The following is a 144,179-nucleotide window of genomic DNA, read 5'->3' as shown; positions in this document are numbered from 1 at the left end:
ATATGTTTATATTATTGTGTTCTTGACTCCTCCTATTGAAATCAAGGGGTTTTTTTTGTTATTAACTCCATTATAGTGTAAATGCTCGTGTATGGTTATAAACCTTTGATATGTCTCTATCTCTCTAGTCCCCTATCTTAATTTCTCTCACTCTCTTTCTCACTCAAACTATCTTTCTCTCTCTTTGACTCTCTCTCTCTCTCTCTCTCCAGGCATATCTCTCTCCCCCTATCTTGCTTCATGACTTGGTTTGTAGCTCTATGGCAAAGCTTGTTTTTCAAGTAAACATATAAGCTCCATTGCTTGTTAGAAAAATTACTTAGTGTGTATATGTGAAGCTTCCTAACTTGCTGGCCTTATGACTAAACATGCACTAGGTCTAAAATGAGACGCTTCATAGCTATTCTTACTTCATGGCATTATTATTTTATGTGTATTCCTTAGAAAAAGTTGCTTGTGCTTAAACTTTAGGGATGGACAAGGTTATGGACTAGGTGAGAGAATGCTTAATCTAAGAATAATGAGTGATAAAAGAAAGTTGAAACTAATTAAATGCCTTTTTTTTAACTCTCCTTCCAAACATATCTCATGCTTCCTCTCTCTCTTTTCAAAGGAGGGGCATCATGGCCATGAGCGCCCTAAATATTTACACTCCTTCCAAACCGGTTACGTGGCGTGCTATTTTTGATTACTCCGTGTGGCGCGTTGCTCGAATCAGTGTCGCCCCTCCTTACGTGCTCTGTGCGTTTCCCCATGTCCACTCTTTTCTCATTGCTCAAGGCTTACTGTATGTAAGACGTTTGAAACACCATTGCAATTTTATGACCCCTCCTCCTAGGCGCTTTTCCTCTACACCACCTTCACGCCATCTCTACCACTCCTCCTGGTGTCATCTTCTTCTTGTTGCTATCTCCTGTGCTCTAACGAGCCAGCCATGTCTCCCTCGAGTCTCTGTCGTTGTTGTTCTTTGCTGTGGTGAGTGTCACAACTCGCTCCTCCCAACGACGCCAGCATGCTCGATGTGCTTCTTCCTTGGCACGCTATTTTCGATTGCTCGGTGCGGTTCTTCAAATGCGTTGCTCGAATCATAAGTGTCGCCCCTCCCTACCACCCTGCTCACCCGCCTAGTGCCCATCAACAACATACTAGCCTTCCTCCCTATTTGCCACTCCTCCCGTCGCTAGCATCCTCTTCCCCATACCCACGTCCACTACCCATTGCCTCCTTCCCCCTGCTATCCCTATTACCCTTGTTCTACCTCTAGCGCTCCCCATACTCGCTTCTAATAACCCTCCCCTACCCTCCACCCTCATCTAGAACTCCCACCGCTTCCACATGTAGGTGGACACCTTCCTGTTGCAGAAGTCATAAGAATCTGCCTATTGGCGTTGATTGGCTCAACAGCACGACTATCTACAACCGTCTCAAACATGACTATCTATAACCGTCTCAAACACACTTTCACAACACAGAAACTCTTGTGCTGCAGGAGCTTTGAGGTGGCCGTGGCGTTGAGGTTGAGCTATAGAGGAAGGGCAGAAGCTCAACACAATGTGGAAAGGCCTGTTGATCTATGTCGGTTCAAATACATTAGTGCCGGCGTGAGCGGTTGGATCCTATGTGGAGATATTTGCACTACTTGCTCATGAGGTTGTTCATGCTCAGGTCACTACTCTGTCTTGGTTTTGTGCACCTTTGGTGTGCAGTAGATCCTCACTTAGTGCACTTCTCTTTCTCTTGGTTTTGTGCACATGTGGTGTGCAGTAGATCCTCACTTAGTGCACTTCTCTTTCTCTGTCCATCTCTCTCTATCATGTGGTGGATTTTTCTCTCTTTCTCTCTCTATCTTGTAGTGGATTTCCTTCCCCCCCCTCTCTCTCTCTCTCTCTCTCTCTCTCTCTCTCTCTCTCTCAAATTCTGTGGTAAATCTCTTATGATGAACTCTATTCTTTCTCTCTCTATTCTTGGTGTAGTCTCTCTCTCAAATTCTGTGGTGAATCTCTTATGGTGAACTCTCTCTCTCTCTCTCTCTCTCTCTCTCTCTCTCTCTCTCTCTCTCTCTCTCTCTCAGTGTGTGGTATCCTTTCTTCCCCCCTTCCTTATCTTAGTTGCTTTATTTCCTTATCCTAAGCCTCATTGTACGATCTACAATGCCTTGGTGCCATAACAATACCCTTGCTTCATGGAAACTTATCAGCATTAGCATTCACAATAGGGTAAATTTGGACTCAAATTGGGCCCTCTAAGGATTGATACACATTCTCTCTCTACAAAAATGGGCTCATGGTGAATTTTTTGTAAATCAACTCAAAAGTGAGCGGAGTTTGGACATTTAGAATTTATTATTTGAGACCTTTCTAATGGTATATAGCATGACCTGCAATTTTGCATATTCAAGAAGTCCCCAAATTTGGTAATGACATGGCACGTTACATGCCACATCATCTTCAAATTTGAAAACTTCTTGAATATGTAAAATTATCCATTATGCTCTATATATCATTGGAAAGGTCTCAAAGAGTAGATTCCAAATGTCTAAACTCCGCTCACTTCTAAGTTAATTTACAAAATATTTACCATGAGCCCATTTTTATAGAGAGAGAATGTGTGCAAATCCTTAAAGGGCCCAATTTGAGTTCAAATTTTTCCTAATGATCACCTCTCGGGTGCATGCACTTTATGTTTGTTCATTGGAACGGTGAATACACAACAAAAGCCACACAAGAAGATTGCATATATTTCTTTGAATGAGGGAATGTCTCTTTTTATACAATATGCTCCAAGGATTATAATCCCAAGTTTGCCTTCTTATGGGATAACTCACACACACCACTCTTGCTTTCACATTTAATGACAAATGGGCAACCGACGCCTCTACATCAAGTGGTGTGGTAGGTGTGTATACAATGCGGATGGTTATGTAGCATATCCCCGACCACCACCCGCCGCCGCTAATAATAAACCCATACCATTGGGATGGGTGATGCTTGAACCCCTTACTATCTCCTAACCATTAATGATCACAATAACCATCAGCATCATTGAGGTTCCCACCAAAGACACATGCAATGGCTTCTCTTGATAATGGGGGTCTTTACATTTTGGGCTTTAACAAAGGTGCTCCATACTCCACATAGGAGTAACCCAATAAGTGTCATATAAATGAAACTCAAAAAGTTATTCATATTATGAGAAAAGTTAGCAAATGACCAAGGTTAGTAGCTTAGGGTTAAGTTTGGGTGCCCAAGCATGAATAAGGACCACTTTTATATGAGTGAATTTCTCATAATAAATAGAAACAATCCCCCTTTGTGCACCAATTGAGTTTTGCATGTCTACTTATTCTATCTTGTGTGTGTGTGTGTGTGTGTGTGTGTGTGTGTGTGTGTGTGTGTGTGTGTGTGAGAGAGAGAGAGAGAGAGAGAGAGAGAGAGAGAGAGAGTTGAGAGTAGAGTGACTCTTGGTGCATGTGCCACTTGCTCATTGTGTGTGATAGTGAGAGAGAGAGAGAGAGAGTTGAATACTTACAACAAGGACATGGAGTATCTCTATAGTGGTGACAATAAGGAGGAAGGAATTGGAGCTACTAGTAGAGCTTGGTGGATCTCGGACGCTATGAATCCCAAGCCAGAAGTAAGGTTAGTTCCTTACAATAGTTATTTTTTGTTCCACTTCTATTAGAATGGTAGAGTTCTAGATAGTTTGTGAATGAGCCATAACATTTTTGGCACCGATAACTTAGATCTTGCTTCTTCCAACTTCTTTGTGTTCATTTCTCCTTCTTTGTATGCTTATTAACAACTATTATTTTTAGTCATGTTGAAGTTTTGTTGTCAGTCATAATAAGTGGTGGATAAGGTTCTTGTAGAGTGATAAAATGTGTGGTGAAGTGATGTTTTTTGTTGTTTTTGGTAAAGGAAGTGTGGTAAAAGTACTTGGGAAACTTGGAGGAAGACATACCCACATAACCTTGATTATGATTTTTTGACACCTACTTATTCACATGAAAAACTAGGGTGTGGACTTTTGTTCTTTTTTCCCAAAATCACAAAAAACAAAAGAACTATTGTTGTATGAGTTATTCCAAGAGCATGACTATCTTAGCCATATTGGGGATGCCCAAAACTACACCTTTTGAGCAAGGAAAATTGATATTTAGACCAGCAAAATCAGGGATCTCCATAATCTCCTAGTTTTTCATGACCATGAAAAACCAGAGATTTCAACTAAAATAGGTAGAGAGTGTGGCTAGGGAGTTGGGAAGTGCTCATAACCATTCCCCAAGGCATATTCCCATAAAGCTATATTATATAGCTAAACGAATGCAAAGCTTTAATGGATATGGGGACCCCATCCAACATGTGAAAATCTTTAAGTCCATTTGTGAAATTTGTGGACATATAGATAAGCTTATATAGATCCATTCTTTTTTCCTAACGTTAGGTGGGAAGGCATACCAATGGTATACGATGCTTAAGCTTGAAGATAAAGTTGATTTTTCTTGGCGTAAGAATGTTTTCGTGCCAAGCTTTGCTAGAAGTGGTGATAAGTAGAGCCCAGTGGCTCACAACTCTACAACATCAAGCAGTAAGAGCATAAGTTAATGAGGAATTATGTCTCTCGTCTTAAGAGGCTCACACTATTGATTGTTTATTTATGTGCTTCTGCAACAAGCATGTATGAGACCCTATAATGCATGATTATCTACTCTCATCTAAACCAACCTCATTGGATGCATGCTACAAATTGGTTATAGAGTACATGTTAAAATTACTACAACCTAAGGAGAACAAGTTTCCATCTTCCCATTGTGCCTTCCTAGGTGTTAAGTCATTTTGACTCAAACATTAGGGACATGTCTAGAAAAGGTTAGGCTAAAAGAGGTAAGGGGACCTCCTAGTAATTCTCATCTTTATCTAAGAAGAGATTTTATCTAGTGTTTATTTAGATAAAATCATACGAGTAGTGGATGCCCACATCTGTGACCCAAACTACTGCTATACTATGTACATTATAGATGACTTGAAAATATGAGATATCAATGTGTAGATATGGTGCTTAACTGCTAGCACAAGTGCCAATAGCTAGACTAACTGTAGCTCTACCAGTACCACCAACCCCCCAACATGGTAATACAGGACCTACACGTTTGCCACACCCAATATAAGTTTACACAGGAGGAATCTATAGGGTACCTGATGTACCCTTACCAATAGGTAGCCTTTGGACATCTTTTGGGCCTTGTAAGGATTCCTAATTTTTAGGGATTAAGGCTGATTTTGAGCATTCTTAAGGAGAAAAGGGCAATAAAGAGGCCTACTTGGAGCCTATAATTTTCCCTTTCTAACCTTTAATTCCCAACCAAAAGTTTAGGGTCTAAAGTAGTCATTTTCTCTCTCTTCACTTCTCTTTCTAGCAAGCACTTTCCACATCACCAAGCTCATAACTAAGGAGGGGGGTGAGCAAAATAGTGATTTTTTTTTTTGTTTAGCAAGTTTTTTGGCTTTGAAACTTGTCCCAGATCCATATATATATATATATATATATATATATATATCAAAAAATCAATTTTCAACCTCCATTTCTCCCCAAAACCTCTTCTATCCCCTTAAATGTGACATCTTTTTCTCCCTCATTTATTTCCTCCACTTCCCCACCAAATCACCCTCATTTAGTGTCTCCAAAGTAGCCTATCACTTTCCACATCATCATTCTCGCAACTAGGTGGGGACCAAAAATAGTGATTTTTTTCATCTTTTTTGAATTCTCCTGCTTTAAAACTTAGCCCAAGCTCGTATTTATATATATATATATATAATTCATTTTTTAAACTCAATTTCCACCTAAAACCATCTCTACCCTACCTTTTTTCCCTCCAAATCAACCTCCCCTCTCTTTCTCTCTCTCTCTCTCTCTCTCTCACTCTCTCACTCTCACTCTCTCTCTCTCTCTCTATTGTGAGCTGATGGCCTACATATACACAATCCCTCTCTCTACTATCAACTCTCTCTCTCTCTCTCTCTCTCTCTCTCTCTCTCTCTCTCTCTCTCTCTCTCTCTCTCTCTCTGTCTCCCCTATGCTTTCATGCCATCGTCACGCTCTCTTCTCTACTGTGCTTTCATGGCTTAACATCAACATAGAGTTGTTAATCCAACATTACTTGGCCTATTAATTCTTTTCTCCACCTAGAGCTCATCCGGTTGTGTGACTTGTCACCTAAGTAGAATCATGGCCTTGCGCAAAATCACCAATGCAAATGTGCCATCGCAACAATGATGCAAGTTGGATTTGCATGTTCGAGTGTTGGAAGAGTATGCATCTTTGGGCAAGGGTCATCTCACAAAAAAAGAGAAGGTTCCACACAAATGTGGATCTGTGGGTTGCTGGAAATCTATACCTAGCCGACCCTTGTGTGCGATACCCACCAACTTTCAGAGACTTGCCATCATTTATTTAAGTATGTGGGAGATGATAACAATGGGATGGCTGGGTATTGCAAGAGATTATCAACAAGTGATGCTGGTAGAGTATTCTACTTGTCCTCGCTCGCAAACAACTGCATGCTCTTCAAGGTACGTTAGGTGGTTTGCACCAAGCCCTACTTCAGTCTCATGCCAAGGTTAAGGAGCTCGAGGATGAAAATTGAGAGGGTGCAACATGCATTGAAAGCTAAGGTAAACCATCAACCACATGGAAGAGCACCCCTGTTGGAGCTAGGAAGCGTAAAAGGCCACTCAACCACATTGAAACACTTGCTGTGGGAGGGGGTGCTCGTAAAGCAAAGAATTCACGTAGCGTCGTAGATGGCTCTTAACCATTCCACTCGTAATGTCGAATGCATTGTTAGTGCACTTCTAAGTTCGAAATGTCAATGCTATTTTTTTGGTTTGCAGGGTATTCCTCCAAGATGTTACTTGTGTGCTGACTCAGTCTGGGGACTGTAATGAGCTCTTACCGAGCTCGATCACAAATGAGGAAGCATGTGCTTAAAATTATCAAGGATCCCCGTTGCAAGAAGATACATTTGGCTGTGGCCAACTTGGCTGTGGCCAATGATATCATGTGCGAGGTAGCCCAAACTATTAGCAGTGCTAAAGTTGTTAATGTATGTGATGAGGTAGGCATTTGCACCAAGGGCTATAAAGCACTTCATCAGTTGCTAGGAGACACCCTTCGTAAGAAAGGTATCATCCACATCCTTTTCCACCACCTAAGAGGGTATCATTAGCTAAGGGAGTGAGAAATGAAGACATCAATTGGTGAGTACTATCACATCCACGACACCCTCTCCATTGCAGCATGGGGGAAAAAGAAGACCGCACATGATATGGTTTTGTTCCCTTACAAAAAATTCAACAACATATTTGTGGACATGCAGATGCTACAAAAGGCTATGATATTATTATATGGATTGCCTGCAGGATGTAAGTGGGGTTTGTAACATTATAATGTTTTTGTTCGTGTGCACATTTTCCCTAAGAGCGTAACATTGTGTTTGTTTGTGGATTTCATAGATCAAACAGTCTCATTTATTTTGAAGTTAGATGAGCGTTAGATAGTGAAGGAAAGGAGGCTAGAGAGAGTGAGTATTACACTATGGCAGAAGCCTTAAAAGCTGGTGATGACGGTCGTGAGAGAAGCTAGAGAGTGATGGAGCTGGTGATGGGGAGATTGATGGAGCTAGTGATGATGAAGATATTGATGAAGCGGGTGATGAGAGCTTGAAACAAACACTAACTTTTCATTCAATGTTCAATCAGAGAAAGAAATATGGTGGTTAGGAGCCTTTAAGGTTTCCAAGGAGATGCACGAGGTGCTAGCATGGGTCTTTGAGAGATTTCCTTGGGTTAGTAATGTGTGATTAAAGCACAAATAAAGTCAATCTTCATTTTGGCCTTGTATATGGGCTTGTAATCTCTTTTGGATTTTCTCATTGGGGCTTGTAATCTTAATTCTAGAAGTCAAAGTACATGCCAATTATATATGGGCTTGTAATCTAAATTCTAGAAGTCAAGGAGCATGTCTCATTGGCTCTTCCAAGTCATTTGCATGCCTTTTCTCCCTTTCCTAGATCTCCTTCTGCATCTTTGCTAGCTTTGTTTTAGAGGAGTTGAGGAATTCATTAAGCTCATCCATAGAGTTTTGTTATTTGGCTCCTTTGTGGGCTGGTCCACATCGCCAAATCTTTACCTTTGTCTCCCTCTTTATACTTTACTATAGCTTTTTTGCCTTCTGCCTTTAGGTTTTAGAACTTGCTCTTCCAAAATTTTAGCTCTTATATAAGTTCTTTATTTTACACCTCTAGCTCTTGGGTTTTTTTGGTGGCGGCGGTCACCCCATTGCCGCCCCACTACCTTTTACCAATTCTTCTCACGTGATTTTCTATGATCAACCATGTTTTGGTTCCCTTACATGCTTCAGCACACTTTTCTAGTTGCTCATTTGCCTTGTTCAAATTCTTGTCTTCCTTTTTACAAGGGATTAACTTGCCATTGTAGGTAGGTGTGGGTGCTTCCATGATGTCCTTCAATTTTTACAGATAATTCACCCACACCCCCTTAGTTTTCATATGTCACATGATCTTCTTGCATTTAATTGGTATATAGTTTAGCGGATGTCTGGGCCCTGTAGATTGCCAGCCTCCGCCTTGATTGTTTGTGGAAAAGCCAACGTATACAGTTACGCATGTTAACATACAACAATTACAAAGCATTAAAAGATAGCAATACAAACAAGTAAATAAAGAATAGGTAATCGGCCAACCATCAGTGAGATGACTGTGTATATTACTGTTGCTCTGAATGAATGAATAAGCGAATACATAAGCAGTGCACTTTGTGTCTTAAGATGCAACAGGTTTAGTATAAAACGTCACATACATTCAGTATGTCGGTTGAATGCAAAGACTTCGATCACACGACACACCCCAATGTCCCTATTCACCTACAATTACCTCAAACTCCCGTGCCCCGAATAAAAAGTGCTTAAGAAGTAGTTAAGCAAACACTTTAGTGTTGTGGACTACACAAAGTGGCACGTTGCACAGTTTGGAATACTTCCATGCCCACAGTCGGTGCAACCTATCGTGTAGAGTGTAGCTCTTAACATCTTAAGTGTGCAAAACATGCAATTGTTCATGATACCCTTTAATGTGCTTACACGCTTTACAAGCCAAGGCTCAAGAAACATTTAAAAAGAATGCAAAAGAACACACTTCAAAATGGGTAGAGGAACATGTTTTGAAATAGAAACCAAAAGTGGAAGATTAACCTTCTAAACCCAATAAAAACAAGGGCCAAAAAATTTTCAAAACCAAGGTTGAAATAAAGGACAAGGGAAAGGAGACTATGGAGGACCTAACCCCAAAAGAGCCAAATGCTACACATGATGTAGAAGCATCCACCTCAAAGGCTACCACTCGAACCACAAAACCCACGGGTAAGACAGAAAACAAAAAAGAAAAAAAAAGTTTGTTCCCGTCGCATGGGCAAACATAGTGAAATCCTAATGATCCAAGGAAAGTCAGAAGATGAAACTAGTTCTATTACGTCACTTAGTGAGGATGAAAACAGGTTCTGACTCGTCACTCAGTGCACCTCACAATCAAATCAAGAAACTAGAACCCGTCCAACCACCCTAAACTAAAAATCATGATCACATGACATATGCGCAACGTAAACAGCAAGTTCAGGAGAGCATGCTTAGCATCGTTGAGTGTTATACAGGATCACCGGTTGTGATTGAAACCACATAATATCAAACCTAAAAAACAACCAAAACTCAAAAACCGGAGGCTTCCTCTTTCAAGAGGAAGACGTACTCTCTATAGAGATGAACCCATCAAGCAAAGAAGAGTCACGAGGAGAAGATTGCATGAATGATGCGGTTGAAAAAGTATGTAAGAGATTCGATGAATCCCTTACAAAATTTAAGTAGTCTCTCAAATCCTCATTTGGAGGAGTGCTCTTCTCTCATGGTGGTGAAGCTAGCATAGCTTCAACCCTTGCATCTTTAAAGGCTAAACATGAGTTATACCAAGACATCAAGAGCTACATAGAACATGATTGTCCATATTCACAAGTTTTCAAATAGACCTCAGTTAAAGTGGTCAAAGGACCGAGTGTGCCATTGTACACATTGGGTACTCTTGAAAAAGTTGAGAGAGCCAAGAAGAGGATGAAAGTGAATGGGAATATGAAACTAAAATGGGATCTGAAGCTAAAACAAAAAACAGAAACATCCATGGTTTCACTTGAAGATTCTATCATGGTATGGTTAGATTTTCCTATGGGCAATGATATTCAACGCAAACGTGCATTGATTAGCCCTCAAGCTAGTCATAACATCATGACAGTAGACACTTGGGTGTCATTGGGATAACCTAAAATCATCCTTAAAGAAAATGGTCTTGTAAGAGGCGCCAATGGGCAAAAAATTGAAGTTCCAGGATGCATTAGCTATGCTACTCAAACAATCGACAGAAATATGAAATTTAGATTCCATGTTACTCCAGATTCCGTTGAGTATGATGTCATCCTTGGTGGAGCTTGGGTATGTGACTCGTTGTATTCAATTAATGAATCCATGCAAACAATCACCTTGAATACTCCTACTGGTATTGTAAAATTGCTATTAGTAGTACGGGAGGAAAAGATCTTGGAGGAGCTAGAACTTCCAACATATCTAACTTAGAATATCCCAAGAATTATGGTTGGATTAGAACTTTCCAATAAAATCACCATAATCCAAGCACAACTTTATCCACAATGAGAGCACAATCTCATGACCCTCGAGTTATGGGATTTGTTAGTTAGGTCAACCAACACTCACGGCTCATCCTAATAGAATTCCATTCACACAAGACTTGAACATGCCATGTTTGGGGTACTTTGAACATACAATGTATGTAGAATCTAACCCCCTTATGTGTAAGTTTTTTGTGGTTGAGTATGTGTTGTAAGAAGATTTGATCTCTTGGGGCATAAATGGACTATTGCTGCCCAAGCACCACTATGCTTTGCTGGCGAGATAGGGTCATAAATGGTCGACGACACAAAGTTAATAAATACTATACTGCACAGAAGAGGATCCAAACCTAATGGATTTCTATGATGCTAAATGCAAAAATCTACAAGCCTTCTTCCTCGGAAGCCCCCCTACACAAAGACCTACCATCTGTATCAATGGACCGACTCCAATAAAGCATCTACCTCTTCAACTCCATCCTCACCAACAAAGTCCAATGCCAAAACCTCAAAATCAATAGCTCTTCCTGAAGAAGTTCCCCAAGCGCAACCCTCTATCTCTAAAAAGGAACTCAAAGGAAAAGCCTCGACCTCGACAACTCCTCATCGACCACTCTCACCACAGGAATGGGCTCCATGCTCAAAAGCCTCCACTCTGCAAGAAAATCAAGCCTCATCGTCAATAACACCCATGATTCTCAAACCCGCAACCTCAGTACCACAACCAATGTGAAGGAGAGCCCCAAACCTTCCACTTCAACCAAAATGAAAACTCCACCACGATAGCCAAAATCAAGGTATCTTAATGGTATCAAAATATGGGTGGAGAAGTAGTTGAGAACTCACAAGTTTATCCGTATACTCCTCAACAAAACGGCAAAATACTATAGAGTCTTAGTGAAAATACAAGGTCTATGCTTATTGAGAAACATATGCCTTACTATTTTTGGGCATAAGCCACACATACAACAATACACCTAATAAACAGAAGCCCAAATTTAGCAAGTAAGGGCATGACACCTCAAGAAGAAGCCTCACAAAATAGAAGCCAACTATTAGCTACCTAGAGTCTTTAGGTCATTTACACGTGCTCACATTTCCATTGCTTTGAGAACTAAACTTTAACGAAAGCCTATAAAATGCATCTTTATACTCTATAGTGAGCATTCCAAGGGATATAGAAAATTCAATTCAACCACTAGAGCATTATTTGTTTCTAGAAACATCATCTTTGGTGATTCTAACTCACGATATCCCCTAATTAACCCTCTTGTTCTCTATCAAATTTTAATATTCCATTAGAGTTAAGTAAAAGAATAGAAGTGTTACCCACGATGGTCTTACTCTTTAAAAGCCTAGAACTAGGTTTGTTAAAATAGAAGTAGTTTTAGAACATGCCAAAAATTAGCATGCTCAAACCTCGACAACACCTCAAATTGAAGCTAGAAAATCCACTAGAGAATTTAAATAACCCGACAAGCTCACCTCTGAGATAAACTTTACATTTATGGAAAGAATCATGCGGGAACATGAGCATCAAACATTTGAAGAGGCAAATGAACATGTTTGTTTGGTAGCAAGCCATGAAAGAAGAATAGGATGCAATGATAACGTATCATACCTAGAACAAAAAGATAATTTAATGTAAATGGGTATAGATACATAGTCAAATTCTAGTGTGGATAAGTACACACCAAGACTAGTTGTTTATAGGGTATGCTAAAAAATGTGGTTTTGATTATGATGAAATGCTTTTACATGACTCGTCTACCCTAGCGGCATGTATAAGTATCCGAGAGGCCGAGGAGCTAGATATTATCCAATGTAATTACATGGCCTGCATGTAACCTTGGACTAGGAGCCAGATATAATTACATGGCCTGCATGTAACCTTGGACTAGGAGCCAGATATAATTACATAGTCTAGTGTTTGGAGTAGGAACTCGTTTGCATGCATGGTCTAGGGTTACCAGGCAAAAATTTAAGCGAGAGAAGCTTTTTGGGAGATTATTAGTGGTTTCCTTATGATAGGATATTTCTTAGACGCACCCAAAAAATTTGTGCAAGAAGATTGAGTGACAAGAACTAGAAAGATTCACAGAAGGACATTGGTTATCTGTAGGGACAATTTAGCATTACAAAAGCTTTGATTGTGATGGTGGGAAAGGACATTGATTTGATAATGTAGACACTTTGTGGAAGGGTAAAGTTATCATGCCCTCCTAAAACATGGCAATATTTTTTTTTTGAAATTGGTGGGTGGAGACATGAGCTAGCACTATAGAGGTTTGTTCATATCTTTTGGGTGGGGTGGAGCAAGAGCCTGTCCACCACTATGTTGGTCTCCTTTAAAAGAGTAATATTAGTTTTCACAAGTGCAAAACTAATCAAAGGTCTGTAGAAACTTTGGCATGGAAACATTAGCCATTGCCTTTGCCTATCCATCTGACTTAGACACGTGCCAACGACCACGGAATGAGAAATAAGAGGTTATAGAAATATTTCTTATATATTAACCATGGATAACCAAGGCACAAGGATAGGAGAAAAAAAAGAAATCTTGGATTTCTAAAAAACAAGAGGAAAAAATCCCTTGGATTGACCCTTTGTATTCCGGCTTCCACTCCTACATTTCACTTCTTAATGTCCTTTACATACCGCAGCAACACGCAGGTTGAGTACTAATAATTACAAAGATTTTTCATTCAATACAAGGATCCCTTTCTGGAGTCCATTAGTATCCAGAGCTATGGCCTTCTTCAAAAATTAATGGATACATGAGTACAACGATTATGGACGCTTAATGCACTCTGTATTATTGGGAGGCCGATGGAGCATGCGCCACATGACGTGAACATCTTGGTAGCCACAACACTGCACGTCACGATACAGCCTCCGAAAACCTTCATCACCTGCACCCAAAGAATGGTCTCCTTTTCCTTTCATATTGAGCTTTGAGCTTAAGCAATTTGGTTTCCAATTAATTTATTTAAGCTAAGGTCTGTCTCTCTGATCATGCTGCACCCAAAGCATTCCGAGCAAATTCAGACAGAAAGGCCGGCAAAGACAATCAATCAAGGTTTGCTGGAAGGGTACAAAGATGAGCGGTTTTTTCTTACCTGCATGACGGCTGCGGCTGCAGAGGCCACACAGTGCGCTGCGCCAAACCCCCTCTGAGAGACGACTGAGCCACCTATACATATCAGAAGACATGGCAAGAAAGAAAGAAACATTCACAACCGTCTCACGAGATACTAGTAGCCTCTCCATATAAGTACTTGCTTTTTACTCTTCCTTAAATGTATATGATATCGCGGGGGGGCGGGGGGGGTGGGTGTGTGTGTGTGTGTGTGTGTGTGTGTGTGTGTGTGTGAGAGAGAGAGAGAGAGAGAGAGAGAGAGAGAGGGGGGGGGGGGATGGGGGGGAGCAAGAGAGAATATTTCTCTCTCTGTGTGTGAGAGAGGAGAGAAAGAGAGAGAAATTAGAACGTGTGACCTTTGCAGTATTTAAAATGTGTTGCGTTTTTTTTTTGTCTAACTTAAGATTTAAACTTTTGCTGAGATTCGGCAATCGAGCCAATAGAAATATTTGGAAACTTGATTTTCTAAAATCGGAGTAACTTTCTGATCATTTCCTCGGGACTACAAAGACGTTGACGAAGTGCACGTGCTGTAAATGTGGGTGTGTCCGGTGGGAGCGGCGTTTCATGGGCGGTCGCCTGCAATTTGCACTTCGCAGCGCGGCTGCCTTCATGTGCTTCTGTGTTCTACACAAATGATGTGCACAGATCATCTCTCTAGAAGGTGACATCACCTTCAGCGAAGATACTAGTAGCCTCTCGATATAAGTACTTGCTTTTTATTCTTCCTTAAATGTATATGATATCGCCCGGGGGGGGGTGTGTGTGTGTGTGTGTGTGTGAGAGAGAGAGAGAGAGAGAGAGAGAGGGGGGAGAGCAAGAGAGAATATTTGTCTCTCTGTGTGTAGAGAAAGAGAGAGAAATTAGAACGTGTGACCTTTGCAGTATTTAAAATGTGTTGCGTTTTTCTTTTTTGTCTAACTTAAGATTTAAACTTTTGCTGAGATTCGGCAATCGAGCCAATAGAAATATTTGGAAACTTGATTTTCTAAAATCGGAGTAACTTTCTGATCATTTCCTCGGGACTACAAAGACGTTGACGAAGTGCACGTGCTGTAAATGTGGGTGTGTCCGGTGGGAGCGGCGTTTCATGGGCGGTCGCCTGCAATTTGCACTTCGCAGCGCGGCTGCCTTCATGTGCTTCTGTGTTCTACACAAATGATGTGCACAGATCATCTCTCTAGAAGGTGACATCACCTTCAGCGAAGATCAGTAATTTTACGGCAGTTTAATATTTTTCTTTTAAAAATCAATTAATATATTTTTTTAATGTGTATCAAACATTATTTTCAAGATAGCAAATTGCTTTTTTGTAGGTGTATATATTATATTATAATCACACTGGTTTGTATACAATAGTTTAAGGAAAGCTACACTTTTTCCTCTCTAAAAGTTCTTGTATTCTTCCAAGAACAGTTTACACATCTTGGAACGAAGATGATTTCCACATAGACAATATCTATGTAATGTATAGTGTCTCGTACTACTAGAAATTCAAGAGTAACATGAACCAATAAGAGTATCACACCCAACCCACGAGTAGATACATATGTGCCTATCCACATGTCTACTCCTACAACCACTTTGGTTGCTTGGCAATACATATCTATGTCTCTATGGCCAACCCTCGTGTCTAAAAGGCACGGTGCATTTAAGAGGGGGTTCAAGTGGGATCGATGGCTGAGGGGGTCCGATTTTGGGCGGGGCCGATCCGGGTCGTTGGATCCCCGAAAATAAACTAGGACCGCTCGATAGTAAACTAGGGCCCCAAAGTAACTAGGTTCGCCCCACATAACAAAAGCATATATTAATATGGGTTGGATACACTAGCTAGCAGAAATTATAGCCTAATGGTAAGACTATGGCCTCAAGACTATGGCCTCCCTAGCAGCACGTCTTGGGTTCAGATCCTTTCTTTTGCATTTTGAGACTTAGGCAAAAACATTCTAAGTCCAAACTCGGGAACTGGAGTAAACTAGGCAATATGGCAAGCCCGACTTTACTATGGGGCAACCCTAGCTTACTTTGGGCCCCTAGATCCTTTATAAAGTAGGGGAGGCGAAGCACGACATCTCAAAAAAAACTTGGCCTGTGAAGTAAACTAGGATCCCTAGTTTACTTCACAGGCCTAGTGCGGACAGCACAAAAAAAACTTGGCATGTGAAGTAAACTAGGATCCCTAGTTTTACTTCACACGCCCAGTTTTTTTCACCCCCCCTAGTTTACTTTTGGTGATCCGATGGCCCAAATCTCCCCCGCCCAATATCGGGCCCCTTAGCCGTAGATCCCACGTCCTTCTCCTCTGTGTCCGCAGACTCTGCCTGGCCCTTAGACCACTCCAAACTTGAAGGGATATCACCTTACAGGCTCTCTGTTGCCAACAGTTGGCAAGCCCACAGCTAACTTCGAATGACTTTCCTCTTAAGGATGACTAACTCTAACCTAGCTGAAGTAGAATCTCTCTTTTCGGAGTCAACTAGCACTTCTAGTTGCTCACACCACTCAAACCACAAAAAATCCCATCACAATGGATACTCAACTGACAGCACCTGAATCACCTTGCTGCCACCACACAGAAAGCACTCAAAACACAAAACCTTCCTACTACTAATAGCTGATAGCTCTGACTATTAGACGAGGCCCAGAAACACTTCTTACACACTCAGACAAGTCAACTCAAGATCCTCTTACTCCCAGATGATGGTTCTGATGTTCTGCTTACACAGAACTAACTCTATATACTTTCTCTTCTAATTTTAACTCAGAATCAGTTTTGACACAAAAGACACTTGATCTGCCCTCTCAGAGATCCCTCCTCCATCATCTCACTCAACTCAACACAAATAAAGCATCAAGGCACAAAAACTCACCAAACTACAAAAAACACAAGCTCAAAACACTCTACCCTTCATTCAAACCAAACAAACAATCTCAACAAGCCTGAGACCTTGGGCTTCAAAGAAATTGAAGAAAGCACAAGAAACTTTCAGGTTCTGCCCCACAGATAGACCCGTAACTTCAAAGTTTAGAGATAGAACCATAGATATCCCCGTGAATAGAAGACCTAAAACAGTAGCCTGACTCATCTAGCACTAAGAACTCAGGTCTATGCTCCTCATGCACTATCATATGCTCATCAACATGTAAAGTATCATCATCCCCAATCTCAAGCATGCCAATGGATGCATCACTAATCAAAAACTAATCCACATAGTGTAATGCCAATGGATGCATCAAAAACTAATCCACATAGTGTAATGCATCCATATCTCCTAATGCATCACTATGATCGACTGGAAAGTAGGTAGACATAGGCGTATCATCAATCATAATGCTCAGAATGTTTGTTGCCATCCCTCCCATCAAGATCATGCCCACATGATCTAACTCACATACATCACTCTCGCTATCACTATCACATGCATCATCATCATGTGCATATGTATGTGTCAGTGACATCATGTGCACATGTATCAATCATCATTTGTATGTACGGTAGGATACATCAATATTATTAGTGTATGTTTGTGCGATGCATCAATATCATCATATGTATGTGTGTACGATACATCATCATGGTCATCTGAATCTGAGTCGGCATAGTCTACATCCTCGAAAACAGTCGTAGAGGCTCAAGAGTGTGGGATACTCAAACAAGGAAGACCCATCCCATGTGAACAATGCTGCACCATCTATGTTGAGGTGGCAATGAAATAATGAAATTGCCACGACCACAACATGTGGATCATCTGTCATGTACACTCACCTCATGAAACAAATACCTCGAGTGATGAGGTATCAATGCCTCGAGCTCAAATAACCACCAATGGCATGAGTAATTCGCCGCATCATAGCATGAAGTCGGCCAATAAAGGTCTAGAGGCCTGAGTCTCAAAGTGTCAAAGATATACGTGAAAGCGGTGAAAGATATGTGATACAAAGCACAAAATGGCAAGTCAAAGTAGCGATCCTGTAATGAAGATAGTGCCACAACTCATCTCATGCAATCGGGATTAATAATAGAATCGAAATTGTATACATAGTGTTGATCATAAGAGGGATAGAGGTACTAAGAAACACCCATATGTACATGCGAACACTCCCCACAAAGAACACAATATGTGTAAACACACTCACAAAGAACTAAGCATGTGAACAATACCCAATGAAAGCTTAAAATGTGCGAGCACCCCACAAAAAATTGTGCTCGTGTGTGAACAAGATCCAAAACCGCATAGGAATCACCACACAAATGCCCAAAGCATGCAAATCTACACCACAGGGTAGGGCATGTGTGAACGCTCCCAAATACGCCAAATCGGCCCAATGTGTGTAAATAACCTCCTTGCATGTGAACAAGTCTCAAAACTACCACGTTGTGAACGAACTCAATCATTGCATGTGAACAACCCAGATCCATGTGGATCAGTGTGGATGTGAACTGCCCTTTGCTCCCCAAAAAAAAAAGGTAGATGAGTAAAAGTGTGGAATGAAAGATTAATGGTTGGGGTATGTGAATAAAGAGACCAAAGGATTAATTGGAAGGTGGACCAAAGTATAGAATGGTTCCCTTTTCACCTCACACTGGCAATAAACCCTAAACTAAAAGAGCTATTAATGTTTTTATCCTCCTTCCTCACTTCTCTCGCTAGATCAAATAGGCTCAATCTCTCTTGTCTACGCTAGAACAAATAGGCCGCCTAGCTCTCAAAGCCATTGGATCGCCAAAAGTAAACTAGGGCCCAAAAAAACTCGGCCAATGAAGTAAACTAGGAATCCTAGTTTACTTCACAAGAATTTTTCATGTGATGTCCGCACTCGGCATGTGAAGTAAACTAGGGATCCTAGTTTACTTTACAGGCCAAGTTTTTTTTGAGATGTCGTGCTTCGTCTCCCCTAGTTTACAAAAGATCTAGGGCCCCAATGTAAACTAGGGTTACCCCGCAGTAAAGTCGGGCTTGCCATATTGCCTAGTTTACTCCAATTCTCGAGTTTGGACTTAGAATTTTTTTACCTAAGTCTCAAAATGCAAAAGAAAGGATTTGAACCCACGAGGTGCCGCTACTAGTAGGAAGGCCATAGTCTTACCATTAGGCTATAATTTGTGCTAGCTAGTGTATCCGGCCCATATTAATATATGCTTTTGTTATGCGGGGCAGCCCTAGTTTACTTTAGGGCCCTAGTTTACTATCAGGCGGCCCTAGTTTACTTTCGGGGATCCGACGGCTCGGAACGCCCCCGCCCAAAATCAGGCCCCCTTAGCCGTCGATCCCACTTGAACCCTGTCTTAAATCCACCGTGCCTTTTAGACACGAGGATGGCCAACCATATCTCTACGGACATGTTTTTATGGGCTATCTATGGTCACATCCAAAAGTTAATAGCACCAAACAAACACACCTCTCCAAGTGTGGTCTCATTGGACACCTCCACTAATGTGAAACAATATCATAATCCATTTCAATTATGGGAAATAATTTACTATAAAGTAATAAATGAGAAACTTTGTATCGCTTACCCAGTCTATATATACATATGCTACGATATGTGGATTAGGTATGCCTCCAAGAGATAGACAAACAAACTCAATCTCTATTTTTTGATATTGCTTTGGCATGAATAACATAACACCCAATTTGTGTTCAATACCAATATGAAGCCAATTGCCAATTTGATGCAATTATACACAAATTGCCTTATTCTATATCCCCATACATAGAATTTTGTTTATCAATTTCTTCCCCACACACACTCTTTGTAGAAGCAAAACGAGAGAAAACAAATCATGGAAAAACCAAAAAGCTTATCTTTTTTGAAGCCAATTCACACCACGCAAAGGAGCAAGAGTAAGACATGGCCATGCAAGAATGGGAAAGAGAGGACTATGCTAGCTCTGATACCAATGTTATGATGTGATAGCCACCACCATAGCCAAAGAGGGACAAGAGCTCATGGTCACCATCCAACCATAGAGGAATGTGGATAAGTATCCACATTGCCGGGCTTATATAGTGGCATGCATGCCCACATTAGCTCGGCCGCCCATGGTCCTCCGACCCGAGCATCTCACCCCTGAACCCCGGACACTCTCACCATATGTGCTTCGCCGTGTGGACTCCATGTCCAGTCAAGCTCCGCCGCTACTAACGAACGACTCACGCATGCCGTTATAGGCTACGTGACAATAGACCTTCCTTGGGTACAATGTACGAATTAAACAAAAATTACTAATTTATTTATTCAATTTGAAATAAGATTCAATTGTAAGATATATCAAGAAAATAGCAACTTTTAAACATGAACATTGATTGTATCTTTTTGGCCTAGCTTTGGGGTTGAAGTAGAGTTGACTATACCATTTTGCCTAGCTTTGGGATTCTAGTCGACTCTAAAGATGAAGTAGATATGCTACATAGACCCTTGGAAGTCCATAATTTTTTAAGAGCTCCCCAATGTGCTATAGTAGTACAGAACAAGACGTGTCAAATTAATGAGAAAAGCTCAAGATTCTCAGAAAATAGGATTTGTTAAGAAATACACTATTTTTTTATGAAAGAGAGTAAAGTGCACTTTGCATTATTTTCGACCCTTGCACATCATTTTACCTAGTACAATCATTGTTTTTCACTTTGGATACTTGAATTGCACATGTGGCAAGAGCCTTAGGACCCTCCAAGATGTGCACCATAAAAATCAATACTCTGTTAGTTTATCACATGGTAAGAGGTATCTTACATTCTCCCCCACTTAAAGTGGTATCTTACATTCTCTGTTTGTTTATCACATGGTAAGAGGTATCTTACATTCTCCCCCACTTAAACAACCAAGATGTCCTCATCTCATGAACTGGGTATAATCCTCATCAATTCTTTATCCCTTTCCTAATTGGCATCTCGATTGGGAAAAATCTCCACTTGACTGGATACTCTTTTAGGATCCTATTTCTAAGAGGCTTTTCTCCGACATCTAAGATCACTTCCAGTTCTACTTCTACTTGGCCTTGAGCCAAAAAAGGAATTTTCTTGTCATTCAAAATATAAGTAACATACCTCTTCAGTAGAGTAACATGGAATACATTGTGGATTCTTAGATATGGGCGGGATTGAAGTTCATAAGCTTGATCTTCAACTCTCTATGTTATCACATATGGTCCATAATACCTAGGCAATAAACTTCTTGTACTTTCCTAAGGAGCTAGAACTTCTCTTTGGTAGAAAAGCCATGACCTACCTTAAACTTCCCTACTGGATCTTTTTAGATCAGCATCTTGCTTTTATGCCTATCTAGGGCAGCTTTGATATCCTTCTTTGTTATAGATTGCATTTGATGATCCATCTCATGCAACATCTGTTTAGACACTTCCACTTTGGGTTGGACCAATTTGATTATGTTAGGAAATCTTGTTCATATAGTGTCTTAAATGGACTCATCCTAATTCTTCAATGATGCAAAGCATTATAAGCAAACTGCACTAAATGCATATCTTGTTCATATAGTGTCTTAAATGGACTCATCCTAATTCTTCAATGATGCAAAGCATTATAAGCAAACTGCACTAAATGCATATCCACCTCCTAGGTTCTCGTCTCCCCACAAAATGCATGAGCCTAGTTTACCTAAACCTAGAGATAACTTGCTCGTATAAGAATTTGGCAATGGTACAAGCATCAGCCTTCTAGTAGCTCTAGCTTTTACCCAATTGTTGTTGGTAAAGTAATCAGTGGGTGGCTACTACTATGATGTATAGCAGGCTTGGGTTCTCTATATGGCAATACTATAATGAGTTCTACAAAATCAATTCCCCATTTTCCAAAGAGCTACTAGACGATTACTAGGGTGAGGAGCATTCGATCACTCTACCGTAGTACATCAAATCGTTGACACTCTCATTGCAGCCTAAATTTAAGTGAATCACCAAACAATGTTGGCCACCATTGGAGAACCTTCTATGTAGTCAGTTCCCTAGTGACCTATCCCTTCTTGGTCGTACACTAATCAAGCAAGAAGGCGTATTGAAGGATTGGTGGAAGTTAACACTTTCGCACTTACCTTGTGTGAAAAATCCTTAATTAAGTCATCCAATCCACACTTTTATATATAAATGCTGGAGCTATGATAGCTTGTTGTAGAGCTTGCTCTACTGCTATAATGCTGAGCCAAAGTACCCAATTTGTGTGGGCACTCTACTACCCTATGAGGTCCCTCACAATGGAATAATTGTATTGGGGGGCCTTTGAGTTGTTATGTTCATGTCTCTCCCCTTCCATTGGAGAGAGGTTTGAAACATAGTTACTAGCGTTGCTCCTAGCATTACATAGAAGTCGGGCACAATATGTTGCGACTCTTATAATAGTTAAGTCTAGACTCACATGGATATTCACTTTCTTCTGCGATTTGTCATGAGACCTAAATTACTTCTTGAAGAAATAATTAAAAACTCACAAAAATACATCAAAGATTAAAGCATAGTCTTGAATCAAATTGATATGATAGAGCATTGCATAGCATAGTATAAAACCAGAGAAATAGAACAACATCATCAAGACACTATTGGGTGCAATCTCCCCCCTCATGCGTGTAGCTCCACTTCCACGACATGAGTATTTTGAGAATTGTATTCAATAAATATCCCAAGGAGCTATTAATAGTTTTGAGTACAAAATTGGGCTTGCTTTTTCACTTTTACAAAAATAGCTCAAACACTAGAGCTTGTTTACACACTAAGTGTAAATAATCAAAACTCTTATAACATATGTGCTAGGAATGTCAGAGTAGTCATCATGGTAGTCTTGTTCTTCATCTCATCATCGATCATACTGAGTCCAAGGGAAATAAACTTTGACTTTCACGGGCAATTTGATGTAATATGTTCAATCTCGTTACACTTGTAACACTTCTTTGAATCATGTTTATTAGCCTTTTGTGAATCATTTACCTTGGTGTAAATACCTGTGTTATGGTCATTAAGAGATGTATCAAATGATTTTGGAGATTTTTAAGCTTTAAAAATGTTGATGTCAAGGTTTGGGGTGTCATTGGTTTCTTAGGAGAACCGTTTTTCTTTTCACAATTTAAGGCTAATGAAATAGTCAAGCTAAGGGAATGTGGTTGAAACATGTTCACCTCTAATTGAATTACAAGTTTCAAACCTACTATGAAGTTCCTTCTTTAATCTTTGGTGTGAACCCATTAGGGAAAATATAGACTACAAAAAGGGCCCTGTAAGGATTAGTCTAAGTTGCTAATTTTTTGAGTTTAGAATGCTAAACTTGGCTCCATAGTGGGGGACAAGCTAATGAATACCCTACTTTTGGGTCTCGTTTTAGACTAGTAACCCCTAGATCCTCTCCTATTTTTACTTTAGAGTCCGCTCACTTTTTGAAAAAGTTACCACTATTTCTAGAGTCCACTCTCATTTTTGAAATTTTTATGTGTGAACCACTTGTCTTTTTTATGTGGTCCCACACCTCTCTCTTCCCTAAATTTCAAAAGCGCGGGTATAAGGACCCCTAAAATTAGGGTTTTTTAAAAAAATCAAAATTTAACATTTTTAAATCAAAAAAGGGTCCCTCAATCATATGTAACCCCCAAAAGGACCTTTTCAAGGTCATTTTCAGCCCAATAGCTACCGCTTTCAAGATCATTTTCAACCAATACGTAACTCCCAAAAGTACTTTTTCAAGGTCATTTTCAGCCAATAACTACCTCTTTCAAGCCCTATAACTTTTCCATCATATATCATGCATATATATGTGGTCCCACACCTCTCTCTTCCCCGAATTTGAAAAACGTGGATATAAGGGATCCTAAAATTAGGGTTTTTAAAAATTTTAAGCTTTTATTATTTTTTAATCAAAAAAGGTTCCCTCAATCATATGTTACCCCCAAAAGTATATTTTCAGGGTCATTATCAGCCAATAACTACCTCTTTCAAGCCCCATATCTTTTCCATCATATCTCATGCATGTATATGTGGTCCCACACCTCTTCTTTCCCAAATTTGAATAACGTGAGTATAAGGGACCCTAAAATTATGGTTTTTAAAATTTTAATATTTTAATATTTTTTAATCAAAAAAGGGTCCCTCAATCATATATAACCCCCAAAAGTACCTTTTCAAGGTCATTTTAAGCCATAACTACCTTATTTTAATCTTACATCTTTTTTCATCACCTAATCCTTTTAAAAAATGTATGACTTTAGTGTCTTTTATAAAAAGTGACTCCCTAACCATAGCTAACCTTAAAAAGTAAATTTATATTATACGAGTTTTAGCCTACATTTATATTACTAGTTTTAGCCTACAACTACCTTCTTTTATTTCCATCAATATATCTCAACTTTCATCTTACTCTAATCCTTCTTTCATTGCTGACCTTAACTTAAACCATGCCTCCTTTAGAAGATATTAATAATGTAAGAAAACGTAAGATAGATCTTCATATTCATGTAGAAGAGGAATATGCATTAAGCAAACGTCCTTAAATAAGACAACCATTGGATAATGCATCCACTTATTTACTTACGGCTCAGGGAAAGAAACATGTAGACTTATGGGTTAATGGTGCACTCTATCCATGTGACCCATTAACCTTAGATAACCCACCATTCAGTGATTTGACTAGTTTAGTACGTCACATTGGTGATGGGAAAAATGGGCTTCTTAGATATTGTAAACGTCTAACAGTCTAAGGCGGGGCTTACATGCAACATATATACACATTAAATTTGCATCTTCAATCAAATATTGAAGAATTAACAAACCAAGTGTTATGGGCTACTACTCCTCCAAGAGGGAACTCCACCCAACCACAATCGAGAGAAGCAATAGACACAAAAATCGTTGTGTACTTACCAATGCTCCGAGCTCACGTCCCTTGAGGCTCCCCAAGCTCGCTTTAGAAGCTCCACTCCTTCGATCTCCATCTCCACACTGTCATCGTAGAGTCACTCGCACCACAAATGCAAGGTAATCGACCTCTCACTCTCTCTCACACATGCATGCATGAAAGAGGCACATGTACTAGAGAACTCTCACTCTCTCTCACACATGCATGCATGAAAGAGGCACATGTACTAGAGAACTCTCTCTCTCTCTCTCTCTCTCTCTCTCTCTCTCTCTCTCTCTCAAGACAGCACAAGAGTTCTCATAGCATAAAGGGGGATTGTATTCTGAGAAATTACCTTTTATACATCTGGTCCTTATTCACACTTGGGCGCCAAAACTTACTAACTAAGGCTTTGGGTGGCTAGTATCTCATAATGTACAACGTTTATAGTGCCTCTACATAACACTTATTAATGTCCTCAAATGGAGGATCATCTTTGTTAATCTAAAATGGGATTAACATCCCCCCCTACTTGATGTAGGTTCTGTCCTTTAGGACCTTTTACCAAGGTCGAAAGACCTAGTCACCAAACTCATGTCTGTAGAAGTTCCGGTGAGATTGAAGCTTTTTAAGGGTTCTTCGAAATGCTAAGTCTGAAGTCCAGAATCCGGTGTCAACTATGTCTTTGAACATGACATGCATATAGCTTGGAAGACACCTGAGGCGATGATAATACACCATCATACCTTGTTCGTTGGGGCCTCTATTCATGTCAAAGAGAAGTTGCTTGGCCTCAAATCCATCATACCTTTCCCTTGGTTGATCAATAAGGACTACAATCAACTTCAGGAATCTCACAGTAGCTACGATGTTAGGATTAGAAATTCTACGCCATGCTCGCATCCATGTGAGCATTTATTGTCATTGGCATGTGATATCTTGGAAGGTAGATGGCGATAATTGTGGAAAGTTATAGTAGATATGAGAACCTCGGCACTTTTCTTCGTGGAAATGGAGTGGAGTGAGCCCCATCCCTAACCTTTAATTTCTCCAGTATGGCATTACTGAGCTCTTCCACTATCATGTTTCCAATTTGCTTGCTCTTGGTTCTTGTGTCCTGTGACTTGAGACTCGCGATGTTGCCACTACCAAAGCTACCTTAGCATCTTCTGGTTAAGGCAAATCAAGCATATTGTCCTCATATTCGATTGCCAGCTTACAGCACACATCTAGAGCAGCCGATCAGGCTAACACTAGATAATCATGCATCTTATGATCCCAAACTCCTCTTTGGGAACAAGGTAACTAATTGTTGCGCCCAAGAGCTCAATGGTGGCAGAAGGCGCAAGAAACCCACTCCCCACATTATGAGCACCACCTCGGTATCACACGTGTGGAGGTGGCAAACTGTAACCACACCAGAGAATCATTGCCAAGAACAAGGAGACTCAACCTAAAATGGCCAACTAGTCATCACTACTGCAGATACGAGGAGAAGGTGACACAATGTTAGACATGAGTAGAAATAGATGCTAAGATAAAAGTAATCTATGAAGAATGTAGTCATTGTATGCTCTCAACGAATAGTTGACAGTTGTGTCATGAAGCTTGTTATAGTGTTAGTACTCAGAAAATGGAAGTATGTGTTAGGAAATTGCTCTGTATTAATATGCAATACTTCTGAAATATAACTAAGAGCAAGCTTGCCATTTTGTTTTATCATTCTGTGTTGCTACACTATGTGGATTAAGTCTGCAGTGTCTCTATTTTATTGTACATGCTGTCTATGTGTGAGTAAGTAAGTGAGATAGTTAGTGAAGAGATACGGAGTGAGAACTAAGAGAGTGAAAGTGAAGGTTTTCTTAGTAGAGTGGTGTTCTGTTAGTCCTTGTGAACACATGAAAGTTGGTGTTTGTACCCAGAAACTCTAGTGGGTGATTGAAGGTCTCCCACGGCATTGCCTGACTGGTCTGTCACACTAAACTACTATCATTCCACTAAGAGGGAAATCAATGAGAAACACCTGGCCACCCTACTGGGAAAGGAGATAACAAACATTCTGCTAGAGAAAACCTCCATTGAGTGGCATTCTGAACCATAAGCCAAAGGAAAGTGTGGGTCCACCACAGCAGCACGGAAGGAACTTTTTGGAAAAGATTGCAGAGAGCCTCTCACCACACAACTCAACCAGATTCAGGCATACCTCCTCGGCACCCTTGCCTCCGCCGGTGGCCCCCTCTGCCGCTCCACCCTCGCCGGTACCCCTCCCCTCTCTCCCCCGCCTCTGCATGAGCAAGAGGTGATGAGAAAACGTGGTGCTCATGCTAGATCAAGTGTGTGGAGGAAAAGAACTCACAAAATACAAGAACAATATCTTGCTTATTAAGTTGTTTATGAATACAACTAGGCCTTGCTCAATACAAAATGCCTCCTAGCTCCACCTTTAAATAGATGAGCTAGTGGACCTTAAGTCCATTCACACTCACACCCTTCTTTTCCCCTTCTACATAACCTTAGTCTCTTAATACCCCCCCTCAATACCAACTATGAAGGAATGGAATAGGTGGTATTGGACATAGGATGCCTTTATAACATTAGGCGTACAAGGTTTGGACTATAGGTGTGATTACATTGAGATTTAAAACAATTTCTCAACAGAGGTATGATAAAAAACAGAAGCAGGAGGGAGCACACACAAGAGAAGCAAACCCTAATCCATATCCATCAATCATAAAGAAAGAGAGAAGCCATAGTCACCATCATCTCTCACACACACAAAGGAGAACACAACATAGTGTTATGTCCACACTACAAAGTAAACCTAATGTAATGTCCACACCACACATGACCAGCTGGACGCGGTCATAAACACACCACACGATATCTATCTACCATACTGTCACTCTGTCAGCACCCATGTGCTATCCTCCTCCAGCTGTATACGAGCTTGACATTTCAACACTCCCCCTCAAGCTCGACATGTCCATCTCTAGGACTCCCAATCTAGTACGGAAATACTCGAACTTATCCTTACCAAGTGCTTTGGTAAAGATATCTGCAACCTGCTCATCTGTCTGTACATATGTCAAATCAACATGCCCATCTAGCACCTTCTCTCTGATGAAATGATAGTGGACCTCAATATGTTTGGTCCTGGCATGATAAACTGGGTTGCTAGCAAGCTGAATACTACTCATGTTGTCACAATGAATGACAACTCTCATATCACTCTGTAACCTGACATCATCTAGCAACTTCTTCAATCACATAGCCTCACATGCAGCTATGGCTGCTCCACGATACTCTGCCTCTGTGGTAGATAAAGCAACTGTAGGTTGCTTTTTACTGCTCCAACTCACAGCTCCACTACCAAGGCTGAAAACATAGCCACTGGTAGACCTCCTGTCATATGCACTACCGGCCCAATCTGCATCTGTATATCCATAGACATGCATGTCTTTTCCTGCCTCATAGAAAAGACCATAATGCACGGTAGTTTTGACGTATCTCAGAATACGTCTCACAGCATCCAAGTGAGGTTTACGAGGACTCTGCATAAACTGACTCACCAAACCAACTGCATAGCTGAGATCTGGCCTCGTAATGGTCATGTAGATAAGACTACCAACCATTTTCCTGTACATGGTGATATCATCAAGCTCATCACCCAAATCAGCCCTAAGCTTCATGTTTTGCTCTAATGGTGTCAACATTGGTTTGCATGCTGTCATACCATACTTTGCCAGCATGTCAAGTGCATATTGCCTTTGCACCAGCCATATACCCTTGCTTGTTCTTATCACCTCAATGCCAAGAAAGAACCTTAAATCACCAAGGTCTTTCATATCAAACTCTTTGCATAAAGAGGCCTTAACCTCATCAATGCCTTTCCCACAATCACCTGTGATAATCAAATCATCAACATAAATGACTATCATCACGATACCATCATGTGTCTTCTTCACATAAAGTGAAGAGTCTGCATTTCCAACCACAAATCCAATACTGACAAGATATCTGCTGATCTTGTCACTCCAAGCATGAGGTGCTTGCTTCAAACCATAGATTGCTTTCTTTAACCTGCAAACAAAAGTAGGATATTTTGGATGTACATATCCTTCTGGCTGTTCCATGTAGGATATTTTGGATGTACATATCCTTCTGGCTGTTCCATGTACACCTCTTCTTGTAGTTCACCATTCAAGAAAGCATTTTTTACATCCATTTAATGTAAAGCCCAACCTTTTTGTGCTGCTAGTGCAATGATAGACCTCACTGTAGCCATCTTAGCCACTGGGCTGAAAGTTTCATCATAATCAAGACCATAAGTTTGTGCATATCCTTTAGCGACCAGCCTTGCCTTATGTCTCTCTAGGCTGCCATCTGACTTGCACTTTACCTTATACACCCATTTACAACCAATTGCATTCTTTCCTTGAGGTAACTCAGCCAATTCCCATGTATTATTTTTGTCCAAAGCATCCATCTCTTCATCCATGGCTTTCTCCCATACATGCTCTCCAATAGCCTCTGTATAGCATGTAGGTTCCACATGCTTTACCATAGATGTCATGTATGCATAGTGCATAGCAAAATCTCGATATGTCAATCTTTCAACTGGATATCTGACTCTCTGGGATCTCCACAATGCATGCGGGTCACTTTGTACACCTGTAACTCTAGCATGTGGTGGCACATATCTGTCCTGCCTAGCACCAGAGGTGTGCGTAAAACAGGTATGCCGAGCTCCTCATCCAAACTCTCAGAACTAGATGACTCATAACCTGTGATTCCAATTCCTTCGACTTTCTTCTTGCCTTTATCCATAGCACTACTCCCAGTGCTCACACTCTCATGCCTCAAACGTCCTGACCATGGACGTACACTGCTACTCTCACAGCTTCTGCCTGCTGGCCCAGACATATTAGTAGAACTAGAACTTGCTTGTGACAAGTTCACAGGCACATCTGCCTCAAGTGAGTCAATGACTCCCTCATCTTTTGCTTTGTACCAACTAGCAAGCTCATCAAACACCACATCTCGTGAGATGACTACTTGTCTAGTTTGAGGGTTATAACATTTGTAGGCCTTTCGATCCTGTGCATATCCAACAAATACACATTTCTCTGCCTTAGGATCCAACTTCCGTCTTCTTTCGTCAGGCACATGGACATAAGCTACGCATCCCAAAGACTTTGAGATGTCCAATGTCTGGCCTGTAACCTGTAAGCCGCATCTCTGGCTGGCGTGCTTCCATGAATGGCTGCTCTGCTGTAGGTGTTTTGTTCAGGATATACACTGCAGTAGCACATGCTTCTGCCCAATAGTAATCTGGCATGCTCTTTTCATTGAGCATTGCCCTTGCCACTTCACATATGACTCGATTCTTTCTCTCAGCCACACCATTCTGCTGAGGTGTATACTTGCATGTCAACTGTCTTCTTATCCCATGCTTCCTCAAAAAATGCTCAAAAGCTTTTGAGGTGTATTCACCACCTCCATCCGTTCTCAAACATTTAATCCAACAGCCATATTACTTTTCTACAAGAGCTTTGAAATCCATGAACTTTTCCAACACTTCACTCTTCTCTCTCAGAAAGTATATCCATGTCATCCTGCTGAAATCATCTATGAATGTCACATAGTATAGACTGCCTTTGATAGATGGATTTTGTGCAGGGCCCCATACATCACTGTGTACTATCTCAAGTGGCCTGTTACTCATATTTCCTTCTCTAGGAAACCTCAACCTTGCCTCCTTTCCAAACTGACAGGCTTCACAAACATGCATATGTCCATCATATTTGAATCTAGGCAATCCACTGACAATGCCTCTTGTTTGCATGTTCTATAATCTCTGTATATTGACATGTCCAATCCTCTTGTGCCACATGTCAATGTCCTGCACAATCCCATTGCTCTTTGAAAATATTTGAATCTAGGCAATCCACTGACAATGCCTCTTGTTTGCATGTTCTATAATCTCTGTATATTGACATGTCCAATCCTCTTGTGCCACATGTCAATGTCCTGCACAATCCCATTGCTCTTTGAAAATATGGCTGAGCTCAATTTTGGTATGCCTGCATCCAATTTGAACAACCTTCCTTCCTTCTTGCCCTTGGCAATCAATCTACAGCCATGCTTAAAGTCTTCCACAAAACAACCATTCTCATTGAATCTTACTTGTAGTCCCTGCTCAACCATTTGGCCTATTGATGCCAAATTCTTTGTAATGGATGGTACATATAGCACTTTTGACATATTCTTCACATTTCCATCATGCATCCTCAAAGGCACACTGCCAACATGTGTTATAAGATGCTGAGTATCATCTCCTGTGATGACCACATGCATCTTCTCAAACCACTCACCATGACATGTCATGTGGTTTGAGGCACCCGAATCCATATACCATGACTCATCTCCAGCATTCTGAGAATCCATTGTCCCCATAATGTGCTTCATTGCAAAAAGATGATTTGAACTCCCATCATTGTTACTAGTAGATGCATAATTTCCATGTTGTGGTCTTCCATTCCTCACATCATTCTGCTTTTTGTAACAATCTTTTGCCATATGTCCAAGTTTGCCACAATAGTGACATTCAATCCCATTCAAATTTTGTTGAGGACCTTGCCATCGTCCTCTACCACGAGCACCTGTTCCAGCTCTCCCCCTATGGGATTGAAATCCACGACCTCCACGTGATCCAAATGATGACTGTGAATTCTGAAAATTCTCATTTGATTATGGTTGAGTAGACCTGTCATTCCAACCACGTCCTCCACGGCCTCGAGGAGTAAATCTCCCCCTGCCTCGAAAGCCTCTAGATGAGTAAAAAGCCTGATTCCTTGCATGCTCATCATTACTGGATGAGGATGCACCACCTGTAATATTCATACCACCAAGTCCAAGCTTCAATCTTCCACAATGAGCAATGACACAAGCTCATTAAAGTTTGGCATTCCTCCCAACCTTACTGAGTTGGAAGTGTCAAAAGATTTGTATTCTTTGCCTAAACCACGCAATGTGAGGGAAACCAAATCATCATCATCCATTGGGGCATGGATTGATGACAAGGAATCTGCATAACCCTTGATTTCTTGAACATACTCATGTATACTCCTATTCCTTCGTGTTACACTGTGAATCTGTTGCTTTAGTTGTATCTTCCTTGCACCAGTGTCTGTCTCATACATTCGACACAATATACCCCATGCTTCTTTCAGTGTATCTGCATCTTGGATGTGAATAAGCAAGGCATCTGTTACACATATTGAAAAATAATGCAACACTTTCGAAGACCGCTCTACCCATTGCTTGTGAGCCAACAACAACTGAGCATTATTTAGTTGAGAAGGTAGGAATGGCTCCGGGTCTTCATCCAACACGAGACTCCATAAACCTTTGCCTTTCAAAAAACTCTTCATTCGAAACTTCCACACTTGAAAGTTAGTTCTGTCAAGCTTCTCTCCAACAATTTGTATCGGACCATCTCCCATGTTGCAAAAATATAGTAGATGTACCCCTTTGACAAGTTGTATGCAGGACCGGTAAAGCTTCAAATCTCTCCAAATCACATCAAATGCTTGCAAATTGTGTGCATTTACATCCCACAATGATTCATCAACAATGTACACTCGATCAAAGTTGAAACCAAATGATACTTCTTCACAAAAAATTTTCTGGTTTTTTTTTCTCGCCAGAGAACCAGTAAAAGATCTTGCTCTAATTCCTTCAAAACTTGTTCAAATTTGATGTTTATGCATTCATTGGCTTCATAACACATTGCTCCAACATATCCTAGAAGGGTTTGATCAAATTCTTCAAGGTTAATGAGAACCACCAATTTTTGTAGCTCCCTGGTTTGCCTTTTTCTGCATCTGTCAGGTACCACCTCTCACTAAAAGTGCTCTATCTCCTTCAAATCTTATCCAAATTCAAAACTTTTTGAATCAAAAGTTTAGCAACTCATAGGAATCTACTTGTACCAAAGGAATTAGGCCAATTTGATATAGACAAGGATTAATGCCTTGATTAGTGATGCTCTGCAAGACTTTCTGCAAACCTGCAAACCTCTGACAAATGACTTCAATGAGCTCCAAATACATCAAATGAGCTGAAACCAAGCTTCACAATGCCTTAGCAATGTCTTTGCTAAACTCCCCAAGCTTTGAATGGCATCAAATGGATTAGTAATGAGTGAATGGTATGAATTCTATTGAAAACTATCCAGACTTCAGCTCCAGAATGCGCCGCCTGCCTCCAGATGGCTGTAGAAGAGGGGCAATTCACAATTGAGTTGATAATATTCTTAGAAATGACCTACACCAACTTGTGCTTGAAGGGTTTGGCTCAATTCTTCCTCTAGCTTCTGCAATCGATCCTCCACGGGGGGTATGTTCACTGTTTTTGTGAAAAACCAGAAACTTTTGCATAAGTTCACTTCCACTTGATTTTGCTCAAATCTGATGCATCAATCTGCTTCAAGATTCTGTATGTTGCTTGTGCCCACTTTGCTAATACATGTGCTAGTTCAAATACATGTGACTTTGTGTATACATTTGCCAAGAGTATATTCACTTCAAGCTTTCCATGAAAGCTTAGAGAAAAACCAAAAATTTTCTGCTTGCTTTATGCACTTCAATCTTCACTGAACTTGCTCTTTGGCACCTGCAATCCGCTCAAGGGAGTTTTGCTACTCTTACCAGTTAGGCCAAGCTTCAGATCTGTAACCGAGGTGAGCTCCACAGCTTTCTTTTGCTCCACAGCTTCAATGGAAATCTTCACAGCTTCTTCTTCTTCTTCCCTCTTCTCTCACTCACTCTCACAACACAACTAATGAGCTCTAGGCTCTGATACCATGATAAAAAACAGAAGCAGGAGGGAGCACACACAAGAGAAGCAAACCCTAATCCATATCCATCAATCATAAAGAAAGAGAGAAGCCATAGTCACCATCATCTCTCACACACACAAAGGAGAACACAACATAGTGTTATGTCCACACTACAAAGTAAACCTAATGTAATGTCCACACCACACATGACCAGCTGGACGCGGTCATAAACACACCACACGATATCTATCTACCATACTGTCACTCTGTCACTCACAGCACCCATGTGCTATCCTCCAGCTATATACGAGCTTGACATTTCAACAAGGTAGAGGCTGATACAAAGTTTGCCTTCCTCTGACTCTTTGTTAGGACATTTAGAAGTGATATGTCACGTTTGTTTACACTTGTTACATTTCATTTTGTTGGGATATTTGATCCAACAATTATTTGCCAAATGACCCACCTTTTTGCAATGGGCACATCTTACTTTGACCACTTGATGTGATAAAGCTTGTTCGATAGTCGATGAAGTGGTTGCATTTGAAGATTCAGCTCCTCCCTTTGGCCTCTTTTCTTCATCAAGACAAGATTGAATGACTCCTTTGAGGGTGGGATTAGGTATGTTCTTCAGGGTGGTGACCAAGGTGGGGTACACCTTCTTGACTGCTTTTAGCAAAACAGCCACTGCATCATCTTCATCCATTCTCGCATTCACTGATGCAAGTTGAGCCATAAGGCCCTTCAAGTGAGAGATGAAGGCTCCAATGCCATCTCCCTCTTTGAGTTCCAAGCTAAAAAATTCAATTTTGAGTGAGATCTTGGAATTCTTACCACGAGCTCCATAGAGCTTATCAAACTCATCCCATTTCTCCTTTGCAGTTAGAAGCTGGTCCACATGGTGAATGAGAGCCTCAAGATGAAGCATGATGATGACTTGTGCCCTCTCATCATCTTCAATATCTTCAACCTTTGTTCGATCAATAACCTTAGTGCCGGAGATGAATGGCCAAAAGCCTTTGTGTTGGACATCATCTTCTTGTACTTGACTTGTACTTGATAAGGACTTGCCAAGTGTGGAAGCCCTCTCCCGAGAACTTCTTGATTTGAGTGTTGTCCTTTGACATTGGTTATTGAAAGAGGTTATGAGAGAGTAATGGGCATTTATGAAGAAGTAAAAACCAGAAATTTATGATATTTAGGCTTAATTAGAAAGAGAGAGGCTTATGAGAGTGCAACAACCCTAATCAAGTCAAGAATGTTGCATAAATAGGAGAGTAAAATAGTAATTTTTATGGTTTAGCACTTAGGGTTTGTGCCCAATTACTAATTTGGATGGGGAATAGCTGCATTAGTGTTAAAGAACACTTTGGTTGGTGATTAAGATCACCATTAGTGTTTAAAAAACATAATTAGTATTTAAAAGCATATTTTTAGTGTCTAATGATACTTATTTTGGTGATTAGATTCACCATTAGTGTTTAAAAACACTTTGGAGTAACTTTCCTTTGCTAGATTAATAGCTTCATTAGTGTTTAATCAACACTATTAGTGCTCATAATAAGCACACTTTGAAAAGCTTTGAAAGCTTGAAGGTGATGTTGATGATGGAGCTTGATGAGAATGAGGCTTATGGATACCTCATGTGATTGGCCACCACTTCAAACTCAAGAGAAGAATCAGAAACAATCATTCACAACATCACTTGGGTGATTAGAGCAAGGAGGGAAGGATTAGAGCAAGAAAAAAGTCAAGTTTGAAGCTTTAATGGAAAGCTTCCATGGAGAAACTACAAGCGACTGGTTTTCTGCTTCCCATGACCGATTTATGCCACCATGTGAGCTCAAATTTGAGCTATAGATAGGGGAGGGAGTGGGCTTCAAAAGCCCTCAACTCCCATAGTCTATAATGGATCACAAGCAGAGTATAGCTGTACAGATTGCTGCGCTGTAGAGAAGCTGCGCCGGCCTACAAACAGCGCAATGGCGCGGCGAGGAAGCGACCAATCAAGCAATTGACTGTACGAATGGATGCGCCCAGGTCTCCTCTTCATTTCCCATGTTGAGATCTCCCCGAGATATGGCCTCTACAAGCTGGTAGAGCTCCTCCACTGCCAAGGGGTTGAGCTCCACAAGTGAAAAGATAAGAAAAAATGAAAAAGAATGACCCAATCTACACCACAAGGGGCCTAATCAACCTAGGCTCTAGATACCATGATGAGAAAACGTGGTGCTAAGCACTTTAGTCAAGGTCGCGGGCACTTGTAGTAGCCTTGGACACATAGAGAGAGAGAGAGTGTGTCAAGGACTATGAGTTTAGGGACTTGAGGCACTGGTCGCGGGCTATCAAGTAAGAGAGAAACTTGGTACAGGGTCCAGGTGTGCTAAGTTAACTTGAGGGGAGGTGTGCTAGACACTGATCTCGCGGACTATCAAGTAAGAGGGAAACTTGGTATAGGGTCTAGGTGTCCTAGGAGTATTCACTTGAGGGGAGGTGTTGAAATATACAAGTGAATAGGGTGTGTGCGGGAACAAGCCCTTGGTTAGAGGCTGTAAAAGAGAATGTGTAAATGTGAAAGAACCTATGAAAAGATGAGAAGAATCTACTAGGAGAGAATAAAGGGTAGCATGAGAAGATTTAGGAAGTGTGGAGATATTCTGGGAGATATTCTAGGAAAAGTGAAGAGGTGGAGAGAATTAAGCAAAAGAGGTGGAGTGAATCAAGCAAAAGAGGTGGAGTGAATCAAGGAGAAATCAGTGAGATTAGATGCTTGGATGTAAACTCTACAAATTGAGGCATTGGCCTAATGAGAATTTGCTGGTTTTTGATTATCCATTCCTACATTAAGCTATTTGTTAATTACTCACTAATCACTTTGTTAATTACTCACTAATCACGTCTTAATTATTTGCTAATCACTTTGTTAATGATATTGATTCTAGTATTTGATCCACCATAGCTCATCACATTGCTGTAATTTCAATAGGAGTGGGTGTCAAGATATCAAGACAACGATTTTCAACCTATGAGGAGGTCATGACTGCTTTTCTAGGAAGATTCCACAAGATAAAGTCTGCAACTCAACTCTGTGATGAACGAGAGAGCTCCGACAAGAGGATATGGATATGGAAGCTTATGCAACAAAGATGCTAAGCTTGAGACAAAGAGTGGCGGAACAAACCCAGCCCTCAATGTAAATTATTTGCTGATGATTGGTTTGTCCAAGGGCTTAAGCCGAAGGCCTTAAGCCGAACATCCACACAATAGTTATCACAAAGCAAGCAGAAACTATAGAGGAGTTCAAGGAACTAGTTGGCCAAAATGGCAGAAAAAAGAAGTCAAGAAAGGAGACAAAAGAGGAAGCCCAAGAAGAGTGTCACCACCACTAAAGAGGACGATTCAAGTGACTCCTCGCAGGACACTCCCCGATGGCAGTGAAGAAAAAGAAAGACAAAAAGAAGAAAATCGGGAAGGCACAAGCAAGCTCCAAAGAATTGGTGTTGCAACAGGTAAAGCAGTTGATGCAAGAAATGGAAAAGAGAAAAGGTTCAAATTTCCAAAAGAATGTGTTCTGTTCCCAATGCAAACAGGAAGGTCACCTTAAAGAGGAATGCACTGTGCCGCCAACTTGTACCATATGTAATATGTACAATCATAGTACATGGAACTGTAGGCACAACATGAAAAACAGAGCTCCCATGGTGAACAGCATGGAAGGAGTACAAAGAAGACCCCCAAGAATGGGAAGGTATGGAAATAGAGGCCACGAAAATTATTTAGGAAAGGAGAGGACCAGGACGAGCCGGTGGTTCAATAACCTTCACATGCTACTATTATCAATAGCCTGGACACACCAAAGAGGAATGTGCCATGAAGAAAAAGCACGATGAAGAAAGACAAGCAAAACTAATGCAGCTCAAAGAAAATTCGCCAAGGGACAACATGATATAGGCAGATGACATACAAAGCGAGGTGTATGACATCTTGGCAGTCACAAGGGCTAAAGCCAATAAATCTAGTGTATAACTCCAATACATGATCAAGACTCACCCCAAGCCCCCTAGAATGCAGATGTGGACTAGGAACAATCAGAAAAGGTAAGGATTCAAACTCCTAAGGAAATAGAGAGAAGGTAAGGTAAGCAAAAGGACAATGGCTCAAACCTTTACATATCTTCCAGAAACAAGTGGAGGCAAGCATGTAGAGCACCTCAATGAGGAATGCCTGGATGAAAGCCAAAAAATGTAATGTCAATGCTATTGGATAGACATGTCCAACTAAGACAAGTGCTAGACTTATGTCCAAGATTCAAGGCCAAAATCCTAATGTGGCAAGCAGGCATTGAAGGACTAAGCAAGGAACTGAAGCACTCAATAGAGGATGAAACCATGGATTGCAACAATTTGCAAGCCGAAGAACCCTCAGCATCCAGAGATGATGAAGTGCCCAAGGTCACAATTCAGCTGAACAACGTAATTATCAATGATGCATCAAGTATTGAGTGTCATCACTAAAGAAACTGCATTGAGTTTGGTTCTCAAGTGGGAGCCCATTCTGTTCAATATAAGAATGGTAGATAATAGGGTAGTAGTACCTAAAGGGATCATAAAAAATCAAGCAAGTTGACTTCAACATCAACTTAGTGGTTATTTAAGACATGGCAAGGTAAAACAAGACTAGGGCGAAAAGAACAGAATCACCCTCATCAAAAAGGGAAAGTGCATGTTGATCTTTCCGATGCAAGGAGATCAATGGAACCCGCTTAATGCTAGTCCATGCTAAAGCATTCAACATGTCAGAAGGCTTTAATGAAGAGAATAGAATACTTCGCGAACACCCGGACTAGTACCCGAAGTAATCAGACATTATGTGGAAGCAAAGGGCGTAAATGCACAAGTAGTAGACAATCAAATAAAGAGAAAAGAAGCAAATTCTGAAAAGATAGAGGATTAAAAACTGAGCAAAGCCTTGCAGGAGAAAGCCTCGGAAGAAATTAAATGGGCTCAAAATCTGGAGCAATAAGAATAAATTCAAGAAATTCGAGATTGGGTGTAAATGCAAAAGGAGAATTAGGAAAACAATGCCACAAAAGTAAGCCCGGACAAACTACAAGATATAAATCTAGGGGATGGAAAAGAAGAAAAGCATGTGAAGATCAGCCTAGAACTGGAAGAAGAATTCAAACAGGAGTTGGTGTCCTTGCTAAAGGAATACCAAGATGAAATTGCTTGGTCATATGAAGACATGGAGGGCATTGACCCTAAATTCTTCCAGCACAACATCAACTTAAAAGAGGGAGCAATACCTAGACAGCAGAGGTACAGAATGAACCCAAATTATGCAAAGCAAGTCAAAGAAGAATTTAACAAATTAGTGAGAGTGGGTTTTATAGTGCCAGTGGAAAAAGCTTCCTGGTTATCCCCGATCGTAGTAGTCCCCAAAAAGAACATGAAAATCAAAATCTATGTGGACTACCACAAGTTGAATGTTGCACCTAGCTTAGATCCCTTCCACTTCCGTTCATGGACTTCTTGTTGGATGAGGTAGCCAGAAAGGAGAGGGTACAACCAGGTAAAGATGGCTCCGGAAAACAAGGAGAAGATTGCATTCATCGCCGCTGCTGAATGGGGTGTCTTTATGGCAAATGTTATGATGTTTGGCTTTAAAAATGCACTTGCTACCTTCCAGAGAATGGTGCAAGAAATCTTCTATGACTACCTGACTAACTTCATGAAAGCTTTTGTGGATGATTTTAGTGTGTTAGGAGATAAGGCAAAGCACATCTATCATTTGAGGCTATGTTTGCAGAGATGCAAAGATATAAGGATGAAGTTAAATCCGGCCAAATGTGCTTTTACAGTAAAATCCGACACTGTTAGGACACATTGTGTTAGCCCAAGGATTGGCCATATATCCGGCTAAGGCAAAGGCCATATCCAAAATGTCTGCTCCTCAGAACATTAGCAACTTGAAAGATTCCTTGGAAAGGTGAAGTGGTATGCAAGATTTTTGAAGTATCTAGCACATGTAGCTTACCCATTATATGCACTTACCGAGAAGAATTCAAAGTATGAATGGAGTCTAGAGTGTCAGAAGGCATTCCATTGGTTAAAGAGCATGGTATCATCTGCACCAGTAATGATCAACCTAGAATGGAATTTAATGTTCCATTTTTATATAGATGCTTTAGACAAAGAAGTGGAAGAAAATTGGTATTATGACATGATGAAGTTTCTAGAAGATGGGACTTTTCCAGAAGGTTACACCGCTCCCTAAGAAGCAGAAACTTCACCATGATCAATGGGCAGCTCTACAAGAGAGGCATAGACTAGATCCTAAGTAGATGTGTCTTGGATCATGAACAGCAAAAGTAGTGTTAAGAGAAGCACACGGTGGGATCACCGGAGGACACATGGGTGGAGAAATAAAAGCTCGGGAAATTTTACAAGCAGGTCTGTGGTGGCCAATTGTCATGAGAGATGCTAACGGCGGTGAAGCAAAGAACTATGAACCCAGAGATTCCGATAGATTTCCCATCTCACCCATACTGTCACTATCTCCATTTATAAAGTGGGGATTGGATTTTGTTGGATCAATTAAGCCAATCACAAAAGGCAGCAGATGTGAGTACATCATTGTGGCTATACTAACTATTTTACCAAGTGGTGGCTAGAAGCTAAAGCTATAAAGAGAAACTCTAAAAAGAGGTGGTGAAGTTCCTTTTCAAGGATATCATTGCTAGGCATGGGTTGTCAGTGGAAATAGTCAGTGAGACGAGGGCATGCATTTCATGAACAAAGTAATGAAAGGGTTGATGGTTGGAGAGATATTTGATCAATCACACAAGAAGTCCTCACCCTACTACTCACAATGTAACGGCCACCTGGAATCAACCAACAAGGTTTTGACCAAAATTCTAAAGAAAATCATAAATGCTAACAAAAATGATTGGGACCAGATGGAATTTATGGTACCCAGTCTGAGAGTGGCCATTCAAGAGATGCTACCAATGGAAGAATCCCATGAGCATAGAATATAGGAACTCTTAGCCTTAGAGGAAGGAAGGCAAGTCAGCTCTCTAAAGGCAGAAATAGTGCAACAGAGAAGAAAGGCTTGGACTGATAGGCATCTCAAGAACATAATTTTTTAGAAAGGAGAGATCTTGTATATTGGTCTACAGCTCCAAGCTAGGACCTCACCCCGAAAAATTCAAACTCTGGTGGATAGGACCATTCATGGTGAAAGACTCGGTTAGCCAGAATGCCTTTACCTTAGAACACTTGGATGGTACACATTTTCCAAAGATAGTAAATGGCTTCAAGATGAGAAAATACAAGGGCCAATCAGTGGTAATTACATCAAAAGAAGCAGAAGTGGAAGACCAGGAGCCAGTCCAGAGCACATGCTCTGGCATGATCTCACTAGTGGAAGTGGATGCGAAGCCGTGAAAGGGTGGCCACACCGCAAGAGCTCAGATCTCTGCAAACAATCAAAGCCAGGATAGTAAAAATGCAAGTGACCAAGTATGTGCCAGCCCAATCCATGTCAACAACTCAAAAGGCCATGGTGTCGGCATAAGCAACTGCATGGAGGATAGGTGTCACGCCATCATTAAAACCCCACTCGCAAATGTAAGGCGGGAAGACACCAAGAATGCTTTAATACCATTAAGCCAAGATGGTGGGCATGATATGAATCAAGGGTCACATCACATCAAAAATCGGGAAGCTAAAAGCAGCAACGCCCCAAAAAAGGAAGCAAAAAGGAGAAAAAATCGCAAAAAAGAACACAAGGAGTCTAAAAATGCACACTCACAATCTACCCTCTTGCTCACAACTCTCTCACTCATCTGTAGCACTTTCTCAAAGAATAGCATCATCAACAAGTCTATCTAAATGGTTCTAAGTACTAATAGAGTATAAACATAGTACTAAGCACAATTGCATATTGTACTATATCAAAAGTGATACAACATTATGGACAAATGTCTCATCCATGTCTTGCACTAGCTAAGTTTTGCAGTGCCATTATATTATATAGTGAATACTAATATAGAACCATGTACTATTATAGTACTATGTACTATGTACTAACAAAGTACTACACACAATTGAGTCACACATGTAAAGATGTATGGAAAAATGTATCATCCATGTCTTGCACTATCTAAGTTTTGCACTGGCATTGTATTATATACTAAATACTAATATAGAACCGCATACTAATATAGTACTATGCACTATGTACTATGTACTAAAAGAGTTTTATACAGTGTACTAATAGAGTACTACACACAATTGAGTCATACATGTGTAAAGATGTAGTATGTACAGGTAGAGATCTATGTTCAACTACATCCTCCATGTTTGTACTAATTTTTTACTATGACTTGCAAGAGAGAAATAATAATAGAATACTTGGGGGATAAGTGTCAAAATGTAAAGTACTCTAGGCTACTAAACAAACATGAAACTATACTTTTTCCCATGCACTTCTACTATACGCATATGATAATACTATGGCATGTGAAAAAAGACAACAAAAATAGAAAGGATTCAAACATGTGAAAAAAGAGGAAAAATACTACTGTGTACTGATCGAGTACCATACAGTGTACTAATAGAGCACTATATGTGTTGGACTATTAAAGATGTAGTATGTACAGGTAGAGAACTATGTAAATCCACATCCTCCATGTTTGTACTATTTTTTTACTATAACTTGTTGGTAACAGAAGACTTGGGATAAGTATCAAAATGTAAAGTACTCTAGACTACTAATAAACAAACATGAAATTATACTCTGTCCCATGCACTTCTACTATATTAATATGATAATGAGATGCTGCTATGGCATGTGAAAAATCATGCATGAAGTTGAAGATATGTACCAATGTCACCTCCAAAAAATGGATAGGATGGACTTCATACTGTTTGCGACCAGCCCGATTTCTCCAAATGTCTTTCTTATTTGGAGAGACCCTAGTATTACACTTCCAAAAATCCACCACAAGGTCCACTACCTCTGGACTCAAATAGTTAAACCTGTGTTTGCAACCACCCTAGGCCCATTTGAAATCTACACCATGGCCGGTGTTTCTTCAAACATAAAGCTTGAATGTTAATATCCTTTGCAACCTTGCTATCACCTATCTTTGAATCTCATGGCTATAGTTTGCAATCATGTGTAGTGCAACCCTCTCGGCAGTAGCCAACTTATCTTTGCTCTATACTCCTGTTACATTAGAAAGAGAGTTCGTTAAGTTCTTGAAAATTGCACTTTTGACGTCCATAATGGGAAGAGTGGTAGCTTGCATGACATCTCACATTTTCGGGTGTTGCAAAACTTTCTTGAGAACTCCAGGTTTCGTTCTCAAATCAAGGCTGAGCATAATTTGTTTAAAATGTCGCACTACCAACAACAACTGACGTGTTTTCCTTTCATAGATGGCTGTCATGAGTTCCAGCTTTCATTTGCCTCTTGGACACTTGAGTTACTATTGTGAGAATCTTCATATAGTGTGGTGCACTCAAATCTTTGTGATCCATGGAACTTTCTTGTAAATAAAAAGAAAAGTAAAGCAATTTAGATCATGCATCTTGGTTGATTCTATCAGGTCCAGGGCCCTAATTTATTACTTTATAATATAAAGGAAGGTAAAGATAATAATGGAGCACTAGACACTCTGTTTTACAGTACCTACATATTATTGAAATTATTGGTGCAATCTTGAAATTACAATGACAAAATGGACTTTAATACAGAAGGACTAATTGATTTACAAGTACAACAATTAACAAGAACCCTAAGAGAAGTACAGATACGGTTGAAGAGCAACTCTCTCTCTTCGTGCAAAGTAGAGTAGCAATAATTTAATAAGAAATCTCTCTATTTGTGTAAAGAAAAGGTATCAGTTGCTTCATAAGTAGTCTTTGCATGTGCATGATGGAAGATACTAATGCTTTGGTAGGAAGCTAAACTTGCAGTACTCTAACATGAAGAAAGAGTGGCCATGGACCATAGGAAGATAAGCTTCTACAGAGAGGAGAGGGAACATGATACGTTCAAAAAAAAAGAGCCAAATCGACGAAGAGAATTAGGAAATTACTTCTCAACTACCAAACAGTTGGTTGTAAGCACATTGGCTAGCTTACTAAAAATAAGCTCAATTAAGAAGCATGAAAATACTATTTTTAGGAGTGTGAAAAGAGCATTTCAAAGGTTAATAGTATTTCAAAGTACCATTAGTACTCATTAGGAAGTGAATGGGGTCTTCTTGGGCCCTTTAATTTGCCCAAGCCTAATCAAGGTGATTAAGGAATAGCCAAATGGGGGGTTGCCATGTGGACTGAAATGTTGGGTTTGTAAGAGAGGTGTAAGAGTGGTCAAAGGGTACACTTTTCCCCCCAAAAAGCGGGGGAGGCAATTTTACAATTTTCGGACCTCCATAACTTCTACATACAAGCTCCGATTTAAGCAGAGATTATAGATCCATGATCTACGCATCAAGAGCTTTCCATAGATATGTTACATGATATGGTTTTGTCCGCTAGATTTTAAATTCCATTTTCCCCCTAAAATTCAAATTCGAATAAAGTAGCCGTTTTGAAGCTTCTAATTAGAAAACGTTTCTTCTTAAGAGAAAAGGTTTGACTCCTTAAACTGCCAAATAAAAGGGCCCAAGAAGCCTTCCATTGAGGTCCTAATGCAACGTTTCTTTTCCAAAATAGTACTACTTTTTTACACCCTTTCATGCATCCACTCCACCAGTGCAGGCATGTGAAACAGGACTATAGGTCCTCATTTATCCTTGCAAAGAACTAGCTATGGCCACTCAAAGCATGGAGTGATAACATGGGTGTAGGAGCACCATCCATGAGTAGGGAGAAGGGCAAGATTGCCATGAAAGCTGATTAGCTTGTAAATTTGATTAGTATGAGCTATTCACATTGGCCTACATACCATGGCCCCCTTTTCACACACACTTATTAGTGTCCACCCCTACTTGGCCTTTGGCCCATAAGCCTATGGCCCTCAATTACAATTGGCGCTTTGGCCCAATACACTTATGCTTGGCCCTTGGCCTCATATGTACAAGTCGTATCCACAATTATGTGTCCACCGCTTCATTGCAAACCATCCTCACCCAAATATGTTTCGTCCTCGAAACATGCTCAAAGTAGAAACATAGCATGGATGGTTTGCATAAGCATCAACATGAATCACTTCACACTTCTTTGCCAAAGCTATCCAAAAGAGCATCATTTCAGCCTTTAAGACCTCCAAAACTTCATGAAATGCTCCCCAACACATTACCAATCATGGCCAAGAAGTGTATATGTCAATTGATCCATTTGAGCCTCTTTTATGCCTCATAAAACAATAAATTACAACAAGCTATTTTTTTCTGTTTTGGCTCAAGAATGTACCTCGAATGCATCAAAAAGGTGTTCCATCCCCTCTAACATAGATGCGAGCTACCATGTTGCTTCATCTTGAGTTAAACATTTCCACTTGACAAGGTATTCATGCAAAGTGCGGTTGCGTAACACCTTCTCTCTTTCTCCCAACACCTTCTCGGGTATGTACTCCACCATGCCATCTTCACTCATGGGTGCAAGCTCATCCAATACTTGCACTTCAAGACCAACATATGCCTTCAAATGTGATATGTGAAAGACATCATGCATTCTTGTAGTAGATGGAAGTAGCAATTGATAAGCCACTTCACCAACTCCCCTCAATACTTTTGTATGGCCCATAATAACGGTGTCCAAGCTTTGTGCTGGTACTACCTTTGAGAGATTCATATCGAGTCTTAGGTATCCTCAAGAACACAACGTCTCCTTCTTTGAATTCCAATGGCCTTCGATGTGCCTCTTCATAATGCATCTCTTGAGACTTCTTGATGTTCTCTTTGCATGTTTGCAAAAGAGTTTGCATTCTTTCCACTTTATCCCTTGCATATGGATTTGCATTCTCTTACTTGAATGCTACAATCGGTACATGCACCTTATAGCCATACACAGCCTCAAAAGGCGACATTCCAATACTATTATGATAGGTGCTATTGTGTAGGCAAACTCCGCCAAATGCAACCAATCATCCCATGCATGTTATGTTTCATAGCAATAATGCCTCAAGTAAGTCTCAAGCCACTTATTGACCCTTTTGGTTTGACTATCGATTTTCGAGTGTGATAGGCCGTACTAGGAATCAACTTAGTGCCCATACTATCAAACAATGTACGCCAAAATGTGCCCATAAACTTCACATCTCGATCACTCACTATTTGTTGCGGCATACCATGCAACTTGAACACATTTTCCATGAATTGGTGTGCCACCATAGATGCCAAGTGTCTCACTTTTGTTGGTACAAAATGGGCAGCTTTTATCAATCGATCAACCACCACATAGATGCTATCCCATCCCCTCTTGGTATAAGGCAAGCCGGTAATGAAATCCATAGCAATATGTGTCCATTTACCCTCCAGAATGGGTAAAGGCTGAAGCAAACCACCGGGCTTGTGTGTGGGATCATTGTTGAGTTGACAAGGCATACACTTAGCAACATGGAAACTTTTCCTTATGGCATCATAGGTTTTGAACAAACCCAAATGTCCTGCCATGAGAGTAGAATGCATCTCATCCATGACCTTTTTCTTGAAGGATGAGTGGGGTACAAGATACACCCTTTCCTTATAATAGAGGCCATTGTGCAATCAAAAATGACGTAAATCATCACAAACACCATGCTGTAATTTCTGCACTATTTGTGAAGCCTCATCATCAAGCATATATTCCTCTTGAATCTCCTCAACCTAATCATTATGCACTTCCGTGATGGCCGATAGAGAACATGCCTACATTCTAGAGAGAGTCCGCCACCACATTATCCTTTACCTTCGTATATGTGATCCCAAAATCATATTATTAAAGGGCAGCCAACCATCTTCTTTGCTTAGGTGAGGTTTGATTGAGATAGAAAGAATTGAAGAACCCTATGGTCACTTCACACATAGAATTTGCTTCCATAAAGATAGTGATGCCACTTCTTGATTGCATGCAAAATGGCAATCATCTCTTGATCATACACATGCATCTCCATCTCTTTGTCATCAAGTTTGCGGCTTTCATAAGCAATGACTCCACGATCTTGATACAACACCGCACCAATGCCTCTTCCACATGCATCCGCTCTAATAGTGAAGGGCTTGGAGAAATCCGGGCATACCAAGATAGGTGCTGAAGTAAGTATTCTTTTCAGCTCATCAAAACTCTTTTGTGCCTTTGCATCCCAAAAGAATGCCTCTTTCTTCAACTTATCCATCAAAGGAGCCGCTATATGTGCATACCTCTCAATGAACCAGGCGATAGAATGATGAGAGACCTAAGAATCCCCTCACTTAAGTGAGATTGGTGGGAGTAGGCCAATTCTTCACACATTCCACCTTCTTGGGGTCCACCTTTATGCCGTCAATGCTCACAGTGTGACCAAGGTATTCCACCTCTTTTACCATGAATGTACACTTGGTTTCTTTGGCATACAAGTGGTTGGCTCTCAATGCATCAAATACCTCCTTCACATGAACCAAATGCTCCTCTTCACTCTTTCTATACACCAAGATGTCATTGAAAAACACCAATACAAACTTGAAGAGGAATGGCTATGGCACTTTATTCATCAATGCTTGAAAAGTGGCCAGTGCATTACATAAACCAAAGGCATCACCTTGAAATGATAAAGACCTCTTTTGGTATAAAATGTCATCTTGTGCTCATCACCACTTTTCATTCTTATTTGGTGATAGTCGGCGGACCGTAAGTTAATCTTAGTGAAGAACTTGGCACCCTTTAATTCATCCAAAAGATCATCAAATCTTGGGATTGGGTACCTATTCTTGATGGTAATTTTGTTAGCATCATGATAATCGATGTACATTCTAAAAGTCCCATCCTTCTGCTTCACCAATAAAACGGGTGATGCAAATGGCGATTGAATCGGTTCCACCTAACCAATATTAATGAGCTCTTTAACTTTCTTTGCCACTTCATCCTTTTCCACTTTTGACAACCTATATAGAGGTTTGTTGACTAGCTTTGCCTTTGGCTCCAACTCAATTGCATGATCAACCTCCCTCATTGGTGGCAAGCACTTGGGCATATGAAACACATCTTCATATTTGTTAAGTAACTTCTTCATGCTCTCATGTGTAACTTTGCTCTCTTTTTCATTGTCTTCATCCTTACAAAGCTGTAAAACATACATATAGCCACTCTTCTTCAATTCCATCTTGAGTTGTGTGCCATCATTGATCATCAAGGTTAACTTTGAGGTGCCAAAACCATGCAATGTAATAGTCTCCTTTCCATGCATAAACCTCAAAAATCCTTGCTTCAAATTCATGCAAAAGGTTCCAAGAGTTGATAGCCAATCACACCCCAAAACCATATCAATGGATCCCATATCAAGCACCAACAATTCAGCTTTGCAAGTGTACTCTTTTGAGAGCATGAATTCCACATTTCTTCAAATCATTGTGCAATCCATGCTATCCCCGTTTGCTACTTCAACTTTTCTTTTCATTGCCAATGCATCCGAGTATAATCTCATATTTCCCAATGACTTGTAGTTCACAAAACTATGTGTGCTACCGTTATCCACCACCAACACAAATGCATCTCTTCCCTTGACCTTAGCCTTGAATCTCAGTGTATATGCCCCATTTGCAATCGGCATAAGATTCATTGAATATGGAAAAAAAAGAATTATTGTGTTCATATGCATTTGTAGCACCCAAAGTATGAGGTAAGCCATCATCATAATCATGAAGATCACCAAAAGAGCCACCGAGGTACTCCCCATCTGGATCTAAAGAATAGTCGGCATCCACAAACTCACATGGCTCTTCAAATGGCTCCAATTCTTTGTCTCATTAGTGTCATCTATCGCATCCAAGTAAACCATATCAATCTTGACATTGCGGGCTTTGCATTCCTTTCAATGATCCTTGCTATACTTCTCACCACATTTGTAGCATAGGTTTTTATTCCTCATCTCATTAATGTGGTCTTCCTTCACAAATTTGGTCTTGGTGATCCCATCATTAGTTGGATTTGCACCCGCTTGTGAAGGCTTTTGAGAAGTATTTCCACCTTTGAAAGCACCCACATTGTATGGTTTTCCATCACTACCATAGACGGTAGGAAATTTGGGTACATTTGGAGTGGTAGGAGATGGCTTTGTGAAAGCATTTGACCCATAATCCGGCCGACGGTTCACCCATGTATTTGCATACTTTTCTGCATATACTTCAGCCAAGATCATTGCATCCTTGAGAGTTGTTGATCTTTGTGCCTTCACATCCGTCCCAATTGCATTCTTTAAGCCCTTGATGTACTTGACTATTTTAAATTCCTCACTAAAACCTTCAACATGAAGCAAAAGTTTGAGGAACTTATGTGTATACTCCTTCACACTCATGTATCTTTGTTGTAGATCATCCCATTCACAAACCATTTTGTCCTTGTGAATCTTGGAAGTAAATGTGTCCCTCATATTTTCTTTGAAAGCATCCCAACTTGTGGCCTTATAACCTTATGATTGGAGATGCCTCCACCATGCATGAGCATACTCTTCCAAGTGTAAAGTAGCAAAGTAAACCATAACTTTTTCACTTCGAGGGTTCATCTCAAAATAGAGATCTAATTTGTGACCCACTCCTCAAAGACATCATTATTAGTGCCTTCACCCACTAAACTTTGAAAGGACGATCTTATTCTTCACACCCTTGAATTCATCTCCATTGCCACGACAGTCACCATGCCTATGCATAGGCCCATCCACATAATCATTCTAATCCTCAAACTCACTAAAGAAATCTTCCTCAACATGAGGTCTTGAAGCACCGCCTCGATGAGTATTCCCTTTGAATGGAACGTGACCATCACTCCTTAGGACTCTTGAACCTTCATTTAGAGATGCATGACCTTTGCCTTTGGCATCATTGGGTGAGTGTATAAACATTGGGTTACACATAGCACCATGAGTAGAATGAAAATTTAGGTGATAGTTCTCCTTGTCCTCAACATGAGCTTGTCGAACCTTGTGAGATGGTCCACCCTTGTCTTCATCCTTGGTCTTCATGTCTCCATGCATACCTCTAATCTCTTGCACAAGTGTTTTCGTTATGGTGCCCGTAATCTCTTGCATCATACTTTCCTTATGCTTCTCATCATCATCATCATTTGTGACATATCATTTGTGGGCATTTCTTGTGCATTTTCTCCCCCCACATACATCGATGCATTGACCACATTTGTAAAACTTGGCCCAATTTGCACATGATTAACCCTATGTGTCGCATTTGCAATGTTGTCATCTTGTAGATTCACACCCTCATCACCAATCTCTTCTACACGATCCTCATTCACCATTTCCCTATCTTCTCTTATCTCACGAAGCTCCATTGCTTGCTTAGACGGATGTCCCCCTTAGCATAATGGCTGAAAATGAGAAACGGCTAGTAAAAGGCTTGAATGATGTCGAAATTAAATGATCTAGGGCTCTATTGAAATCTCTTGATGTATAGAGTGTAAATATTCAAGAACAAAATTTTTTTGAATAGCCCTAATATTCTCTATTTTAGGGTTTTTATAATACTACTAAAAATTGAAATTAGGCTATAGAGTACTCAAAAGTCATCGGATTTGGATGAGATTTGATGTGTGGGCTTGTGATGACAAGTACTAACTATGTCTAAGAGAGTTTGACCAAAGTCAAAGTATAGATATCCTCTGTTTTAACTTTTTGGTCAAAGTCAACCATATAGGTTTAACCTCCCAAATGACATCGGATTCGGGTGTACTATGGATAGTTGGGAAGCCCTAATGATGTACATCCATCCTATAATGTCATTTGTCCCAAATAGCTCGCTGTTTCTGACTGGGCACAAGTTTGACCTTCAATAAAAAATGATAAGTTGGGGATCCAAATGATGTCGGAACGGAGATTTTTAAGGCTTGTTGGGAAGGTATAAGGGAGTACTAAAAGCCTATATAATCACCAAAACTCCAGTCCTAATGTAATTTTACAGAATTAGAATTTTGTGAATCTGCAGATTTTGCTCAAGAGCTCCTTTTGTAACCCATTTGCCTTCCACATGTTCCACATGTACCACCCTTTGTTTCCAAGCATCTTTAGCATCCAAAAGCAACTTATATGTGTCCACAATTGTCCTCAATATCCCAACCATGCATGTAAATTTTTTTAAAAATTGGCATGTTTTCCTTTGTATTAGTGACCAAATCTCAAATTTCTAATGTATTGAAATCACAACCAATGTTCTCTTGGCAAATGGCATAGCATCAAGGCATATCTTTGGGCCAATGAAGATTGATTGTTGATGGAGAGCTTTGCTTGCTAATCTCCTAGCCAGGTCTTCCCACCCTCTTACCAAAGTTGAGTCCGATGGCAAGAGTTGGGGCCATTTCTTCACTCCGAGTACCTAATCCTCTTCCTTACCGCTTTACCACGGCACTCATGGCGGCAAGGAAGATTCAATCCATGCTCCCCTTGGCCTCTCCAACCAATTGCCAAGGTACCCTCACACCAATCTAGATTCTAGAAACAGAATGTGGGTACAAAGTGATGTGAGGTGTGATTTAAACTTCAAAGATATGGGTAGAATGACTTACAATGTTTTGCATGAACTCATGCACAATATCATAATGTCAATCTCATCATGTCCAATGTCTTCCACAACACCATATAGCTCCAAAAGTCTCAATCAAAACACATATATGCCTCTTACATAAGCATGTCAAAAACATGGGCAATCAACACCTCCATGTACATGTGTATTAGGCGTTCACATAAGCATACCATGTGCCAGTACAAGTATTGATTCATGCCTTCAATGCCAATCAATCCATTCCAATTTCATCAAGGAACAAGATAAAGCAAAAGGCATATGGATGAGCATATATCTTGACATTCCCAAGCATTGAGATGACTTAAATGTCACACTAATGATTGAAGAAGCATCAAATGGTTCCAATGGCATCCAATGATGTATGGATTTGATCAAAAACCCCCAAACTTGAGACAAATGGCTTGATCATTGGTCTATTTGAAGCATTAGCTTGCGTAATGATATCATTAGTGTGATTAATGATGATTAGACAAGGCTAATGGCAAGGTGGAATGGCCAATGTCAATAAATTAGGGTTTCTTGGAAGAAAGCCCTAAATCTCAAGGAAAGATTCAAGAACTCCAAGATTCAAGTAAGAAATGCAAGGAAAAGCTTAGCAATTGCTCAAAGATAGTGAAGAATACCTTTGCCATTGATGAAAAACATAGACCTCTGTTTTTCAGATTTTTAGAGAGTGTATGGGCTTCAAATCTCAAGAAATAGGCCTCCAAAAAGCTTGGATATGATGAGGAACACCATTGGTAGGATAAATGGAGCATTTAGGCATGATTTGGAAGCTTTCTTGGTGGATTTCTCACCCAAAAAAAAACGGGCCAGCATGCTGAATTTCGCCTCCCAGATGTGGCCTCTCCATGGCTCAAATCATATGCCTAATGTGCCCCATAACTCCCCCATAATGTTGTCTAAGTGATGGTTAAAAGATTTGGAGTGATTAGAGCAAGAAAGGTGATGAAATCAGTGTTTTTTTGAAGCACCTAATGGCTAGAAATTTCTGCATCAAAACATGGTGAAATTTAGGAAAAATAGGATCAATGGAAAGCTCTGATACCACTGCAAAGAACTAGCTATGGTCACTCAAAGCCAAAGGAAATTGTCATAAGCATTAATGCACACCACTGCAAACCACATAGCTTTGTGAGCCTTGTAAATGCGTGACAATTCAACTTATGGGGCATTACATCTGCATGTCCTCATGGGAAAATGAGCATCGGCGCACTCCAATGTGTAGCAACCTAATGAGTAATGTACAACCCCAATGTAGACACATCGGGAAAATGAGCATCCACACACTCAAATGTGTAACAACCTAATGAGTAATGTACAACCCCAATGTGGACACGTCCGGGAAACCAACCTTATCGAGATACTCTAGATGAGGGACTCAAATGTGAAACAGGGTGCTTCGAGGCGTTGCTCGAGGCTATAGTCGAGCAACGACCTTAGTTTGGGGTGGCCAAATATGAAACCAGACTGAAGTCATTACTCAAGGCAAGGAGGTCCGAGTTCAAATTGCGTCTTTTCTAAGCATCTGTGTTTTCAAATTTCGGATTGGAAAGGCGAGGACAGTGTGAATGGAGGTGGAGCATCAACCATAGCTGCCCCGATGGTAATTATCATCCCCTTTTTTTTTTCTGGTATCTAGAAAAGCTTAAAAGCACAATCAGGGATTACCAAACCAGCAAATTCTTAAGTTTCAGAGATTTTTTTTTAAAAGTTGTATATATAATATAATATAAAATATATATAGATTTCGCAATGATATTTGTTGTCACAATTTTCTTCCTTATTCTAGTTTTTTTTTTCGCCTATCAATCTTTTAGGTAATACTGCATGTCTTTTTACTATAATTTCTGCAGCCATTGAAAAAAATATAAGTAACCATCAATTTTCAGCTATTCCTATGTATTTATTTTTTTCCTGCCCTAATTGCTGTCTTGTTTTACCAGTGCCTTTATATAGAACATGATGGTGGGTGGTATATGTTTTATTTCCTCGTCATGAAGTGATATCATTATATAATATATTGCAGGCTTTTTATTTTTGAAATGGTATTTTCTCAATCAAATTCTGTGGTTTAGAATTTAATCCTGCCAAACTATACGGCTTTCCCATGTTTACATATTTGAATGTTTTTAAATATCTAGTCCTTTTTTTTCCCCTTTTTGCTGTACTTTAGCTTTAAAAAATGATGTAGAAGTGGCATATTTTTTTTTTGCACAAGTCAGTCTCATGCACTCAAGTACCACAAGGGGTACCAACCTTTTGAAGGTTTGTCAAATAAAGCAGTGTACGATTGTGCCTGGGCAGTGCAAGCGCCACAATTGAGGTGCTCAGCGAGCTGGAGTGAACACCTTGCAGAATTGTTAGAAGCATCATGCATTGGAGATGAGAATAGCATGATAGCCAATGCTCGATGAGCTGGATTGCTCTCTGGAGGAGCCATTTGATGTGTGGGTATGTTGGAAGTCAATGCTCCACGGCATGGTGGACTGGCTAGCCTTTAGTTGGGACACTGCATATGGTGCGATAGGAGTTTGGATGGTGTGTAGATGGTTTATGGTAGGTTTGGCTCACAGCCAAATATGTTTGACGCAAGTGTGGATTGATATTTCCATATCATGCTGCACTAAGGCGGAAGGAGATATTCTTGAGACACCCTATCCTTTGGTTTGTGGGTTGGAGTGGGCATCCAGACATTTCCAGATGGGCCAGAAAGCTGCACCTAGAACTTTTTGTCTCCTGTTTTTCCTAAAGCTCAGGGCTCATGGTATGGTATGGTGGTTTGAACCACAATTGGTCAATATGGCAACCTTGACCTATCCCACCCTGGCAGGTTATACGTAAACAACCCTTGGTGGAGGCTGTCCTTCATCACTCTTTCATCTAGCTTCACTGTATTTGTGCCCTTGAATCCTCTACATACAACCTCCATCTCAGTGGGTCCAGTCATTGAAGCTCCCTTCCCAAGAGCACACAGATAGGTAGTAAGCCATTTCCTGTATTATTCTCCATCTCTGTTTGTGTGTAGTTTTGCACAAGATCTTGCATCTGGGAGTGTCATTTTCTGTGTACACCACACTTCGTAATTTCTTACAGGATATGGTGACCAACATGCTCACGGTCATGATAAACATATGCATGATACATATATTATATTGTGATCTCCCACTTAGAAGGGGGAAGGTGTCCCTACAAGAATTTGAACCCTTGACCTTTTGAATGAGAGTTGAGAAGTGCAAACACTAAGCAAAAACCAATTATGGAATTTAATGGCCTAATTATGAAAGAAACAAAGCACTTTTTTGATTGATTAACCCCTGATGGCAGCAGCTGCTAGCTAGATTGTAGTGTTCAAAATCCATGTGGGAAATATCCTGGGGTACACTGTCCATCAGAGGGCGCTGTCAGCTATGAACATGGATGCATGTCCCTGCATAATGTCACGACATTAGATTTGCATCTCCCAGGTTGTCATTATATCTCAGACATTCTCACACCCTTTCTAACATGGTTTGACAAAACATTAACATATCTTTCTTTTCTCTTTCAATTTTTACAGACTGTGTTAGTAAAGATGGTCGGAGACATTCTCAGACCCCTCTCACGTGACAAAACACCTGAGGTTTATGAGGAAGATGATCAAACAATACTGGGTAGCCAAAGAATGAATGCTAGCCTTCGTTTTTTGGACTGGTGCTAGAGTATATGTCAGAACTGCATGCTAAGTATGATTGCTCAACCATGATGCAGATATGGAGCCATCCTTTTCAGTGAGATTATTTCCAGATGGGTTCTCAATTGGGAAACCACTAGAGGTATGGATCTGATGGTTAAAATATAAACCTTCCATTTCTGAATTTCTTGATGGTTTGGGTAAAGTAGGTATAGACTTGAAGCAGAAAGATTTTTTAATGAACTCGAGCTTTTATTCAGAAAGAAAAAGATGCACCACCTGCACATGAAGTAATGGACCTGGTCTATCCATACAATCGGACAAGTGAATCCTTTTTGCGGGTAAAATAACCAAATTCTCCCAAGCATGGAGCCTTCCGCTTTGAGCTCAAATCCTTTTCAAAAGATTTGCTTTCAGGGATGGTTTTTGAGGTCTGAAAAATAATATTTTTTCCCCTTTTGCACAGGCTCTTAACGGGGGCTGGATTCCAGGGGATCTGCTGGAAGACATACCTTGTAAATATGTAGATGGCTGTGTGGCATGTGAGGTTTGGACTTCTAGCCATGGCACTCTGTGATATCCATTTGCAAACATACTTGTGTATTTTTGGTTTTTAGGGCAGCACAACTGGTGTTACATGCACTGCAGAAGCTTGAGTGGTAAGGCATGCGACACTGCAGAAGCTTGAGTGGTAAGGCATGCGACAATTACTTAGAAGAGAAGGGGAAGAGAGAGAGTACACGGGCACACTATTTGGTCCCCAATTTACCCCCACCTTTCAGTGTATTTACTTTATTTTTGGAATTAAAATGAGTACAGATGACGGGGACTCGACCTGTCCTGAATGTGGAACTGACCTTATTTTCTAGTGAATTGAGTGCGGGCTGAACAAGAGGCGGGACTGCTTACTTGAGCAGGAACTATGAGTGAACAGGCTGGCTTCTTAGCCATGGAAATATGGAAGACTAATGTAGGGCCGAACAATGTTGAACTGAGCAGGGTGATTGCAAACATAGGTACCTTGTTGGATGTTGGGATGATTTGCATTGATTTGGCTACTCCTGAGATGCTTACTTGATCCCATATGCTTGTAGAAGATGATTGATGATGAAGTGGGGAGAAGAGGGCTCGGGAGTATGACTCTACCAAAGCTTTATCTTTCATCTCCCAGTTTAAGATTGCCTTTCATGAGGGAGAGTTCATCGAGGGATCAAAGCTTAGACATGTTGGCATGTATTTGAAAGGGAGTGCTGCACATTGGTGGTTGGCTAGAAGCTTTCCAGTGGCAACACCATTGCCACATGGGCTGAATGCAGATTTATGCTCAGTTTGTGCCTCCCAATTTTGCCAAAAACATATGCAAAAAGTGGGATTGGTTGGGTTAGAAAGAGTTATTGGGTTTTGAGAAACCCTAATGTTGAGCAGAAATACATAGAAAACAGTAAGAACATAGGGTAGTGAGTAAGAGAGCTTGGAAGTGTGGATATTCTAGAATGAAAGTGATAAGATGTGTACAACCACAAATACCCTAAATACAAACCCGAAATGTAAAAGTATAGGTGTCTGGACACACCAAATGTTTGGGAGGGTGGGGAAAACCTCTATAATGTGTAGGGGTAAAAAACGTCTGTAATGTGTAGGGGAAAAAACCTCTATAGTGTGTAGAGGGAAAACTGCCCTTGGTAAGTCCCCGTTCACACGGTCACTACCACATATGTATAATCCTACCTGTAGTGATAGTGTGAACATGTACATGGTAGTAGATAACTCTTCAAATGGGAGTAAGGTTAAAGCTTTGCGGAAAGTTTCAAACTTTTCTCGAGGCAATGCCTTTGTAAACAAATCTGCAATGTTGTCATGTGTAGGATAATAGATCAAGCTGATCTCCCTTGCATGTAACCTCTCTCTGACATGGTGATAATGAATCTCTATATGCTTGGTGCAAGCATGGAAAACTGGATTCCTTGCCACAACCATAGCACTTTGACTGTCAGTGAGAATGGGAGTGGGTGTCTGCTGACACCCAAGAAGATCTACCATCAATCTCCTCAACCATACACACTCAACTATAGTAGTGAAAGCTACCCTCTACTCAGCTTCACAAGATGATGTGGCCAGAGTTGGTTGCTTTTTGCTCAATCAGGATGTACATGAGTTGCCAAGGAAAAAGTAATTCCCACTTGTGGACACTTTAGTGTCATAATCACCCGCCCAATCTGAATCATTGTAAGCAAGTAAATGACAATCAACCCTCCGGGATAAAACAATCCAAGGTCTTGGTTACCCTGTAAGTACCGAAACACTCGCTTCACAGCTTGCCAATGCCTTGACCCTGGGCTGTGCATAAACTTACTCAACTAAGACACCCCATTCTGTATGTCTGGCCTTGTATTACACAAATATATGAGGCAGCCCACAGCTTGGCTGTAATATGTGCTATGAAAAGGCTCTCTTGCATCCACATGCTCAGCCTAAGTCCGGGTTCTACTGGAGTAGAAATAGGCATGCAATCCTGAAACTTAAACCTTTCCAAAAACCCCTTTATGTACTTGTACTGTAGTAGCACAATGCCCTCATATGTCTGCATAAACTGTATGTGTCACAAAATTCCTTACAAACTTCTATTTTTCTACTGTTCATGTGTGGCATGTGGAGCTTGATATGACATACATGTATGGCTGGTGTAGCGTGACATGGTGTGTCTGTGTGGCACATGGAGCCTGACATGACAGTACATGTATGGCTGGTGTAGCCTGACATGATAGTACATGTGTGGCTTGTGGGGCCTGACATGATGTATATGTATGGCCCATGGAGCTTGGCATGATGAAATTCTCTCTGGGACTAGCTATCTTGGAGATCTTTTGTATTTATGTTCTGGGAAGGTTCCGCAAGGATCATGAGCCCTGGACATTTTATCGGATACAATTGAGTAGATGGGTGTTTCTTCCAATATAATTGCACTCGTGTGTGCATGACTTTGATTTTATCTTTGGATGACTTGTCTTGTTTGACTGGACAATGCTTGAGATTTCTGCTTGTGTTGTCCATGGGGCCGGGGACGCCTGGACACCCTGTGGATGTCTATGTGCACACCTGTCTACATGTGTTTTGCAGGTGGTAAGTATTCCCAAAAACTCAATTTATAGCTTTATGAGTTCACATGCTAATAATTATTGATGCAGGTTCACACTTGTTAAAATATTGCATCTTTCTTTTATGCTGTTGTGGAGCTATCGGCCTGTTTTCCTACAGTCGATTGCTTCATGTACTAGTATATAAGAGGTGCTCCCTTTATTCATTCTCATCACATCATTACTTGCCCTATTTGCTGGCTCTTGTACTCTGTAACCTCAAGCTAATAAAGCTCAGTTCAGTTCTTGCTTGCAATCTTTCTCTCTCTCATGTTCATTACTTCCGCTTGTGCACATTCTTTCATGGTATCATTCGCCTAGGCTCTGGCTGCTGCACAATCTGTTCCTCTACGTTTTTTGCTTCCCCAGATTCTCCAGGCTGTAGATCTTTCAAAACAGTGGCTGTGTTTTTGTTTCTTAGCTGTGTTTTTGCTCTACAAGCTCTCCAACTGCTGTCGGCCAGCCCCCTAGCTGCGTTTTCTTCTACAGAGGCAAGTGGAGGAGTTCTAGCTGCAGATTCAGTAAGTGCATCAGACAAGTGGCACATCAGCTCCTCTCCCTCCAAGATCCCCTCCCTCTTCCGGTAGGAGGCTCCCGGTGGTGTGTTTTTGCGTTTCTTTTGCTGCTGTCCAGCTTGCATCTTCAGAGGGGGCTATTAGTCCCTAGTTGGATCCTGTGGAAAGGTGCTTGAGAGAGCACGTGGATTGCTTAGCTAGAGAGGTTGTTTGAGAGATAGCTTCTTTGAGGCAGACATGGGTCCCCCTTGCACGAACAAGGAGGACAAGCTCAGTGGTACAAACTATGATCACTGGAGGCTACAGATGAAGGTCTGGTTCACACACAAGGGTCTTTGGGAGATTGTTCAGGGCCACAAATGAAAGCCCGAACGCCCTACCAGCTCTAGGAAGTGGACTCCGGACCAGGAGGATGCCTTTCTCACCGAACTTTCAGCTTGGGAGAATCAAGACTCAAAAGCTCACTTTGCACTTGTACGAGCCATCTCACCAGAGGTCTCCCCCGCCGTGCAAACATTGGATTGTGCTGCCTCTGTTTGGAGAAAGCTAACAGACCTATATGCATGGGACTCTACAATGCGGTTTGTCAACCTATTGGGTCAGCTTTTTTCTATGGAGTTTACAGTAGGGACTTCCATGCAGTCGTTTGTGATGAAGGTTAAGGTAATTCGTGACCAATTAGTGGCAATGGGTACTGCCCTGACCTCTTCTCAGCTAGCTGCCCTCCTTCTCATCAGGCTTCCTGCAGATTAGTACATGGTTTCTCGAGCTTTGCGGGTTCAGATCACAACACGTTCCCTCGAGTTTGATGATCTGTGTACTCTCCTCTTGGAAGAGGAATCCATCCTAGTTTCTCAGGGGAAATTGAAAGTTTCATCGTCTATTGGACCTGATCAGGCACTCTCGACAGTGCAGAAGAAAGTTTAGAGTCGATGTTACAAGTGTGGGAAGAAAGGCCACCTGTCAAAGGATTGTCAGTCAAAGGACAAAGGCAAAGCCAAGGACAAGGGCAAGTCTTTCAAGAAGGGCAAAGACAAGTCACATGACACCGACACAGACTCGTCGAGTGATAACCCGAGCTCTCCCAAGGCCTTACAGTCTGGAGAGAACACGACTGGTGTCCTGCTCTGATCCTAAGGGCATCCCCCGCGTGCTGTCTTCCAGAAACGGCTGTGGCGGGTGAGGGAGTTTTCAAAAGCTCTCTTATATTAAATCTGGAGCATGGGACCCATGTGTCGGAGTTCCAAGTATAAAGACAGGCAAGTTCACTTGATGGTCCGGATGTGTTCCAGGATTAACCAAGTTTCCTTCATGGTTCGGATGAGTTCCAGAACTATTGGTTAGCAGAGACTATGGACAGGATGTGTTCTATGTTCATTTGTTCGAGGTTATTGGATGTGATGTGTTCACAGTTCTACTTTGAGTTTGGAGCCAAGCAGATTTTCTTTTGCTCTCTATAGTGGCATTATGTTCTCTGAAGACAACAAGCTGACATGTGCATTTTTCGAGGTGTACTCAGTACTGGCCATGCTGAGGTGTCCATGGTCGCACCTTCGTCCTCATCAGTTTTCTTCTGACTTTTTTGCACACTTCAAGATGCAGAGGGGGTGTTAAAATATTGCATCTTTCTTTTATGCTGTCGTGGAGCTGTCGGCCTGTTTTCCTACAGCCGACTGCTTCATGTACTAGTATATAAGAGTTGCTCCCTTTATTCATTCATCACATCATTACTTGCCCTATTTGCTGGCTCTTGTACTTTGTAACCTCAAGCTAATAAAGCTCAGTTCTTGCTTGTAATCCTCTCTCATGTTCATTGCTTCTGAAACCGGCCTCTGATAGAAAACCAGAGTGCGGTAGGAGCAATCACCTGTCCACTTGTAGTCTAGATGAGAAACAAAACACAGATTGGAGCTAGAGTGCCCAAATCTGAAAACACAACGACACCTGTTGGCCCCAAAGCTTGGCGCCCCTTGCGGTATTTCTTTATTCAATTAAAATAATATGTATGGCTGAGTACAACACAAAAACCAGCCAAGAGTTTACACCTGTAAGTCCAATCTGACTGCCCACAAATCCTTCTCAGCACAGAGGATCTATGCACACAGATCTGTGTCTTCAAACAACACACTGTGCCTCCCTCTGATCAGCCAAGATCACTAAGCAGGCCAGCCATGGGCATACATCTGGCATAACTCAAGAGCATGATACATCTTCTCAGCTCAAACATACATGTGCTGTCCAATCTCTGTCTTAATCCCTTGTCAATCTGCCAAACCCCTCCTCTCACAAGGAGCCAGATAACACATACCTGCAGTCAGCAGACATCAAGCAATAGAAAGAGAGATGGATGAACAGAAACAGAGCTTACCAAGTTCAGCTCGTGAAACAGCACTGGAGGAAGCAACAGCACTAATCGGTGCCTGCAGGCACTTGAATCCACAACCCTGCTTCACACGTGTGCTTGCACTTGCCTGTATCCTCCTTCTGATGCTCACTCCTATGCTGTCCTTGAAAATACAGATCTGAAAATCAGCACTGTACCCGTCTGTACCGCCTCGGGATACGTGCCAGGCGTTGTACTTGCATAAACAGCCTGCTGTCCACTTCTGTACCTGCCTGAATCAGCATACACAGTTCTGTCCAGCACCCTGAAAAGCGCCGCCTGCAGCTACAGAATTCAGAAAAGCATGCGTTAGCCCTGTCCGTACACTGTACGGCTGTCGTACAGGGCTGTACGGCCTGTGTACTTGCTGGTACAGCCTGTACTGGCCTGTGCGCAGAGTTCCCAGCAGCAGTCTGTGCGCAGCCAGCCACAGAGAAGAAAGAGAGAGAGTATTTGCCCAGTTCTGGCCGTACAGTGCTGTACGGCTGGTTCCACTCAGAAAAACAGCAACCAGACTGGTCTTCAGCAGCCGCCTCCTTCTTCCTGTGCTTTTCCACGCTAGTTCTCAAGCGCATGAAGGAAACTCCCCTTTTACTACACGATTCCCCAAAAAGGGAAGAGAGAGAGAGAAGAGAGAGAAAACTCCTCCCCAATTTAATCCCTAGGGCCCCAACTTTAATAAGTTCCTAGGGCCACTAAGGCCTAGGGGCAAACTCCAATAAACATTAAAACTTAATGTTTCTAGTTCCCCCCTTCACACCTAGGGATGTCCACACATCTTAAACACTGTCCGGGCACCCCCCATGTGAATCATTAAATATTCTGACCTTGCAACCACCATGCCCACACTTGTCCTGCTCCATTTTCACAGGGCCATGACATACCCCCCTCTTGAAAGATGGCAAGCGTCCTCGATTGCATTCTGGTGATGCATCAAAATATCCAAAGTGAAATATACAATATGGCAAGATCAGCGTCCCAATCTCTCTGAGCCATATACATGTATCAACATTCACTGCAAACCAATGGCATAGTAATAGTCCAAGTTGTATACCACTGTGAACCATACATATCCACAAAAATCTCCATGTGACTGGTACACATATCATAGAAGTCCCATAAACAGATGTACTGTCAGCCTCAGTACCTTCGGGTGAGAGAAAATCTGCACCAAGCGACCTCTAGATGTCATCTGAGCCTGTCTGTATCAAGGGAGTGGAGGTGCTACCCCCCTCTTGAGCATCAGGTAATGCTCCAGACCCATGCTCTGCTGAACCTGAATGAGCCACAATAAGAGTTGGCTCTAACTCAAAGGCATCGAGATAAAGCTGCAAAACCTGAGGTGAATCTGTTAAGTCACCTTCCTCCATCCACTTCGCATCCATCGGTGAATAGTTCTTGAACTTCACAAGATAGCGACGGGAAACTTTACCTCGTACCTTCCTTTCTTTATGTGCCAATATCTGCTCTGGAATCAGAACCTCATCAAGTTCCTCAACTTCCGGCTGAGCCTCATCTGATACATCCTCAGGCACATCCCCACGGAAAGGTCTAAGAAGACTCACGTGAAAAGCATTGTGAATCCTCCAGTGATCTGGTAACTTCAAACGATAGGTTACCTCACCAATCTTTTCCAAAACCTGAAAAGGCCCATAATATCGCATGCTCAACTTAGGGAATAAGCGCTCTTTACCCTTCATCTTCTTGAGTCGAGCCTTTTCAAAACGCAAAAGAACCCAATCACCCAATGCAAACTGTAAATCAAGTCTGTGACGGTCTGCGGCTTTCTTTTGCTTCTGCTGAGTTTTCTGGAGGGCCAACTTAACTCTCCGATAAGCTTCATCCAAGCTCTCCACATACTGATCAGCTTCAAAGATCTTATCCTTTGTATGCAAAATGGGTGGTACCTTCTTCCCTCCTTCTACAATCTCAAAAGGCGCCTTGCCTGTCGAGCTATGTACAGTGTTGTTATATGCAAACTCCACCAAAGGAAGATACTTTTCCCATTGTTGCTTGTGCTCTGACACATAACACTTGAGAAGATCCAACACTGTAGAGTTAGCCTCTTCTGACTGACCATCTGTCTGTGGATGAAATGACGATGAAAACTTGAGAGTTGTACCCATGTTGTCAAACAACCCTCGCCAAAACAAACTCGTCATCCGTGGATCACGGTCACTAATGATAGACGTAGGCAAGCCATGATACTTGAAGATGTTCGCCATGAACAACTTCACCATATGATCCACTTTAATTGTCTTCCTCACGGGAATGAAATGAGCCTGCTTACTGAACCTACATATGATAGTCCAGAGCCCATCATTTCCCGTTTGTGTCCGTGGAAGATCAAATACAAAATCCATGGCAATGCTCTCCCAAGGTCTATCCGGAATAGGTAAAGGCTGTAATAACCCTGGTGTCTTCTGACGGTCAAACTTTACCTTCTGACATACGATGCATTGCCTCACAAAGGCATCAACATCTCTTCTCAAGGTTGGCCAATAAAAGAAAGTCTCCACTGCTTTGACCGTGGCATCAATCCCTCTATGACCTGCATACGGTGGAGCATGACTTTCAATCATAACCTTGAGTCGCAATGGCCTGGTAACACACAGTCTGCCATGCATCAATAAAAACCCATCTCTGAGAGTGTAATGCTCATGCCGCTGACCCTCAGACATCTGATCATACAACCGTTCAAAATCCTCATCATGGGCATACTGCTCTTTCATTTCATCAAGCTCATGATGATAAGCAAGTGAAACGGCAGAGACCTGTGGCTTGCGTGACAAAGCATCTGCCACTACATTCTTTTTGCCTTCCACATGCACAATCTGGAAGTGAAACATTGACAAAAAGTTTGCCCAACGCATATGCTTCTCTGAAAGCTTAGTCTGCGTGAGGAAATAACGCAAGGTCTGATGATCTGTCTGTACAGTAAAATCAGCCCCAAGCAAGTAGTGTTTCCAAGTAGAAAGAGCGTGAATTACAGCCAACATCTCTTTCTCATACACCTGTAAATGCTTCTCAGCATCTTGCAAAACTCTACTCTCATAGGCTATCACATGTCCCTCTTGCATGAGAACTGCACCAATGCTACTTCCACATGCATCACACTGGACAACAAAAGCCTTTCGGAGGTCCGGTAACACCAATACTGGGTCCGAAGTAAGCTTTTCTTTGAGCTTTTTGAATGCTGTAATTTCCCGATCAGCCCTTCTAAACGGAGTTGCTTTCTTCGTCAAAGCATGAAGAGGTGAAGCAATTTCAGCAAAGTGCCGTATGTAACGCCTGTAATAGGAACACAATCCTAAAAAGCTGCGTACATCATGCACGGTCCTCAAAGCTGGCCAATTAAGTATTGCTTCCACCTTTGCTGGATCCATACGGACTCCATGACCAGACACAATATGCCCCAAGAAATGTATCTCCTGCAAGAAAAACTCACTCTTCTTGCCATTAACCACCAATCTATGGTTTCTGAGTTCTGCAAACACAATGGCCAAATGCCTTCTATGCTCTTCCTCAGTTCGTGAATGCACAATCATATCATCAAAGAATGTGCCCACAAACTCTCTATGAGGCCTGAAAATCCTATCCATCATTCTATTAAATGTGGCAGGCGCATTCGTTAAACCAAAGGGCATAACCAAGAACTCATACAACCCAAACGTGGTTCGGAATGCTGTCTTATGCACAGCCTCGGGTCTAATGCGTATCTGATGATACCCGCTTTTCAAGTCAATACGACTAAAAACTGTGGAGCCCTGTAAGCGGTCTAAGATGTCATCGATCCTCGGTATGGGGAATCGATTCTTGATGGTATTCTTATTCAGCGCCCTGTAATCTATACACATACGCCAAGAACCATCCTTCTTCTGCACTAAGAGCACAGGTGAGCAAAAGGGTGATGAGCTAGGCTGAATCAACCCTTTATTCAAAAGCTCCTGCACCTGACTCATAATCTCTTCCTGTTGGGCTGCACTAACACGATACGGCGGTCTATTCGGTGGAGTACTACCAGGAATCAGATCTATGGCATGATCTTCTGGTCTCTCAGGAGGTAATTCTCCTGGCAATGACTCGGAAAAACAGTCTTGAAACCCACTTAAGAAATCAGCCCTGTCCTTATCTAACATTGACAAATTAGACTTAGACTCATCATCCTGTGCATCCTTTACATAAATCAAGTACGCGGAAAGATGCTTTTTCATTACTGATGAAATCGCCGAAGCGGATACAATAGGAACAGATTGCCCTTTGAGTTTTACATCCAATACATGCTCTTTCCCTCTATGAGTCAGAGTAATTTTCCTATTGTAAGTATCCACCACCGCATGTACCCTGTGGCACCATGGCATCCCCAACAAAACATCACAGCCATCCAAAGGCATGATGAAGAACTCTTCGCTGTCCACATAACCCTGCAAATGAAGCCGAAGCTTCCCAATGATAGGAGTAACGGGTTCTGCATACCCTGGACAAGCCATATTTGCCTCATGTAACGGCCCCATCTCCTCTGCACGAATCCCCAATCGGCCAGCCAAATCTGGTGAAATGAAGTTGGCTCTAGCACCTGTGTCAAAGAAGATCAAAGCATTCTGATCTCTCATTTTGCCCCATGCCCTGCACAACTCTGTAGCTTCACCACTTAGCTGCTCCCCCACAAGATCAGGAACTAAGCCTGCAGAAGGCTTTGGCTTGGGCTCTCCTTTATTGTCAGGGTCCTTCTTGGACGTTCTCTTGGGACAATTGAATGACATATGCCCCTCTTCAGTACAGTAAAAACACTTTTGAGCATCTCTCAAAGCCTGTCTTTCCTCAGAAGTCCTTTTGGGCATTGGCAACTTCTTATACTTTGTCTCTGAAGACCCTTTAGCATCACGAGAAGCATGCCCAAATTTTTCAGCTTTCTTGCTCAATTTCTTACTGCCCTTAAATCCAGATGAACCACCTATGAGTAACGCATTAGCTGTCATAGCATTTTCAATCATCTGTGACATATTCGTTACTCTTGTCTTTATACAGTAATCTCGTACCTCCTTGGGCAGCCCACAACAATACTTCTCTACCTGCTCAGATAATGGCACGGCACGATAAGAAGTCACTGGGAGTAAAGCTTCCCAAAACTTCTTGTTATAATCCTCCAAACTATCACACTTTGAAGCATCCAGCTTGTGCCATGCGGTCATAACATCCACCTCAAATGTAGATGTGAGCCATACGGAAGAGAAAACCTGTTTGAATTGGACCCATGTGGTGGGTGCTATGCCCTGCAAAAGAAGAGTAGACCACCACTGCAAAGCATTGCCCTTGAGAAAAGTGGCAGCTTTCCTCACCTTAGAGGACTCTGTGTAATTCCCACCAGAAAAAGCAGCATCAAACTGCTGTAAAAAGGTAAGTGCCTTCAATTTATCCTTGGCCCCACTGAAAGTGTCAAACTTCACTGCAGCTCCCCCTTCCTTGTAATCCTTCGCCTTTCCCATAGGCGTTAGATTATCATATGGAAGTGGTTTCGTGAGATTGCTGCCCCCAACATTCATACCCATCATTGGGTCAACATTTCCCATTCCATCACCAGGCATACCATACGTCCCAGCCATGTTTCCATACATTCCACTATGCATACCTGGCTGCATGCCACCAAACATATTGCCTTGCATCCCAGGTTGCATGCCTGCAAACATATTTCCAGCCATACCGGACTGCATACCACCATACATATTCCCTTGCATCCCAGGCTGAAAATTGGCTCCAAAAGGCCCATACATACCCATGCCTCCCTGAGGATAACCCCCAGTCATGGATTGAAACACCGAGCCACCACCAAAATAACCTGGATGCATGTTCTGCTGAGGAATAGGTGGCTGTCCATAGAAGGAACTCTGTGGGTTTGCACCAAAAGCATGCTGCATATTCGGAAACTGTGCAGGAGATGGATCCTGTGGAGTGGTACCACTATGACCCTGAGAAAGATTCTTTGAACGAACCTTCTTCTTCTTTTTCTGGGGCTCTGTGCGGGGCTCTGAGCGAGATCTCAAAAATTCAGCAAATCTCTCACTCTGTGTGAGCTGCATAAAAGTATCCATAACACTAGCCAAGCGATCTTTGAACCGAGCATCATCATCCTCTTTACCATGCACATCTTCTGGCTGTGTTACATCCTCATAAGGCTCAACATCTGCAGCCTGTTCTCCTGCAAAAATATCCTCAGATACATCTCTTTCAGGAGAAGTCTCTTGCTCTTCTTCTTCATGATAGAAGTACTCTTCCTCTGTATCAGACATGATTGCTGAATTTTCAGCGATGGCTTTCTCCAAAACAACCACGAGCTCACCCCCTTCAGAAAGTTGATGATTGGTCCCGGCAACGGAACCTTGAAACCGGCCTCTGATAGAAAACCAGAGTGCGGTAGGAGCAATCACCTGTCCACTTGTAGTCTAGATGAGAAACAAAACACAGATTGGAGCTAGAGTGCCCAAATCTGAAAACACAACGACACCTGTTGGCCCCAAAGCTTGGCGCCCCTTGCGGTATTTCTTTATTCAATTAAAATAATATGTATGGCTGAGTACAACACAAAAACCAGCCAAGAGTTTACACCTGTAAGTCCAATCTGACTGCCCACAAATCCTTCTCAGCACAGAGGATCTATGCACACAGATCTGTGTCTTCAAACAACACACTGTGCCTCCCTCTGATCAGCCAAGATCACTAAGCAGGCCAGCCATGGGCATACATCTGGCATAACTCAAGAGCATGATACATCTTCTCAGCTCAAACATACATGTGCTGTCCAATCTCTGTCTTAATCCCTTGTCAATCTGCCAAACCCCTCCTCTCACAAGGAGCCAGATAACACATACCTGCAGTCAGCAGACATCAAGCAATAGAAAGAGAGATGGATGAACAGAAACAGAGCTTACCAAGTTCAGCTCGTGAAACAGCACTGGAGGAAGCAACAGCACTAATCGGTGCCTGCAGGCACTTGAATCCACAACCCTGCTTCACACGTGTGCTTGCACTTGCCTGTATCCTCCTTCTGATGCTCACTCCTATGCTGTCCTTGAAAATACAGATCTGAAAATCAGCACTGTACTCGTTTGTACCGCCTCGGGATACGTGCCAGGCGTTGTACTTGCATAAACAGCCTGCTGTCCACTTCTGTACCTGCCTGAATCAGCATACACAGTTCTGTCCAGCACCCTGAAAAGCGCCGCCTGCAGCTACAGAATTCAGAAAAGCATGCGTTAGCCCTGTCCGTACACTGTACGGCTGTCGTACAGGGCTGTACGGCCTGTGTACTTGCTGGTACAGCCTGTACTGGCCTGTGCGCAGAGTTCCCAGCAGCAGTCTGTGCGCAGCCAGCCACAGAGAAGAAAGAGAGAGAGTATTTGCCCAGTTCTGGCCGTACAGTGCTGTACGGCTGGTTCCACTCAGAAAAACAGCAACCAGACTGGTCTTCAGCAGCCGCCTCCTTCTTCCTGTGCTTTTCCACGCTAGTTCTCAAGCGCATGAAGGAAACTCCCCTTTTACTACACGATTCCCCAAAAAGGGAAGAGAGAGAGAGAAGAGAGAGAAAACTCCTCCCCAATTTAATCCCTAGGGCCCCAACTTTAATAAGTTCCTAGGGCCACTAAGGCCTAGGGGCAAACTCCAATAAACATTAAAACTTAATGTTTCTAGTTCCCCCCTTCACACCTAGGGATGTCCACACATCTTAAACACTGTCCGGGCACCCCCCATGTGAATCATTAAATATTCTGACCTTGCAACCACCATGCCCACACTTGTCCTGCTCCATTTTCACAGGGCCATGACAGCTTCCGCTTGTGCACATTCTTTCAACACTCACTTATAAGTGGCCGGACAACTTATAAGTGAGTACACATTGAGCAGGACTTATTTAATACACGTGGCGGCGAAAAACTGGGCACTGGACATTATTTGGACCTCCTTCATGTAGGCGCCCTCTTTCTGGACCAAAAAAGCACATGTGTGGGCTATTTTCAGCAGGGAAGCCCTATTATGGGAGAAAACTCCAGTTTGGAGGTAGGCACCTGCTTTTCTAGGTGCATGGGGGCTGGCCGACTGCTTCTCCAAGCTGTTTACAGCCTTCTATCGCGAGACGAATACCTAATAGGTGAATGGGAGGTGCTGGCCGACTCCTTCTGCATGGTCTCCACTGCTGGCCGGCTGATTTACAGCTTGAACAGAGGTTAAAAACAGAGAGGAAGCGCTGGTCGTAGGCATCTAGACAGTTTTCCTTCCGACCGGGGGTTTGTAGGCTTGTGTACAACTGCTAGTCACTTTCTTCTGAGGGAACTGAGGGCTGGTTGACTGCTGAAAACAGCCTTTGAGGGCTGGTCGACTTGCTCTATGAGCTAGTCAGGAAGAAGATGATGTTGAGTTGTGCCGGGCTGATGTGGGAGTGCTATGGGCTGTCCATAGTTGTCCTGCATGTGCTTGATGCCGGGAATGCCTACTTGTGCTGAGAATTGTCGGCGAATTCAGTTTATGTGATGTTTTCTTGTTTTCATATTGTTTTGGAAGAAATAGGTGCAGCCAGTGGTGAACCCTGGGCACCCGCAAAGTTGTATTGGAAGCAGACTCCTTTTTGGTAATCTAACCATAAGGGGGGGGGGTGCGGGGGGGCAGCCCATCTTCTGGCCCCTAGTGTGGTGTACTGTGCAGATTTGTCATCTTGTTTTATTTGGCATGCTTATGTGTATTTTCAGATTTCATGATTGATTAGATTTTCCGTGTTCAACTGCCCTTCCGTTTACATTGGTATTAGAGCTTGGCTTTCTACACAGTTGTGCCTAATATGATGCTGGATATGGTTGTAAGGAGTCATTATCCGTGAGAGAAGGTTGGGATTCTGAGCCTCGTCTTATTGTCGTGCTTGGAAAGAGGTTACCTTTGGTTTAAGTGGCAGTGAGCGTGTGGAAAGACTTCGTGGCCCTCCTGTCTCTATGTAGGGGCACTGTTGCACCCTTGTAGTCTATTCGGTATCATACTTGGGGAACTAACTGGTAGAGAGCGATTCCGGGGCACAGAAAATTCTTTTCTTTCTGAAAAGCTGAAAGGTACATTATGGCCAACCAATCAGATCATTCTGTGGAGGACTCTTATCACTCGTACTTGCCGCATGCGGGAAGAAGGTAGAGACAGGGATCATGTTGGGGCTTTGGCGGATAACAATCCACCGTTGTCTGCCAGGGCTGAGGATCAACAGGATATTGATGCCTTGATGAATGAGCTTGAAGAGTTCCGTGCTTTGCAAAGAGATCTTTATGTACAGAGGGTCATAGAATCAAAGTCTCATGTCAAGGCTGATGTGGTCACTTTTGATGCAATTGCCCCACAGATGGGAATCGGCAAACCTCGAGAGTTGGCTGTTGCTTATTTAAAAAGTTGTGGCGAAGTTGTTTCTGATGATGAGGGCAAGTGGGTCTTCACACGGCAGCCTCGCAGGCTATCTCGTGAAGGGAACTTTGATGATGTTGTGAGAGGGCATGCAGCCTGCACTAGTGATGTGAGAGGGCATGCAAACCGCACCAGTGATGTAAGAGGGCATGCAGCCCGAGCAAGTGATGTAAGTGGGCATGCAGCCCGAGCAAGTTTTTTGAGTGGGCTTGCAGCCCATGCAACAGATATGAGAGGGCATGTAGCCCGAGGAGATGATGTACATCGACATGCAGCTCATGGGGATGATGAGGGGTTTTCAGCCTATCACGATTGTGACTAACTCTCTTAATCTCTCCTTAATAATTCCTTAATCCCTTATTAACTGAAAGGACACCTGTGAAGGGTCACACCCTTACACATGGGTCACTATCAAAGGACATGTCTATTCATTAAAAGGCACACCCCTAAGTCCAAAGGACATAACCGTTGACTCAAGAGCCACACCCCTTCCTAGGGATGTGTCTCTTCACTTGTACCCTTTCGGCCTCTATTTAAGAAAGGCCCCTGTCTCAATGCAAACAACTCAATCTTTCTATCAGCATTTGTCTTATGTTTGTTAATTAAGTCTTAATCATGTTAATAAAGCTGTAAAAGCTCTACAGTGGTATCAGAGCAAACTTTTCCACCTTGTGAGATGCCCAAACCCTAACCCTAACCCTAAAATCAGTCCTAACCCTAACCCTAAAATCAGCCCACCCAAATCCTAAATGGGTGTAGCAAGTGTTGAATGGGAGAGCAGGAGAGAATGCCCCATTTAATTTTACCCGATTTTACCAATTTTGCTTGATTAAGCATCTTTTGCCAATTTTGCTTGATTAAGCATTTTTTCCCAATTTTCTCAAAAAAAAAAGGTGGGAAGGAGAGACTTAGATCAGGGTTCCCATCTAAGTGCTTGTAGGCTGCCGCTACTTTACTGGAGGTCCTGATCGCACTCCGTTCGGGTTGAATACCTCTCCAAGCAAGGGGCGCCACCCTTCGTTTTCTAAAGCCATGACTCTTCACGTTTTTTTTAAAACGTGACGTTTCACACACAAAAAAAAGCCTTATAACTTAAGGCTTATACTTAAGCCTTTCATACACGTGGCCTCAACCAGCCACGTGAGCAATTCGGCAACCAGCACCCAACGGCAACGACCAGCGAAGGGCAACCCGCCAGCGACCAGCGCACAAAAAAAGAAAGAAAGAAAGAGAACCCAACGGCCAGCCCCCGACCAGCGCATTAAAAAAAAAAAAAGAGAACCCAACGGCCAGCAGCCCCCGACTAGCGCTACCGCATACAGATAGCCACACCGACTTCTCACCTCCGAGAATTCGACGCGTGGGTTATCCGTGTTCGTACTTCTGCACAGGATTTGGATCATTATTGTTTTATACTTAGGCGTCATCCTTATCTGGGCGCTATCCTCCCCGAGTGTAGCATCATCTTTCATGAATATTGCACTTATTTTGAGGACATTCATCCCTCTTCATTCACGGTGCGTCCCTCTACACCGGAGTATACACCCTTGACACCAGTAGCTGCCCCTACCCCTGTACCTTCTTCTCCAGCAGCAGACTCTCGTGCGAGCCCAGTCCCAGTGGATCGCCCTTACTATACTGGATGGTCTATAGCCGCTTCACCAGTACGTAGCCTCTCCTCTCGGGATTTACAGATGCCGCACCCTCCAGCCGATGGTTCTTACTAGAGCCCAGCGGCTTCATCAGCAGCAAAAACCCCCAGAGCCTCATCACCCTGAAGCCTCTACATCAACATCTCCTCTCATGGCAGAACCTGTTGACATACCAGCCCCTCCGGAATGGCAGTCAGCTTTGCAGCAACTCCAACAGCAATTCCAACAGCAACTCCAGGAGTCTATGGCATCCTTGGCCTCTCAGATCCAGCAGCTTCACACGGATCGCCACTCCTACACAAGTTCCGTACCAGCAGCAGCAGATGTTTCAGCAATAGTACCAGCAGACGAAGACGTCATTCCTTCCGAGGTAGAAGGCGACGACCTTAAAACTCTTTATCGTCTTTTACAAGCCAGTAAAACAAAGAAATTGGAAATTAAACCCCCTGACTCTTATGGTGGTCAGCGCAATAAGCGCATCTTAGACCAATGGCTCTACAAACTGCAATTATACTTTGAATCCATGACCCTTTCTGACTCCGAAAAGGTGATTTTTGCGGTATCCCTCCTCAAAGACACTGCTTTATTATGGTGGCAAGGACGAGAGCACTCTGGAAAAACGGTTACAACGTGGGAAAAATTCGAGCGGGTCCTCCGTAAGCAGTTTATACCTGCCAATGCGGATTTCCAAGCCCGTACTCGCTTACGCCATTTGGACCAAACTGGTTTCTTGGCCTCTTATATCTCCCAGTTCACCAACTTGATCCTGGAGATTGATTCTTTGTCCCCAGCGGACGAACTTCATGCCTTCGTTGAAGGGCTTAACCCCACACTGCGTGCCGATGTTCAGAAATATAACCCTGTCGATCTTGCCGATGCCATACGATATGCCGAGCGCATTGCAGACATTAATTCTCGAAATTCGGCCTCTTCCGGTCGAGCTAATGACTTTCGGATCTCGTATGAGCCGAGATAGTCGCAGAGAGTCATCTGGCTCTTCTACCTCCCGGCCTAATCCCCAATGGAATAATTCTCAACACCCTCGCCGATCAGAAGGATCGTCCTCTTTTCGGTTCCGACGTTCTCACTCCTTCCAACCATGCAGTTCGGATCGTGGACGGGACCAAAGACGTGACCAATCTCGCAATACTCGTCCTTCTACAGTTCCTTCTGGACGGGATCAACAAAAGACGGGATTGTGCACAATTTGTAATGGACCTCATCGTTGGTTTGAGTGCCCCAAAAGACCAACCCATCGACAGAATTCTAATGCTGAACCCCCCACTTCCGCAGAGAAACCCCTAGTTGCTGACAAAGGAAAGCGTGCAGTTAATCACCATGCTATTGCACATGCTTCAGTAATTACCGCTACTGCTACAGCACAAACTTCCTCTTCACCGTTGCCTCAGCGGTCTACTCAGGTTTTGGTTCTTCAAGGTTCTATTTCCAGTCACCCTATTCAGGTGCTCATTGACAGTGGGTGTTCTTATAATTTTGTGGGAACCACCTTGACTTAGAGATTGAAGATTTGGACTTCTCCAAGTACGGTTGTTTATGAAGTCGAGCTTGCCGATGGTTCCACATCCTCGTGTAACACCATTGCCAAACACCTCTCCTTTCGAATTCAGCACTATCGTGACAAATTGGATTTCCAAGTCATGAATTTGGCACATTATGATACGATCCTTGGTCAAGAATGGTTGTATCAATATGATCCCTTGATCAGTTTCCGGAACCATTCTATACAATTTGCTCAAAATGGTATGCTTGTGGCTCTCGAAGGAATCCGAGACCAACCTTCTACACCAACCCTTTCAGCTCTTCAAGTGAAACGGTGGGTCCGCAAGAGTGGTTGTTCCTCAGCACTTTTAATGGTCTATTCAGCCAACGACCCTCCCAAGGACATAGATACAAAGGTGATGTATCTCAGGCAACCTTTCTTTGCTCCATACTTGGATCTTTTTCCTCAGGAGCTTCCTGCGGTCCTCCCACCTCGTCGACCAGTCGACCATGCTATTGATATTCTTCCTGGCAGTGCTCCACCTACTCGTGCTCCATATCGAGTTTCTTTTACGGAATCTCAGGAGATACAGCGACAACTTACTGAACTTTTGGAGAAAGGACATATTCGACCAAGTAAAAGTCCTTTTGGAGCTCCAGTGCTTTTGGTGAAAAAGAAGGATAAGTCTATGCGTCTTTGCATTGACTATCGTGCCAAAAATAAGTTAACTATCAAGAATAAGTATCCTCTTCCACGCATTGATGAATTGTTTGATCAATTGCTCCATGCAAAGGTCTTCTCCAAAATTGATCTTAAGTCTGGATATCATCAAATTCGCATTCGCGAAGGTGATGAATATAAGACAGCTTTTCGCACAAAATATGGTCATTACGAGTACCTGGTCATGCCATTCGGGTTAACCAATGCCTTTGCAACATTTATGAGTCTGATGAACGATCTTTTTCGTCCTTTTTCGGACAAGTTCGTCATTATTTATCTTGATGACATCCTGGTGTTCAGTCGTAATATGGAAGACCACAAGGCACATCTTAAGATCGTTTTCCAGGTGCTTCGAGACAATGCTCTTTATATTAATCCAGGCAAAAGTGAATTCTTCAAGACATCCTTGGAATACCTTGGACATGTTTCAGCAGACGGAATTTCCGTGGATCCAAAGAAAATACAAGTTATTGTCAATTGGCCAACTCCCACAAACATCCATGATGTTCGTTCTTTTCTGGGACTTGCCAACTTCTATCACACAAAGGTTCATCGATTTTCCGAAATAGCTGCTCCTCTCACCGAACTTTTAAAGTCCGCTCCTGCATTCCAATGGACTGAAGCCGCAACACTTGCAAATTTAAAGACAGCTTTGACAACAACTCCTGTCATGGCTATTCCAGACCCTACGCTCCCCTTTGATGTTTACACAGATGCTTCTGATATTGCCATTGGTGCCGTCTTAATGCAACAAGGACGTGCTATTGCGTTTGACAGTCATAAGCACTGTGCAATTCAAGGAAGATACCCGGTAGTATTGCCGCCGGTGAAACAAGCGGAGCCGCCACACAGAGCTAGGCGACAGTAGTGCTGGGTCCACTAGCACTGCCGCCAATGGTGGTGCGAACAGGCGGCACCGGGCTCTCAGACGGCAGCAAGAATGCACCACAACGGTAGCCACGGGCTCTGGAATGACGAAAAATGATGGCATTGAGCTCTAGAATGGCAGCACGAATAGAAGGCTGGCGGCGTTGCACACAGGCGTGAAGACTCTAGAGGGTAACAAGCACAATAGGGTGTGAGAACGGAGAACAGAAGCTCTGATACCAAATGTTGGCCACAGGCGTGCAAGCAGGATGGCAAGAGGGAGATAAAACAAGCACACAAGATTGATGGGGAATGAGTCGTGAAGCAAAGCATGAATTAATCATTATTGAAATGTCTCTTTATAGGTGAGATCCCTTCTACATAGCACATGCATATGTTGCCACCACATATGCCACATGTCCATTTGGATGCCAAGTGCCCCTATAGGTGTCACTTTGCCACACATCATTGCTTACTCAATAATCCTAAGAGGTTGTTCCCACACACAAGAGAACTTTTACATTAGGGGTGGTTCACACACACTAGAACCACTCTTATTTAAACCTTATTACACACACAATGCTACCTAGCATTGGTTTATTTAATATACATTTCCACTACCCATACAAATGAATATTCCCAACACATTTCCGCAATGTGCTCGGCGTAAATGAATGGCGACAACAAGGTTGATAGGGCTATACTTTTGCACATTGGTACGAAGTGTGGGGTTTTAAGTCTTCAATGAAGACATGAAGCTTATCTGGAGAATCAATCTCTAGTATCGGATTAGTGAAGTGCAAGATATAAGAAGCCAAAGAACTAGTTTGGTCCAAGTGGCGTAACCGAGTTCAGACTTGAAAATATGCATTGGTAGGTACTAGGAATGAACTACTTACGAACGTTCTTAGGATCACCCATTGCAGGATAGATTCTATCTCCATTCTTGACTCTCTAGTAGTATCATGGTCCCCTGGCACTTGTCAGTGTTGGGAGATTATCAACAGCATTGTGGCATGGGACATTTGGCAAGCACGGTGTAGCGAGGCCATTGAGGGCTCCCTTAAACCCCTAGTAGAGTCCATCACTGTCTGTGTGCAAGCCAATCTCCAAGGACCTAGCAGGTCCTATGCTCAATGCTCCTCATGATACGTGAGGTTGGGCCCCAATATATGGCCACTAGGTAAACGGATCAGGGGGTTCCAGATTAGGCGTTGCCGAAGACGCTCCTCCGAGGCTACCGGATCTAACTGTTGAAGGGCTGGTCCCAAGCTCGGAGTAGGCTAGCTGCAAATCTGTCTTCAAAAGATAGGCTAAATCTGTGGGCCTGCATCTCTGTGAAGATCCATCTGGTGCTCTGCAGCCAGGAGCCCCCCAGGCTTAGAGTACGGGCTGAAATCTGGGCCAAGAGGAAGTCCTTCCAAGACTCACCTCCCTAACAATCAACTTGCCCAGCAGGGTACGGCTCTGGATGGCGGGGTCAATGATGCATGGGCCCCCTTTGCATCACGGTTGAATGATCACTCTCTTGGCTAGCTTGGCACGGGCATGCCTCCCGTCACTACCAGCCCACAAGAAGTTCTGGATCAACTGCCGTACGTGACCAATGCATGCTCGGGAGAAGGCCCAACAAGTAGTGTACCACATGGTGGCCAGAAGGATGTGGTCGCCACCCACCATGCAGCTTGCTAGGGAGAGCCTCACAGAACTCCAGTACAACAGCTTCCTTCGAATGCTCAGAAGAAGAGGGGCGAGCTATTGCTCCTATTGCTCCGAGGAGATATTGATGCCCACTTGGCATCCCAGATAGCAGATTGGAGTGCCCCTTGGGATCCACTCAAAAGCCTCAATTGGGCGCCAAGTTGGGGCGGGTGCAGAGCCTATCCAAAAACCTCACGACTTGTGCCAATTGTACTGTGCTCCTCATGCGCGATGAAAGCTCTCTATCACCTCTGTGAATCTCTGGAGATTCCCCACATCTCCAGATAGGTAAGCTCTTGTGTCATCTACAAACTTGGAGTCCAGCAGCTTCTCCTGAGTACGGATGGGGAGAGGCAATCCTTGGATCCCCGTCTCCTGAGCTGAGGGAAAATTGCTCATGGCCTCGGCAACAAATAGGAAAAGGTAATGTGCCAGCGGACAGTCTTGTTAGACCAAGCGAGAAAGGGGAAATTTGTCACCTCGGGCTCCTTGGATGAGAACCTGACTGTGAGACGCTGAGTAAAGTCGTGAAACACCACAGATCCACTCCACTGGGAACCCCATCTGGTACATCGTGCCCTCCAGAAAGCTCCAATCAACTCTATCATAAGCTTTCTCAAAGTCTACGAGAAGCACAATGAGGTCCTGTTGTCGCATCGTGGCCGAAGCTGTCGCCTCGTAGAAAGTGAAGATGTTGTTCAGAATGCTCCTATCCTAAACAAAACCTGTTTGAGTGTCATGGATCAAGTCAGGGAGGAAAGGCTGAAGTCTCTGGCTGACGGCCTTGGCCAAAATCTTGTAGGCGGTCCCAAGGAGGGTGATGGGTCTCCAATCTATCACCACCCTCCTTAGGAATCAAGTGAATCAAACCCTTTGAAAGCCTCTCTGGCATGGCACCTGGGATCATAATCTCGTTGAAGGCTGCTCGAAGGCCGCCTTCCATGAGATCTCAATGGTGAAGAAAGAAGGAAACTCGAAGCCTGTCCACCCCCGAGCATTTGCCCCTACGGAGAGCAGTCAAATGCTCCGCTAGCTCCTCTTCTGCGAAGGAAGTTAATAATGGAGCACTTGTGAGGAGGGATCGGAAAAAATCAGTGGTGATGGGGGGGATCGGTCAGAAATGATAGCTCCATCCTGGCCATGCAACTTGCGAATACCATCTCTCCGCTTATGGGGCTTGCAATCTCAAAGAAGTCCCCTGTGACTTTTTCCCCAGCCTAGGTCCAGAAGGAAGCTTTGGCGTGGTACCTGTACTCCACCCTCCTCTCCTCGATGGATTTGATCTCCGTATGCGCGGCAGCGAGCTGACTCTTGATCCATGGGCTATCGAGGGAACTCCCTTGAAGACGTTGTAGAAAAGCAAGACCCTTCCTCAGGCTCCTCTCTTGCTCAGGAAATCCCTCCAATTTGCTCAGTGCTGCCTCTTGCAACAATCTGCTCATCTCACCAGGGCCCACATCCAAGGTGCACGTGACAAAACTTGAGATGAACTCTAGTCCCGCCCATATGTGCTCTATCTTGCTGCTTGGTGATGATCTGAGTTGGGACTTTTGGGGGGGGACACCGGGGGCGGTCTAATGGACTAGCGCAGAGGGCAAGCTCTGGTGAGGTGTCCCATTTGCCTGTAAATGAAGCATTGGCTAGGAAGGCCGGAGTACTCCACCCTTTGCGGGATGGGGTCTCCCCGAAGACAACGAAGGGATATGACGTGAGGCACTATCTCCGGTGAGGCGATACAGATGCGAAGTGATGGAATCCCGGCCGCCCGTGCGAGGGATGAAGTGGCAGTTGGGGGGGGGGGGTTTCCATCACTCTCCCAATGGCTCCACCAATCACCGGAAGAAGAGGAACGCCTTCCTTCTTAAGTCTCAGATTGTCACTGGAAAGCCTGAAACGCCAGCCAGTGGGTTGGATGCAGGGTCGAAGCTGTGTTGCCACCTCGCAAAGAAGGCCTGGGCTGTGCGCAATGCGACGGGGCTCAGCTGCATGACTCAATCTGACGCCGCTGGTGAGTAAAACTCAACCTGGTAGTAGCCGCACCCCAAAGAATGAATGTTTGTGATCTTTCTAGGCACTTCAAGGAGGCTAGCCTGAAGAAGAACCCTGAATTGTCCACGCATGGGGTGGCTACCGACAGTCTTGCAAACCAGAGTGGAGGCCTCTAAAGATGCATCTGTCATAGCGAGGAGTTGGAGGTCCGCTTTAGAGAAAGATAAGCAAGGAACGACAGCCTTGGTCGAGGATGATGGAGCGGTTGCCATGGAGTCCTCCTGAGGGGTGAAGACCAAAAGGGGCCGAGGCTTGCCAATAGAGAAATACCTGAGAACAAAGAATCCGCATGATGAAATGGAGGGAGAGGGAAGACAGAATTGAGAGGGAAATGGGATTGGGTGTGAGTGGGGGCTAGGTGAAAGGGGGGGGGGGGGGGCGTTGAAGGAGAAGGGGGGGGGAGCTGACGACAGAGAGGGGGGAGAGGCGTACAGAGGGGTGAGGGGGGCGTAGAGGGAAAGGGGGGGGGGGTCCAATGAGAGGAAAAAAGGGGGCGGGTGAGAGAGGGCCGAGCAAGGAGGTGCATGCGGGAGAAAGGGGGGAGGTGTATGCGGAAGAGGGGGAGGGGAGCAGGTAGGGAGAGGGGGAGAAAGAAAGAAAGAAAGATATATTAACGTCTCCTAAAGGCCGAAATGGCCCATGAGACCAAAACAAGGTACAACTGATGATGATGATGTCTCATCATAACAAATCTGAAAGAAAGAATGAAAATAGTAACATCCTAAGAGAGCTAAGAGCTGAAAGCTGAACCGTTGAATCGTCGCGGTAAACTCCTCCGGTGGCGGGCAATGATGGCTCGAATCTGCCGATGGTGAGGGAGTCGTGGATGTGATCCTCGTGGTCGTGGGCATCTCGCTCTACAGATGGCAATGGCTTTGTCCAGGGCGACTCCTCTGGAGGGTGGTCTGCCAGGTAGGCCTGTAGATGGGGGAGTAGAGGCTGGTGGGGTTACAGTGCTGGCTCTAAAAAAATCTGTGAGGGCTCTTTGTCTAGGCGGCTTTGGTCCCACTGCCCTCTTGTCCCTCAATAGGCTCTCTCTGTGGCGTCTAAGCTCAAGTATGAAGAGCCCTAAGCACCTTTGGTCCTCAAAGTCCATGATGACGCAAGGGTCCAAAGCCTTCACGGAACAGGCAGTGGTACCTCCCTCGGATCTCATAGTAGACAGTACGACATATATAGTGTTCCTCCAACTCCACCTCCTGATGGCAAAGCTGGCATATGCGGTCCTCTAGTGATATATCCTCATATCGACCTGTCTCTATCCTCAGCCTGTGTGAAGAGGTGCGAATCTGTCCAATAGCACTCCGAATACCATGTGAGAGGTGTGTGTCCATGTAAGCATGGCGTATAATAAACCCGTCCGAAGAGAGGTGTAGAAAATGACTATGGTAGTGTGCCGTTTTCGTGCCCAATGGCTGTGGGGGCCTGACCCATGTCCTCTCTGTATCTAGTCTCACAATGTCCATCCTGATCACCCGATTCAGCTCTGAACGGCTGAGATCTAAGAACGGGCAGTCCAGGCTGTAAGCAAAAGGCAGGAGTGCATCAATACTCATGCCATGCAAGGCCAGCCATGTGCGCATCTAGGCATACCAACACTGGGTGTCTCCCTCATCTGCAAGCTGTTTGGAAGAAGTGAGTGCTAGGCGAGGGTATTTCTGCTGAGGGAGCTTCCATATTCTATGGAGAAAAGTAACTGCACGGAACAAAGCCTCAGTAACCACTGGGGCAGCCCCCATCTCTGCCCTGATGATCTCATGTGGTACAGATGACTTGCTCCGAATCATGCGTGCAATCATCATCACTAATGGCCTCTCCATATGCTGCCATCCATCGTAATAATCTCTCTTTGGTCCGTCCTGTCTTGCCAATGGCTCCCTCCTCTTATGGAAAAGACTAGGCCCCCATATCTCCTCTCCATAGAGAAGTGTCGATGTAACCAGAGTGTCAAATAGCCATACTTTCGTGCGTGGCTCCTGAAACTGTATGTCTGTGCACTGTCTCTCAAGTGCCCCCAAAGCTGCAAATCCTTGTGCTAATCTAGCCTCTGCTGCCTCCCTCATAGAAAACCGCGGCCCTCTGAAGGTCACCTCCAGGTACACATAGGATCTGACATACTCAACTGGCTCTCCTCTAAACGTAAACTGCGTCTGTGTTCTATTCACCCATGCTTGTGTGGTATTAAATGTCATAACCTTGGTTTTAACAAGGTTCACTGTGAGATCTTTGTCCACACAAAAAGACTCCAATGCATCCAAGTGTCTCTGTAGTCCCTCAGGAGTGTCTGAGATGAGCACAATGTCATCTGCATATAGTAGGATGGGTATCAACACCCCAGCTAGGCTCGCCCCTGGGCCACCCAATCTATCCACAGTTTGAGACCTCATCAATGTATAGACCAAAGAGTGTGGGTGAAAGCGGGCAGCCCTGCTTCACCCCAATAGTACTGTTCGCTGCATCCGACAAGCCCCCTGGGGCACGTACTCTGCCTATCACTGACTCATACAAGTGTATACTCCCCACTGCATCTCCTCAGGGACACCAATATCCTGTAGTCTCCTCATAAGCCTGGCACGTGGTACCATATCAAATGCTTTGTGGAAATCCACAAAACAACAATATATCCTCCGTCCTCGTGCTCGTCCCTCCTCAATAAGAGCTCTGAGGGTGAGTATATGATCCAGTGTGGTGTATCCCCTCCTAAAACCAGCCTGTCCAGTTGCTCTGTCCCTGCCTCTCTGCCCACCGGCTCATCTCATGCTCCAAGATGGATCCGTATATCTTAGCCAGATAATGGCCAATCATGATCGTGCGATAGTTGCTGGGCATCATGGATCCCCCCTCTTAAGCAACGGCACAATAGTGTTATCTGTCCCCGCTCTTAACAACGGCACAATAGTGTTATCTGTCCAACTAGCTGGGAAACCTTCACACGTAGCTCTATTAAACATGTGTACAAGGATCGGTGCCAGAGTGTCCCGTGCATATGAGAAATGTTCAGCTGCTAGACCTTCATGATCTTGCCCTCCCTATGTGTAGTCTATCAATCGCATCTAGCACCATCCGCAAAGTGAAGAAAACGCAATGATCCGGTCGAGGTGATGGCGGGCGCGGGACGGGAGGCTGTCCAGGTACATCATATAGGGACATCGCATACTCGTGCCAAGTCTCCGGTGCTATGATCGGGGTAGGTGGCTATCTCTCCTGGAACATTTTCCAAGCCCTCTTACTGTCTTGACTCAAGAATAATTGGTACAACTCTGCTTCGAGCTTTGCCAGGTAACCCCGCTTCTTCTTTCGCACAAAGCGTCGGAAGAGCATCCTGGCCTGTCTATGTGTACGTGCCCCAAGGGCGACATCTCTCTGTAGCTGAGCTCGGGTCTCTCGGCATTCATCATCATACCAGCTATTCTGCGGAATAGTACTGCTCAAGGGCTTAGAGGTAGCTATAGTATATGGGAAAGCATATGCTGCCGAGGTATGTAGTACCTCCGTAAAGCCTCTTGTAAGCTCCTCTAAAGGGCTATCTGGGTCAAGAGTGAAAAGGCCATCGTAGACTGCACTGCAATAAACTCCAGCAGTCTCTCGTGTAAAATGGTATCTAGGGTGGCGATAGAGAGGTAATGGTGATAACCGTCTTTGGTTCGTGCATACCACTGTGAAGCATAAGTATGCATGATCTGCCGCCATCCCAATCGGCCTGTCAGAAATATAGAAACCCTGGATATTTGGCATCAAAGTAGGGGATCCCATCAAGTAGTCCACTGTACTAGCGCCCTTCTTGTTATTCCAGCATGTAAAAGCACCCGAACCGGTCCATCGTGACAAACCATTATAGATAAGCAACCCATGAGCACTCCCCAAAGCCAAGAGATGTGTCCCATACTTTGTGATCTCACCCATATCATGTGATGTCCTCTGTAAGCCCACTTCATCCGCTTCAAGCTCTCTATATAAAGGCTCCTCTGTGTCATAAAGTGTTGATTGCTCATTGCCCGTACGAGCATTGAAGTCCCCCACCAAAAGAATGTCTCCCAAGTTAGCAAAGCGTATGATGTCCTCATACAATGGCAAATAAGGTGACTCACCTTGCTATGCATATCTCGAGTAGGCAGGAGGAAAATAGCATACGGCAATGTATATGTCATGTAGCCTCTCTGTGCGAACTCTAATCCACATATATCATGCATCTGCGTCTCTATGTACTACATGAACCATATCCCGAAGCTCCTCTCTAAATAACACCACCACTCCGCCTGATCCTCTAGTACTACCTGGTGTACGTGGGTGGGGGCGATAAACCGACTCCCATGTATATCCGCCCACTGTTGGGAGGCGACTCCCTGCACACTGATTGGTCTCCGTATAGAAGGCAATGTCTCTATCTCTGAATGTGTCTTCGAAGTATCCTGCATCTAGACGTAGAGATCCATTACAATTCCATACTGTCATCTTTAGGGTCCCATGGGCCGCGCACCGTCATGTAGATCGGTGCTCTGTAATAATCACCCTACCGTCCCTGTACACTGCCCACTTCCCTTCCTTCCGTGCTTCATATACCCGAGGCATATGCTCTTTTTTGTGTGCTACTTGTGTTGGTATTAGATCCTCATCCAAATAAATCTTCTCTCCCTTGAGAGCTATCCTTTTTGATAAGAAGGCCCTCTTCGATCCCATGTCTGGGAACTTCAAGATCAATGCCCGTGCCTTTGTAGCATCCTTGCCCACTCTCCAAGCATCCACTATGGGGAGCTCGAATACTCCCATTTTAGTGCCAAGATCTTTTGCATCCTCTTTGGGGGAGCTTTTTTCATTCCATCCAGTAACTCGCACATGTAAGGCCCTGGCACGTCTCTTACCCTCCTCCTGAGTGGCATTCATTACCTCGACTTTATCAATTGACGCACCCTTGTGTTTCTTCACTACATCAATCCATTTGGTATACTCTTCAACATCTGCTTTTGTTTGCTTTGTCACCTCAGCAAAGGATCTGATCTCTTTCTCAACGTGTGTTTTCAACTCCTTAATTTCATCAGCAAGTTGGGGTGTTACCAACCCCTTTTGCCCTTCTAGCTGTTTTTTGCATGCCAGAAGTTCTCAGGCGCGCGGGGCCGCGGGGCCACAAGGGGGGGGGGGGGGGGGCAGATCTCAGCATGGGGGGCTCTAGCTTGTTCGTGATAGAACCTTGTACGATTTTATATTACGTAATAGAAGTCTCTTTTTCTTTCGCCCAGTTTTAGTGTGGACTCAGATGATTCCGTGAGAGGGCTATGTTGGGTCGATGGGCATTTCATTCGGTATGGCAGTAGGTCCAGGCAGGGAGCTCCATTGATCTAGACCAAGACCTATGGATCTTTCCACATGTGAGAATGGAAGGTAGTCAGTACCACATTCCGAACCGTTTGTTGTTCCGGGATGGTATAGTCTGTACACTGGATTGTGGTGGGATTAGGAGAGGAATTCCTTATGATTGTTGCAATGCTCATATAGCAGGTCACCTGGAGATTTGACGGATTTGTGTTTCTCTGATCATCCTCAGTCCAATGGGCAAACAGAGAGGGTGGGATTAGGCTTTGGAGGTTATGCTTTATGCATACAGCTCCAGGCAACTGTTTGTTGGTAGATGTACATCCCGATGGTTGAGTTTGCCCATGGTACTACGGAGCATTTGGTTTTGGCAATAGCTAGAATATGTTTGGTGAGAGTTGGGTTAAAACCCAATTTCCCTCAGACTTTGGAAGCTTGAAGGATACACGATTGTGGTGCGTGATAGTTAGAAGTCTCTGAGAGGGAGGTATGATATGCCCTAGGTACGAGGACTTACCAGATCTTTTTAAGGATGGGTATTATGCTACAGCTAGCAGATTTTTGTCTCGGTGGTTTTAGGTTTCCAATTCCATGAAGAGTTGGAGGATTGAAGGATGGTCTATATTCTTTAGGGACTTGCAAAGAAGGTTCTGTTTTTGTCTTGTTCCATGGTCATATGTTGGAGGAACAATAGCTTCAATTGAGCTGGTTCCTTGATTTGTGGCTATGTGGATCTGATAGACATCTATAAACTTGATTTTGGAGACAGTTGATGCGGGTAGCTAGTTTCTCCTTCATTTACTTCCAAGAGTGGAAATGTTTTAAGTGGGGATGAATGCTATGTACCTAGCACTAATCCTTGGGGTTAGGGACTAATCTATGAGGGTTAGGGGAGCCCTGGGACTAGGGAAAGCAAGCTTGGCTGGGTGGCTAAGGTTCAATATTAATAAATCCAAGGTTATTGGCTATTTACGAATGGATTGTTATTTATTGTAGCAATAAGCACTATACAAGTGAGCATTGGGTTATTATTGAGACAATGTGGTTTGAACCTGGACCAAGAGGCTTACTCCTGCCATGGACATGGCGGATCACGGGTAGTCTTCTCGAGGGCCCATGTAGGCACCGGTGGTATGGGACGCCAAAGCTGATCGGCATGGACCTGTGGGAGTGGAACCTTAGCCCCTGGCCTAAGGGTGGTTCGCAGTCGAGAACCTACGGTTGGGTGTAGGGTTGATGTATGGGAGGATCTCACAAAATCCGGCTGCTAGTTGGCTAGAGTGGCTGGGCAGTCAGGCCCATAGGCTGAGATGAGGACTCCGAATGTTGGAACTCTGGGCTTTGTGGTTGTTGATGCCTTCGAGCCCTAATGAGAACTAGGAGCAGGTGGGTGAGGTAGAGGCATGCTATAAGCTGGAGAGGGTAGGTCGCGGGATGGTGATGCTGCTGTGGACCACCTTGTGTAGGTAAGAGGATCATGTGGAACTGAGAGCATTGGGACTAGCTGTTGCTGATGAAGAGGGTTTTTTATTTTTTATTTTTTGTAAACCATAAAATCCTAATTTGTGCCGCATGAAGGAAATCGTTTTTTTTTTTTTTTGGAATGGTTGGTTTTGCATGCGCAGGGGGAAAGGCCACGATTGACTGGCTATGCACAAAACATCATGTTAATGTTTTTTTTTTTGGGGTTCTATTGCATACGTGGACTTTGGGGCTGATTTATAAGGCTTAATATTAAAGCCCTTAGTTTTAAAAGATCTTGAACCAAAGGGTGGCTGTCTCATCAATATGATGATTCAGCCTAGAAGGGACGCACAAGTGTGATGATTCAGCTTGGAAGGGCTGGAGAGGGAGCCAGCTAAGCACATCTAGTGAGGTCAATCGTGATCTGCAACCTTCCATCATTTTCTTTTTTGTAGAAGAGGCTCATTGCATAATTGGGGAAAACCGAAAAATAAAAAAAAACTTGGGCAAAGGGGGTAGGGTTGGCTGATTTTTAGGTTTCGGGCTGGCTGATTTTAGGGTTTGGGCTGGCTGATTTTTAGGGTTAGGGTTTTCTGATTTTAGGGCTAGGGTTTGGCTGTGGGGGTACTACAGGTTGGAGCTTGTTTGCTCTAACAAGCTTTTAGCATAATTAAATATTATTATACATAATTAAAGATCTCGATATTCAAATACTCGAGTAACCATGAGGCAAAGAGCGGAAAGCTGTGTTGTTACATTGAGACACAAGGCCTTCTTAAATAGAGCTTGAAAAGTTACAAGTGAAGAGGCACATCCTTGGCAAAGGGGTGCGACTCTTGAATGAATAGTTGTCTTTTGAATGAGACATGTCTCTTCATAGGTGACCCATGTGATAGGGTACTGGTGTCCTTATAGTTAATTCTGGATTAATGAGAGATTAAGAGAGTTAGTCACAATCATGATAACGGGTCTTCAAGATGTCAAATGTGAGATAAAAACTTAGTTGGAGCAAATAATACTCCACATATACCATAAATCCAAAACACCGATGAAACATGAACTTGGGCACCATCCCAGGCTCCATAAACGAGTCGGGCATCAACACCACGGGCAACCAAAACAGGTTGGGGCACGAGCACCACCAACAGAGATGGTACATAAGATATAGAATTTGTAATATTAGGTACATGGGCTGATACAAGTACAATCATTGGTACAATAGGTACAATGGTTGGTACAAGTATAATGATTGGCATAGTAGGTAAAATGGCTTGTACAATAGGTACAATGATTGGTACAACAAGTACAATGGCGGTGAAACAGGTACACTGGCTAGTACAACAAATACATTGGTTGGTATAGCAAGTATAGTGGCAAGTACACTTGAAATAGCAAGAATACCACCATAGAAAACCTAGAAAGGGAGAGCATCCTTTTGTAGAGGAAAGTGAAGTAGTGTAGAGACTCTCCATAGAGTGTTGTAGATAAGAATGCGAGCAACCAACATGGTAGAGGCTAGTTTGTGGCCTTGCTCTATGAAAAAAGAGGGTTCCAATTTATAGATTTGGGGCTCTCATGAGCTAGAATGGCAAGTAAAAGCTATAATGACAAGTGGAGAGCTGAGGTGACAAGTGTGAGGCCACTTGTCTTTGCTTTGATTCACAATCATGCTACATGTCCCATTTTAAGAGATGGTCCCTCCCATCAACTTCATCTCTAAAAATATCTCAACTCGTAGACATTCTGTTAAAGGTGCTTCAGCAAGTCCCCCCATTTGCTTAGCTTATGGTCGTAATAACATGCATTGGGGATTTTCCGCAAATAGTAACCCTCCTAGTTTTGGGAGTCTATTCCTTTGTATTCCACCTTATTAGAAATGTATGTGAGCACCACGTAGAAACATGTTTCAATGCTAGATCTCTCCCAAATCCTCGAGGTCCAATGCCCATTTAAGTATTCAAGAAGCCTTGGGTGCCTACTAGAGCAAGCTTTAGGCTCTTGATCTTTTGTACTCTTCTTGATCTTTTGTACTAGATAAACTCACATTCCCAAAAACTTGTACATTAATGCATATTTGGGCATCTGGGAGTGCACGAGACCCCTTTTCACACTCGAAGTATCGAGGCTGGTGACATGTGGCCTCATGTGAGGTAGCCCAATGGATGCCAGTGGAGCATAGGTGTTTGTGGCAAGACATTGGGGATTGGGTAGTGAGGTTCTTCACGACAAAACCTATGGAATCAACTCCGATTTCGACAAATCATGTGGCATATCCATGAAGCTATGGAATCAACTCCAACTTCGACAAATCATGTGGCATGTGATACCTATGAAGCTTGTATCTCGAGGAATCCTTGGTAATACAATCATATTACAAGGGGGGTCGCCCCTATTTCTAGTGTCATTTAAATTTCAGCATTGCTATCTTGTTTGGTTTTGGTGCCATTTCATCTTGTTTAATAGTAATAACAGTTTAAGTGTGGCAAAATTGTGCTCAACCCCATCTGCAACAATTACATATGTAGCTAGTTTCGCACAGTTTTTTCTTTTGCATGGTTCAGTATGCATCATGGACACATTGTACTGGCATAACTAGGGTCAGAGTAGAGCCAAAAAATTTACCCGATGGAGGCTATGTGAGTTTGCATAAGGGTAGAATAGGACAGACAAAGACCACCCAAGTTGGGGAAGAAGCATGTAGCCAAGCTCATAAGCAAAGATGTTGACTCAGCCAGCTCAGTTGGGATACTGTGCGCAGCAGGAGAATTGGTGCGCCTGAGTGGCAGGGGGAGTAGGGTTGTTTGGGAGGCATGATGCAGGCGATAGTTGCGGCGTAGCCACAGTGCAGCAGTTTTCTACCTGGAATTCTTAGCAGGTTTTATAATGCAAATTTCAACCATGGAAAAATGTCTCTTTGTATCTAGTATGTTTGGGAACATCTATGCAGCAATTCGTCTTTCCCAACCAGTTGTGGGTTATTGGTAGCCATGCTCTCTCTATTTGGGGGAACCCATTAAAAGCAGTGAATTATGGGTATATTCTTAATGTTCTGATTGATACTAAGCACGGTTCTTATACCACAGATACTGGATTACTGTGTTAATGCCCCACCTTCTGCCGATACTATGCCGATTGTGTCATCTACTGACTGGATGCCAGTGGTGTACAACATCACTCTACGACCTACTATCGAGTATATTGTGAAAGAGATTTCCTCAATGGTAGACGAGAAATGGACTTACAAGGACCTCATGGTAAGTGCAGTTTCTCTCGAGCTTTTAGAGTGGCGTTAAACGGGAAAGTTGTGTGTTGCCTAAAAGATGGCTCTTTGTTTTTTAAATTGTTGTCAGGAGGTTGAATCAAGAATCTTAAAGACCACCTGGCCTGCATTGCACCTTGATCCAAATCACAAATCCAACCAAGTGGAAAATAACTCCATGGTAAATGACTTGGTCTGTTCTTCATCATTCAAACACATCTTTAATGTCAAGGAAGCCTGACTTTAGGTGTTCTTATTTTGGTGTCTTATGCATGATGTGAAGCTTTGTTCTGGTCAGAAGATTTTCAAGCATTATAGAACGCGCAAGGGAGCATTGTTAAATCGACGGTTACGATTAGCAGCTTCAGCAAAGGCTATGGTCAAAGCGGGTAGTCTAGCCAACAGCAAGAAAGTGTCATTTGAAATGGTGCCGAAAAGGCTAATTGGTGAAGCGGATTCAGAGGCCATGATGTCAAGGACACCCAAGTTGCATGAACCAACTGAGCTCATCCCTATAAGTAAATTGTCTAACCTTGGGAAGAGGGATATCAGAGATGTTGGGGGATTGAAGCCCCAGATAAAACAACCAAAGCAAGAGCCGGCTAATTTAGATATGTTGCAGACTCAAGCAGACAAAACTGCACTTAGATCTGGCCATCAGCTGATGATGGATCAACAGCATCCTGCTGATGCTCTTAACTCTCAACCACCATCTCATGGGTGTTCAGGACAGGATGTTGGAAGGCCCGAAGTTTTGTCTCCTCAGTCATGGCAGGGCTTCAGTCCACGGGGTGAGAGAGACAAACAGGACGAATTGATGCACAGGGAAAAAATCGTACTTAGCCCTAAGGTGTCGCAGAAGATACTTATACAAGAGTTCTCCAATGAGGTCTCTCACATGCTACCAACATCTGTGCAGAATACTGCCGTTGTTGGTCCATCTTCTTTACCATCAGGTTTGGTCCAGCCAAAAGACAAGTTGCACGCTCACGCCGCAATTGCTGGTGGATCCGGACTATCCGATTCATTGCTGCAAATGCAGCAGTTATCTGCCAACCAGCAACTGTCGAGGCGAAGAGCAAATTCTCTTCCAAAGACCCCTACAAGCACTTCTGGTGTAGCATCTCCAGGAAGCACCTCAAACTCTGGTGGGATGGCAAGTATCAACAGCCCTTCTACTGCAAACATGCCTGGTTTAAAAGGAGAACCATCTGTTTTAGTTCCAGGGCCAAAGAAAGAGCCAATGGATAATTTCGCAGCCTTACTGTCAGTGGCTCAAAGGTATGTGCCATCTCCACTTGTATGTGCTAATCTAATGCCGCCTTTGAGATATTGAGCTAATTTTGAGTTTGGATGGAGCATGTAGGTATGGGCTTCCAGTGAAGAAGAGAAAAACTGAGCAATTGCCAGACATCAAGAAAACATCTCCTTCTTGGCAGTTACTTTTAGTTGCTCTTGCAAGCCCTGCAAGTGATGAGGTTGTTAAGAACCCCCGAGGCCAGAGAAACATGGCTGATTCACTAGTCGGAGGCAATGTAAACATTCGCAAGACTCGATACTTACAGTTTCAGCGTCAAGTATTCCAAGGTCTCTACAGATGCAAACTTCATAAGAAGCTAAGATTCATTTTTTGGGGGTTTATTGATGTAAGGAGCATATGTGCAGGCTCCCAGTTTCGCCGTGTTCGTGTTCGGCTAGTGATGTGTGAACGAGCTAAGGATGCCATGGTCGAATCCGTTGTGCAGTTTGGGGATGATCAAGATGATGAAAACTCAGTCCCACATCATTTCCTTCCTGCGATGGTCAATGCTGTAAGTTCACATGTTTTTGAAGCCAACGAGTTGTCCCACACATACATTCCATATGTAGCATACTAAGGAGTTTCTGATTTGTTGTGTGCAGTTTGCTGCAGATCTCTTTGCAAACCAGTTTTGTGCACTTGTAAGAAAGAAATCTCATACTGTATACTTGCAAACACCTGTGATTCATCTACTCATAGTTTAGAGCAATTCAATCCCAATTCATCAATTTGCGCATTTTTATCCCTCAGAGTTGGGTTTCGTACTGACCATAGCCTCTACCGGGTGCAGATGGAGAAAGATGGGTTTGAGCTAGTAGATGATCACGTTCAACCGAACATGCCACTTGCCAATGCACCTATGAACGCAGCTTGTAATGCTCAGCCAATGCCAGCTGGCAGTTCAACTCTTGGAAACAATATAGGGCAGTTATCTTCTCAACGTTCCGTTGTGAATCAGCACATGCCAGCCATGGCAGCCGTGGGTGGAATTACTGGGATGATGCCCTCATCACATCCGGCTTCTCCAGCTCCCCTTGCTGCAACCCGCATGCCCCCACCAGGAAACATACCAAGTCGGCAATTTTCTGCGAGTTATTTAGGCCAGGGTGGACTAGGCTCTTCAGCTAATCCCTTGCACCTTGATGGCACCACGTCTCAACTCAGTGCGTTGCCACACCAGCAGCCACACATCCAACGTGAGCAACAGCTTGTAACTCCAACGCAGCTTGCTCGGTTGAATCAGAACTCAGCACAGCAGCTTAATCCACAGATGGTAGCGAATCCTGGTCAATTGCAGCAGTTCTTGTTGCAACAACAGCAGCAACAACGGCAACAAGCACAAACATCAGCAGTGTTTCAAAGGAAGTTGATGGGGATGGGAAGCTTGGGGCCCATGGGGAATTTTGGAGGAATGGGCATACCTGTGAGTGGTGGAACACAAGGCGGCCTTGGAAGCATGGTGGGGCTCAATGGCATGAATAATGTAGCAGGCATGGCAGGAATGAACAATGTATCAGCATCTATGAGTGGTATTTCAAGTCTTGGTAATATTGGACAGCTACCAGGCATGGTAGCCATGGGCCAAAGTGCAGGATTGAGTAGTCTCATAGGGCAACAGCTTCGTCCAGGGAATTTATCTGCCGCCCAAATGGCAGTGTTGTCCTCCAAGAGGCACCTTGTGCAGGGGCGGGGTGGTCGTCCTGTCACTGTAGCTAATGCAGCCGGAAGGAATCCTGTAGACAATCTTTCAACCATTAATGCTTCCAATCAATTACACATGTCAGCTGGCTTGCCAATGATCGGACTGTCCTCGGGTAGGTTGGGAAAGGCTGGTCTTACCCCAATACAGCATGTGCCAGGTACAAGCATGGGAAGCCCAAAAGTAGTCACATCCAGTGTGCCTTCTATTGCTGGGCAGCCTTTTTATATGAATTCTCAACAGTTGAGCTCACAGCAGCAGTTGAACCTGCAAGAGCTCAACTTGTCGCCTCAAAATACTACTCAGCAGTCACAATTGACACCCTCACAGCAAGCAGGTTTACAACAGCAACAGCAACAGCAACAGCAACAGCAACAGCAGCCACAACAACCATCAAACTTACAACAGCAACTTAATCCACAACAGCTGAAGAGTTCTCAGCTTCTCAGCCCAGAATCATCAGGGAATTCTCAGCTACAACAGCAGCAGAAAACTACTTCTCAAAGTGAAGTCAGCCCTAGTACACACAAACTCAATCCACAACAAGTTAGTAGCAGTAGTCATCAACAGTTAGTAGCAGGGGACCTTGAGTCGGTAGTCGGAGGCCCAGCGAGCCCACAGCTCAGCTCTCAAAACCTGGAAACTGTAACAAGCTCCTCAATGTAAATACCTGCTGCATGTATTTGGTAGGGACCTTCAGTCTGTTACTGCATGCCCACAACTCCTACAGCTCAGCTTTCTGAATCTGGGAATTGTAACAAGATTTTCTATGTAGATACCAATGGCATGCATCGAATTTTTGCAGCAGATAAGAGATTTAACAATCTTCACTACCAAGCACCAACCTTGGCAATGTCCTTTGAACATTGATTGTTCTGCAGCAGGTTGTCTGCATTTAATTCTTTTACGAAGTGTCACGTGGGCTGATCTGTAGCTTTCTATAGTTTTATTTTCATCATTGTGCCTTGAAATGTTTCACATATTGGAGTTTGCCTGTTGCAGAACTTGAGGAGTCAATATACTGTTCCCACAGTTGATTTCAATGGCTGCACATAAAGCATTGGTAGGTAAAGCATTATTAAGAATCACAAATGCACTATTTGAGCAGGCCGTTGGTCGTGTGTGCGTGGAGAAATCACTTCAAGAGTTGTGTGGAGCACGATTAGGCTGTCCTCTCCTCCCACCCTTTTTGGGCTCTTTATATAGATGAGTTGGCAGTTCTCATTGACAGATGCGGTGGCAAGATCTCTACTTTAGCTGAGATGGTAGTCTCTCTTTCTATTCCATGCAACAATAGCATAGCTCTATTGTTACACACAGCAGAAGGTTTGCAGAGACACTTGGATGCATTACTCTCAATTTAAAGGGAGTGTTAACCTTGCCAAGATAGGTCGGCAAGATAGGTCATGGCCTTCCATAAAAGTTATTGGGGGCTGCAAAAATACATTTTACATTCGAGGGTAAGTAACTAGAAGTACTGAGGGAGAACCAACACAGAAGTGGTGTCCTTGGCCTCCGTCTTGGCCCGTTGGCACGGCTCAATCCATATCTTGACATTCCACACAAATCTGACTTCACTGGCCCGGCCCCATCAAGGCCTGTCGGCTCGGCGTGACCTTTTTGCCATTTTCCCCGTTCTTGTTGTTTTCGCTGTTCTCACCGTTTCCCAACCGTAACTTCACCGTTTGCCCGACGAGCCCCCTTTCAGGGTGAGGGAGGGCCAACCCTCGTGGGGACGCGGCCTGTTGAAAACGCCGCTTGCACCAGGGGCAAAGGCGTGCCTACCTGCGTGTGTGAGTGCTGGACGTGCCTCATGGTCAAGTCTTGCCTCATGAGTCAGACTATCATCCCATAATATACACCCCCTCTTTCAAAAAAATTGATGTCCATGTCAATTTACTAAGTTCGATTTTCACATTGAGGGAATGCGTGCCAAGTGCTTCTAGACGTGCCTCATGGTCAAGTCTTACCTCATGAGTGAGACTATCATCCCATAATATACACCCCCCCTTTCAAAAAAATTGACGTCCACGTCAATTTACTAAGTTCGATTTTCACATTGAGGGAATGCGTGTCAAGTGCTTCTGATAGTTGCCCCCAACCCCCCCCCCCCCCCCCCTCCCCTCTCTTCTAATGAAGGAGTTTACATTTATATCATATATTCGCGGGCGGTCTTAACCTTGTCTTATAGCCAAGCTGAGGCCAGTGTCTTAACCCGATTACAAGTGCATGTTTTTGGTATTTACAATTTTTGAATAAAGTTTAGACTTAAGTTCCCCTGAATTTGAAGTCTCCCGATTCCCCACAAAAGTTGGCGAGGTTATCTACATAGCCCTGCCGTGATTACCTTAGACAATGCAGCTTGCCCGGAATGCAGAAGTCTTCAAAGAAGTAGATTTGTCCGCCGAGTTGACACCAACTGGGTTGCAACATCTTGCTCCGAATATGACCCTGCACTCCTTTTTTTTTTTTTTCCCGAGAAAAGATCCTTTCATTAGTTATGTAAAAACGCCCGTAGGGCTACAAAAGATCTCTCCTGCTCCTAAGAGAGAGAAGAGCAGTGAATACATCATGGCAGTCCGGGAGACTCTCCCTAGGTGCTGCAAAATACAAGCATCAGTATAAAGAACTGAGCGGCTAAATCATACAATAGGGGGGGGGAAGAGCCAAACAGGTGGCCTGGAGTGCCAACGGGGGGATCCCGTGTGTAGGGTGTAGAACGGGCCGCAGCGCCAAGTGGTGTGAAAGGCCTGGCGCCGTAAGATCGCCTCATCCGAGTCTCCCCGGATGCGGTCGTACTGTCCTCGCAGGGTGTGGATCAACTCCTGCCAAATCCCCCGAACAGTCTCTGCTGGTGGCTCTAATCTCCCCTCAAAGGCCGTAAAGCACCGGGCCCTCCAGGTGAACCAGATGGTGAGGCTGCTGAGGAGCTCCCATCGTAAATCCCTCTCCTGTGTCCAGCTGGCGGACGAGAAATCCGGTGCTGGAACCAGGCGAGGCTGGCCCCTAATAAATCTGATGGCTTGACTGCCCTGCTCCATCTCATAGCCCATAGCAGGCCCTGACGAAGTCGACCAAGCAGCGGCACCCCACGTAAACATACCCTCTGGAGAGAGGGGGGCCAGAATACGCAGCATCCGCAGCCAAATCTGCTGTGCCTGAGGGCAGTCCCAAAGGCAATGTCTCTGTGTCTCCATAGGGTGGCCGCATCGGACGCAGGCCGCCGGAAGACCGCTGTAAACAAGCCAAGTGCCAACTGCTGAGCCCCTGTGGGCGACCAGCCACTGAAAAGCCGAGATCCTGCGGGCCTGTCGACTAGCCCAGAGCCGAGCCCAGAAATCCTCCAGGAACTCCTGTGAGAGTCCCTGCAATCGCCAATGCCCCGCTGCCGCTGGAGAAACCGTCCTCCTCGCCGTCAAAATATGCCGTCCCAGCCGAACAGTATACTGGAAAAAGGTGATCTCTGTGGCCTCAAGGGATGCATAAGGATCATGCCACTCGTACTCCCCGGGGTCCCACTGTAGCCGGGCCAAGGGGCGCGCTGCATATGCCCATATGCGCCAATCCGGGAGCACATCAGCAGGGTCGGGGTCAATATGCCACTTTCGAGAAGCGGCAGCCACTACCCGAATCCTCTGAAAGGTGCACTCTGCAACCAAAGGCGACTCCACCTCCACTCTCTGGAGTCTGCCCTCATCCTGAATCTCATAATAGAGGCATCTGCCATCCTCAGTGCTAGCTCTGACAGCAATCAGGATCTCCAACTGTGTAAAGGCTCCCATCCACCGTGGGGACACTGGCTCGAGAGGTGTGAACCACTCCTCTGTAAGTGCCTCCTGAATATCATCCCTCATAATCAACCCCCCTCTGAAGTGACTCAGCCTCTCCACCTGGGTCTCCTCTGGTAGACTGCAGAAAGCCTGCCAGTCTCCAAAACTACGAGCTGGGCCTGCCGCTAAAGGTCCCCAGGCTAGACGAGGCCGAGAACCCAGCATATGACCCTGCTCCATACGAACCGCTGGGCTCCAGATGAGCGGCTGCCTCGCCCGCTCCTCAACACAAGAAGGAGGCCGCTGAGAGAGCCCCGGTCTTAGCAGCTCCCAAGCTCTCAGGATACTCAAAGCAAATCTGTCCTCCCATCCTCTACTGAGGCCTGTCCTCCTCATCTCTATGAAGATCCAACGAATCTCTGGTGCCCAAGTACCCCCTGCAGGGGGCGCCCGAGCCTGCAGTCGCTGCAAGAGGAGCTCTTTCCAAGGCTCAGCGCCTGGAAGCAACCCCCGAACAATAAGCTTCCCCAATAAGGCTCTACTCTGATCGACTGGATCTATAATGCCCAAACCGCCCTGAGCCAGCGGAAGTGTAATAACTGCCCATGCAACCTTTGCCCGAGCTGGCTGACCGTCCCGCCCAGACCACAGAAAGTTCCTGATCAGCCTCTGTACCTGGCTGATGCAAGAGCTCGAGAAAATCCAGCAAGACGTAATGTACCACATGGTCGCTAACAGCACCTGATTTGCCACCACCACCCTCCCAGCCAAGGATAGTCGAGCTGTACTCCAATACAATAGCTTCTTCCGAATGCTCAGAAGAAGCGGGGCAATCTGCTGCTCAGGTGACAAATCGAGGCCAATCTGGCATCCCAAATACCGCACTGCTGTGCCTGGAGGAATCCATCTAAAACCGGGGTCCGGGCTCCATGCCGGAGTGGGAGCACTACTGATCCAAAAGGCCACTGTCTTGCGCCAATTGATCAATGCTCCCGAAGCTGCACTAAAAACCTGGAGTGACTGCTCTGCCCGAATAAGATTGGCCTCTTGGCCATGCAAAAATAAGCCCGTGTCGTCTGCAAACTCAGCATCAAGCAAATCCTCCCCCCGGACTGGGAGCTGAAGTCCTCTCAAACCAACCTCCTCTGCCGTCAAATACATACTCATAGCCTCCGCAAAGAAGAGAAAAAGGAAAGGGGCGAGAGGACACCCCTGACGGACTGATTTGGTCAGCTCAAAACTCGGCCCCCGACCTCCTGCAATCAGCACCTGGCTGCGAGCTGTGGAATACAGAGCTGCCACCCCTCTGATCCATCCTGGCTCAAAGCCCAGGCGAAGCATAGTGCCCTCTAAGAATCCCCAATCAACTCTATCGTATGCCTTCTCAAAATCGAGAAGCATCACGACCAAGTCCTCGCCAAGAAACCTAGCTCGGGCCGTCGCCTCCCAGAAAGTAAAGATGTTGTCAAGGATACTGCGCTCCTTGACAAATCCTGTCTGAGTAGCATGAATCAACTCCCCCAGGAAGGGCTGGATCCTCAAACTCAAGGCCTTTGCTAAGACCTTGTAGACAGTATTGAGGATCGTAATAGGCCTCCAATGCCGAATGTCATCTGATACTCCCTCCCCCTTGGGGATAAGATAGATCAAGCTCTCTGAAAAGCTCTGCGGCATCACCCCAGTGTCCAAAACATGCTGAAAGCCCCTGCGAGGCCTGGCCCCAAAAGGTCCCAATAGCGCATAAAAAAGGACGGCGTCAGTCCGTCCTCCCCTGGGCAACTATGTCGCGGCAGGACCCTCAAGGCCTCGGCAAGCTCAATCTCTAACAGAGGCGCACCTAGAACTGTACGCATATGGTCTGTGACCCTCCTCTGCACATGGGCCCACACAGTCTGTCTGCAAACATCTCGATCCTCAGTGGCTGGCTCCGCTGAAAGCAGGTCACTATAAAAAGCAGTGGCAATGGCTCTGATCTCCCCGAGCTCAGTAGCTATCGATCCATCCGGTCTACCAAGCTGGCGGACTCCTGCTCGCGCATGACGGGGTCCAGTGATCTCAAAAAACTCCCTAGTCACTCTATCACCAAGCTGCGTCCACTGAGAGGCCTGACGACGATAGTAAAACTCATGTCTCTGCTCCTCTACCTCTCTAACCTCCTGGCGTGCCTGGCTCAGCTGGGACGCCACCCACTCACATGCAGGCTGCTGCTCCTGAAGGCGCTGTAGCGAAGCAAGACTGCGTCTCAGCTGTTGCTCCCGCTCGCGAATCTCTCCCAGTCGTGTCAAAGCTGCAGCGTGTAGAAAAGAGCTAAGATCAATGAGTCCCTGGGCACACTGGCCCGCTGCATCCTGGTCAGAGCACTGACTATCATGCCAGATCCTCTCAATGTCCTCAGCGAGACTGGGATCTGCAAGTACCCTCTCTGGGATCCTCAACTGCAAGCTGGGCTCCCGTGTCCCCTCCTCCAATGTCAATATAACTGGCGCATGATCTGAAAATGAGGTGCCAGCGAGAATGCCGACGGAGCCCCCTCGCTCCCCTAACCAATCGCCCACATAAAAGCGATCAATCCGTGATAGATTAGTCCCTCCCTGCCGGCGATCCGACCGAGAGAAACTAAGACTGTCCTGAGACCGGGAGAAAGCCCCATGCTGCCATGCATCAGTGATCCTCAGTGACATGCAAAACCGGTCCCAAGCTGCAAGCTCCGTGCCGTGCACTGTAACATGACTGCCTCCCACCCTATCTGCCGGGTCCTCAAGCATGTTGAAGTCTCCCCCAACACACCAATGTGCGGCCTCTGGCAATGCATCTGTAACCTGAGTCCAGAACTCTGCTCTGGCACTAGCATGATTGGGCGCATAGATGTTGAGCACACCCAATAGCTCATCATGCATCCTCAGAATGACATACTGTGCTCTACCAGGCACAATGATCCCTCGATCCACAATGGCCTGCCGCCATACATCTGCAATAACCATGCATACTCCTCCCTGTCCACCCAAAGGACCAAACCCTGCAGACCAAAAAGTGTCCCATCTACCAGGCATCACCGAACCATATCTCCGGATCCTGCTCTCACCCAAGTGGTGCTCCTGCATCATCAAAATGTCAATGCTGCCACCAACCAGGCATCTCTGAAGCTCCTGCCTCAAGCAACCTCGATAGCGTATAAAGTGTGCTCCGCCAAGGCCCTGTACATTCCATGAGATGATCCTCATGGATGCCCTGCTGAGGTGGATGCTGTCTCAGCCGTACGGCGGGCCTTCGCAAGCGGCTTGGATGGAGAGTAGTCCCCATCCGAACGGCTGCGAATCTGCCCACCCGGTGTACTGCAAGAATCCCGGATCAGGCGCCAGTGGTTGTGGCCCATGGCGACTGCCTCCTGCTCTGACAGAGAAACCTCGTGTATACTCACATATCCAGGGTCGCGTGCCAAGTTTGCCACTATGCGCACGACCAAATGCCGAATCCCTGAGGTATCCACACTCCCGGGATCCAAGAAAAAATGAGCCAACTCCCAAAGTCGGCCTATCACATCAGTCACCTCCAGATCGCTCATGTGGTGAGAAAACTCAACTGCTTGAGTCTTCAAAGTGCTGAGAGCGAGCTCTAGAGTCCACTCCCGATCACAAGGTCCACATAGAGGGAACGAGAAGGCCACCGCTGAGTCTAGTGCCTCCTCCCCGCGGGCCGGAGGTATCACTACATGAACTCGAATGGGTGCTGGCTCATGGGGGCCCTCTGCTCCAAAAAGCCGTGTAAAGGTATAATCAAAGGCCTCCGAGCGCTGTCTAATGCCAAGGCGACTCAGCCGACTGCGGATAGATGAAATCCGTGAGGCCCTAATCGGCATAGGTCTCCTCTGTGATGCTCGAGCGAGGTCAGTGCTCAGCGCTCTCCGGACTGCAGGTGAGCGCCAGGGAACTGCCAGGGTCTCCCGGGAAGGTGAGGCGGGCGGAGGGGGAGGAAGGGGAGGCGAGGGAGGTGGAGAGGGAGCCGCTGCCGAAACCGGAGCGGGGGCGGGAGGAGGCGAAGGTGGAAGCGAGGCGGTGGGAGGGGACGGGGGTGGGGGGGGTGGAGGAGGGGGAGCTGGCATCTCCTGGTCCTCGGTCGCTGCAGGGGTCTCCTCCTGAAGGGGAGCAAAGCTGTTCCTCACGGGAACCCTGTGAGGCTGAGACTGTGGCTGCTGCTGCAGCGGTCTCTGTGCGTGCTGCTCTGGCTGTCTCCCTCGGCGGCGCCCCTGTCCAGGCTGCCACTCCGAGGTCTCTGTGGCCTGAGCAGGTGTCCCTGAGGCAGCCTGCCGAGCCGAATCTGTGGGCGGGCCATCAGTAGCCTGCTGCTGTGGTGAGGGTCGAGGTCTCCTGCGAGGGCAGGCCTTGGCCAGATGACCGACCTGCCTGCAAATGAAGCACTGGTTCGGGAGCCCCGAGAACTCCACTCTCTGATCTATCCACCCCCCCCCCCCCTATCCTAGGTAGCTGAATGACCTTAGGAAGGGAGGAGATGTCAGACACCAACACTCTGACCGAAGGTAGCCCAGCTGCTCTGGCCACCACTGAAGCTGCTGAGGGGCCCGTCTCTAGTACCGAGCCCACCAATGCTCCGAGCCTGGAGAGGAGCGGAAGATACTCCCGGCGGAGACCAGGGAAACAAACTGTAATATGGAAGAGGCGCTCTCCCTGCTCCGCCGCTGCTGGGTCAAATCCATGCTGCCAAGGTCTGAAGAAAGCCCGAGCACCCCTGATGTCCAGAGGACTCATGGCAAGGACCTTGGCAACGCTCTGGGCGGCCTCGAACTCGATCTGATAATGGCCCCGGCCCAGGAGCTGTACATCCAAGATCTTGCCCACATCTGCAAGAAGGCGAGCCTGAAGAAGATCCCTGATCTCCCCTCTGCTGGGGCGAGTGCCGACTATACGGCAGATGGTGGAATGAGCCTGGAGGCGTTCCACCTCTGCAGTGAGGCTCGCTTCCTCTTCCGGCGAAAGAGAAAGCCTGATGGGGATGTCCTCGGGGGCGGGCGAGGGGGCTGCGGGTGAGTCCCTCTGAGGCGAGGCGGGAGGAGTCTCCATCAGAGTCTGAAGCTCAGGCGAAGGCGAGGCGAATGCGGAAAACCTGCAAGAAACGGGCTGCACCCAAAGAGGCGGAAGACCGGATGAAAATGAAGAAAAACAAAACCCCCTGGGGGTGAACAACAGCACGAAAGAGGAGGGAGAGGGGGAAAACGAAGGAGAAGCCCTGAGGGGGGGGGGGCGGCAACAAAGCGAAAGGGAGGGGAGGCGGGGCGCTGCTGAAGGGGGGCGGGCGCGAACAGGCGGAGAGGTGGGGGGCGAACAGGCGACAAAGGGGAGGGGGGGGCGAACAGGCGAAGAGGGGGTTGGGGGCGAATATACGAAGAGGCGGCTAGGAGGGGGGGACGAAATGGCGAGGAGGGGGGAGGCGCAGCAGCGAGGCAGGAGGGGGCGCAACAGCGAGAAGAGGGGAGCGAAGGCAGGCGGGGGGTGAAGAGGCGAACAGGCGGAGAGGTGGGGGGCGAACAGGCGACAGAGAGAGGGGGGGCGTACAGGCGGGCGCGCAGTGCAGGGTGGAGGCGGGAGCTTCAGCGAGCTACGGGAATCGCAATGTAAGGATTTTTTGACCCTGCACTCCTTGTGGTTGTGCTGGACCTTTTAGCCCTGATTCCACCTGTTTTGCACTTATGTGCGTTAGTTTTCCTGTCAGAAGTGCCTTTGGCCCACCAAACTCCAAGTGAAACCACCATGTTCCTTTGCCATTCGAACCCTTGCACCTCTTCGGTGTTGGTTCATTCTGATTGAGTGCTCTAGCTTGCCTTGACCCCAGGGCCTGCTTCTCATGCTCAAGCCAACCTGTCCCTTAACCTGTTCAGGCGGTTTTGACCTTTATGTCTGAGTATACCTATTCCTGTGCACAAGGCGCGAAGTCCATCCACTTAAGGCTGCTTAAGCCACTATGACACCATGACAACCTTCACATGATCTCTTGTTTCCTGACTCTGCACCATCACCTTGAACGTGTAAGTTCTGAATGTGTCCTGCGGCTCGTTGAAGATTATAGTCTTCTTTATATAATCCCAACAAGTTATGCTTGGTCGGCTAAGTCCCAAGTTTCACCTGGTTGAATGTTGTCTTTGGCTATACCCTCTTATTTTGCACCCTCTTGGTCCTTAGGCTTGATTTGAGTGCTTTCCAGAACCAAACTTCCTTTGAACTTCAGTGAGACTGTTGCCACTTTGCCCCACCCAACTGCAAGCACACTGCCACTTGCACATCCAGTTGTTTCCATCTTCGGTTTACCTAGACCAAGTCTAAAGGAAGACTTCCGTGAAGCGACTGCCACTTCGCCTCACCCAACTACCTGCACAACTGCCACTTTGCACAAATAGCTGTTTCCATTTGCCATTCGTCTTGGTGGAGCTAAACAACTTGGGTCCACCTGTTTAACTCCAGCTGTACCTGTTTATCCTCTCATAGAGAATGCTATGTGCCCAGCACTATGGTACCATTTACATGTAGTCGCCTCCAAAATTCCTCTATAAAACTAGCATTAGAAGCAAGGTGCTCAAAATACATGGCTGTGCTGCTCTATCCAATGAATCAAAGAGGTTTGGACTTTTGTTGGAATTCATTCGTGTCATGAAAATCTCACGATTCATATAGAGCAAAAGCAAATCAGAGTTTGGAGCCCGTCCTCTCTTCATTTCAGCTGGTTACTTCCATCTAGAGGGTATGCAAATTTGGAACCACAAGTTACAACACATGATAGACGATGACTCCCACGGCTAGCCTAGCTCATTCATGCATCTTGCATCACGAGAGGTTGGTATAGATGCCTTGGCCTCATGTCAATACCTTTGGACAACCCAATGGGTTATTGAAGCAAGAATTGATTACAATCATCATAGATCGACATTTTTTCAGTTTTACATTTTGAAGTCAGAGCAGCCACTCTGATCAAGGATGATCATGGCCCCATCAAGAATGAGCCTATATCAAGATCATAGTTTCCACGAGTTTCGGAAACGGGGGTGCGGAGCACGGCGGGAAACGGAGTTTCGGAGTTTCGGCCTTCGGGAAGAAACGGGGAAACGGAGTTTCGGTTTTAGGGTTTAATACATACATATATAATTAATAAAAACATTACAAAAGCTTGAAAAATACATCTTTGCTCAAGTTCAATCTCTTCCTCGTGACCAGCTTCATGCTCTTGACCACCCATTGCTGTAGATACTTCCTCTTCGGGAATGGCCAAACGCTTTCGCCTCCACATTTCAAGGCTTTTCCGAACATCTAGAGGAACAGAGGGGCATGGCACTACATCTTTGTTTGGAACATGAGCAAGATGGTCCTTCACACGGGTGACACTCCCCGTTTTGACCAACCCACAATATTTACATCTCCATTTCCTGGAGCCACCAGATCCTGCATAACCCCTGCCAAAAAGGATCCGGAGTCCGAGCCATGTTACTTAACTTACTTGTGCGGTTCGAGGTCGGAAGACTCGGAGAGATTCGAGAAGTGGAGGCTGTTTTTCTGGTCCTACAGGCTGCGAGCAAGGTGTGACTCCTTCTTGCTTGGTAGAGCTTAGATGGCAAAGGTGGAGGCCCCAAGTAGAGAGGTAGAGGGCGTGGTAGAGGGCTGATGTGGAGGTAGAGGAGTAGAGGGCAAGGTAGATGGGTAGAGCAGCTCCAAACAGGCGGCGGAAAGCGGCGGAAAGAAGGCGCAAAATGCCGGCGAAAGAGAGCACGCGGGTTTCTAAACCCCGGAAAAAATAAAACTTGGAAACGCCGTTTCCGTTTCTGGAAACGTTTCCGAAACGTTTCCACGTTTCGGTGGTCCAGAAACGCCGTTTCTGGAAACTATGATCAAGATCAATTTCTGGCAGTGACGAAATACAGGTCCATCAAATGTGAGGGCAAAAAGACGAAAAGACCAGATGTATGTGAGGGCAAAAAGACGAAAAGACCAGATGTATGAGAGATCAGAGCAAATCAATACAGCATGGAGTAGATAAGTGAGGATATGTATACTAATAAATGAAATCCAGTACAAAGACCCTTTGATGAGAGGTGAAGCACAGCCAATGTCGATGAGCAGAGATGGCTGCTGTCCGTGTGATGTGTAGCAGAGAGGGCTGCTGTCCCAAATCAGAGATGTAAAATGATGAAGTACTGTAGACTTATGCTGCTGCAGATGTGAGGTACTGCTCCAGAGAATGAGAAGCACACGTACTGCAGATCCAGAGGAGAAGACCAACGATAGCTGTAGGTAGAGAGTGCTGCGTTTGCAGACACCAACAGCAGCAGCAGAGTAAAGATGATGATCAATATCTTGGTTGATACAGCTGGGTAGCTGCTGTCATATGATGCGCAGGTAGTGGAGCCCTGCACCAGCAAGATGATGATGATCAACGATGCGCTGATGAAGGTTCAGCTGGCTGCTGCAGTTATGACGTATTGATTGGTGGCTGTTGCAGTGCTGGAGCCAATGGTTGTTGGTTGCGTTAGTTGACGTATTCGTTGATGTGATATTGGTTGGAGCAGAGCGCCGGCTGCTGAAGCGTTGGACGCGCTGAGCTGATCATGTGCGATGATCTTCAGATAATTTCGTAAATGATAAGGCTTTTTATATATTTGTTGAAGGGGTGCTGGTCAGCCAGGGATGGCTGTCGGCCAGAAGAATAAGACAAATATATGCCAAAAAAACATGCCCTTTTGTGCTGGATAGAATACCACTTTGGGTATATTTTCACACCCCCTCAGGCCAAAAGGGGACCAGAAGAGAAGATGAGGGGAAAAAACTTTGGGTAAGGTGGGTTGTTGAGGAAGTAGAACATGTGCTCATCGACTTGTGTAGGGTTTTTGAGTTTGGGCGGTATTGGATCAATGCCACAATCGAGACGAGTGATTGCTGGGATCAACTGTAGCATGATTCTGTCCCGTTTTGGGGCTCGGTCGCTGGGGTTGTGATTCCCGTAGGTTCGGAAAGGAAATTCTAGTAAAAGTTTGAGTCATCATTCTGTGAGGACTTATTCGCATACAAATAGTTGCTACTTGCTGCCTTATCGCCAATATTCTCATTTGTGGGCGGCTGTACCCAATCATCCATAGTGTAGTTGTTACCCCAGCCCAAGGAGGAGGTAAAGACTACGGAGGAGAAATCAGCAGAAGAAGTCTCTATGTTCGTCCATATGGATTATCCTGCATCTTCTTCCTTTCCTTGTGCTATCCGAGCAGATTAGGTCAAGCAATCAGTTAACTAATTGACCAATGTGGCTGAGGCATCCTTGCGGGGGCTGCAGGCAAGGAATCGCTCAACTGGTGGGAGTTACCTGCCAAAGGGGGCAGCAGAATGCTGATTCGGATAAGGTCTAGAAGCATCTTTACAAAGCTAGTTGTGATGCTCGTCCAGGAGGCCATAGACAACAAGGGGTAATGGCAGAGGAAGGGGACACTTGGGAGCTCAAGGGGTTGGCAGACATGGCATAGCTTTATATCACGATGGAAAAAAGCTTGTTGGAGGCACTAGAGCGTCTGGCAATAGTGCCCTACTGACCTTTTCTAGGAGAAGCTCTCAACTAAGATCTGCATAGCCTGCTAAAGGTCGCCACCACAAAAAACCGAATTACACATCTGTATTGATCTACTGCAAACTATCACTGGGTTCAGCTCGTTCGACCCACCGCGTGTTCGCGAGGCAACGGACGCTAATATACTAACATACTCTTATAACCTTAGACAGAGAGATAGCGGACCGCATATATGCTAATTCAGATCTACATTCTAAATAGCTATACACGCTCATTGTAATGGAGGAATATAATGGTTATGCAGTAATATAATAATTTCATGATCAGCAACTATGTTGTCTCAGAGTTTATCTAATGAATTGTGTTAGAGTTGTTGTCTCAGAGTTTATCTATGTATTGTGTTTTGTCTCTGTTTTTTTATGCGTAAACTCAGTAAGTGTTGCACCTAGGCAATAAGCTTACCTTCTTAGTAGCCTTGGGCGTGTAAGACATCTTTAGGCACACCATCGTAGTAGCCTTGGATCCTTAGGCACCTACATCTGAGCTGGGAGCGAGTTTCCTTTGAAATTTAATGTACCCCTTGGGGAAGATAACTAGATTCTTGTTGTCTGGGTGGCCCTATGAGAGTATAACACCCTTGTGCCTGTAACATATTTAATACCCACCACCACCCTTGAGCAGTTGGCTCTATTTGTGGTTACTTCCTTTGCTTGTGCATTGACATTTGATTCCTTTGACTCTTCTACTTTGGTTGCCTTTTGGCATCTTCAAGAATCTCCTCGGAATCCATATGTACGTATTCCTGTCAAAGTATCCTTGTTCCCTTAGCACCCAACATTGGTTGGTTTTGTCATGGTACAAGGATGGGTTGCTATTTGTTGATGGATTTGCGTGCTCCTCTTTAGGGGTAGATGAAGGGGTGTTGGAGGTAGAAGAAGTTTGTGATGCCGCTTGATTTGGCATGGAAGAGGGTGACATTGAGGCTTTGGAGTTGGATGGTGAGATAAGGTGTTGAGGCTCTTGGGAGGTTGAGGCTTCATCATCTAAGGTACTACTAATGACAAGAATGCATCCCAATTGTGAGGGATAGTCAATGAGGAGTTTTTAACTTCCTAGAGGTCGATGCTAGGGATGGTGATAAGAACCACTTCATCTTTGTTGCTGCCATGTTTCAATGTTTTGCTGACAGTTCTTTTGGGCTTTTGATGTTTATCTTGTGTCATTATGCAATGCAAACCCAAATTACTCCCATCCAAGGATCATCGTATCTTGGAGTGTACATCTACATCAATTACAAAAAACCTACGCTCTAACGGGTTGATCGAAGAATCCAACGGTTTTTATCCTTAACAATACGTAGAAGTGTTGGTTGGCCTAAAGATTTCCAAGCTTCCAGGAACGTATTGTGGCTAGTTGTCAGTGAACAAGGGCATGCCATGGATGCTAAGAGTTCATTTTGATTGGAAACACTATGAACAGCCTTGAGTGTGTAAAGTTTTGCTTGCTTTGTCGTTGTAGCTCTGTTTGACTAATTTACAAGCTTTTCTTTTGTGTGGAAACCCAACATGTTGAGTGTTACTATTTTCCCATCATCGTTTGTATTCATCTCAACATAGTGAACACCTTATTTTTTGGGGGAGGATTTGTGTTAATGTCAATAAATGCATATCGTTCCATGAGTCTTCCATATGCTTAAGAAAGAGTATTTGTGTAGGCGTGGTGACACAAGATCGAAAGTGGTCCTCAGTCCTCCTCAAGGATCTAGTAGCAGCTAAGCATTTGGAAATCGTGAAGAAACTCCTCGTGGCTAGAATCCCTTTTTGTAACTCTCTAGATCTAGATTGTCCGATGCTTTGGATCTCTAATTGTGCTCTTGTGCTCTTGTGTTCTTGTCCCCTCATGAATCAATCTGTGTAAACACCTACTCCATTACTCAACAAAGACGCTGGTATATAGGCCATCAAAGTAGTCGCTAATCGCATAAGTTGGGCATCAAAGATAACATGCTCCTTGATATGCCTATCACATACTTTGCAACTCAATCCTCGTGTGTGGATGGGCACCTCTCCTTGCCTCTATATGGAGCCTAAGTGATCCCAGTCGGAACTCGCCCATGGAGATAGTGCATCTAACATAAAGATCCCTAGGTAACTTGACATTTTGATGTGTGAAAATATACCCAAAGTGGTATTTTATCCAGCCCAAAAGGGCGTGGCGTGTTTTTTTGGCATATATTTGTCTTGTTCTTCTGGCCGACCAGCACCCCTTCAACATATATATATTTAACCTCATCATTTACGAAATTATCTAAAGATCGTGGCACGTGATCAGCTCAGCACGTCCAACGCTTCAGCAGCCGACGCTCTGCTCCAACCAATATCACATCAACAAACACAACCAACAACCACTGGCTCCAGCACTGCAACAGCCACCAATCAATACGTCATAACTGCAGCAGCCAGGTGAACCTTCATCAGCGCATCGTGGATCATCATCATCTTGCTGGTGCATGGCTCCACTGCCTGCGCATTATATGACAGCAGCTACCTGGCTGTATCAACCATGGCTTGTTGTGCAAGGCTTTCACCAGAAAGAAGGCACACTTCGACGAGACCTTCGCACCCACTGCTCGAATGATGACAATCCGTCTTTTACTCAATCTAGCTGCTCACCACAAATGGCCAGTCTACCAGATGGATGTTAAGGGTGCTTTTTTAAATGGCATTCTCGAGGAGGAAGTCTATGTTGACCAACCTCCGGCTTCCCGCTCCCCAGGTATGAGGACAAAGTCTTCCGCCTGCATTGGGATTAGGCAAGCCCCCCGAGTGTGGTATCATCGCATTGACAAATTTTTACGCAGCCAAGGTTTTCAACCATCTCACTGTGATCCCAATATCTATATCCACACAAATCAGGGGATGGTTTGCTACCTAGTATAGGTCGATGACCTCATCATTTCTCGTTCAAATCAAGCCAAAGTGACTGATATCATGGCACAGCTAAGAAGAACTTTTGAGATGAATAATCTCGGTCTTCTCTCATATTTCCTTGGCATGGAGATGGTCCAACATCCCGATGGTATTTTTGTGTCACAACAAAAGTATTGTCTTCAACTCATTACTTCCTACTTTCCTGATGGTGCTATCCCTATGGTTACCCCATTGGATCCCACCATCAAACTATCAAAGGAAGAGGACTCACCGCCACATGAAGAACAAGCCTACCGCCAAGTGGTTGGGAAACTCATATGGCTCACAGACTCTCGACTTGACATTTCCTATTGCACATCCATTTTAAGTCAGTATTTCAATGCTCCTAAGGAGCCACATTGGAGTTTAGTGATGAGCATTGTTTGCTATCTCGTGGGTACCTATATGTTTGGACTTCACTTCAATAGTGGGATCACCCTACATGGTTACACGGAATCCGAGTGGGCAAGTGACATCGATTCCCAGCGTTCTCATGGTGGTTTTTTGTACTTTCTTGGATCTGGTCCCTTCTCTTGGTCTAGAAAGAAGCAGGATATTGTCGCAGGTTCTTCTGCTGAGGCTGAGTACCGGGCCCTTTATTTCGCCGCCACTCAGGCTATATATCTTCGTCAACTTCTTGAGGAGAAGCATGTTACCTTTGACTCCGCTTTCACCATCTTCGTCGAACGGCCAGAGTGCGATTGCCCTTTGCTGGCAATCCTGTTTTTTCTAACCGTACCAAGCATGTGGGTGTCCATTTTCATTTTACCAGGGAACAGGTTCATCCACCACTACCACATTTGCTAAATTGTAGCCACCTAGGGAGGGACTGAGTGGCCTTCTCGGTGGAACCCATACTAATCATATTTACAAGCTAATCAACTTTCATGGCAATCTTGCCCTTCTCCCTACTCATGGATGGTGTTCCTACCCCAAGGAAAGTATTGAAACCCATATGATATTCATGCAAAGAGTTAATGGTGACATTAAACCATATCCTTTTTAGGAATAATCTCATCAATGTTGAGAAGCTATTCTCTTAAGCCTTGCAACTTGGTTAAGTGTTCATTCATGGACCCCTTCTCCTACATTTCCTCATTAGCAAGTTGCCTTTTGAGAAAAGCAACTCCTGCATCACTTTTAGCTTGATACATAGTTTCTAGAGTGTCCAATACAAGTTTAGATGTTTTACAAGAGAAAATATATATAGAATAATAGACCTTTTAACTAATAAGGCAATCAAAGCCAAAGATTGAGTATTATTTGAATCCCATATTCTTTTCTATGCACAACATCTCACATGGAGATACTTTGCCTTCACAATATGATTTAGAGAGTAGTGAGGTGAATTTTTTATGTGAGGCTTTTACTACTTCTCTTTCTTCTTTGTTGTATCTTTTCTTGTAGCCTTTATGTTTGTTGCCACTTATGTTTTGCTTGTACACACCTACGCTTGCATACTCATTTGGTTTGCAGTACTTTTACAAAGATTGTACTCTTCTTTTTCACACACACTAGCGTGCTCATTTGGCCCACTGATTACAAACATTTTTGACTCATGGTTAGACACAAAAAGTTTGGTGATGTCCAAGTTGATGATGGTGATGCATATGGCGACATATTTATGCTGGAATTCATGACAATGTAGATGATGATGAACTATGCATTTCTTGATGATTTTTGAGAAATTGTGAGATTCTCATTTTAACCATGTGAACAATCCCTTAAGTTGGGGTCAGGTGTGAAGAGGCAGATAAAAACCTTATCTCTAACCTTGGCACCTTGGCATTTTTGTGATGAGGTTGTTATCGGTCTACTCGTGGAACAAGAACGGTCATCGTCCATGCTTTGGCCTTCTTCTTCTCTATAATATAGCTACCACGCCAAAGTTTTTGGTGCATTTTTTTTTGCTTCAACTTACATCTTCTTCTGCTCTTCCAAGGTGGATAGCTTCTTGATGCTTTGATTCAATTTTTTCTCTTTGTTGTTCAACTTTCTTGTGAAGATCTTCGCCCTACTTTAACACCTGAGCTTGGCAAGTTAGTTTTGCTTGAATGTGTTGTTATACCTACTTCAGGTCAGCCACCACAGCTTGTTGTTGTGATAAAAGTTCTCAAGATTCTTGAGGTGGTGAGGAAGTAGAGGTCTACTATGGAGAAGCATCTCTACTGTGCAAGTGGGTGTTGGCTCCTAATCATCGTACCTTTCTCTCTGTTATGAGCCGCACAGAGAGCCTAAGGCACTCTATGTTTCTCTGCATTGTTACTATACGGGGGGATGTACACCCTTGGGCTTGTACATCAATGTGGGATAATTCCCTTTGCTTATGTGGATTTATTCTAGACTTTTCTCTTGCTTGGCTACTCATTCTCACTCCCTACCTCTTCCTTATGCTCAATGGCACCACATTTCTCAACACATATGTCCCATATTTGCCGAAAAGACCTTACGCTAGGAAATGCATGTGACTCCTCCTGTGTAAGGTCTATGCTTCTCACAAGAGAAGATTGGAATATGTATGGCACTCTCCAACGTCTTACTCGTCAATCATGAAGCAGACAACCTCTATTCCTTTGGACTGACTCCATTAAGAGCTTGTACTAAATCACTACTACTAATTGCACACCTTGCCACCAGCTTTGCCAATGGTGTATCTAATTTATACTTCAACCACATCCATAGGCATAGCCTAGATCCTATGCAATCCCATGGGTCTAGCTTGTTGCCCTACCACTGGGCATATGGAGCCAATGTGAACTCACACACCTATAATTGATATTCTTGATTCATTACTCACACACCCAACTGAAGTAATGAAAAGGCAGTTCACACCCCCACTCCACAGTAAACATTTCTTGTAATATTTAAACTTAAAGCTTTTATATATTAAAAAGTACTAAAATATATATATATTGAAAATCATACTATAAATTCTAGAATATCACCTAACAAATAAAAGTATTATCACATGTATCTAGAAATATCTCCTTAAACCACGTCTCTACTCCTCAAACTAGGAAGATATGCACCATTGAGCTCGAGCACTTCAACTTGTGCTATTGTCCGACGAGGAGCGCACAAATATTGCAGCCATTTCTGATTGCCATATCCTTCACAAGGCATGAGCATTCCATGTTGCATGCACACCAAAGTCTTATGAGACTGATGTGTGCACCACCCAACCTAGGATAGTGTCCTCATAGGACCACATACATCACTATGTATAAGCTGTAATTTTTTAACAGCTCTCACAGATCTATCCTTTAAATGATGTTCGATGCATTTTACAAAGAATACACCCCTCACATACATGTCTAGTAGGGGTCTTAAGAGTTGGCAACTCATACACCATATCATGCCTTTGAAGGCGTAACAAGCGGCCATAATTCAGATGGCCAAATCGTGCATGCCATAATTCTACATCACTCATAGCACTAGTCATAGAGACTGAGCAAGCATCATGCTGCAACTTCTCAAATACATCCATCTTATATAGGCCATGAAACAAGATACTTGAGGTAATGATAGAATAACCATCATTTCTATCCTGAACTGTACATTTGTCATCCACAAATTTCACCGTCAAGCCTGACAAGGCTATGACTAAAATTGATAGCAAGTTCTTCTTAATGCTTGGCATATATAAAACTCTCGAAAGAGTAAATGCGCCCCCATTTGCAACAGTGAGCACAACTCTACCAACTCCTTTGATTAAGATATGACGAACCATTTGCACATGTGATGGTATCTGCACTTGGGACAGATTCTAGAGATGAGAACAAACTTTTTTGTCAGAGGTTTCTATGTGCTTTAAGCACTTTGTATCCATGGCTGAAAATGCATGTGAATGTAAAGTTGGCACTCTTCGTTCAGATCGAGGAGGGAAGTATATGTCAGATCGAGGGGGGGAGTATATGTCCAAGTAATTTCATGCATATATGGCTGAAAAAGGCATAAGGCATCAATGTACAGTGCCATACACACCTCAGCCAAATGGTGTGGCTAAGAGGAAGAACAGGTCTCTCATGGAGATGGCACGATGTATGGTGAAAGCCCAAGATTTACCTCATGGTTTTTGGTTAAAGGCAACTATGTGCGCAAACTATGTGTTGAACAAATGCCCTACCAAGGCCTTGCAGTGAAGCTTGGCATGGCAGGAAGCCTTCTGTCGCTCATTTGTGTGTTTTGGACTTGTCTATCCCCACTGATAGACCCAAATCTGCAAGTAGCTTTCTCAACCAAGCTACTGTTGCCATAGCAGCACCTGTGTACTCGGCCTCTATATAGGATAGAGCAACCGTAGGCTGCTTCTTGCTACTCCAAGTCACAGCAGCACTCCCCAAAGAAAACATGAAGCCACTATCTGAGATACTACCAGCCCAATCAGCATCTATGTACCCATGTACACATATCTCTGTCCCAGCTTCATAAAATAGTCCACAATACAAAGTAGACCTCACATACCTCAGTATGCATCTCAAATACATCCAAATGCGGCTTCCGAGGAACCTGCATAAACTGACTCACCAACCCAACAGCATAGCTCAAATCTGGCCTGGTGATCGTCATGTAGATCAAGCTTCCTACTATGCGCCTATACATAGTAGGTCCTCCAAAATCTCTCCTGAATCTGCACTCAACTTGCCATTCTGATCCAGTGGCACTGAGATCTACTTGGACAACATGTCCAAGCCATACTGTCTCTGCAGTAATCCAATACCATGTGGTGACCTAATCACCTCAATGCCCAAGAAATATCTAAGCTCCCCCAGATCCTTCATCTCAAACTTCTATCTAAGCAAGATCTTTACATCAAAGATCTGTGCATCATGGTCCCTCGTAATGATCAGGTCATCTACAACAAGCACAACCTCTCTATCACTGTGTGTCACATACAGCGAGAAATCTGCATTGGCTACATGAAAGCCAATAGTGACAAGATATTCAGAAATCTTGTCAGACCATGCTCTTGGTGCTTGTTTTAAGCCATACAAGGCTTTCTTCAACTTGCAAACATGCTCGGGGTGACTCACATCCTCATAACCAGGTGGTTGCAACATATACACCTCTTCCTACAAATCCCCATGCAAGAATGCATTCTTTACATCCATCTGATGTAAAGACCATTGCTTTGACGCAGCCACTGCTATCACAACTCTCACTGTTGCATTCTTTACATCCATCTGATGTAAAGACCATTGCTTTGACGCAGCCACTGCTATCACAACTCTCACTGCTATCACAACTCTCACTGTTGCCATCTTGGCAACTGGGCTGAAAGTTTCCTCATAATCAATGCCATATGTCTGCGCATATCCTTTGGCTACCAATCTAGCCTTGTACCTGCTTATGCTTCCATCACTGTTATGTTTTACTATGTATATGCATCCAATGGCTTTCTTGCCTTCAGGCAATTGCACTAAATCCCAAGTCTCATTTCCATATAGTGCATCCATCTCCTTGTCCATAGTTTTCTCCCAACACACATTTCCAACAGCCTCATCAATGCATGTGGGCTCTACAACCTGTACAACTTTTGCCATGTATGTATAGTGATGTGCCACATAACCATCATAGGTAAACCTCTGCACAGAATTCCACTCTCCCAGATCTTCGCAACTTTGCATTCATGGCTTCCATAGCCTTCTTTACACCAAGTGTTCTCGTACAAGTATCCCAAGATCCTCATCAAGGCTCATCTCTGAGAGCCACTAAACTCTCCATCAACATGAGAATGCCCTGCAGAAATGTCAGGCATACTAAAGGGCTCAACCACTTTCTCTTTGCCTTTATGTGATGTACTAATTACATTTGCAGTAGGACCGGTATTATGATGCAGCCTGCCACTCCATGGTCTATCAACTGAACCACTAGATGAGGACTCTCTTGGTCCACTCAAAGACTGTGATTATTGACTTGCATTTTGTGCAACTACATTTCCACTTACATCAGCTCCAACAACTTCTTTTTCAACAGCATACCAGCTGCTCATCTCATCAAAAACAACATCCCTGCTTATCCTCAACTCACGTGTAGCAGTGTTATAACACCTGTATCCCTTTTGCTCAAGGGAATACCCAATAAACACACATTTTTCAGCTTTTGGATCCAGCTTAGTTCTCAGCTCATCTGGCATACGCACATATGCAATGCATCCAACAAATGAGATAAATCAAGTTTTCTGCCACAGTAAACCTCTCCTCTGGAGTTACATCATGTATGGCTGCAGTTGGAGTCCTGTTCATGATGTAAACTGCTATAGAAACAGCCTCAGCCCAATAGCTATGCGGCATATTCTTCTCTCCCATCAATGCTCGTGCAATCTCAGCAATGTGCCTGTTTTTCCGCTTAGCAACTCCATTTTGCTGCAGAGTGTATCTGCATCATGTAAACTGTCTTTGAATACCATTCTTCTGTAAAAATTTAGAGAACTCATTGGAGAAGTACTCTCCCCCTCCATCTGACCTTAGGCACTTTACATATTTCCCTGTTTGCTTTTCAACCATAACTCTGAAATTCTAAAAATGAGTGAACACCTCACCCTTCTCCTTCATGAAGTATACCCACACTTTCCTTGTGTGGTCATCAATAAATGTCACATAATACTTGCAGCCTCCCATAGACATGGTCTTCGTAGGATCCCATACATCTGAATGCACAACATCTAGTGCATTTTTGCTCACATTTCTATCACGTGGAAATACATACTTTGTTTGCTTTCCAAATTGGCATGCTTCACATATTTTTTGCATATCTTCAACTTTAAACTTTGGCAGCCCTGTCACAATTCCTTTAGTCTGCATAGACTTCATTCTCTGCACATTCACATGTCCAATTCTTTTATGCCAAATGTCTGTGTCTGCAACAATTCCTGAACCATTTGCAAACATTGCAGCACTTCAGGCATGTTTACATTCAATGTAAACATTCTGCCCACTCTGTTGCCTTTTGCAACCAACCTGCACTTGTCTTTAAAGTCTTCAACATAACAACCATTAAGGTTAAACCGAACCTGCAAACCCTGCTCAATCATCTGGCCAACTGAAACCAGATTCTTTGTTATGTTCGGAACATGAAGTATATCTACAAGGTACTTCACTTTGCCATCCTGCATAGACAATAGCACATCTCTAACATGGGTAATTGGATGAGCAGTGCCATCCCCCGTGTTTCCACAAAACCTAGTCTTTCAAGGTTTTTCATCTCCTTGAACCACTCCCCATGACTTGTCATGTGGTTCGAAGCACCTGAATCAACGTACCATATATCATCTTTATGTACTGCTTCAACATTTTCAGACATGGCATTAACGACATGCTGTATAACAAACAACCTTTCATTATCCTCATTGTTTCTGCTTGAGGATGCACAGTTGTTTTAATGCAATTTTCCATTTTGCATGTCAGCTTGCTTCTTTTTTAACAATCTGCCTGCACATGTCTAGGCTTACCACAATAAAAGCATCCATGTGTATCATTATACTGCCTTTGCCAATTTCCAAGACCTCTTTGACTTCCCTTGTCTCTGAATTGGCCTCTTCCACATGTGGGTTGTTGTTGTAAATTCTAGGACTGCTGTTCTGATTACCTGTTCGGCCACCTCTTTGGCCGCGTCTACGGCCTTCTCTACCTCGTCTTCTTCCTGAACTTGTGTAGAAGGCCTGTTGCTCTGAACTGTTTTTGTTTTGTGAAGACTGTTGGTCTTCACCTAAGCTCTTCTCTTCTATAATCAACATAGACATCAAATCTGTGAAATTGGGAATGTTTTCTCGAGTCTAAATAGACGCCTTGAATGCCTTGTATTGTGGCCCGAGACCACGTAGACAGACTTCCACCTTATCATCATCATTTACTAAAACGCCAATAGATGCAAGGGATTACACAATACCCTTGATCTTCAATGCATAGTCATTCACACAGATGTACTCTTTTTCTCCACAGTATGAAGTTCATTCTTTAACTGTATCTTTTGTGCCTTGGTATTCGTTTCATAGAGCTTTACCAAGGTGTCCCACGCCTCCTTGGGGACTTGGCATCCTGTATGTGTCAAATCATGGTGTCCTGTATACTGATAGTAGAGAGCCAATTTATAACTTTTCTGGCTCCTTGGTTCCAATCCTTGAAGTCTTTCACATCTGCAGCAGTCGGATTGATCTCTGGTATCTCCGGTGCCTCTTCATGCTCACCTTCTATGTAGTCCCAGTAACCCTTTCCCATCAGGAAATTCGTCAACCTGAACCTCCAAGCATGGAAGTTGTACTTATCAATCTTCTCAGCAAAACAATCTGGTTTATGCCATCATTTGACATCTTGAGAGACACACAAATTTACCAGGAACAGCACTCTGGTTTGTCCTGCACAAACTGCTGTATTTTCTGCAGCATTACTGTACTACACTCAAATGTCACAACCAGTGACCTCAATGTGCATACATACACCCAATGGCAACTATTGACCTCCTTGCAGCACACACAATGTCTGCACAACCAATCTGTCTTCCTGTAGTTCTTAAAACAGAGTTCTGCAGAGAGAATCGATGACTTACCCGCCCCGCAGTGCTTGAAATCGCCTGCTTTCTAAAAAACGGAGGTCCTAACGCGCCCGAAACGTATTTTCAGCCCAAAAAATGTTATCTGATAGGATGATATAGTTGCCCTATAGCTTTACTCCTGCGAAGAAAGCTCCTCAATCAAAGATCGTTTGCCGGTGCCTCCCATAGAGCTCCCGACAAGGGTGTAGTCGCCAACACAAATAGGGAAGAGTAGATGAAGCTCTTACCCTCGTACCGCTTCCTGTGCTTCTCTTGCTTGCAGCTCATCAGCCCTTAGCACGAACCAGGCTCTGATACCATGAAAAGATGTAGGGGAGAAGAGAGCTTGAGCCCTTGCAAGCACACACACACTCACAAAACCCTAAAAGAGAACACACAAGGTGAGGGGCAGAAAATCTTCTTCTCCTTCACACATACTCAACACACCATATATAAAGATAAGAGTACACACAATATGAAAGGTACTCAACCAAATACATACTAGGGTTCTCTATAGTGTGAACCCAACTAAATGAACTGGCGCTATAACTATGCCAGTCTCTAGAATGGCTCACACAACCTGTCATCCTACTGGGGCTGCATATCACCCATGATCTCACAAACCATGCCAGTGGTGTAAGTGTGGGGCCGATCCCCTAGGCGGGTCATCAGTGTCCACTGCCTCACTAGTAGGTGAGCTCGATATCTCAACATTTTGGTCATCGTTCTATACGTTGATGACATGCTGCTCATGGGACCCGATATATAGATCAGATTTCAGCCTTTAAGGCTTATTTGCAATCATCGTTTGAGATGTTAGATTTGGGGCCCTTGCATTTGGGGATTCAATTTATGCAGTGCAATGATGGCATTATTATACTGCAGTCTAAATATATACAGAAGCTATTGAAGAGGTTTAATCTTGAAGACTGTAAACTTGTGGCTACACCTATGGAAATAGGTACTCAACTATGGAAATAGGTACTCAACTTAGTCTTCAAGATGTAAGAGACTCTTTTGATGCTAGTTTGTATCAGCAGGCTGTTGGATCCCTTCTTTATGTTTGCAACACGAGGCCGGATATACAGTATGCGGTCTCACAGTTGAGCAAATTTATGCATAGCCCAGGTACGAAGCATTGGCAGGATATCAAGCTGGTTTTTTGCTATTTGCAGGGCACTCAATATTTTGGATTATTTTATCCAAAGGGAGGAGTCACAGCTGCATGCTTTTAGTGATTCAGATTGGGCTGGATGTTATGACACACGAGTGTCCACACTAGTGGGTTTTGCTTTTGTCTTGGTGATTCATGTATATCATGGCTAAGCAAGAAGTAGCCTACAGTGGCCACTTTCAGTTGTGAAGCTGAGTACAGAGTATTTTTTATAGCTACAGTTGAGTGTGTGTGGCTTAGACGTCTTATGGCTGATTTGGGTGTTAGACAGTCGTCTAGCACTACGATTTTCACTGAACAGCCAGAGCGCATTAGCAGTTGCGGCGGGGGACCCAGTGTTTCATGCTCGCACTAAGCACATTGAGGTGCATTACCACTTTGTCAGGGAAAGACTCTCTAGAGCAGAGATCCGCTTGGTCTATGTGCCTACACACGACAACATGGCAGATTTATTCACGAAGGCTCTTCCTTGTGATGAAAAGCTCGAAGCTTTTCGTAAAGCTTTGGGCTTACCGCCTTCTTAGGATTGATTGGCCATACCCTGTACACGTTCACATCATTACTCCATGGGGGATTCATAGCATTATATGGTAGTGATGTGTATAAACACACTTAGGACCATCGGGCCACTTTTTCCCTCACTAGAAGGTTTTTCCCCCCGTGCGTATGTACACCTCCTCTTATCTACTCATTTTGGGGTGTGTACTTATCTTTTGTATCTGGCACACATTTGTTCATTCTATTCTAGTGAGTTTGTGTGCTCTCAAGTTTCTCTATCGTGTGTGTGTGCATTGTTGCAACCCTAACTCTAATTCCAACAACACCAGGCTCTGATATACCATGATAAAAGACTGATAATGAGAGAGCACACACACATGAGAGCAAACCCTAATTCATTAGTGTAACCCTAACCATAGGGGGAAGCCATATTCACTCTCACACAATGCATAATAGAAGAGGACTACACACCACACACTAAATGTGCTATGTTCACACACCAAATAACCCTATCTAATGTCCACACTCTGTGGGGGCCAGCTAGATGCGGCCACTTATTGTCACACACATGCTATTGTCTACCATGCCAACACATATCGTGCCTGGCTCTAGCTATCATCGAGCTTGTAATCTCAACATTGATTTCCTCAAACCATGGTTTTCACCCAAACCTTATAACGTTTGATTATTAGAATTATTTTTCCCAAGGGTATACACACTTAGGCTAAGCCTAATTTATTCTCTCCAATGTGCTAATCTTTCTACCCATGCTCTTGGTCCCCACATTTCGGATTTAATTACCTACTTAGATTTTTCAAATTCTTTTGGATCTCAGCGCTTTCACATAGGGGTACACACACACACACACACACACGTGTGTGTGTGCACATGTGGCTTTATATATTTTTTGGGCATGTGAACCTTATAAAATTTCAAGGTTCTTGCCTACAATTAAATTTCTCAAGGGCTTTTACTTATCTTTAAGCAATTTCCCCATGTGCACATTCCATTACACATTTTTCCTTCCTCCAGCACAAAGCACAAGTTTTGACCTCAAAGCAACCGGCTCTTTAGAAGTCTTACGTGCAAGCCTCGAAGGTTTAAGAAACCCTAACAAAAGAGAAAAGGACCACATGGATAGGCTCTAAAAAATAAAGCCTCCAAGAGTATGAAAAATCAAGTGTATAGGTTGTCACAATTGAGAGTGGTTCTGATAGTTTTGAAGTAATCTCCTAGGGAGAGCATGAAGAAGAAATCCTACTTAAGGCAACTTTGGACTAGGGAAAATCCCTAATGGATCTGCCAACCCAAGTCCCCAAACATTTAAGAGAATATCCCAAACTATTGTTAAAGAGCATGAAGAAGAAATCCTACTTAAGGCAGCTTTGGACTAGGGAAAAGCCCTAATGGATCTACCAACCCAAGTCCCCAAGGATTTAAGAGAATATCCCAAACTAGTGTTAGAGAAATTCTGAGTAAACAAGCCCAAGATCTTATGCATAAAATATAGTGTCACTAAGAGTTATTAGAAGCCCTAGGAAGCCTAGTCACTCGTAGAACCAAACTTGATGGTGAAGCTAATTGATGAGAACACTGCTAAATCAATGGGAGTTCTTAAAAATAAAAAAATTAACACCTTTGGTTAGATTTCAACTGCTCATATGGAGTATGGACTTCCACAAAAGAGGGTTTTGCAACATGATCCTCGAAAGGCCTTACATTGTGTGGTGGCTATACCTTGAAAGTTAAACTGAAAATGTGCAAGACACCCAATGCATCGAGGAATTATTTAAAAAAGGTGTGAACAAAACCTCGAATCATTAACCTTTACCATACATAGAATATTTGGTGGAGAGAGTCATGGGAAAGGAAGCCTACAATTTCCTTGATGGAATCTCTAGCTAAAATTATGTCATGATTGATCTAGCCAACCAAAAAAAGTTAGCATTTGCTAGAATAGCAAGTTTATGCTTACCGTGTAGCCTAACCAATGCCTTCACCACTTTCCAGATATCAATGTGCATATATTTCAAGGATCTTCTACAAAAAATCCTTGAGATATTACCTTTGTGTCGAACCTTTATGTCAATTCTAAATGAGAAGAAGAGCACCTAGCCTATCTTAGAAAGGATGATATACCCACTTAAATACTAATTTTGGGTCAAGCATAGGGTGATCTCGGGCCATATTATCTTCAAGAATGGCATTTCCACTAATGATAGTAAAATCTAGTTGATCCTAGAATTACCAGCACTAACAAGCTACAAGCGTGTGCAAAGATTCATGGGACATGAAGAGTATTATAGGAGATTATTTTTATCTTTCTATATCTATATATTAAACTATTATACAAGCTATTAATTATATATTCTTGACCATTGTACAAGCTATTAATTATCTTTAAAAAAAACATAAGAATGACAATGGGCATATGACAAATTAAAATAGACATTAGCAAGGGCACCTATTCTTAGAGAACCAAGATGGGATGTGGTGTTCCATATCCATATCGATGCTTTGACATTTGCTATTGGTGTGCACGAGAGAGAGAGAGAGAGAGAGAGAGAGAGAGAGAGAGAGAGAGAGAGAGAGAGAGAGAGAGAGAGAGAGAGAGAGATACTTCCTTATGAGCTTTTCTAGCTAGATGCATATAACTATACAACCACCAAGAGAGAAGGATTAGTCATGGTGATTGTAGTCAAGAAACATCATCACTATCTTATTGCCAACAAATTTATATTCTTTGTCGACTATCAAGCATTACTATACAAGGCTTCTACAACAGAGTAAATCAAAAGATGGTTTCTCATAGAATTTGACTTCTTGATCATCCCAGTTAGGAAAAGGATTAGTACATGTTCACACATAAAAGATCTCTTAAATACCCAATAACTCCCCTTAAGGTGGAAGATATTTATCATGTACCAATTGAAGACATTGCCCACTACCTAGCTTATCGTCTCCCATGCAGTCTACCCATTAAAAATGATAAAGCTAGATGCTTTATCAAGAAGGTATTCCCTTATCAATTAAGGATGGGAATGGTATGCAAGAGAGGCCAAGATATGATAAATCTAGATGCTTTATCAAGATGTATTCCCTTATCAATCAAGGGTGAGAATGCTCTACAAGAGAGAACAAGATAATATCAATCTACCTATTACAAATGATAAAACTAGATGTTTTATCAACAAAAAGGTATTCCCTTATCAATTGAGGGTGGGAATGCTATGTAAGAGAGACCAAGACCATATCATCACAAAAAATAAAGTCCCTAGGTGGCTTGAGAAGAGGCTGCATCAATGTGGCCTATTCCCATGCTAACTAGGACATTTCTTTTCTATGATTCATGGTCTTGGTGGCCAAGTTTGGGAATTTTGGATCAAGTAACTAAAATTTTTCACATTTCAAAAGAAAGATAGGTTTAAAAAACCCATAATCCTCCCTTCAAAAGATGCCCAAGGGTGGATTAGATAGAGTGGGAAATATAGAAGATTTTTTAGTAGAAAAATAGCTCTACTTCCTTACCTCATCCAAGACTAGTTTGATCCTCCCCGATAACATCGCCCTTTTTTCATGTCAAGAATCTTCTTGCTCTATAGTAAGGAATCATGGTTAGACCACTCGTTGTCTTGGATCATGGAAGTCCCTTTGGAGAGGCTAAAGAGGCCAAAGGTTGTGGAAATCCCTCTTGTAAGCCCCTTCTCTATTCTCTAATCAACTAGTTAATCCTTCCAAAAGGTAAAGGTTATGCTAGAAATCTTGAACCACCTTCTTCTCCAATCATGCTCAATCACAATATCAATCAAGCATGCAAGCATGCACACTCAACACACTCCATCCACTCACACAAACACCCTCAACTAAGCAAGAGGTAAGAGATCAAGAGAAGGTGAAAGCTTTGTATACTCGAGAAATGATAAAATTCTCCTTTACATTATCAAAAGTTGTATATATACAAAAGGGCTTTTCACACTGCCCAACTTAAGTGGCTTCCTAATTCCTATCTCCACCTATATATACAAGGCGTGTGGCTATGGCTAGCTTTGATAAATTGATGACCCATGGCCTATACATATTGTGAATACATCTTAGGCTACATGCGGGGATTTTGGGTGTATGCTAAAGAGTTAAAACCTATGAATGACACTCATGACCCCACTAAATCTTTCTCTAATCCCCCATCATATAACAACAACTATTTCTTGAAAACCATCTTCCTTTAACCATTTTACCCATGCAAATTATGATCTCTAGAGACTTGAGAAGGAATACAATGCTAACATGATTTTAGACATGATATCAATTTCATTAAACCTTGTGAATCTTGTTTCAAGATTTTTTAAAATTGTAGCGGTATTAATAAATTTTTTAGTAGACACACACTTTGTGTTTGCGGTTCTTTTTTATGAACAATCACAATCTTCAATATGCTCAATTTCATAGATAAATCCCACATCAATGAGCTTTTAAAGCTTATCTTTGATCATTTATTTGTACTTAGGATTCATCAAATAAGGTCTTTGTTTTAAAGTCTTCCACCCTTCATGGTGTTTAATCGCTTTTAGTAGAGGAATTTCCCTCATGCCAATACTTCCAAGTGAAGATATCTTAGAAATCCCTTAGCAATACTATTAGGTTGTTCTTGGACTAAGGTATTTTGCAAATAAATACTAGCTTGGTTCTTCACCTTAGCTAGGTAAATTGACTTCCTTGACCTTATTGGGGCCATGATAATAAGAAGTATTATGTGGCTCTTCACTTTGACTTCTTTGAGCTTTTTCACCATGTGCCACCCTATCCCCTATGTTGTAGGACTTGAAGTATTCGAGTACATATCTCAGATCTTATTTTAGAGGGTCATAAAGTTCTTTTAGCTTTGCCTCCTCAAATCTACATATCTCACATCTTCTTTTAGAGGCTAAAAAATCCCTCTCAAATCTACATATCTCAAATTGTCTTCTTCTAGAGGCAAGTCTGCTCTAGGAGAAGACTCAAAAAGCTTAAAGAAAAAATAGAGAATGAGGAAAAGCTAAAATAATTTTCCAATCCCATTGGCCCTTTATTTATCTCTTTCTATGGCTATTGGCTTGGTCAAAATCGTGACAAAATTGAGGTATGTTTGTTGTTTGGTGTAGGTGTCATGTGAATCGACCTCCTAGACATATCCAATCCAATAAAGTTATGTCTTCATTCTTTGACTTCTTTTTTTAACATCAAGTGCTTTTGTGGTCATGGTGGGGTTTTTGGTGGAGCAAACTTCACTTAACGGGTCAATTTCTATACATGGCAAGCCCCTCCATTTTTTTAACTCTACACTACTTGGCTATATGGTCAAATCTTCCACAAATAATGCAAGCGCCCAAGGGAAAGTGCTAAACTTAAGCCCAATTTCCACATCCCTCCTAAATCCAATTCAACCAACTTAGGAGTTTTCAAGAAAATTATCCCAAATGAACACTTTATTTGATGCCCTCCCCAAGGAGAGTTTGGTTGGAACATATAATACTTGGTCAATCTAGCTTGCAATATCACCTATAGCATGGCCACAATAAGGACGAAGCCCTACTATCTCTACCCACACAAGGCATTCATAAAGAAGGCTCTTATTAACATTAAACACAATGGATCAAAAAAGGAATCACATGCATGAAGTTTTTTCCCATGAAGAGAGGAGACTTAACAACGATTTCAGGCACACACCCAGGATGGTTGAACACAACATCAAATAAACCTAGGATGATTGAACAAGACATTAAAAAAACCTTTACCCAAATAAAAAATATTACTTATTATCTTAGCCTTATATGATTTTTTTCAAGCCATAGTTGAATCTCAGCTTTGATAGACACTCTACCAATAGTCATCAAAGTGTCGGTGTTCGGTCAAGACCCAGCACTTGCATGGTTCCAAACCAGCTAGTCAGGGCTCCGGACAAAAGCGGTGACTAATACATCTGTGCCCAACGCGAGAAGCTAATGCTAGTGCATTACGCCACCGATCTATCTAATCTAAGGGAGTATAAGAATATAGCACATTGGAAAGAGATAGCAAGATAAAGCACAATAGACAATGCAATGGAGAGAATTTAAAATTATCATTATCCTAAAAAAGTTCCTGTGATGGTACTGTCAACCCGTGCGCTCTCTCAACAAGTAGAGCTTAGATGACAATCTAGATAGACTGTGGATGGAGTATGTACAAAGTGTAGAAGGGGGTGGATACTCACAAGCATTGGATGCCTCAGCTCATGGCAACCATGTCCATATATAGTACTGTAGGTGGTGTGGTAGACATGTATACAACGAGGGCACTTACATTGCATAGACACAGTCACCGCCCCTGCATATCAAGAATGCAGCCCACCATCCACCACCCACTAAAATGATGGACCTGGTATCTAAGGGAACATTCCTCATACCGTCGCCTCAGGGGCTCCTGCCCTCGAACCCCCATCGAGGCGACTGCTAGCCCCCCTGGCACCCCCCAGCCGAGGTGATGCCCCGGAACCCAACTAACGCTTGTACCCCTGACCAATCATCAATGATCACAATAATGACCCCATCGGTGTCTAAGCTAGGGTTCCCACTAAAGACATATGCACCATGGCTACTCCTCATAATGGGGGCTTAACAAATGTGCATTATTATACATCAAAGTGAGATACATGCTAAGAGGCAGGCATTGAGTGTATACTAATAGGGAGTTAGTCATGATAGTGCAGGGGTTAGTTCCTACGTCTGACATGATTCCTGACATGGCTCATGATCTTGTTTCCATGTAGGAGTCATATCCGGCGGATAGGAATGACTCTGGATCCAGATTCACACAACCTACAATAGAAGAGGGGTATACCCTATATGTAAAACGTTAGAATACGTGGTTCATATGTGAACCCAAACCAAAAACATATGTGGCAGCCGAACTACACCATGAGTACAACCAACATAGACGGTGACATAAATGATAGTCACCCAGGAGATATATCGGGGCTAGAGCTTGATATCTCAACAAATATACTGATCTCCTTGAATCACATAGTGACTCAAGACACTTCTGGTTTCATACTCCTCCTCTTGGGGTAGCGGGAGGGTGTTCAAAATCTTCCCAGACTTGGGGAAATTCCTCAACCGTCACTTGATTCATAGGCATAATTCTTGGAGGTTGTGGCTGAGGTCCTAGAATTGGAGGTGGCAAGGGCACATTCAGGGCCCTATAAGCCACTTGTATAGATGATAAAATCCGCAACCACTTCACAACGGGGTGTTGGTAGGGGTTGTAGCAGGCGGCTTCGCAATATTCCTATAAGAGCAATCCTCGTAATAGTGAGGCCCTTGACATCCATAGCACATGATTGGTTGGCCTTGTTTTGCCCTCTATGGACACTCACTATACCTATGCGGACCATGACAATCGTAACATTGGATAGGTGGTCTCTAAGTTGTCGAGTTCATATATTTGGCTCTTGGGCTTATCGGAGCCATCTGATACACAAGAATATATTGATCTCCTTAAATCACATAGTGACTCAAGACACTTCTTGTTTCATACTACTCCTCCTTCTTGGTCACCAATTACTTCATAAGGGTGTTCTCAATCTTCCCAGTCTTGAGGAAATTCCTCAACTGTCACTTGATTCATAGGCATAATTCTTGGTGGTGGTGGATGAGGTCCTAGAACTAGAGGTGTCAAGGGCACATTCTGGGCCCTATAAGACATTGGATATTGTTGAGCTATACCCGTTGGATTCGGCTGCATTGGTGGTGCAGGCAACACGAGTTGTGGTCTAGGCTGATAGGCAGGTGGTGGGGGTAGAGCTCTTGGTTACTTACATTTCAAAGTCTTGTGGGGGTAGAGCTCTTGGATTTCAAAGTCTTGTGGGCTCCCCACTTTGCATAGTGCAGGCAATAAAAGTTTGGTTGTGCTTTGTGCCTTGGAGATTCATTTGTTGGATGATTTCCAGCACAAGTTCCACACCAGACATTCTCTCGGTGGGGGTACATGTGTGGATTCGGCACTTGGTTTCACTGCCCTAATCATGCCACAATCTGATTTGCAATTTCCTCCACACTTAGGTCTTTAACCGCCTTGGAGGCATCCTTAGAATCTCGTGTATTGGTTGATCCAAACACGTGTAACCCAACCATTGAGGGTGATGGCACAGCTACACCAACATCCTGATCCATCATGTTATCACTGAGTTTGATAGCGATTTTGCTGTATAACTCAAATGCAATAGGATCTTTTGCAAAAAGAGTGTCATGCAGTTTCTTGCTTTTTAGTCCAAGCAAAGACCTTGGAAGTAATTGCTCATCACTGAGTCTCTCGGGCTTCGCATTGGGCATTCAGAAGCTTGATTTTAGCGATGTAGTTCATGACTAATGAATTCTCTTGTTATACCTTGTACAACTGATTAATTGGACTCCACCACTGGGAGAGAATCCCACTAGGAATGTTTTTCTAAGTGTGTTCTAGTTGACTCTATTCCCTCTCCTCCGGATCTAGGGCCCCATTCTCTCTCTCCTCCGGCTCTAGGGCTTGGAAGCACTATCCTTCCTTGTGTGTGGCAAGACAAAGTCAAGCAACTAGTCAAGCTAGCATTTCCACACCAAGAATCCAAATTAAAAGGCCATCTTCGTGGATAGGAGCATTGTCAAATGCAGAAGGGTCAAAATAAAATACCAGGGACTGACAAGCCAATGTTCTACAAGTGTCTATTTGCTTTGTGGGCCAAGAACAAAGGTTTAATGATTTGAACACTTTGATAGTTGATAACTCAGCATACAAGTGTTTCAAGAATCCTCATCATTGTTGTGTAATCATTCCAAATCTTGAAGACCTACCAAGGTCACAACTCCAAAGGTTCTTGATGGATAGGCTTATGAACTGGATTTGGCATTGGCTGCTTGTAGATTTCCATCAAACATATTCACTTGAAAACTGAATGAACACAGTCTTTTACTCGGAGAACCTTGTTGTATTTCACATGGCAACCTCAAGCTATGATATGTATTACTCATCGTGATCCAACAAGAAGCGGAAAGGGAGGGGATTTGGAGGTAGAGAGGGGAAGGAGAATGAGTGGGTGAATGGGGAAGGGAAGGGGACGATGCAGCCACAAAAGGCAAGGGAGTAGAAGGAGGCAAAGACTCAATGGAAGCAAAGAGTAGTTGTATTCCTTCAAACTTGCAACACCAATAATGAAGACCAAAGTCAAAGGTCTTCCCTTTTATACACTCCATCTTTTGAAGGGAGGGCTAACCCTAACTCTTCTTTCCCTACTCTTTTCTCACTCTTTTTAGCTTCTTTCCTTTACTCCTCTCATATATACATGCGATGTTCCACAATGAATGTAATTACAACAAAATTACAACAAAAATGGCATGGCCTGGAATAGGGTTCACAATGTGTGTGTGTGTGTCTCGAAACAATCTGAGGACCGTTTGTGTGACACAAATGGTTGGACTATGATGCATTTCTTCTTTACGAGGGTTGGTTGAGGTGAGCTCTCGATCGACATAGCCGGAAGATCCCCACGACACATGAGTTATCGCCGAGGACTACAAATGCTTGGCGCCATTTTCGGGGAGTTCAAGGTATGCTTATGCTTTTAGAGTCTTTCCTTGTATTCTTTCCCATTGCGCACATTCGAGTAGACTAGCAAAAGGCTGCAATAGTGGTGAATAGGCTACATTTTGAGGAAAAGAGAGGATTTAAAGGTGTTTTTATGAGTTGTTTAAGTTTTTATTGCATAGGAAGTTAGTTGATAGGATTGATAAGGAATGTATGTGGCCAAATCAATCAAAAAATGGTTGAAACATCACATCACAAGGTCTTTTCAAAGTAGGAAACTGTTAGAAAACTGCCCACTTTTTTTATTTGACATTTTCATTTGAAAAAGTTGTTTGTTTGTCTCGTTTTTTGCATTGCATTGTTAGTAGAGGTAGTATAGATAACTTCTAGTACATCACAGATAGAAAAACAATGCATAACTAGTGTCAAAATCACCTCACAAGTGTCGGTGACAGTTGTAAGTTCTAGGCCGCTGACTTAGCCAAGCCAACGCGTTGACTTAGCAAAATGTGTCGGCCGTCACTTACACCTACCCCCCACCTACCTCGATTTGTCCACATTAATTTCTATCAATACTGACATGTTAGTTAAGCCATCACGCTGACTTAGCAACTCGATCAAGCTACACTGAAACTGCAATATAACATAAAAATCAACAGATTCCAAAAATTTATAATAATTTTCATGTAAAAAGCTAAAGAACCTAAGTCAGCACGTTGACTCATTTTATCTCCCAAACCTGTCTAGATCACCTGACCTTGGCATAAAATTATCTCCTGAAGCTCACAAAATTGATAAAACTGAAAATACGTGATGTCCCTAAGTCAACGCGTTGACTTAAGAAAGTGTCCAATTCATCGATTTTTTGTATGAATATTGATCCGGAGAGCCTACCTAACATCACGACCTAGTCAAAGTTCAATTCCGAGCCAAATTTAAGTCAGCATTCATGCTGACTTAGCAAAGTGCCCCAATGGTGCCCTGCAGACCCCAATTGCCCTGATATTGTCTTCCATAACCCTCATCCGATAAAAAAATTGGTCAAAAGTGCTTTTTTGCATCAGGCTGCTGACTTAGCATCTGCACAAGTTGTTGCCCCTGCATTTCCATAACACTGCTCTGTATCCCCTGGACCCTACATGTTGTGTCTGAACCATATTCATGCACCTCAGATGAGGTAGAATCTTAGATACTGAGCGAGGTCTGGATGACAGGGTATCCAACAACGTTCTATCAAGCTATTTACCAAGGTTTCCTTCCATAAGATCAAGAGAATCTACTTTAGGTTCTAATTCAGTCCAAGGTCCGTTACATGACCACTTCTCAAGCTCGGACGAGTCGATGAGTATGTATAGCAACATGGGTGAACCTTCTAATGTCAGAACTACAATGGTCCCAAACTCCAGTATTGTGGAGCCCCAATCTCCAACGCCATCCACTGCAGCAAGGTTCTTTGAGTATTTTACTAACTTAATGGGTAGATTGGAGACAATGCTAGGATTATGTGATCCAACAGAGCTTGTGAACCCTTTTGCCAATCAAGTGGGGACAATGGTAGAGCAACCAGGAATGGCTCAACCCCCCAGGATAGAACCAATGAGAAGGGATTCGATCCCTATCACCATTCTAGACCAGTACCAACAATGGAATAAACCACATGAACAATTCTTCGAACCATCATATTGGTTAGCAGGTCAGTCTACGACATTTGAGCCTAGGTTCCCACCAGTAGCACAAGAAAGAGGAACCACACCTCAGTTGTGGAGACCAGCCTTTGAGATCGCTGAACCAAGAGACTCCCAATGGACTCAATCAGAAGACATTAGAGACCAATCGAGCACCTCTCAGTGGAGAGAAAATAGGGTTGAACCTGATCAACATCCTACCTTAAGGCACTTCCATGCTCTTGATCAAGAAGGTAGAGATTTTAGCTCTAACCAGTGATATCCAAAGACCACCAGAAACAATGACCCTCCAATGACAACAATGGGTGGACCATCATCAAGGATACCCCCATTTGTTCCGTACCTACCACCCAATGCTAACATCCCACCAATGGTAGGAGTCACCATGCCAGTCCCTAGAGGACCGCCAAATCATATGCCAAGGTCAAGGCCTTATCAAGCACAAGCACCAATGCCTAGTAGGCCCAAACCTACTTATTTGGTAAGACCTCCTATGACAGCTTATGATACCCCGCCAATAGTTCTATTTCCACCCCTGGGTGGGAATATACCTCCTATTGTCAATCCAAGGTCAAGGCCTTATGAGGGACACACACCAATGCCTAGTAGGCCCCAACCTACTTATTTGGCAAGACCTCCTATGATAGCTTATGATACCCCGCCACTAGTTCCATTTCCACCCCCGAGTGGGAATATACCTCATGTTGTCAATCCATTTCCTCAATCTACATTGATGGATGATGCCATTTGAACGCTAGTACAAGATCTAGTAAGGGGGGCCTCGTCAGCTCCAAGGAATCGGCCCATAACAATTTCAAAACTAAGATGGTGTGTTGGAGCAGATTTGTCAAACCTTTGGCAATATTGGAGACCTAGAAAAGATCAATGCCTTTGGGTTAAGACTAGATGGAAAATCCGATCAGTGGTTCATAGCCCTGGTAGATGAGGAGCAATTTAGTTGGGTCACATTAAGGAAAGCTTTTATCACGGGATGAGCTCGATAAACTAATTGTATGAGTTCAAGAAAAAGGAGGCATAGTATCTTGGGGACTATATTGCAAGTATTAAACATTTAAACTCCAAACGCAAACCTCATGAGCGGTTGAGTGATGCACAATTATTACCAAGATTTTTATTAGGGTTATTTGACTCTAAATTTGACCATTTGTTTCCAATAAACCCTACATCTTTTGAATTGTGTAGCAAAGCAGCCATAAGGCTTGGTGATAATATGATGGAGAGAGCCCAAAAAGATAAAACAACTTCTGCTTCATTAGATTTATCACAGCCTTCCAAGGATGCCAAGTAAGGATAAGAAGAGCATGGACATGAACATGGAGGAGGTAGTTGCCAAGCTACTTGGCCAGCTAAGTCAACATTTTAAGTCTGATGCACCTAGGGAGAACTCCAATAATCCTCATATGTACCCTAGGAGAGACAATACATGGTGTGGTTTTTACCACGGAAATCATCCTACAAGTGAGTGTGCTAAGTTAGAGCTAGACAATCCTACTATTGTGCTCATTGTGCAAGGACGGGAAATCATGATACGTCACAATGTTGAAACCCAAGACTAGCGCACTTGTCTAGATATCCCTCGAGAAAACAATTATCTCTTCTAGCCACACCAAATAATCAAGCCCAAGGATAGGTCAACCTAAATCAATACAGAGTGATCAACACTCCATTACCTCCACCAATCCTAGGATCCCAACCACCACCACCCAGAGTTACACCAATGAATCAAGTGGTGATAGAAGACATTCAGCTTGATTGTGAAGAGTACAGTCAAGGACCCTATTCTTATGAAGAAAAATACTTTGATGATGGTTCAAGTCCCAGCATCTACCCCAACCATTACATCTTGCAGGAGGATAAGTACATCTTGGTGTACCAAACTACAGCTCCTATGTCTACAAGAGCAACTGGTGTGAACCCTGTGGCGCCAACTCAACATGTGTTATGTTACTACCCTCGTCCAAAATCTAGGGTATGGGGGGACAAGGTCCATATAGAGTATTCATGGATTTCTTACAAAATTTTGAAATATGTAAGGGGAAAATATGAAACTCTGAGGTCCCACCTCCCACAACTCATAAGGTATGTAGACTAAAAAATATGGAAGGTTTTAGGATTTATACATATTTTTCATAATATGTGAGACCAAAAGGGGGTTTTGGACTAGGGGGGTTAAAATAAAAAATACACTAAAATATGAAAACCCAAACCCATGTAACTTTTTCATGTGTTATCAAAATTTCAAGGTGTAAAAGCATATTTGAAGCTCTTCTAGTGTAGAGCACAATCATACTAGTTTCCTTAAATTTTATTCATGGCATATTTTTAATCCTTGGAGGGTGGAGGGCGAGGTCGACATGGTATCCAAATTTGAGACTCTCCCTCATAATAACCTTGGGCTTTCAATAAATCTTTTTGAACCCAATGCTTCTTTTTTTGTTGTGGGGGCAGCTGTGGGACTTTAGTGGGCTTAACCACTTTTTCTTTTGTAATCTTGATCGAAGGGGTTGGCATTGGGCTTTCTTCCATTGATGTCTTGAGTTTTGTTATCGTGGTAAGTCCTGCAGTTGTTAGGGTGGCACTTCTCTCTCTCCAATTGATCTGACAGTTTACACTCCAACACCAGGTTCTTCCAAGTATGATATGTTCATCTATGAAACCTGCAGTCATAACATAAAACTTGTACAAGAGTGTGTGGTTGTTAACAATTAATGGTAAGGTTATGCATCCAAGAGTGTTTAACATATTTCCATTAATCGCTCGTACTTTGGCATTGGAAGGAATTAGGGCCTCTTTACTTATGTGTTGCCAAACTTCATGTGAAATGAAGCTATGGCTAGCTCCTGGGTCTATGTTAAATCTTTTTCCTCCGAGACTAACTGTCCTGGGGATCGTCCAAATACGCCACTACGGAATGCTCAAATCCTCACTACTTCTGGGTAAGAGCCAACCGCACAACTTTGCTGCGAGTGTCACTCTCAAAGCCCTCGGCTTGTTGCATTTACGATTCTACAAAAGAGAGGAGGAGGTAGAGAGTAAGATGGTGGATACGTGAGCGTGGGTGAAAGAGAAGGCGCGTACATAGCAATTGCAAAAGATCATAGAAGAAAGAAGGGAGCAAGAGACAATCCACAAGACACAAGGAATGGAGGAAGCTTCAGCTCTTGGATTCTTCAAATTGGTATGTCAACAAGTGAAGAACACAGTCAAAGACTTGGCCTTTTATACAAAGCACCTTTTCAAAGGGAGGGCCAACCCTAATCCTTTTAGCACTCTTTTTATTTCTATTGCTCTCCCTTTCCTCTAGTTAGGGGCGCAACATGTGACCACCTTAGCTTATCTTTCCTCCTATCTTTTCAGCTCTTCTTTTTACAATGCCGTATAGGCCAAAACTCTATGTACAAAATAGTACAACACGGCAAGGTGAGGTGTTAACATGGCAATGTGTCTAATATGTTAACATGACCCACTTCCTGCAGTAAATCTAGTCCTCTGGATTATCAAAATCGCATGATGCAAGATTGCATGGCTGCAGTTATCACTTGATGCCGATCTAGCAATCTTTGAGGGATTGGACGAAAGATATGATGCAGCGGCCAAAAACGGGTATCATACATTTCTTTGAAGGTCCGTATATGATGTGCATGTAAGCTGCGGACCCTTAGATATAGCTGTATAGACTGCTTCAATGTTGGCCCTTTGTTAATGTCAAAAACAATGTCGAAACGGATGTTGAGATCCCGTTCTTCGATTGTAAGAGTGTCTCTGCGGATGACCCATAGCAAAATGATTAACAACCTTAAAAAATGGCATGATCACTACAAGGGATCGGGCTCATACCCGTGCTCTTAGCCGCTAAAAATGACTTGTGAAAAAAAGTAGCGGGCCCGTGTATCAGCGCGTGTATCATCGCGGCCAGAGACATGCGTGTAAAACCGCGTGTAAAGTACCACTCAGACGCGTGTATACACGGGTGTGTAGCCGCGTTCTTTTTACAGACGCGTTGATACACGCGGCTATACACGCTTTTTCTTATATTAGACGCGCTTATACACGGGTGTATAGCCACATCCTGTTCAGTTCCAATGTCCCAGACGCGTTTATACCTACGTCTATACACGCGTAATTGCCAGTTTATACGCATTAATACACGCGTATTTTCCACAGTATCCGCGTAGATACACGCGAGTTTTAGCAGTTCTGACGCGTTTATACACGCGAACAGAGAGCAAAAAAAAAAATCCAGAGAGTGCTATTTGGTGCCTGAATACTGTTCCAGCATTCCAGCACCCAATAGCACTCTCTGGGTTTTTTTTTTTGTGCATTAGACCATCCCATTAGACCATCCACGAAGAACATATGCACGAGGGAGATTAAGACAAGAACGACATGAATGCATACATTGTCATTACACGATTCAAGACAGACATGAATGTAATACTATCGATCAATCAATTCAATATTACTATCAAAATTTCATACATGTATACAAGGGAGTCCATATCTCGAAGTAGCCCATGGCTTGAGTTTACAAAAAAATATATACAATCACATCCTCAATATGGAATGTGATACTATAAGTCTGAGTACTACTCAGACCCAGATGATGACTCGGTGCTCCCTCCATGCTCAGATGAGCTCACATCGGTCGGAATGTCCGAGGAGTAGTGCTCACGTCCACCCTCTGCAGCGGCGGCCGGTGGATCATCAGCAGCTTGTGCCTGTTCAAGTAATATATAGTATATAAGTATATATATATGCAATTCAATAAACCAAAACCATTCGTTACGAATTTTCAAGTACCTGTCGACCGTATGGTCTCATGGCTATCTCAAACTGCGCGTCCGTAATACATCCCTCGGCTCTGAAGATGGCCCACGTGTCACGTCTGCTATGCCGACGAGCATACGCAGTATCGTGGGTTGTGGGCTTCCTCCCCGTAACCCGTCGCTGTATCATAATCAACACAATTTGTAAGATTAAAACAATCATAGAATCAATGAATTAAGTAAACAATCAAATAAAGTGGCAGGATACTTACGAACTCTGCCTCCCATGACTTGACGCCGCCAGATCCGAAATGCGAAGATCCAATGGTCTTCATCTGGATCCGTCGTGCCTCCACATGCTGCCTGCTCTTCACGCCACCCTCTGCTCGTTTCTTTGCCTCCTTCCACTCGCGTTTGTGCGCAGTGGCAGGTTTCTCGGCAGGATAGCCACCCGCAGCTACATTTAGCCGGTTATCGTACGCGAGTTTTTTAAGGTGAGATCTTTTATTACTTAAGATCTCCCTTATTCGCGTCCTTCCCCATACATCCGAGAATGTAGCATGTGGGGGATTGGGGTACCGACTATGTACAGCCTCTATCACCTCCCCAACTAATCGGCTATTTTGATCTTTAAATTTAATAAAACAATTTCTATATGAGTTTGATACTACCCCACGCATCTACTCCATTACCTCCCTCCCCCTCGCATCCATCACTATCCCGCCCCTATCCGTCACATCATAGCAGACTACTCTCTCTATCTCTCTCATCTCCTCCTCTTCCGAACTGTCTCCTCTAACTCTTCTCTCTCTATCTCCTCTCTCACCGCATGCCCTACTACCTCCCCCACTTCCCCCACCTCCCCCACCAAAGCACCCGCCGCATCCTCCACTCCCACTCTTCCTACTGCTACGGGTGGAGTCACGACTGGGGGATTGTCTACGTGACGGTGGCTGTGAGCCCTGACGTGACGGTGGCTCTGAGGGAGCACGTGATGGTGGCTGTGAGGGTGTACGTGAGTGTGTCTGGGACGAGGTATGTCTCCTCAGTGGACGTGGAAGAGGAGAAGCTGCATGCCGTCTCGTCGGACTCGAAGGAATAGACGGCACTGGAGTGCCCTGGATACTCGCGATAGGGGTATAGACACCAGGCAGGGAAGGAGGGGGATGGGCATACATATACTCTGTAAGCTCAACCGGACCAGGTTGGCGCCCAAAGTGATTCAGCATCTCCATCAGCCAATTACTGTACGCAAATGGATCGGATGAAGAACCTGGAATATCCATAAAGAACCTGCAACAAACATATTCATGTACATCATGGGCTGTCTCTTGACTCACACAAATACCCTCATTCAAGTCAGTTGCCTGCAAATCATGAAATCTGAAACGCCGCAGTTTTCTGTCTGCGGAAACGCGTGGATACCCCCGTCAAAAAACGCGTGTATACACCCGTCAAAAAACCCGTCAAAAAACGCGTGTATACACACGTCCAGAAACGCGTGTATACACCCATCCAGAAACGCGTGTATATCCGCGTGAACATACTCTGCAGACAGGTTACACGCGCTTCTACACGCGTTCTTACACGCGACCTGCGAAAAAATTTTCTCGAAAAGACCGACCCCCCGACAAAGACAGAATGTCCTTATAAAAGGACCAGCCATTGTCGCCCCTGTCAGGATGCAGTAACCCAATCGTGTGCAAAAGGACAAACCCAAAGAGCAAAGAGCAAAGTAAACAAATCTGACAAAAGAGACAAGGCACAGGACAAAGTGACTGACCTCTGAAAAAGTGAGTCTTCTCTGCTCCTTCTCTGCTCCCTCCTTCTCCCATGTGTGTGCTTCTTTCTCTGCTTCCTCCTTGTTGTTGGAAGAGGCGAAAACAGGCGAAAACAGTCGATTTCTTAGTTCAAAATCTATATTTGGGGAAGGCGGGCTATTTTTAGTTTAAACATACCGCCGCATTTATATTCTCGTTTATAAATGCGTGTATATTCGCGTGTATATTATTTTAGCTGCGTTTATACACGCGTTTTGCAGAAATTAGCCGCGTAAATACATGCGATTTTTAGGAAGTAGCCGCGTTAATACACGCAATTTTTAGGAAATAGCCGCGTCAATACACGCGATTTTTGTGCTTTCATTAAAAACATATAATGATTTTGTGTTTTCTGATTTGTACACAGGATGTCATCAACCTCTTCAAGCAGTTCTGGGGAAGATGAGACAATGCGTCATCGTAATCGCGATGTGTGGTTGGGACAACGGATCAAATGTATGTGTAATCGATGTCAAGGATGCATGGTACGAGCACGTCGAATCACCTTGAATCACATCTCCATGTATGGAGAATGGAATCAAACAGGTTTAGAGGTGAGTAGATGTAAATTGATGGTATTCAAATGACTCATGGTATCCAAATTAAATTAATAGAGTTGTAACATATAATTTGATAAATTGAAGCAGGATGCAGTACCACACCCTAACATGGTACCCTACGCGCGACGAGAGCACGTAAAGCGTCGACGAGATGATGCTGGAGCTTCGGGATCTATTGTCAGAGATGAGTGGGAAAGGGACGACAATAGCCCTGCACCCCACGAAGTTGTGGAAGAGGAGGTGCTTGATGATATGGTACGGAATCTTTTTAAGGATGATCCCAAAGGTATGGACGACGATGATATGGAACAAGAGCATCTTTATAAGGCTTCATCGACACCGGTGTTTGAAGGGAGCACATTCTCAGTTTTACGTGCTTCACTTGAACTACTTAATATACAAACAGTTTATGGATGGAGCAATGCAAGTCTTGACGCATTGTTGAAGTAAGCATTCTAACTTACAAATTTGAATTAGTGGTTTAAGGTTTAGGATTTAAGACTAATTATAATTGATGATATTGGATGCAGGCTATTATCAAACATGCTTCCAAAGGAAAATAGACTACCCACCTCAAGAGACATAGCGAGGCGCTATGTGACATCTCTTGGAGGACTGGATTATGATAAAATACATGCATGCGTCAATGATTGCATTCTCTTTCGTGGGACGCATAAGGAGGCTCTACATTGTCCCACTTGTGGTGAAGCAAGGTACAGAACAGATATGAAGAGTTTTGATGTACCTCGTAAAGTCTTGCGACACTTTCCTATAATTCCTCGCATCAAACACATGTTCAAGTGCAAATCCATAGCAGAGCTCATGTCATGGCATTCCTCACATCGATCGAATGATGGCATGTGGAGAATTCCCGCAGACACTCCTGCTTGGAAGCATATTGAAGATGAGTGGCCCAGCTTTAAAACAGAGCCCAGAAACTTGAGACTTGGCCTGGGTATGGATGGAGTGAATCCATTTGGTTTCAAAAGCACCGCATACAGCGTGTGGCCAGTTGTGTTGGTGAATTACAACCTTCCACCATCAATGGCGATCAAGAAGGGACATCTTATGTTATCCCTTCTAATTCCAGGGAAACATAAAGTCAAGCATATGGATGTTTATCTTGAACCACTGATTGATGAGTTGGAGGAACTATGGAGAGGTGTTGCGGTGGTGGACATTAGTAGGCCTCCCTCCTCTCGACACTTCGACTTAAAAGCAGTGTTGATGTGGACAATGCATGACTTTCCAGGATACAGCGATTGTTCTGGTAAGAATTCTAATTACCTCCCTACTCTATTACTATTGGCTATATATATTAATTAGACGGTTTGACTTTATTATTCTAACTTTTATTTATATTTTAACAGGTTTGAAAACATCGGGTAAACATGCATGTCCTGTTTGTGGCCCTTCGTTAGTACATGAGTATGCTGATGGTTTGTGTAAGACTATATTCGATAATCATCATCGATTTCTCCCCTCAGATCATCCTAAATATGTTGCTAGTAAGAGTAACATTCCTCCACAAACACTTCGTGCAAAAGATTGGAAGCGTATTTGGGAGTCTACAACTATTCTTCCTCCAGATGGCATGAACAGGTATAGTGATGTTTTTTCAATCTTGTTTTGTGTAGTCTCTAATTGGATTAAAGGTCACATAGAGCAATCCCTTGTGCAGGTACTCCATTTTTTTCCGGCTGCCATATTGGACCCATCTTAAGATCAACCATCTTCTTGATCCCATGCACATCTTCAAGAATGTGGGATCTGGTATTTGGGAACATATTACTGGTAAACGAGACAATGTTAGCGTACGTGAGGACTTGCGGGTCGCAGGACGTATACGTCAAGCTTGGCCACGAGAGGTGGGTGGGCACGTTCGTCTTCCGCCTGCACCATGGATTATATCAAAGAAAGAGGAGAAGCAGGTAAAGCAGGCCATCACCACTTTGCGTACTCCCACTGGATGCATGAGATCATTGAAGGGAGCCTTTACAACCACTAAGAAAAGAGGCGTTGAGCAACTATATGGGTTGAAGTCCCACGATTGGCACAAGATGCTTTAAGTAAGTGTTTTCCAAGTCTTGTACGTACGTTGAAATTAAATTTTGTAATGCCATAAACCATAAATGTGCTCTTATGTGCGCAGTTCATACTACCTACTAGCATCGACCATTGTGCGAATAAGAGTTTGAAAAAATGTATTTATAAGATGGGCGAGCTTGTGAGGTATGTAAAACCAATGCTCAGATCACCCTTCATTATACCTTGCAAAATGAACGTGCATGAGGTATAACGTACTATTTATTTATTTTTCAGATATGTTAGTTCCAAAGCAATTGATCCAGCCACGTTGGATGATGCGCGTGTTATGGCAGTGGAGGTGGTTTGTTTGGTAGAGGAGACTTTTCCGCGAACCATTCTCACAAGTCAACTACATCTCATTGTGCATTTAGTGGACGAAATTGCTTTATGTGGTACTGTGCATGCACGTTGGATGTTCTTCCTAGAGCGCTTCATGAAGACCTTAAAAGACTTTGTGAGGCAAAGTGCAAGGCCTGAAGGAAGCATGGCCGAGGGTTGGTTGATACAAGAGTCTCTTGTATATATTTCAGAATTTCTTGGTCAGGTGGATAGCTCTTTGCCACGACTATGGAGCAATGAAGAGGACTTGAGGATGACCTCTATTGTGCCTCAAGGAAAAGGACAGAGTAAAGTAATTGACAGAACATTGATTGATGATCTCAATTTCACTTGTATTCTTAATAGTGATGTGATGAGCAGATGGGTTACAAGATATGAGGATGCAAAGACAAAAAGGCAAGCAGAAAGAGCTCTCTTTCGGAGGCAACATGGCTCTCGGAAGGCGTACCCTAAGCATCTAGCAACACTTCCGAATGATATCCATGTTGATTGGTTGCATGAGGAAATGGAGAGAGCAGAGAGCGACGAGGGGCTGCATATCACGGCGGAAGAATGGGAGTATGCACGAGGATGCATGTCAAAGGTACATAGAACTAATGTTTTGCATTAGTTGTAAGTGATTTGCTTTTAATATTTATTCACATTGCTTACACAAATATTGCTTCTATTTTGGTCCACTGCACTATGTTCAATGCTATATGGTGTGAAGGCAAGCATTTTCGAACACAAAGAATTGATGAAAAGAGAAATACACAAGATTGCGGTGTCATTAGTAGCTTTGAGGGAGCTAATGGAAAAATGGATGATTATTGTGGCATAATCCAAGACATATTTAGGCTTGACTTTCGTCGCTTCTTTGTGTATGTTTTGGATGTCAAATGGCAAATGAACGTGGTGGAAAAAGGGCCTGATGCAACGATAAAACGCCATGCAAGTGGATATGTAACTATTGACTCTACAAAGTTCTGGCAAACAAAGAAAGATAGGCTCGTATTGCCACAACAATGTGAGCAGGTATGCATTTTTTTACTAATGTGTTTCATGTACATATATGTCTAAGCTCGCGTACCCTTTCACTTTTGATATGCTAATTAATTACTGTACTGTGTGTATTTGAGTAGGTTATCTATCTACCAATGGTGCATGACATCAAATGGTGGTACGTCATCCCTATTGCACCACGTTCCAAAGTGATGTATAATACATTCACTGATATGGAGCATATGGAGGATGTAACAAGCCGCAATGAAGATGATGACGTCGAACATGCCATTGAAGATGTTGTGATCGATGATCAAGAAATAAGAGATGATCATGATAATGAGGATGAGCATGCCATTTCTCATGATCATGAGAATGACCCTACCATTGAGGATGATGGTGATGTTGATGAGGATGATCAGGACATCGATACCATTATCAATGGAGTACAGAATATCGATAGTGGAATAAATTTAATCGTAGCCTTACCAATTGATCAAATGGATATTGATGTCGATCGTTTGGCAAGGATGGATCTTATTGAAGATGAGATCGAACCCTAACCAATCCGTCACTATATGTTCTAAATTGATGACATTTCTATCATCTCATATGCATGATTTATTTTTGAATATATTTCATTGTTGTAAATGCATGTAGTGGGATTGTGTAATGATGTATACTGTAATGTACTATGAGATGGTTTAAGGAAAATAGTTTTTAATTTTGTAAAGGAATTCAGTTTTTCTTCAGTTTTTCTCTTCCATGCGTGTATTAATCCGTGTATAGAAGCGTGTATTTATCCGTGTATAATAGCGAGTATTAATCCGTGAATATTACCGTGTATAGATGCGTGTATTACTGCGTGTATATAAACGCGTTTATACACGCGTTGATAAATGCAAATATACACGCGAACTTAAATGCTAAAATACACGCGCCCGATTCTATTCAAATACAAGCGCGACCATACACGCGTTCGTAATTTATCGCGTGTACGAAACGCGTGTATGGCAGCATTGTCTTGTAGTGGATGACACCACCCCTAGATCTGGCATTGTCTCATACTCCTCGATGAAATTCAACATGTTGTTGACCATCTCTTAGCTAGTTTCACATTTAGGGAAATCAAAATAGGGGAAGGGGAGTTTGACACATGGCTCTTCCGCCTTAAGTGCCCTGTATTGCTTCCATGTCCACCGTCTCTTATTGGCATGAAGCACGGATGGATTCTTCATTGTCGTGGCGCAATGCAATAGCGTGCCTAGTTGTATGGATCCTTCAAAAATGGCACCCGCCACTCGGGCTGCACTACCATCTCTGCCTCTGTTGTAGGGACTTTCTTTCGATCTGGCATTTCATACCCTCATCTTGTTTCTTGTGGGTAGTCTTTTCTCCAACCATTCCATGTATAACAAATGAACCCCATTAACTGTCTGATATCCATGACATCTGTCTCATCGTGAGCTCAAAACTGGTTAGCTTCTCCCTCCACTTGCTTAGCTCATTGATGTCATTGAATACCTTAAACTATGTCAACGCTTTCTGGTGGTTTTAGTGGCTCGGATGAAGATCTTCTAGGCAACCATAGGATGGTGTTGCCCTCATAGTAGCCTTGGGCTTGTAAGAGGTCCTTAGGTACCCATCTTGAATGCATTTGTTTCTCTTGGTATGATCTTCTATTGTTCCTAGAACTCCTAAATTTCCTTTTGGACTCCTTGGAAGGGTTGCTGATAGCCTTTTCATGGCGCGGTCTTTAAGGAATCCAGACTGCGTTATTACCTGCATAAAACTTTTGTTGTAACAACAAGTCTTTTTGGATCCATACTTGTCTTGGTTCCGCCTTTAGTCAAGGGTTATGGATACAAGGTTTAGCTTGTACTTCTGCTACATTGGTCTTGAGGGTTTTGTTAGGGATAACAGGTTGCGGTAGAGAAAACTCTTGCAAAAGCTCAATAATTGAAAACTTATCACCATGGATCAAGGTTGCCGTTCTGGAATACCAATCGATCCGGCAGTTGACCTGGTAGCACCACGATCTTCCAAGAATGACATTTTCTTCCATTGCACCTACAGGCATAATATAAAACTTACATTCCTCATGATGCTTATTGATGCTTACTTGTAAAACTGCAGAACCGAGTGTTTGAAGGTGTTGACCCGTAATCGAACGTACAAGAGTTGTTGTTTTAGTGAGGCTTACCTAGGGAAGAGTTTCCCAAACCTCTTGAGACATGAAGTTGCTGCTGGCCCTGGGTCGATTAGCGCATCTATAGTAATTGATGCTGTCTTTGATACTCGTAACTCGATCATGATCTTGGTAGGGTCAACCTTTCACGGTAGCAGTACGGAAGGGAAAAACTCATATTCTTGCAGATCACCTTTCCAAAATACCCAATGGGGAACCACCAATGGCAGTAGATGATGATCTTCTTGATGCTCCTCTTTTCCAAATTGACTTAATTCCAGAGATAGGACATTATCTCACTAACGGGTTACCTCAAGATAGAACACAATTGCGAACTGACTAGGTAACTTGCAGGTTTCTGCTAAGGGATTCTAAGAAAGATTTCTTAGAAATTAGCTAAACACGATCACTTTTTTGAAAAAGATGAAATTTGAGAACACGAATTCAATTAAATCTTTAAGAAACACTTTTTTGGTAAAATACTTAAATGAACAACAAACATTTTTCTTGTTAGAAAATTTTCTTTAATATTTTCTTTACTGCAAATGGAAGATTACATGCTTTGGTTTTTAGCATTCTAAAATTTGTAGTCATGTTAATTTTCATTAGACACGATTAAAGTGAAATTTACAATGACACTTAATTAAGACATTTTTTCAAAAGGACAATTGACTTATATTTATTTTAACAAAATATATTAAAAACATTGCATATTTACCAACATAAACTTCGAATTTCAAATATAGATATCGAAGCACCCAAAAAAATCTTCGAGCTAGAAGTCGATGTGAAACATCAAGTCCATGGTTTTAAGAAAGAACCTGGCGAGTAAGAACACAAAGTAGAGAACCGATGCAATGCATTAGCTGGGTTGGAAGTCGAGCACAATTTTTGGCCCTAGCTCACATCGACTTTGCATTGTCTCCTCAAGATTTTTTGAGGAAGAACCGTAGTGCATTGATCTAGTGCAAAATATTACCAATTTTGAACTAGGTCGATGCAGTGCATCAGATTTCCGCTTTCTTCGCCCCCAATTTTTTTTAAAAAATCTTTGTTTTTCCTGTTTTGGGGCGAAGAAAGCGAATATCCGATGCACTACATTGACCAAGTTCAAAATTGGAAATATTTTGCACTAGATCAATGCACTAAGGTTCTTCCTGACAACAGGTAGTAGGCCAACAACGTGCCCGACCAGCTGATGCGTTGCATCGGTTCTATGCTTTTTGCTCTTGCTTGCCAGGTTCTTGCCTAAATGCATGGACTTGATGTTTTGCATTGACTTCTAGCCTTTATTCATACTTAAAGCATGAACATGATGTTGTGCATCGACTTATAGCTTTTTATATTGTGCAAACTTGAAATAAGCCACTTTCTAGATTGCAATTCTGCACATAGTTGATGAACAAGGAGTAGGACAAAAAGCTCATTGGATTGCAATTCTACACGAATAAGTTGCTTGTTGGATTGCAATTCTGCACATAGTAGAAGGTGCACAAAGAGAAGGACACAAAGTTTCACCACACATAGCCTCCATGTAGACTACGATGGGGCGATCACTATCAGTAGAGAGTAGGATACATCCTCAACATCCTCAAGCAAGGAAATGAATGTGATTAATAGTGATGTTGTAGATGATGAGGAAGAGAACATTGACTTGGATCAATGAGAAAACATATTTATTTGCATCTCTCTGTCTTCTATGTATAACACTTTTTGGCTGATTTTGAAGATGAGTTGATTTTTAA

The 144,179-nt window shown here is 43.4% G+C and overlaps 1 protein-coding gene and 1 pseudogene across 2 annotated transcripts; one reads left to right on the top strand and one right to left on the bottom strand.

Annotated features, from left to right (window-relative positions):
• The first annotated feature begins 52,586 nt into the window (after positions 1-52,586).
• Positions 52,587-92,898, top strand: LOC147628062 (protein PHYTOCHROME-DEPENDENT LATE-FLOWERING-like). Its single transcript, XM_086815030.1, has 12 exons — positions 52,587-52,877; positions 54,831-54,924; positions 55,022-55,086; positions 55,205-55,285; positions 55,411-55,491; positions 88,750-88,920; positions 89,017-89,106; positions 89,209-90,206; positions 90,292-90,512; positions 90,591-90,736; positions 90,828-90,866; positions 91,016-92,898. The coding sequence occupies exons 1-12, from the start codon at positions 52,875-52,877 to the stop codon at positions 92,588-92,590; spliced, it is 3,564 nt and encodes a 1,187-aa protein (XP_086671156.1). The 5' UTR covers positions 52,587-52,874; the 3' UTR covers positions 92,591-92,898.
• On the bottom strand, positions 79,494-83,474 carry LOC147628063 (uncharacterized; annotated as a pseudogene). The gene has a single exon (XR_015268371.1). The product of XR_015268371.1 is annotated as an uncharacterized LOC147628063 (transcript).
• Positions 92,899-144,179: the final 51,281 nt, after the last annotated feature.

This window comes from Cibotium barometz, chromosome 20 (genome assembly GCF_041138505.1).
Source record: "Cibotium barometz isolate CiBa-2024 chromosome 20, ASM4113850v1, whole genome shotgun sequence".
Taxonomy (NCBI): domain Eukaryota; kingdom Viridiplantae; phylum Streptophyta; class Polypodiopsida; order Cyatheales; family Cibotiaceae; genus Cibotium; species Cibotium barometz.
Note: the sequence above shows the minus strand (reverse complement) of the source record. Positions and strands in the feature narration are given on the sequence as shown.

Excerpts from the sequence above, each read along its gene's own strand:
- LOC147628062 (XM_086815030.1), top strand. Across the intron at positions 54,925-55,021 it reads AGATGATCAAACAATACTGG|ATATGGAGCCATCCTTTTCA; the intron begins GTAGCCAAAGAA and ends ACCATGATGCAG. Across the intron at positions 89,107-89,208 it reads AAGTGGAAAATAACTCCATG|CTTTGTTCTGGTCAGAAGAT; the intron begins GTAAATGACTTG and ends CATGATGTGAAG.